The 144,179-nt window shown below is 32.1% G+C and overlaps 2 protein-coding genes across 4 annotated transcripts; both read right to left on the bottom strand.

Moving 5' to 3' along the window:
• Positions 1-30,769: 30,769 nt before the first annotated feature.
• LOC124543430 (Krueppel-like factor luna) lies at positions 30,770-108,050 on the bottom strand. 3 transcript variants are annotated; one of them, XM_047121654.1, is made up of 5 exons: positions 107,863-107,994; positions 63,266-63,311; positions 40,620-40,809; positions 38,011-38,175; positions 30,770-37,045 (listed from the first exon to the last, which is right to left on the bottom strand). In XM_047121654.1, exons 3-5 carry the CDS (start codon positions 40,795-40,797, stop codon positions 36,870-36,872), a joined length of 519 nt encoding a protein of 172 aa, XP_046977610.1. In that variant the 5' UTR covers positions 40,798-40,809; positions 63,266-63,311; positions 107,863-107,994; the 3' UTR covers positions 30,770-36,869. The 3 variants fall into 3 exon arrangements, with proteins under 3 accessions (XP_046977610.1, XP_046977609.1, XP_046977611.1); XM_047121653.1 differs by lacking the exon at positions 63,266-63,311 and having other exon boundaries at positions 107,863-108,050; XM_047121655.1 differs by lacking the exons at positions 63,266-63,311; positions 107,863-107,994 and adding an exon at positions 57,197-57,349.
• Positions 74,110-75,594, bottom strand: LOC124543429. The gene is made up of 2 exons (XM_047121652.1): positions 75,525-75,594; positions 74,110-75,449 (listed from the first exon to the last, which is right to left on the bottom strand). The coding sequence occupies exons 1-2, from the start codon at positions 75,550-75,552 to the stop codon at positions 74,371-74,373; spliced, it is 1,107 nt and encodes a 368-aa protein (XP_046977608.1). The 5' UTR covers positions 75,553-75,594; the 3' UTR covers positions 74,110-74,370.
• Positions 108,051-144,179: the final 36,129 nt, after the last annotated feature.

The raw sequence follows: 144,179 nt of genomic DNA, 5'->3' as shown, positions 1-144,179 counted from the left end.
CTGGGTAGATACCACACACTGATCAGTTGTATTCCGGTTGGAAGGATGAGTAAGCTAGTGTAACTACAGGCACAAGGGACGTGACATCTTATTTCCCAAGGTTGGTGGCATATTGACGATGTAAGGAATTGTAATATTTCTTACAGCGTCATTGCCTATGGGTTATGGTGACCACTTACTATTAGGTGGTCCATATGCTCGACCGCCAAACTATATCATAAATAAACATATATATACTATAGAATTTGTTTATCTACGACATCGCGTCAGAAACTTCAACAATACAAAAACCTTCCTCTCGCGTCACTCCATCAATTAAAACAGCATCAAAATCCGTTGTGTAACTTTAAAGATCTAAGCAAACATAGGGACAGACAGCGGTAAGACACTTTGATTTATTCTATTTAATGATTACGTAGCAAATACGATATCGTGCATAAGATAATTAATTATTTTTTATGATTCAATTTATTTTTCAGAATAAAACTGACTTAAACGACAATTTCATTTACGTGACTTTGATCACTTTACTCTACAAGCCTTCTTGGTTGAAGATCGAGTTAAGGTCCCTAACCGCACCAACCTCTGGTCTCATGAGCTTGGAATTAAACCACCTTACCGTATAGTGAGCTAGGATTAAAATCTCGAAGTTTATTCCTAAAATTTATTAGGGTATATGGCAAGTATAGTAAAGAAATACCAAATGTTTATAAATAGCTACTTTATTGTTTTATTCAAATTATTACGTTTGTGTGAATATAAGTAAATTTACAAACCATCTTAATATAAATTTTCATACGTTTTAATTCAATATGTTAAATTAAAATATAGTGTACTCCCGTAAATCTTATCGTATATATCTTATATACATATATCTTATCTTCGTTTATATATTCTCAAGCGTTTTCCACGTTAATCTATAAGGTTCTAAATTTAAAATAAGCAACAACATTATCATTAAGAGCGCCGAGGGGATCGTTATAGAAAAGAACGCTCTGGAAGGAATTCTGTCATGAGATGAATATTTACGAAAAAAAATTATTGAACACTTCAAGCATAATATCAAAATTAGTCAAGAAAATTGTAAAAAATGTATTTTTGTTGTAATAGAAATGTTATGTTGCATCTTAACTGATGATTGTCAGTTCAAACCCAGGCAAGCACCACTATATATATGTGCTTAATTAGTGTTTATAATCAATCTCGTGCTCGGCGGTGATGGAAAACATCGTGAGGAACACCTGCATGTGTCTAATTTCATCGAAATTCTGCCACATGTGCATTCCACCAACCCGCATTGGAACAGCGTGGTGGAATATGTTCCAAACCTGTTATGTTAAGGGAAGAGGAGGGCTTAGCCCAGCAGTGGGAAATTTACAGGCTGTCACTTTACTTTTTTTACTTTAATCATGCCCTCATGAATATACAGAGCGGAATTTTCATTACTTTCAGTTTAAGTCCTTTGTTAACAAATATATACCAACAAAACAATGGTTCTAACTTTTAATAAATGTTTTAATTTAATATAGTTAACAAGCTAGTTTTGTAAAAAAAATCTATACTAATACTATGAAAAAGTAACATTCTCAGTTTCTAGGTCAAACAGATAATACAAATATTTTTTAATCCATTTATACATATATATATAAATTAATTTATCCTGCTTGGAAGTCAATAGGTATTAACTCCACGCTTTTTTATCATCTATAAAATCTTATATCGAATGAATAACGATTTGAATTTACGAAACGGCAAAGTTAAAAATGTATCTCTATCATTATTCTTAAGCAATACCTACAGGTTACAACTTTTGTATTATATCACATCATTTTCTTAATTAATAAAATCGCAAAAATAGTGATAAGTTTCGTAACCTAATATGTATAATCTTAATAATAACATTAAGAAAAATGGAATGGCCCGATGGAACAGGGCGCAATACGAAGACGAGAGCATCATGCCGATTTTCGTGACATATGAGTCTGTTCTACCCCCAAAGCGCGCTAATAATAATAATATATACGCGCCATGGATGTTTCACATTTTCATAATTATAAAAAATGTTAAATACCTCTGTGCTTCTGTAACTATATTTTTTATAAATTTAGGTGGACTGGTAAATGAGCCACATGATCATAAGTTCACAGCACATAAGTATTGGTGAGTTCAGGAATTTTAAACGTTTCTTAAATTCGAAATTGTTAAGAAACGCATTTGTGCGAAAGTTATTATTACACAATTAATGACTTTATCATTGATAGGGTATAACACGATTGGCTCGTAGCTATTTCTGTTCAATACATATATAGTAACATTGATAAAAAAAGACCCGCTAAGTTTCTTTCGCCGATTCTTCTCGGCGTATTTTCTTTTCCGAACCAGTGGTAGTGTTTAATTTGACTATCAATAAGTAAGTGTAATTCTTAGGAAGTATTGGTTTCCAGTGAACTGTGGTGAGTCGCTTGTATTTACCCACGAACTACTACTACAAATATCTTAGTAATATCTTAATGTTCGTGTAATTTATATGTTTCTTTTCCACAAACAGGCGAAGTACTACTACAAATATTCTATTAATATCTTAATGTCTGGTAATTTATATGTATTTTTTTACACAAACATTACATCTGTCTATAGAGCGTATACACACGAGTTTAGTTTCGGGCCTACGCAAGTCCGAGCCCAGACATTCGACATTAGATCGTATAGACGCCACCGTATGAATAATTTGGCGAGAGATTTGGCACGGCTCCTTGGAAATGATCCCAATTCCCGAATGAGCTCGCATCTTTTACAGCCTCATATCTCATTAGGTTATCTTGCTATAGTATTATATCTCCAACTCGTCACATATTTATGCTGTGGGTACATCTCGAGGGAATACTATGCGTCTTGTATTAACGCATGTGATAGCTTTAATGTTATACGATAAATTTTACATTTTTATATTAAATACATATAGAGTGTTGTATTCGTAGGGTATTACTGCTAATGCGATATAATAATCTATCGCTTTCCACTCAAGAACGGACTCCCGAGACTACACAAGCTACAGAGTACAAGACTCAGACTATTTACGCCACGAATCTTTGATATATTATAACACTTAGGCTAGCAACGATAATATTAGCTGAGATAAACTCCGCAAATATGAAACCTAAACATTAATCTATAATTTATTACGACAGAATGTAATAGCAACGTAACGTTTGTATACAAATATCTTATACATTAACAGTGTATGCCGATTTTTGTACAGTGATAAAATAGATACCTAGCTGCACATAAAATATCGGTTATTTTCCGATTTTGATGTGGTCCAGCCGTAGACGTGAAGAAAATTCTTGATTGCAAGTTCTTTATTTAAATTATTAAGATTTAAAAAAGAATTGATTTCATAGAACGGTAAAAGTTATTGGCCGGTTAGAGAGTGTTACGACTGTATAATAAAATAATGTAAAATCGTAACCAAAATCAAAGCAAGTTGTTTTCGAAAAACTCTAAATAAAGTAATGTATAAATTTTAATTGCTATTAATAACATAATTTAAAAGAGTCAGTGCAGTTACAGTGCATTTACAATGCAATTAAATGAAAATAAAACTTGTCATAGGTTTGAAAATTATTATTATTAATGTAATAGATATTTTTTATGACATTGGTGGCAAACAAGCATTAGGCTCACCTGATGGAAAGTGACTACCACCGCCCATGGACATCTGCAACACCAGGGGGCTTGCAGATGCGTTGCCGGCCTTTAAGGAAGGAGTACGCTCTTTTCTTGAAGGTTTCCATGTCGTATCGGTTTGGAAAAACCGCCGGTGAAAGCTGGTTCCACAAAATGGTTTTGCGAGGCAGAAAATGTCTAAAAAATCGCGCTGTTGTGGATTTTCAATTTTGATTTATTTATGATTTTAATAGTACGTTTTGCTGTTCTACTCTAAATTAATATTAAACTTTATCAAAACTTGCGTTATGATTATAACAGGTTTCAAGAGTTTTATCTTCGCGTATTAATTTAATTATAGGCCGAATAAAAATATTTATATTTAGCATTTGGAATGTATAACAACGAGCTAGTTGCGAAAAGAGTTGCGCGTTAGCGAATGTGTTACTTATACGAAAGAAAATATGTGCGTTTCGTGCCAAATGTGGAATTTAATTCAATATTTAAACAATAACTTAATTTAAATATGTGCAGAAAATTTCATATTCAAATAATAGCACGTAGTGTTTTTTTTTAATACAGCAAATGAAACATATTGTCCCTTTTTCTTAAATGAACTATTTTAGTAAAATAACATAAAATAACATGTTGCCAAAAAATTAAAAAGTAGCTTAACCTTAACGTACCTATTTTAACTGTTTTATCAACCGACTTCCAAAAGGAGGAGGTTATCAATTCGTCTGTATTTTTTTTTTTTTTTGTTACCTCATAACTTTTCACTGGGTGGACCGATTTTGATATTTTTTTTTTTGTTTGAAAGGTAGTGCTTCCCGTGGGGTCCCATTTTTTTCCGATGATGGTATCCATATGAAAACGACATAAGTCTTAAATTTGCATTATGTATATGCGCGACAAATAGGTGAATAACTGAAAATCACGTTAATGAATTTTGATAATTCTTTTTTTATTATAAAATATATACTTCAAGGGTAATTTGGTGAAAGTTTGGTAAGGTTCTGAGCACAGGATCCATGACAAAGTAACGGAACGGAAGGGAACGGAACAATTCTGAGGAGCACGTTAGCGATACTCGGTCGAATCTTTTATTTATAGGTTATTTGGATATTTGAGTCACCTTCCGTAATGTGGTTATGTTTATGTAATTATCATAGTCGAATATTTTAATCAACTAGCTACCCACCCCGGCTTCGCACGGGTGCAATACTGATACTAAATATACTACAGAATTTGTTTATTTACGACATCACATCGCAAACTTCTGAAATTATCAGTGTTTCTTTACTATTTTGTTTATGTATTATATACACAAACCATCCCCTTGAATCACACTATCTTTTAAAAAAAACCGCATCAAAATCCGTTGCGTAGATTTAAAGATATAGGGACAGAGAAAGCGACTTTGTTTTATACTATGTAGTGATCGAACTCCTATACGGCTCGCAGTTAGGGTGCGATATGGGGCAGAATTTCTTACTATCTTTAATCAAATTTTGTGTATGTGATGTGATGTCATATGATGTACGAAATATAGCTGGTCTTTTTCAAAGTTTTTTTGCTGAGTTCGATTACAGCTCTTTTGAGCGATCCTTGTAGTTTACGCCGCGTGACGTATTAAATCCTCATTTTCGAAAGTCTATTTTTGCTTTATTCGCAAGTTTCCTTTGAAATTGTCCTCGAAGTAGTTTCTGACTCATATAAAAGGAACGCTTAATCTATCCATATTAAAAAAAATAGTTAGTCAACATCAGCTTCACTTAAAATCAAAAAATAAATAAAAATTTTAACAAAAAGAAAAACCGACTTCAAACAAAACACTATTTTAAAACGAATGAATATGCACGAAAAATCAATAAAAATAATTGCGTATTCAACATATTTTTTAGAGTCTTCTTAAGTTAAATGAAATGAAAAATATTAGACTACTAAAAGTCGATTAACGATTATATCATGTAGTTATAAATATTGTTATATTTGGAGTCGGTGTCAGCCAATAAAACCCTACAGTATATCTTTCAAAAAACAATACGAGAATACTTTAACAAATATGTTTTTTACAAATTACCTTTTACACAATAATATACTGGATCAATCAAGGGGCTCGTATCGCTTCTTTCTTTTGATTGTTGGGGCAAGGGCACCGTGGCTGACACCGGCTCCAAATATACCTGTTAGAGTTATTATTTTTTTACACATTGTATAACTATAATTTATTAGAATTATTTAATGAATGATATGTCGATTGACTATTTTTCGAATATGTGGTAATGTAATATTTTAATTTTTAACGATTAATGCTGGCCGACTGAATGAATGTCTGGTACTGGCCGGTAAGGAAAAGAAATGATATAAGAATCGAATGCGACGGCAATGTTTGAATTGAATGTGGATCATTCTTGAATAATGAGAACGATAGACTAGTTTTGAAAATATAATATATTAGATGTATAATTTGAAACACTGATTAATGTGAAACCAATGTTAACAAAATAAATCTGGATTCAAGAAGAATATTGTTTGTTTATAACCCGTGTCCATCCCAAGAGTTCAGAAGCGGGATTACGACAAGGATAAATAAAATTTCCTTACGCGCCCACGTTTGAAATTATCAGCAACTGAGAATTAATATTCAGATGAAAGGAATTGAATTGGATTCATTTATCGATTGTTGATTGAGGTATGTTATGAATATTTTTAAATTTTGAATCGTAATACTATTGTAACAGTGAACTGATGTGATGATTGCACCGGAAAGAGTTTAAGAAATTGCACAAAAAAATATATAAATAGATATCATAATGTTTCTTTCCTTATATTGGTTTAAATTAAAATTATGATTTGTAATACTTATTTTTCATTGCTATTTATTTTAATTTATCCGTTGTTACTCTTATTTTAGGTATGTTAGAAATTAATAATGAGCGTAGAATTCTCTTTTAAAATTTTTTTTTCCCTTTTTCTTATTTTCTAAGCAATATATATTTTTTGGTTTTTTAAAAAAATAAAAAAGATAAGTTACAGTTAGCTTGTTAGCGCCAATCATGTCTAAATGTTTTAATATCTTACATAATACTAAGCTTTATTTTTTTTCTTTGAGCTTCAGAAACATGGATCAGTGCAATACCCGAGGACGAGGGTTTGATGATGATGATACCCGAGGACGAGGGTTGGATGATGATGATGCCCGAGGACGAGGGTTGGATGATGATGATGCCCGAGGATTAGGGCGTGTTGATGATGATGCCCGAGGATTAGGGCGTGTTGATGATGGTGCCCGAGGATTAGGGCGTGATGATGATGGTGCCCGAGGATTAGGGCGTGGTGATGATGGTGCCCGAGGATTAGGGCGTGATGATGATGGTGCCCGAGGATTAGGGCGTGATGATGATGGTGCCCGAGGATTAGGGCGTGAGGATGATTGTGCCCGAGGATTAGGGCGTAATGATGATTGTGCCCGAGGATTAGGGCATAATGATTATTGTGCACGAGGATTAAGGTCAGGGTTTAACAGTCCTTTCAGATCACAACGTGAAGATAAGCTGCAAATGGACAGGAGACGAGGGCGAAAAAGAACATTATCTCCTGCTGAAGATAGAAGGGAATACTACGGTGAATCGACGCGGAGTGGCGGACACAGCACGGACCGGCGTAGAAATGTAGGGGAAGGTATCCAAGTCCGTCATCTGAATCATCTGGTCGGTCAGTAGGTAAGTCGGTCGAATTTCATCCAAAACGTAAGAATGCTAATACTAATTCTGAAAACGAAACGAACCAAATACTTGATAAATTTCTGTCAATTATCAAGGACGTAAGGGATTCTGGTAAATCTAAGTTATCGTATGAAAATAATGTTGTTCCGGAGTTTGATCCTATGAGTAAGGAACAAACTATTTTAACTTGGATAAATAAAGTGGAGGAGTGTGCGGAAATATATGGTTGGGATGATAAAGCTATCATTCACTATGCACTTCAAAAATTATGCGGCATTGCTAAGTCATGGTACCAGGGTCTGCCTTCTTTACTGTTTAGTTGGTCCGAATGGAAAAATAAGCTTCTTGAGTCTTTTCCTATCCGAGAGGATTTCGCTGAGTTACTTACTGAAATGCTTAACAAACGGGTACGTTATGGAGAATCGCTAGAGTATTATTATTATGCAAAGATGAACCTTTTAAATCGATGTAAAATAACTGGTAGGCGGGCTGTTGACTGTTTACTCCATGGGTTAGACGATCGAGCGGTCAAAGTAGGAGCACAAGCAGCTCAATTCTCCGAACCTGAGCACGTTTTAAGATACTTTAGGTCTGTTAAAATAGGGACGCCTAGAGACAATAGTGATGGCAAGCTATTTAGAAATAGCAAGTCTGAGCTTAACAAGCTTAACGTTATAAAAACTAGTCAGAATAATAGAACAATTAGATGTTTTAACTGTAACCAGATGGGTCATCCTAGCTTTAGGTGCGACAAACCATTGATCAAATGTACAAATTGTGATAGGATTGGCCATCAGTCTACTGACTGTCATAGAATTAAGTTTTATAAACAAACTGAAAATAGGCTTGACAACAATGAGAAACAAGTTTCAGAAGTCAGAGTGACTGATAGGACGAATGATAAATATATTATAGGCATCCGAGTAAACGGTATACCATTAGAGTGTCATTTAGACTTGGGTAGTCAATGTACTTTGATGAGGGAAAGTGACGCTAAATTACTCAACTTAAACTTGAATACCGACGTTAAATTGCCAATGCTTAGGGGTATTGGGGCACACGTTATTAAGCCATTAGGTTTGATCGTAGCGACCGTGGAAGTCCAGAATATTGAGGAAGTGGTGGACATTTATGTAGTAGAGGATTACGTACTGGGTCACGCGGTTCTATTAGGACACTCCTTTACGGAAAAACCTAATATTATAATTACAAAGACGCCTGACAAGATAATTTTCAGAAAAGCTCAGTCATCTGATAAGGTACCTCTCTTTTCACGAGAGAAACGACGAATACCGGTCAATACTATGCGTACAGTTACTGTTTACTGCAAAACGCTTAGCGAAGGTGCAATATTTGTTTTCGGTTCAATTAGGGGTTCGGTAGGGAATGAATACTACCTGCTCCTTGGTGAGTATAGTGTAGTTAACAATAAATGCGCTTTACTTATTCAGAATCTATCAGAATCTGATATAGTAGTAGAAGAAGGTGCGTTAATTACTAGGGCGACTAAGATACAGGATACATTAAATACATACGAAGTTACAATTAGTACTACTGATGTGGACGAAACCATTAATTGCAACCCTAAATTTACAAGTGAGCAACGTCTGAATCTACAAAAACTACTATTAGAATATAAAGATTGTTTTTCTAGTGGCCTCAAAGACTTGGGATTTACAACAGCTTCGGAAATGACAATAGAACTAGATGATGACGAACCTGTAGTTTACAAACCTTATCGATTGTCCCATTCGGAAAGATCTCAAGTTCAAGGCATGGTCCAAGAGATGATTGATAGTGGTATCGCTCGTGAATCATCGTCACCTTATGCAAGTCCAATTGTTCTTGTCAAGAAAAAAACTGGCGAAAAAAGGCTATGTGTTGACTACCGCGCGTTAAACCGCAAAACAAAAAAAAGATCATTATCCTTTACCGCGGATTGAAGATCAGTTTGACTTATTAGCAGGAAATATCCTTTTCACAACATTAGATTTAGCATCGGGCTATTATCAAATTCCGATAAACGAAGGATCACGGCTTAAGACAGCATTTGTAACTCCTGATGGTCTCTTTGAATATAACAGAATGCCTTTTGGTCTTGTTAACGCTCCTGCAGTATTCCAAAGAACTATGAATAAAATCCTTGCAGAAGCTAAGGTAAAGTATGCGTTAGTTTACATGGACGACATCCTTATACCATCCAAAGATTTAAATGAAGGCATGATGAGGCTAAAGGAAGTACTCGACCTTTTAAGGAAAGGGGGATTAACTTTAAAAATGAGCAAGTGCAACTTCTTCTTCGACAAAATCGATTTTCTCGGATTTGAGGTTAGTGCAAATGGCATTCAACCAGGTCGTAGAAAAACAGATGCTGTTTCTAAATATCCTCAACCCAGAAATCAACACGAGTTGCGTCAGTTTTTAGGGTTAGCGGGGTTTTTCCGAAGATTTATTAAGGATTATGCGCTTATAGCTGCACCATTATCAGAATTATTGAAAAAAAAACAACGATTGGAATTGGGGCGAAGCCCAAAATAATTCGTTTATATTCATTAAAGCATTACTATCAGAACGACCGGTTCTTGCTTTATATAACCCCTTAGCAGAGACACAGCTTCATACCGACGCCAGCAAACACGGCCTAGCAGGCATACTTCTCCAACGCAATGTTAAGGATGCTTTTCAACCTGTTTCATATTTTAGCAGGAAAACTACCCCAGAAGAACAGAAGTATCATTCATATGAATTGGAGACTCTTGCAATAGTTGCATCTCTGAGTAGGTTCAGAGTTTATCTTGTTGGGATTAAGTTTACCATTTTTACTGACTGTAATGCTATCAGGTCAACGTTTACAAAGCGGGACTTGGTGCCGCGTATTGCCCGATGGTGGTTACAGTTCCAGGAGTATGACTGCTCTATTGAGTATAGGGCTGGAGATAAGATGTCTCATGTAGACGCCCTGAGTCGCAATCCAGTAGAAGAAGCGTTACCTGAAGAGAAACATACTTTAGATGTCTTGGTGATAGAGTCTGAGGAGGATTGGATAACGACTATACAAACGTCGGATGAAGACATCGCTAAAATCAAAGATATCCTTAGCAAACCTAAAACTGAGAGCGTCGCGGAAGTTTACAAAAACTACAAATTGAAAAACGGGCGTGTCTATCGTATTGTAGGAAATGAAATAAAGTGGGTTGTCCCAAAGGGGTCGAGGTGGCAAATACTTAAAAAGAATCATGATGACGTAGGCCACTATGGATTTGAAAAAACACTAGAACGTGTAAAGAAACACTATTGGTTTAGCCGTATGCGACATTTTGTTAAGAAATATGTGTCTGCGTGTCTAGAATGCGCTCACCATAAGGCACCTGGAGGAAGGCATGAAGGAGTACTACACCCCATAGAGAAACCAAGTGTGCCGTTCCACACAATCCATGCAGATCATCTAGGGCCATTTGTAAAAAGTAAACTAGGTAATTGCTATCTATTGATCATAATAGATGGGTTTACGAAGTTTGTCAATATTAGCCCCGTAAAGAATACAAGGTCATTAACTACTATTAAGATTTTAAAAGATCACTTTAGCTACTTTGGAGTTCCTACACGTCTCATTACCGATCGAGAAACTAGTTTCACTAGCAAAACGTTTAAAGATTTTATCACAGAGAATGGTATAAAACACGTGCTCAATGCAGTCGCGACCCCGAGAGCGAATGGGCAAGTCGAAAGGTTCAATAGAACTATCACAGAGGCCTTAGCTACGTCCAATCACGGTCGTGACGAGAGAGCATGGGATGAGAACGTTTGTGACATACAACTAGGGCTGAATACCACGATACACAAAACGACTCGGAAGTCTCCGTCTGAATTACTTTTCGGTTTTAATGTAAGTCACAGAGCTCAGGGAATACTAAGTATAGTAATAAACGAAACTCTTAATTTGACTCCTCTCAACGAGTTAGATAGTATTAGAGAAAAAGCGAGTCAGCGTATTGAAATACAGCAACTAAAAGATGCAGATAGGTTCAATAAATATAGGAAAAAAAGTAGGAAATACAAGGTAGGGGATTTAGTTCGGATAGTTAGGCAAGTTCCACATGACGGTCAATCACAAAAACTAGTAGTTAGATATCAGGGTCCGTATCGTGTAATAAAGGTTCTTGAACATGACAGATACGTAGTCGAGCACTCCTCTGTCACGTAAGGGTCGTAGATATGAAGGTATCATTGCCGTAGATAAAATGCAACCTTGGATGAGCTTCGACCGAAATTTCGATGATTCCACAGACGATGATACCAGCAATGATAATGATGACGATGTAAATAATGTTAACGATGTTGAACGAGACGATTATGTAAATAACACTAGCGTATAAATGTATTTTAAGATTTATTGCACGGTTCAAACTATTGCCCTAATATCGAAGACTATATATAAGTATGAAGTTTATTTTATTTTTTTATTATTTCTTATGTATTTACTGATATTTTAATTGATTCTTTATACGTATAGTTGTAGTGTTTGTAACGCGTGCGGACACGCGTTGGACAGGAAGGCCGAGCTGTTAGAGTTATTATTTTTTTACACATTGTATAACTATAATTTATTAGAATTATTTAATGAATGATATGTCGATTGACTATTTTTCGAATATGTGGTAATGTAATATTTTAATTTTTAACGATTAATGCTGGCCGACTGAATGAATGTCTGGTACTGGCCGGTAAGGAAAAGAAATGATATAAGAATCGAATGCGACGGCAATGTTTGAATTGAATGTGGATCATTCTTGAATAATGAGAACGATAGACTAGTTTTGAAAATATAATATATTAGATGTATAATTTGAAACACTGATTAATGTGAAACCAATGTTAACAAAATAAATCTGGATTCAAGAAGAATATTGTTTGTTTATAACCCGTGTCCATCCCAAGATACCAATAATTATAACTACATGATATAATCGTTAATCGACTTTTAAGTAGTCTAATATTTTTCATTTCATTTAACTTAGGAAGACTCTAAAAAATAAGTTGAATACGCAATTATTTTTATTGATTTTTCGTGCATATTCATTTGTTTTAAAATAGTGTTTTGTTTGAAGTCGGTTTTTCTTTTTGTTAAAATTTTTATTTATAGTGTCAGCAAGCAAATAAGGTAAAAATGTATTAAAAAAACTTCACGACCGAGATGAATTATAAACAAAAATTCCTCACAAAATCATGTGTTATGAATTGAATTTGGAATCATATTTAAAAAAAAACTCGATTAAGATCATCATTACAATACCAAGGAGGTATACATAACTAAATTATTACAATAATTGGTCTATGGTAAAATGTTCTGTTTACGAAATTTGTGACTGTATTGTATATCGATTACTAATTTATCGTTGATCGTTAAATATAGGGCGTCAATATCGTTGCCTGAAACGTAACCAGCGGTTACTAAACATTGTTTCTGAATTAGTAATTTCAAATTACATTCCTTAGCGTCAATGTAACCTAAAGTTTTCATAATAGGTATTACTAACTGGTTCTTTAAAAAAATATTGTATTATTTTCATTTGATATAGCTATTTTTTTTTACCATTCATTAAATTACATTTTATGGAAAGGAAAATTCTAATTGATTGCTTCTTCACTAACATCATAATATAAAACAAAGTCGCTTTCTCTGTCCCTATATCCCTATGTATGTTTTTGTATGTTGTACATGGACAAAATAGTAAAGAAGCACTGATAATTTTAGAAGTTTGTAATGTGATGTCATAAATAAGCAAATTCTGTTGTATAGTCAGAGTAAGAAAACCTTAGTTAGTTTTAAAATTAATTCCTTAATCAAGTCTTAACTTTTAGTATCTATTGAATCTAAACATCAAATCATTACGACACAATATGTCATTCTAGGTTGGTAAAGCAGATTATGGCTCATACTGAGCATGCTAAAATAGATCTTAAGGTGACGAACCTTTTCCTACCCCGACTGTACATTTAGTATCAAAATAGCACCCGTGTGAAGCCGGGGACAGGTCGCTAGTATGATATAATACAATAACGGACTTATTATCAAGAATTTTCAATACGTCTTTACAAATGTTTTAACCAAATATAAAAACTTTTTATGCAAAAAAAAAAATTGAAACGGCGTAGTATCATATGCCTTAGTGTATAGTTGTATATTGGAAAGAAACATTCATTTCTTTTAACAAATACGATAAATGTAACAAATGATGGTTACATCAAATAAATCTCAATTTAAATTCTCCACACGTAAACATATCAAAAGGATTTACTTTATATCTTAAGTTTCCGAGTACGGATACAATTAGGATTAAAGTCCCGTATACACGGATCAGCCTGATGAGATAAGATTCATGTACTCATTATTCTATTTTTGACTGTTAATCATTCAAAAATAAAGTCATCCCGCGCCTGTACGAGATAAACTCAAAACCATGCGGATTTTATACGGTTTTACTAATTGACTGAGTGAATCATGAGGGCTTAGTTTGTTTAATTAATGAAGGTTTTGTGTGAACATGTGGAGTTATGTTTATGATTGTTGGAGTTATCGGGAAAAATTTACCGACCAACAAAGGTGTTATTATGTTAAGACTTTTTTGTCTACCTTTATTCTATATGAATCTGGATCTGGTATTGAATAAGCTCTAAAAAAGGTTATGCAGCTTGTCTCATAATGGACTACAGGTAGCTGATTAGTTATCTGATGATAAAGATTCGCCGCTGTTAAAGACATTTCAATTTACGAGAAACCTAGAGAACTGAACTGTTATTACTTGTGCCCGATTTTCACTGACTCACTCAACATTTCAAAATAACGCAGAAACAAATAGTATTGCTGTTTGGCGGTACAATGTGTTAAGACTGTGGTTAGAACAAATATAGGATTACATAGAGCCCCACCTGATCCAATGTTTAAATGTTAATGGGCTACCATTAACATTTAGAATGGCATGGCAGCTATTCTTAGGCTGACGTTTTTCTAATTTCTGACTGCTATTGATAACTTTTCATTAGTCGGGGCTAAAGTGTTAAAAACTACTCAAAATCTACATTTCAAAGTATAGTTCCCTTATAGAAGCAGTTGAATGTTATATTCATTATCAAATTGGCACTCCATTGCAGTGAAACTACAGGCACAAGGGACATAACATCTTAGTTCCCAAGGTTGGTGGCACATTGACGACGTAAGGAATAGTTAATATTTCTTACAGCGTCATTGTCTATGGGTGATGGTGACCTCTTACCATCAGGTGGCCCGTAAGCTCGTTCGGCGTATACCATAAAAATTGTATCCCAAATAGGTAAACACCTTATGATATCGAAGTGACTTTCGAGTTACTCCTTACAAAACATTTCTACTAATAATCAACACCCATAAGTCGTTTAAGTTAACCTTTGTTTTAATGGAGATTATCTTACTTTGCGTTGGTCGGAAATACGCTTTCAAAAGTAACCTATCGAAACGATAACGCTTACAGATTGGTAAGTCGCCGACAAAAGTTTCTTGTAAACCGGCCATGAATAGGTAAACATAAACAGCTAAGCTTATATATTATCACTGACATTATTTAATCGTTCGTCCCGACGTCATACGGCCACAATTAGATTAAGACCACCCTTTGCCCACTTTCTGAAGTCATAAGTACCGAAAACTTTGTTAGTGTAGATCTACGTCACAGAACTATGATAAATTTCAAGTCAATCGATTCCATAGTTTTGGAGATCACGTGACGTTCTCGATGTAGTCAATGGTTTTAATACATGATATAATATTTTTTACTGGGTGGTAGGGCTTTGTGTAAGCCCGTCTGGGTAGGCACCAACCACTCATCAGTCATTCTACCGCCAAATAACAGTACTCAGTATTGTTGTGTTCCGGTTTGAAGGGTGAATGAGCCAGTGTAACTACAGGCACAAGAGACTTAACATCTTAGTTCTCAAGGTTGGTGGCACATTGGCAATGTAAGGAACAGTTAATATTTCTTAAAGATTCATTGTCTATTGGTGATGGTGACCACTTACCATCAGGTGGCCTATATGCTATATATGCCAACCTAAAATAAATATAAAACAAAAATATATAGATTATAGGTAAAAATATCAGGCCTCCATGTAGATGTTCATGATGGTAGGCTTTGATATCTTGAGACAATATTTCAATTTTCAGGTGGTTTTAATTATTACTATATTATTATATAAATATTATTAACGATTTTTGTTATCTTACAGCCGAATTTCCCACCAATCAGATTGGACTATATTTTTATTATAATTAGGTTTCCAATTAATTTACTGAGTTGCAAACTCGATTAACGTAAGATACAATCTTTGTTACTTGTAAGAGTTATACCTAAGTTACAATGAGATATAGAGTTTTCTCCATCTCAACTTGGTAAATGAGTACGGTCAGCATATAAAGTATTTATGCATATTTATGTTCCAAATTGTAAGTTGATTAAACTAATTGGATATTGTTCTGTGTTATAAATTACGCATTAACAGTAAACAGATATCATTTAACTCGTATTACATTACCGCCCTGTTATATATACACTTTGATCTGTCACCTAATATCAATTCGGCTCTAATTATTTAGATACACTAATTAAGGATTATGGTATCTTATGAAGTGATACAAATTAGTTAATATTAATAGATAGTGACCAATATTTTGTAATAGACCTTATCATTTGGGCCACTTAATTAAAAGTTAATTATTTGTTGTTTTATACTATGTCTAGTATAAAACAACAAATAATAAAAAAAAATAATAAAATCATGTATAGAAAATATCAAGTATAAGAAAAATAAACATAATTGATTAATTACTATTACCAAAATTCCGAAAGATTACAAATAAGAACATTTTCATTCGCACCATTCATCTTTTTTTGCAATCGGTACCACATTCGTTAAATACTCGGCGCTTATAAGCCATTCTCGTTACTCTATCACGTGTTGGTTTTTATGTTTGTATTGTCATATTGTACAAAAGTAGCTTTGGTATAATAGGTGTTAGAATTTTGTTTCAAAATTAAATTACCTTAAAAGACTGTCCCTGTTTTATGTTGAATGTTTCCTTACACATATCTGTTAATTGGTATTTATATAAATAATAAAATTAAAACATATTCTTTTTTTAAATACGCAATTTTTTCATGACCATTCTTATCAAGAGTAAAATGTTATACGACAAAATATAGGCAAATGATTAATTTATAGAAGAGATGTGTCTTAACTATAAGTCAGTAATTCAAATCGGAATGACAAATTAGTGTTTGCAAATCATCTAATTTTCCGCCAAACTGTTTCGTAACAGCGCAGTGAATTAAGCATCGCATTTATCTCACCGACAGGTAAGAGAATTTCGTGGCAGTAGGATATAAACGAGCGCTATTTCATACAAAGTGATAATTGCAGAAGCGAGTGTCACAAATTATGACTTTATTTAATATTATTTGCAGTAAAAGCCAACCGCTACACAAAGTTCTCCTATACCTTTATTACTCGCTCACTATACCACCAGTTTGGTGGGCTTAAATGATCACAAAATATTGTGAAATATATATGTGTGTATTCTAGTAGATATATATCTATTACAAATTGTACACATTCAAAAGTTTAGACGTTTGGATGTCCGGACTATGTATGCAATCTGTTTAAATTAGTTTAGTTTTAAAACGAACGTGAGTGTTTACAAATTCTACGAATGCAATATAAATTGCGTTTACAACACGATGGATAGCAAAAATGGAATACTTTTTTCAACAAATTCTACTTTAATGACTATATTCAAAATGTCAACCGAAAACAGAAAATAATTTCAATTTCAATATTTTACTAAAACATATACATATATGTATACAACAAAATCACTAATAGTCGACTTACAAAAACACGTCTTAGTTTAATGGGGATACACATTTCTGCATTAAAAACCTCTCAGCAAATTTCGTCCGCAGTCCACACTTCTAACGAAGAGCTTCCCCACTTAGTTCAGGGGATAAGACACGTTAAATACTGAGGCAAAAGTGTGCCGTGACTTACATAAGAATTATTCATTAAAAAATTGTAGATATTACTTATTCCAATATAGTGAGTATGTTTTTTGTTTTATATAAATATTGATTATATTTATTATTTTTAATGAAAAAAAATATAGAAGATTATGTTCAAATCAACTCAAATATCGCAAAACAAAATTGTTATCTATTATAACTGCCAGTATCTTACTTCTTGTAAAGCACTCAACGAATTTTGACACGTTTTCACGAATAGAAAGAGGGATAAGCATAAAACAAATAAATATTAGGAAGAAGAAATTTGTGTCCATTTTATTTATAAAAAAAATTGCAAAAAGGGCAAGTAATGTTTTCGTAAGCTTACATGTCTGATGCCGGCCAAACCTTAGGAGGTATATGAGAACAGTGTACAAGTAAATTGTAGGTCCTAAAAATTTGATTATATAGCAATCTAATAGTAAATTATAGGTCTTAAAATATATAAAACAAATTTTGGTATAAGTTTCAAATTCAAACTCTAACCATCTTTTATACCTCAGTTGTAAATAAAATAAACATAATAAAAATAAACTTATTTTCTTTTTTGTGTAATAAATTATTATTTGTGACAAAGACATTATTTTTTCCAATAGAAACTTTTGTTTGTAACATAACTCACAGACTCTTGTACCTTTACACCAATATCTGCGACATATTTTTTGGAGAATCAACACAGTAACTGAAAAGTGCAACAAATGAAAAAATAAAATATAATGAAAATGTATTTTTAAGTCTCATTTCCCGTGAATCAATAATTAAATGGCCAAAATTTGATTAGCAACACATTAATATAAAACTATTCGAAAATGATAACTTCCTGAAATATGTACTAACAATGTATAATTGTAAAATATACAAACAAGACTCATTGTCCTCGACACTGATAAATGAGAGGACGGACAGATAGAACACACTAGTGATTAATAGAGATGAAGCAATTATTTCGTTTAATTAAGACAGGCGACCTGACAAATGCTGGATTATAGTGCGGTCATTGATTTTAAACTGCAGACCTATTCAATAAGAACGAATTCGAACACGACTGTGAAAAGTCCGAAAGTAATATGACATAATAACATTTTAGACGAATTAAAATTGCATATTACCGCAAGTCACTTTAACACTAAAAATACACGCTTTGTTCCAGAATAGCGTAACTGAACGAAACTCTTTTCACGTGAATAAATAATTTGATTGTAAATATAGAACGACGTGTTTAAAATTTCAAGTAGATTTATATTTTATGCATTTCATGTTCTTCTTCATACAGTTATCAAAAACATTACTTGAATAACAAATATTTAAACATTTTTAATGTTTTTTGCGACAACACTAACGAATAGATGCAGTCTAATATAAATAAGCAAAGAAGTTGACCGTATTCGTGAAGTAATAGAAAGAATACTATACCAGATGAAGGGTATTTCAACAGAAGTTAAAAGCAAGCAACGGCCAGTTAACGACGCCGAAGTAATATGATACAGCTGTGGTATCCAAATCGTATTAGGAGCTTATCTATCGTCATATCCCAAATTCTTATTTAACAAATAAATTCAAAATAAGCCGGCGAGGAAACACTTTATTTGAATTTAAATGATCTGTGATATTTCAGAATTTCATTACAATCTTCAGACCTGAAAAAGGAAATTTTTCCAATGTCTTGAAACGTTCGCCGTGTAAAAGTATGCAAAATGTCCAAATTGCCTAAAATATCTGGAGCAACACAAGTGTCCGGGTCGTCATAACTTTTTACGGCGTCATTTTGATATTGGGTCTTAGAATTTTTAACTGTTTGTCTTTGAAAATTCTTGTTTCATTTAAAATATTAAATACTTAATGTACCTTTTAGCTTTGAAGATTTTTTCATATTATAATTTATTTAATTAAAGCTTACATTTTCATTTTCATATTTTTTCCTGACATAGATGGTCGTATGAGCAACCGAACCTGCTGGTAGTATTCACCACCGCTCATAGACAATATATGTATGAAATATTAACCTTATATCATCAGCACCACCAATCTTGAGAACCGATATGTTATATCCCTTGTGAGTGTATTTACACCAGCTCACTCATCCTTCAAATTAGAATACAAAAATACTTTTTTTATGATAAAGGTTGGCGGACGAGCATATGGGCCACCTGTAAGAAATATTAACAATTGCTTACATCGTCAATGTGCCACCAACCTTGGGAATTAAGATGTTATGTATCTTTTGCCTGTAGTTACACTGGCTCACTCACCCTTCAAACCGGAACATAACAATACTGATTACTGTTATATGGCGGTAGAATAACTGATGAGTGGATGGTACCTACCCAGACGGGCTTGCACAAAGCCCTACCACCAAGTAAACTGAGTACTGCTGTGTAGCAGTAGAATATCTAATGAGTGTGTGGATAATTACTCTGATGCGTTTGCACAAAACAAACCACCAAGAAAAATATTATTTGCTTTAAATGTTTTAACTATTATTTAATTCTGAGTTCTTTTCTATACGTGTAAAGTTTGGCAAGTGATAGAGATAGCGTTGGATACGGCGATCGCAATTAAAATTATCATTTTGAGGCCCTAATAAATCTCTAGCTTGCGATCACACAGAGATTAGGTCTACTGAATAGGTATTCTATTTAGTATAATTATTCAGTTGGGTACATGTTCAAGCAGAATTCCATTTTAGAGTATTCTCTCTATGCTATTATCATGTACATTAATCTTTTTTACTGAGTTAAGCTTTTCTAAATTGTTACCAGAAATTGCATTACTAGTTCACTCGCGTATTAAGGGTTGATCATCAGGTAAAAAAGTCTTAAAAAGTATCTTTCCTTTTGGTCACTTAATACCAAATTGCATCAAATAGGTAAGTGATATAAATAAACGGACAGATCTACTTTCGGTTTTAAAATATAAGTATAGGTCAATATAGATATAAATAGAGTAGTAACAGTACTCAGTATTGTGGTGTTCCGGTTTGAAGGGTGAGTGAGCCAGTGTAACTACAGGCACAAGGGACATAATATCTTAGTTCCCAAGGTTGGTGGTACATTGACTATTTAAGGAATACTTAATATTTCTTACAGCGTCATTGTCTATGGGCTATGGTGACCACTTACCATCAGGTGACCCATATGCACGTCTGTCAAGCTATACCATAAAAAAAAAATTTAAAAAAGTATTCCAAAGACTGAATACTGGTTTAGAAAATTCTAATTTGAGCTACAAACACGTTTTTAATGGAATTTACATAAACTCGAAGTCCATGAATCGTCGATCGCAAGTCGACGTATTTACATTACTCTTCCATTAAGTCGTGCTTTAACACACATCCAAGTTTAAAGCGTTCGGAATATTAATCACAGTATCGTAGACCGCACATTTACTTGATGCCAACTTTAGATAATTAATCTCTCGTCCCAGGTCGAGCCGTCTGTCAGCTTCCTGCTCCAAACCGGTCACTTTGAAAGATAAATTCACTACGCTAACTGATTATTTCAATGGAATAGTTACGAGGTTTTTATGCGATGAATTTGTGCTCACTTGTTTTTACTTCTGCTTGGAAGTTAAGAAAAATATTACGATAATTCCGCCACATATGTTTCCATCAAGCCGTTGTGAAAAAGCATGTTCAAATCTCCAAACCTTAAGGTAAGAAAAAGGTTCTCCCAAGCATTTACGGGATATTAATTTCCTATCTTTCGAGAACAAAGATATCGTATTCTTTTAGTAATCTTTTCGTATTTTCTGGATGAATTATACTGTCAAATATCTATATGTCTAAACTATAGTTGGTAGTTATATATATACATATGAGCAGCTACTAATATCGACTCAGCACGTGTTGAATAAGGTTCTATATACAAGGTATTTGTATTACATTACAAGGAATTGATACTACATCTGTATTTGTTGGCATATTTATTTCAGACATCTAAAAAAGTACACATATTTCGGTCAGTTTACTAAAAACCTTAATCAATAATCCGTTTATCATTATTAATCGTAAGCACGTAGGGAGTAAGCAGTGATAGCTTATAAATGTCATATGGTTCGATTACATCCACTCTTGAGAAAGTTTTAGTCCTATCACGTTTGTTATTTAGATGAAAATTTGGCAGTAATTCATCTGATAAGTACAGGTTACTTCCTGTATTACTTCACTGCCTACCATATCAATTATTAAAACAAATATTTATTCAGTAAAACTGAAAACTTCTCTGAATATTCACATAACATTTAACTACGAGCCATGTTTACTTTTTAAAGGTAAATTTGTTTGTGTTAATATACTTTAGTATACACTACAAACGTAAAATACAGCAATCTTAGGATTAAACACAAAAAAAAACAACCAAATATATAAATAAATAAAATATTTGATGTCTAGTACAACGGGCGGATTTCTAATTAGCCATCTCTTCCAGACAACCCAATCTGAGAGTTTTTTTTTATAAAAACACCGGGATACCGGTGCGGCCATAAACTAATATACAAAGGAGCAGCATATCTGAGCCCGTTTTTAAAAAAACATGACGTCATGAGTGTCAGGGTTTCGATCATTATACATCCTCGGAGGTTTGAAATTAAACTCAGGGAATATTCTTCTCCGATTTATTCCAATACGAGGCGGTCCGATCGCTCCGACGGCTCGACCGGCGGGCGCTTGATCTTTTATAACAAAAATGGGTGGGTAGACTTATTCACTCAACATAACAGTTGTTTACAAACACTAAAATATTTCAGACTAATTTAACATTTCTAAATTAAAAAAAAATTATTAATTTAACAATTAAACAGTTTTAAATTATTAAAATAATCATTTCTTAATACGTAATAAATTCGTGGTTTCGCCACGACAATTATGTAATTTTATAATAGTGTCTCAGAACAAAGTGAAATATATATAATATAAAATGCTTTTATTACGTTGAACAATTTTATCCGTGGGTAAGGTTTCTTTTCTCGCCGGAACTGTTTTTCTACATCTCTGAAATAGAGACGAATGAAGGCCCTGTACGCGGCTCCTCAGTAAATGAGGTAAGCTTCGCAGATTTATTACGTTATCATTAAACGAGCCCAGAACTGTACGTCTTGATGTCTCCCTGACTATCCTGTTTATACCGGTTCCTTTAAATGATTACTTACTGTTTCTTTTGCTACTTGATATTTTTACATTTATATACGATTCAAACTCAAACTCAAACTCAAATATCTTTATTCAATATAGAAGCATTACACTTTCTTATTGATGGTCAATTTAAACACTACCACCGGTTCGGAAAGAAAATACCCTGACCTGAGAAGAACCGGCGAAAGAAACTCAGCGGGTTTTTTTTTTTTTTTATTTGTCTCATATATTATTTAAACAATTTAATATGAGATGAAATAGCCAGGAGGCGATCGTTTCATTCCCAAGGTGTGCTATCGATCATAAACTCATTAATTGTATAGTAACCTTTTGCACACAAGCGTTCCTTAATAATTTTCTTAAATTTGGCAACAGGGGCATTTTGAACGCTTTCTGGGATCCTGTTGTAAAACCGTATACATTGCCCCACAAAGGAGTTACTGACTCTATGTAGTCGAGTAACAGGAGTAACAAGTTTGTGTTTGTTCCTTGTACCAATGCTATAAGTATCACATTTTCTCATGAAATCATTAATATTTTTTCGTACATACATAACATTGCAGAATATATATTGAGAAGCAACAGTCAATATCTTGATTTCTCTAAATTTATTCCTTAACGATTTAAATTATATTATGATTATTATTAATAATCAACTAGCTATTTTGTATGTTGTTAAATAATTACTTAAAATATTACGTTTATGTATGACCCCTTTGTTTACAACACTATTTTCCTATTAAAAAGCCTTCCTCAGGTGACTAACAGTGTACCGAATTTCATTTAAATCGGTTCAGTGGTTTCGGCGTAGAAGCGAGTCTGACAAAGTTACTTTTGCGTTTATAATATTAGTATAGAAGTATGGTTTAGTCCTTAAATATATAATAATTAAAATTAATAATAGTTACTGTATAAATCTGACCTGACCATGTGGAATGGTGGCAAGAATCCTAGCGGCATTTCTCCGCGATCGCAATTCCGACCCTATGGGCAAAAAATAAACCAACCCTCTCGTCACCAGTGGAAAGAATAAGGCGAGGTGTTATAATTTTAATGAAGCTTTTTGCACCGCTCACTCCAAAAGCCAAGTGTTTCGACAGCAAATGGGACAAAAAAGTAATCTGACATAAGACAAGAATATTTGGATCATTTTTTTGCTTCAGATATTTCCGCAACGGCACCGCCGTCAATAAAAGTAGAATTAGTTCAAATTATGTAATTAATTGAAGCGAGTTCGTGAAATATTTGAGTGATTTATGAATTAACTTCACAAAACAACATAACTTTTGTGTTATAAACGCTATTAATAATGATATTAAACCCCCACAAATACTTTTCATAATCATAGTCCAGTCATATTATGTAAAAATTTCTAATATTTAACTGTACAGCAAAGATATGAAATTTCCTTGTAAAATATGATTATAGTCGTTGTCACGATCTAAATGAAATAATGAATCTCGGAGGTATTATTAATAAGGTCATGATATTTTGATCACTGGTCCTGTGTAATACCACCAGGTATTACGCAGGACCAGTGTCTTGCATTTGTTTTCGAAATAAAAGAACTTCGTAAACACTCTCTTAAGTAAAGTTTCTTTACAATCATAATGTTAGATATAAAATATAATCCAGTCGATTTACGAAGGGCCTAGACCATATTATAGAAAGTATAAGATGAGTGGATTAAAAAGATATCCGTTAGCATAAGAAATTGAATTTATATTCTTGGTTACAGGCAGCACTGTTTGGCTCTCTGCCACACGATCTCCGACTTTATGGTCTTAGTTTAGATAACTTTCTTATTATTTATGTTTTTAAGTTTTTCGTATATAAATACGTGACTGGTCGTATCGAGCAATATTGTTCCTTATTGTTTAATTATTAATCATCATCGTCATCAGCCGTGATACGTCCACTGCTGGACATAGGCCTCTCCCAAGGATCGCCAAAACGAGCGGTATTGTGCAGCCCGCAACCAGCGTCTTCCCGCGACCTTCACCAGGTCGTCGGACCACCTCGTGGGGGGGGCCACGCTGCGTCTTCCGGTCCGTGATCGCCACTCGAGAACTCGACGGCTCCATCGGCCGTCAGTTCTTCGAGCAATGTTATTAATTGTTAGTTTTTTTTATAAGATAATTGAAGATAAATAACCTCAGACATCATATCTTATTAAGTTTTTTTTTACTTAAAACTTCTACTAGCGCGCCTTAGGGGGAGATAGACTCGGTTAACCCAGCAAACACTATTATTATACTACAAAATATATTATTTTTATGTATTAGAATAATAATTAATAATAGATAAATATGAGACAACATCACATACATTACTCTGATCCCAATGAAATAGCTAAAGCACTTGTGTTGTGGAAAATCAGATGTAACGACCGTACCACAATCAACCAGACCTCGACTCGGCCGGGAATCGAACCCGGTACCTCGGAGTGGCGTAGCCATGAAAACCGGTGTACATACCACTGGACCAAGGAGATCGTCTATTATTGAACTAAGACGTAAATATATTTATTTCTTTACCAAAACTAGAATAATAAGTTATGGTCTCGGTAATATTTACTTATCAGATACTAGTAGCAAAATAAAGTAACCAATGTCCTTTTTTGGAGTTTAAATTTGCTTCATACCAAATTTCATCAAATTCAGTTCAGCGATTTGGTCGTGAAAGACAGACTTAGTTACAAATTTATAATATTAAGTATAGAAGTATAATTTCTATAGCAATGAAACCTACATTACAACAATCGTATGGAATATAACATCTTAGCTCCCTCGGTTAGTAATGTAAGTAGGGGGGGGGGGGGTGTACAATATCTATGGGCGGTTCTAACCACTTCATCGTGTGACTCATTTGCCGTCCACTTACCTTTGTACTAATGTTTCACGTCTGCCGTCCGTAAGGGTCTCTTTTTTCCAATTCAGATTGACTATTATATATATTATCTAAATGATCTAGTTCCCACAAAAAAATCTTCAATGCAGAATATAGCGTGTTATATAACAGTAGCTACTTACAATGTCTGTTCCTACAGTGGTTGGTAATACGCCTCTGGGAAATGTGATGGACAATTTTCGAGTGTCAGATCCACGTAACTACGGCTTGGAAACGCAAATAGCGCCTGTAAATCCACATTAACTAGCTCGCCCGTCGCATTTGTCCTGATTTAGGCACTTTGCTAACTCGAACGACGACACGCGCTCTTTCGGACCTAATTCTCATTAAATTTTCAAAACATTTAACGAACGCGACCCATTCGAGTGTGTTGTATTGTTTCCCATTTTAATATTTAAACGCTTTGAGGGACTGCTTTGTTGATATTGTTTTGTAGATATTTTTCTTATCGTAATAAAAATAGAAGTGATAAATTGTTTAACTAATTATGAACTTTTTACTGTATTTCATTTATATGAGAATTATATACATAGAGGATTTTACAAAAAAGATTCTCTTCATTTCATGTAATAAATGACAAAGACAAAGAAATAACACATAATAATAATAAAAAAATTATGAGCAAAGTTCAATTAATTTGTTAAAAAAGGTATAAAGTCTCATGCTAAATAAAACAATAAAAAAATAGGTTTGTATAGTATTATATAAAAGAATATTTAATAGAGAATGACTTAGAGAAGACGAAAGAGAGGATAGCCTCTACTGTAAACCAAGTAAAATTCGTTCCAATGAAAATAAACACCTGATTAAATAACCATCACTTGATTTTTTTGGTAAATAATTACTTATACATTGTAATTCACCAATAATTAAGTTGAGATGACCTTTTACCGTACAGGTTAAGGACATGAATTGTATCAGAAGATTGCGGATTCAACCCAGTTTAAGAGTCTCTATATTTTCCGAAGTTTATAATTCATTTTATGCTCGCTGAGGATGGGATCCAAATCTGTCATACGTGCATTGCTTGACATGAAGCGTCATGGTGGAATAATCTTAAAGTCACTTTCCCAAAGGAAAAGGTCAGTAACAAGCTGTTTCATTAATTCAATTGTTTTTTTTTTAATTATGTAATAGGTGATCTCAACCAACGGCTCCTATTACTATAAATATGAAAGTTTTGTTATAAAATGTCTTTCAGTCTTACGATATATTCATAGAATTCTTTAAGAAGGTTATATATTTCAAGTGATTAGCTTTATCCTTGTCTCTATGTAAAACGACCCCGAAACAGATTTTAATAAATTTTTCCATAGTGTTCTTAGTTATTGCGTTTGGATTAAGATCTTCCTTGGGCATGGAGAAATGCTTACAGCGGTATAGCTTTTTAGAATGCCATCAAACAAACCTCTCGGAATCAACTGTTATTTTTTAAAAAAAAAATACAATTCTGATCAATGTGCTGAATTCAAGCAAAGAGGTTAGATTATGTTTCAGAAGCGAATAAATTCAAGGAATTGTTATTAATTCTCGTGAAATAATAAAGAAATTTCAAACACGAGTTACTTGGTGTTTGTTACTCAATCATTTCTACACTGGTTTTTAAAGTTATAGTGAAATAAAATAGGCAATTATTCCGATTATTAATAAAAAGGAGAGGATATAATAACGTGGTTGGCTTAGGCTTAGCCGCTTATGGAATATTGCCAGCCACTATTGCATGAACTTAATAATCGGAATTTCCATGTGTGTATTTTTTTTTGCTAAGTGCTACAAACGCTGTATTGAGGATTATATATATTGACATGTAAAAAATAAAGCAAAATTACTAAAAAAACCTCATTAACTAATAGAGGAATACAATGCATATGTAAAATGGCATTTTTTACAATTTTTGTTTATCTGTCTGTTTGTTCCGACTGATATCTGGAACGGCTGGACCGATTTTGAAGGGACTTTCATTGGCAAATAACTGATATAACAAGGAATACCTTAGGATACAATATTTTTTTTTGTAGAATTCATATGTGTACAAGGTCGCGGGCACAGCTAGTTAAAAATAATAAAATTAATTTATGTCCAGTGAAACTTATTTTAATATTACATAAAACAGGTAAGTTACTAAAATCAAACGTCCACTAGAAATATAGTAAACTTTCTAACTTTTCCCTTTGACTGCATCTCATAAAAAAGTTCAGCAACAAACATTAAAATAGCTTCTAATATAGCTTCAACTTTGCATTTATGATTTTCAAGGACCATTACTGGAGTACAGTGCTATTATCGTTTTTGTATTCAGCGCATAAACATCACTCCACATTTCAGACTTGTTAAGACTCGAATAAGTTTTCTAAGCTTAGTCAAGTGATAACAAATTATTCAAATAACTTTTAATTTTTTTATTGAATTGGTAACGAACGAGAAGGAGGTTAAGCCGAGATGGCCAAGTGGTTAGAACGCGTGCATCTCCACAGATGATTCGGGTTCAAACCCAAGCACCACTGAAAATTCATGTGCTTAATTTGTATTTATAATTCATCTCGTGCACGGCGGTGAAAGAAAAAATCGCGTGGAAACATGAATTTGTCTAATATCATAGAAATTCTGCCACATGTGTATTCCACCAACCCGTATTGGAAGTTGGAACAGCGTGGTGGAATATGTTTCAAACCTCCTTAAAGGGAGATGAGGTCTTAGCCCGGTAGTGGGAAATTTACAGGCTGTTCTTGTTGAGCAGGAGGTTCGCTTGATGGAAAGTGACTACCACCATTCATGGACATCTGCTATAACAGAGGCGTGAAAATTTCAAGCTTCTGGTATACATATGTACTAAGTATTAAGCAATGCTAAATTATGTGGATAAAACTAAAAAAATGTTCAATGGATTAGTATTGAATACATAAAACGTTTATATCTATAAATAACAATCTTTATTAACATAAGAATTAACAACATTAAATGCTTAAATATATATATATACAAATATGAACTAAAACTAGTTACTGTATAAATCTTGACCGCGTGGAATGGTGGCAAGAATGCTAGCAGCATTTCCCCGTTGAATCGCAATTCCGATCCTCTGGGCAAAAAACGAACCAGCCCTCCTGTCACCAGTGGAGGCAATGAGGCGAGGTGTTATACTTTTGATGAAGCTTTTTGCACCACTACTCCAAGGGCCAAGCGTTTCGACAGCAATATATATAAATAGGTATAATATATAGGTATCTATTTCTACACAACATAAAGATCACACTCAGCTGTTTTTCTCACATTTCAACAATTATCCTCATATTTCAGTTAATCCACGCAACACCATCCTCATGAAACACTCGATACTTTTATTTGTTTCCAAGTTTGTCTCGTATGAAGACACAGACAAACAAGAAATCCTGTAACTGTATTTTTGTAGTATTATCTTTTTAATTATTTTATAACATTATGCTGAATATATAAACTATTTCAAACTAGAAATTAATATATTTTATTCAATACTATGCAATAAAATTTAAATATCAATAAGAGATCGTAAGGATGTTTACATAGCTATTTGAAACAACTAGTGCCCTCTGTACTCTGCAAGGGAGATGAACGAAGAGTTCGAGTCTATTCAATAGAGGAAACGGCATCTACTGAAAATTCAGGTGAACTAAATGTGGATGGCATCGGAAACGTATTTCCTCCGAATATCCATAGATGACGTCAAAATTTACTTTACGTACAAACAGGGTCGGATTGTCCCCATACTATTGTCACCATAGGCCAAAATTGTGAAATAAGACTTTAAAAATTAATTGATTTATATCGTTTGCATCTTCGTATCTTTAATATAGGATATAACTTCGAACCGGAACAAACAATAGGTAATAGCTGATGAGCGATTGAGTACCCAGACACCTTTAATATAGTCCTGCCAAGCAGGCAAGATACAGTTAGTGAGGCCCATTTTTTTACAGTACTCTGATCCCAATGTTATTTTGTACTTTTTCAAATTTCGGGCGCAAGGCCCTTTGCACCGCGAGGCACGCCTTACGCCGCCACTGCTGCCAAGTAAGTAATAAATATAGTAAAAGACTTCGTAAGTAACTACACAGAGAGTATGAATAATATTCCATTGTGGTATATTACAAAAATAAGAAAAGGTTGAAAGGTCCTGCATTTCCTAGGAATCTCGGCATTGTAATCCGGCCCTGAATAGCTGTTAGGCCAGTTACTACACGTTACCTTGTTTTCTAGGTTGCCATTACTATCATTGTGAATTATTAGAGATATCTAAAGGTATATTTGCCAATTCTTTGTTATTTATTGATATTTAAAAATTACAGAGAGATAATAAAAAAAGAAATCTTTGATAAAATGATGTGGCGAAACATTTGTAATTGCTTTTAAACTCATGTGTCTAATTTTATTGATAAATTTATGTTTAAAATATTAGTAATTTACGTAACTAATCAAATACTTTTTTTTAATAGTTGCAATTTTCTTGAAGTATATCATACAATATGGCCCAATGTCAACTTCATTCTCTAGAAATTATATTTCACAAAGGCATCCCGAAACACCTGGATCACCATATAGTCATCAAATTTGGTGTCACACCTTGTCACGCTACCCTAAACACGCTCCATAGACAAATAAAGCTGAGCCTTGTCACTTGACGTGTAAACAAACATCTCCGTGAGAAAGGCGGTGATGCCTTAACATGCCCAGTTCCAAATTTAAATCAAAAAATAAATTACTAAAAACAAAATCGCATTCTAACTTTCTAAGATATCAAAATTGTTACAATTTCATTTTAGTTTTTATGTATGTCAATGTCATTATAACCTCAATTTCATGTTATCAAACTGTAGATATCGAAACAGATTATAAAACTGCAGTTCTTGATTGAATGCATTATTTATAGTCGGTAATAAAAAAAAATACAAGACCTGCGTGGATCGATGAGGTATAGGCTAACGTCTGTTTAGTCGCCGCACGTAGTGAATGAATCTGGTTGATTTATATTACGAGTGCGACTGTAACTATTGTGAAGTGCTCATATGTGAAGCGGTTTGTTTTGCTACTTCTCAGCAAACGTTTATTTCAGGTAACAGAGATCACCTCGAATCTCATTGATGTTGTGACTCTATTACGCTTTATTGATTTATTTGCTATAAATGTTTGAATAACGGGATTGTTATTATCGAATCATTAAAATTCAATAGATGTGCTTTATCTGTGTGTGTAAGAAAAGAAACATCCACAACCACATATAAGAAAATTTATTAATATAAAATGCAATATACTACATAACTCGTCTCCCCGCGACGGGGTCACAGTACACATTCAGTAAACTCATATCAGAAAAAGAAACGTAAATAATAATACCCACATTATAATTATGTATTATTATTTCATAGTTGTAAATAGGTATATGATTAGTCATAACTATATTAAATGTATTTAGGTATGTACAAGAGCACGGCTAATGAGTTATGAAAGCCTGCTTTTAAAAACTACAAGAAATACCAACATTGGACCGTTCGATGAATATTAACAGTTTGCTTGTTCAAAATCAACATTTCATTGAGGTATTTTATTACTTTAAAGCTTAGTTGATTTCTCACAGCAAACTGTTAATATTAATGGAACATATCCTAAAAAATAATTTCACATAATTTTCGCAACGCATATTTGAAATGTATTGCACATTACAGCGACCTTTAAAATAAAAATAAATATTATATATTATGTTAATTGTGATGATTTCACGGTCACATTTAAACAAATTTACACTGCACGAGCAGTTGACGTTAACTAGAAATTATTCGCACTGGATTTTAAACATTTAGCTCTAGCTGGTCACGAAGACAGTTTTAAACAGACAAAACCATCAACTTTACATATATATATATATATATCATAATATTTAATAATAAAATTTCGAAATGTAAATGCAAATAACAATAAACTCCAATTATTTTTTTTTTAAATTACACAAAAGTAATGATTGAATTTAAATTTTCAATTAATACTGAAAAGAGTATTAGAAAAGCTTAAAAAACATTCAAAATGCATAATGTCAGTCCCTAACCTTACGAATGCTATATCTCTAGAAAAACATCTAACAATAATTTTAAGATCTTGTTCACGTGAAATTTTCATCATTGACAGTTCTGTCGATTTAATACGTTGTCTAAAACCTGTAGCAATTTTAATAGTTGAATACCTTCATCTAAACAAATTATAGCATAAACCTACCGATTTAAGAAGCACTGGAATGTAATGGTATCGAAATTACGCAGACCGCTGTTGGATTTCTTCAAATGAAATCCATTAAAGTTGAAAGTAACGCCAGAGAAATGTTTACGCGTGAAAATATAATAACACACTGACTATATATTTTAAAACTATTAATTTACCAGCTAAACACCAGATTATATAAATTGATTGATTTAAATATGCAACGATCGTTCTATGCATGCATAGGCTAAGTGAGATAAGTGTAAAGGATTTATTTTCGGGTACACTTAACACGAATAATCAAGTTGTCTGACAACAGTTAAGAATAGCTTATCTGTTATAATAATATTATTATTGATAAGTATTGATATTGAGAAATATTTAGATTCACTAACACATTTACTGAATTAATTTAACATTCGAATCCACACACATCTTAATTTATCGTCTTAACAGTTTACATTATGTATATATTTACCAAAAACAATGAAAATATGATTATACCTAATAATACCTCAATAATGACGTATTCATATTTTGTCTTTGGAATAAAATACAATTAGTAAAGATCTGTTTTATATACCATTGCTATTGCAGACTTATGTCCTGTGGTAATATTCCTAACCTTATATTAATACAATAGACAATATATATTTGATGAGCGACAGCCAATAACAATTCAACTGTCAAAACTGTCGACAGTTATAGGTCTCCAGACTTTTCGCAATTGGCTGTTTCAAATCAAATGTACTGCATTGACAGACCTAACATGAACATTACATTTATTTGAATGAATTATAAATAGACATCAATAAACAGTATGCTTATAGAAAAATACATATTTATCTGAAAGAAACAAAAAAAAATCTTCGTGTAACCAAAAATGGTTTGGAAATAAATGAATTTAAGAAATATTTCTCCAAAAGGCGGATCACAAGTAACGTACCTGTGTCTGTTTAGTTTAAAAATATTAATAACGTGCTTCTATTTATCAGTAGGTTGATACTTTGATTATTATGAAAGACCTAACTACAGGTTGATTCAGAAATACACAGCCGCAACTTTTCATTTAAAAATTCGCTATAATTAGTTGTATATTTACTTTAGTTGTTGGTACTTAAACCACATAAAGTCCACATTTCAATACATAATATATATTTTTCTACACATCTAAACATATGCAATATCCAGCCATAGTGCATAATATTAATTAATAAATATTTTATATCTAATCACATCTAGAACTTGCCGTATAGCACTATTATTACCAGGTATAACTTTACCACAAACATCCAGATACACAATACTATGACACATTACATTATAATAGGTATGTCACTAGGATTGAATAAACTTATGAATCACATTTTTTAATATATTTCTTATAATAAAATTATTATTTTATAGTTTTATTTAAAACATCCACACATTGATTTATAATTTAATATATAATATTAAAAATATCCAAAAAGACTATGATTTATTTAGAAAGAAAAATGTTAGCATAAAATAAAATTGATAGTAACTTAAAGCGCTAAGGAGATATTACAATGTAATATACTTTTAAATTCGATTCGCAATACACTACAATAATTTACCATTTCTGAAATTGATTTTTTTTTTTATATTTATGTATAACACAGCTTAATATGAATTTTAAAGATAATGAGAGGTTCATAAGAGAATGTTAAGGTTGAAATATTTTTCGTAGACAATGTGTAGTGAAGTGTTCAATTTTGGCAACATTCGTACGATTTTACGTTCAGTGTTGCCACACTCGCGCTCATTACAAGCCTAGCATGTACTGTGACAGTACACGACTACCATAATAAAACAATGCACTGTAAGTGAGTAAACGAATGAAATTCCGACAAAATAATGTAAAGAAAATTGAAATACATACGCGATTAATTTTCTACAACCTTTTCTATACCGATTGCTTCTTGCAAATATTATATTGCTATACCTTATTGTTTTTTTTTTTTTTTTTAATTAGACGACAATAGCTCTCAGTTAATACTATTATTTTAAAGAAGCTAATTTATCGTAATATTTTATATCGTATAAAATCTTCTAAATTGTGCTTTTGGCAGCTAGTTGGATATAGAGCAGTTTTCCGTTACAATGTGTAAAACATTAAATCGAAAAATGTTCTATAATATACACAATCCCTGAGATCGCGCTGATGTAAAAAATCACATATCTCAATTCGGGAAGACTACATGATTGGCCCCCGGGATGTTTTCCTCGTAGAACCAGTTTCATTACACAAATAACGATTCAGCGAATGTTACAAAAATTACAATTTAATCTGCTCACAAATGGTTACTTATCGGATATTATAATTATGGCAGTAGTTTTCTGCAGTCGTTGTACTTACAGTTTTACGAATTACTTAAGCGCATCCCAAAAAGGATACCCGGTGGAAAATAAAAATATCGAAATTAAATATATATATTTTTTATAATACTATCATGATGTTCTAGATAAATTACCACAGCCCGATTATATTTATTTTACGTTATTATAATGCGGTGATCGTTATATTTAAAAAAAAAAAATATACTTCATCCCCAAAAGTCGGTAATTAAGAGCTAGAGAAATGGTCATAATTAATTCTGACAAAAATATTTCGAATGTCTAAGTACTTATTCTAAAACGTAATGGTAGGTGATGATTTATTTGACTTTATTCAATAAATTACTAACATAATAATTTTTTAATAATTCAATAGATTTAAAGTTATTCGTTTTTTTTATTTCCGAATTCTATTCAAAATGAAATGTTGAAAAAGCTTGAAGCAAAGTATTTTATCTGGCAATATTTTTGCGCCAACAAAACGTTACAAGATTTTAAATAGTAATAAATATAGTATATAAAAAATGTTATTTTTATATATCCGACCGATGCTCTGTGTAAGTAGTATGCATTAGAAAGAAAATATTCCTGTAATTTTCAGTTTTGAAAATGATATTGCGATCAAAATGTCATCCTTTTATTATTTTTTAAATGCAACCTTCGGTTATGTTATTGCTAAGAATACATTTTTTTGTGAAATTAACATTTTGTAAGGTCATGTTATTTTTAACGTAACAGCGCTCCCGTACTAACTATACGGAATGATTTCGCTACCCGCCGATAGATGGCGTTAGATGCACCGAATGCATGCTGTGTTACTAATCCCAAACGTCGTAGTTAACAAATACGAAGTGAAACTTCACTTTGTTTATCGAATTTCATTTAATAATATCTTTACTAACAACGATTTCACGATCGTCTCGTCATTACATATTTATTCTTGCCAGCAATAAGGTTTTATAGCGTTCGATTCCTCGTCTTTTCTTTAAATTAACGGTATTTATTATCTATAATTTTAATAATACAGTTGTTATCTGTAAATAATCATTTAAAAACAAACTGTCGAGATTACACGATTGTCTAACGAATGTTTATATATTTTGCCACGAAAACTGTTTTTTCTAGAATTTACTAACCAAAATGATTTACTTATAAATCACAACGAAAGTCTTATAACAACAAATAATTTACTAACGACAAAAGCATTAAATTTAATAATTTATTTTTTTTATTTTAAATTTATATTTCATAGCTTTTAAATGATATGTAATAACTTAAGAGATCCGAAATCTTAACGTCAAAATTATGTAAGCTCATATAATAATCGCTTAATATTAAAAATTTCGAAAATTCTCAAACTCGAACGATCGTCTAAATCATATAATTTGAACGTTTCAACCAATCAAACGAATCAGAATTGGGTAATAGAGTGTCAATAACGTCAGTGATTAATCAACTGATAAAATAATAACTTCGAGTCAACACATAACATTCAAAGTATCAAGAACTCGACCGGGATAACCACGCCGCCGACAAATGGCTTACATCACTAAAAATAGCGACTGTGTTTTAGAATCAACTTGTTTATTTCAAACATCAATGACACCTCTACACACTTAGCGAGACCTCGGAAAATAATATTTTAAATCATTTTATAACTAATACTACGTGTGTAAGGGCGGTGCGTCGGATTTTGCAAAACATCAACGCAGAGAACGTTATCTGGCGGCACCGACGATGCCAAGACGCAGCACAATACAGCTTAAACGAACGGAATGAGAGAGTAAAAGAGAAAGCTTAAAGTAAATATATCGCAATGTATGAACATCTTAAAAATAAACATCATATAAAATTAAAATAAGTCAATCTCTAGAAACAATCGCTCTTGGACGTAATAAATCAGCACAATCGGGTTCAACTAAAACAACAGCGACGCTATGTAAAACTTAACCATCGATCGCCTAATTAACAATTGTTGCATTTGATTAGTTGCATAACATTGTCCACAGTAACTGTCTCGAGAAATTGACGTAACATCAGGTAACGCGCGACGCACATCCTACTAAGCTTACAACTAACAAAAGGTTGTGCTAGGCGTCGGTGGGAATATCTGCCGAACATCCCGCAAATCAATAAATAATAATTATGTCACATGTTATCAAATGCAGGTTGACGGAAAGACGCGCGGGAACGCCGCGCCCGCTTGCTCCGCGAACGATGGCACAACTATCGACAAGCGGCCGCTTTGCGACCGGCCGACATAAAAAAACCTCTCTGTACACAAAGCTTAGAAAAAATCTTTTACATAATAAACAACGGCAAATATAAATCGTTCTCTTATTGCAACAAAGAACCGCAACGATAGAGGCCGAAACATTAAAGAGATTTTAAAAATTTATCGTCGATTAAAATAATGAAATAAAAATAACGTTAAAGCATTAGGTGCAATGAGTGTTGACTCGGCTACATCCGTAGCGACATATTCTTTGGCTTGCAACGCTTTGCGAACACCCACTCCCCAGGCGCGCGCCTCGCAACACAACGACACGAAGCGGAAACGAACGCCGCGCGCGATCCCCACGCTCCTCCGCCGTGAGATCACAACGCACGAAATCTACAAACGGAATCACACATATTTAAATAAGAGGCGCGCACCTGCGTGTACACGATCACAGTCTAGTGTACATTCCCATCTTTAGGCAGTTTTTCGGGTCGTTTGTTCCGATTACTGCCTCGTTTCCTGGGAGTGGGTGTTTGATTCTCGGGCTACGCATGACGTTTTGCATGAAGCGCTAAATGATCGGAGCGTGAAAAGCAGCGCTCGCAGTGGCGGCAGCGGAATGGTTTCGCTCCTGTGTGTTTACGATAATGTCTAGTCAGCTCGTCGGATCGCGCGAACCGCCATTCACACCCTTCCCAAGAACATTTATACGGCTTCTCTCCTGAAATTAAAGAAAAAAAAATCATATAATTTGATGGTTTAAACTTTTTAATGTAATAAATGTTAGATAATGTACACTATTCTATTATTAACATAAGAATTAACAACATTAAATGCTTAAATATATATATACAAATATGAACTAAAACTAGTTACTGTATAAATCTTGACCGCGTGGAATGGTGGCAAGAATGCTTAACTTTTTAATCAGCTTACAATAAGATGGTTGATGTGATATGATGTACGAATGTTCGATTTATGATAAAAATCTTGATAAAGCTTAAAAAAAATTTATATTCAAGTGAAATACTTAAATTAATAAATTAATGCGAATCGCTGAGGTATATCATCCATGTTGTGTAACAGTAAAACTGGGTGAAGACTTTAAAAGAGGTCGTAAACGCGCCCGATATAAACACTAATCACAAAGTGTAAGGTTACTTCTATTAGAATGCTGATTGGTGAAACAACATATTCTATAAGTTTGAAGAAAGGAGACATCACATTTAAAGTGAACTATTCAGAGAAAATAACTTATATGTATGTTTTTATTTTACTAAACGAAAACCATGATTGTTGACTACGTTTATCTCGTCCAAGTAATACGAAATAATCTTTCTCCAAAATATTGCTCACGGGCAACATTATAGTTTTTTATTTACGATTTTCTATTTTCTTTGATTTGAAAAATAGGGAGAACGAAATAGGAGGGCCAACGACGAAGTCTATTGATCGTTTTTTAGCAGACTTCGAAGTAAATATTACGAGGATGGCATACACGTAGAACACAATATGACCATCAAGTTTTTAGGAGGATATTCGAAAAATAAATGTAGCTGTAAAAACCTTTCAATTGTTGCATCAAGTACTGATGATAGAATAGAAAGAGATGGAAAACAAAATGGACTTAATTCATTTAATTGAAATACAAATTCTTAATTGTCTTTAAGTTATTGGTTCACATACCTGTGTGTGTTCGTTTGTGCGCTTTGAGATGCGAACTCTTGGTGTAGACCTTATCACAAGCTGGGAATTCGCATCTGTGCACGCGACGCCTGGGATCGGTGGCGTGCGGGTGAGGGTGGTGACGTGGCACGTGACGGCGAACAGGCGCCGGACTCGGCGGCTCATCTGGACATCATCATACAATTTTATTATAAGCATGGCGTTTACATTGAACGATCATTATAATTAAATCATCTCTTATAAAAAAAAGTTAATAGGCGTAATTTTTTAGTATAAGTACGATGATTGTTAGACGATTGTTAGAGAGAGACGGAATTGCAAATTCATAAATGCATCTCATTCACATTTCTCATTTACATTACTATGTATTAATCTTAAAGCAAAGTCGCTTACCGCCTTCTGTCCCTACGCAACGATGCGGTTTTTTTAATAGATATAGTGATTCGAAAGGAAGGTTTTTGTGTAGAATATATGGATATATATAGTAAAGAAACGAGAAAAATCCGGGGCAGGTTTCAACTCGTCTCCGCGTCTCATTCATATATGAATATTATTGTATCAATATGATTACAAAAAATTGTATGTATACCTTTATTTACCTAATTTAATATCAAAATTAGCAGATTTAGAAATATTAATTAACGCCTTACTCATGCTTCGAGCGGTCTGTTGATGAGATCAGATAATCCACTCTGTAGCTTAGGAACTAAGAAGATTATAGATACATAGCAACAGACACAGCGGAGAGAAGTGGAGAAGGGAGTGGCGACTTTGGGGGATTTCACTTGTAACAATAGATATTTGTGTTTACTATACAACACCGGAATTAATTAATTATTACGAACTAGTGACGTACAAATATTTGCTTACTGACGTCTTATAACATATTTTATTTGTATTATGTGATTGTATTTGTTTGATGGAATAGATCATTAATATAAATTTACATAAGGTTTTCGATATATTTATATAAACATATGTATAGTCATTATAAAGGTATTTTTTTAAAAAAATAGAAATATAAAAGTTTATAAAAAAAAATTGTGATTACGCAACTCGTATCCATCGTAATTGACCACAGATAAAAGAAAATATGTTGTTTATTAGAAAAGAGTATTTTCTGTCGTACGATTATAGTATGCTATTTTTTTAAACGAAAACTATAATGCTATTGGCCAAATTGGATCATTTGCCTGAAATGTACACACCTAGTAGTTTTAAAATACGTTACGTAAACGTAATTCGATAGTGTTAAACTATTTTCCTTTGGCTTAATTTAGAGAGGCGATTTTTTTATTTATTTTTTGTTATTAAACATATTTTCGAAATTAAAGAAAAGATCATTCACGCATTTTTTTTTTCTATTAAATATCAAGGAGTCTCTCTATTAATCGATTTTACTCACTTCGATTAAAATAAATTTACTATAATTAATTATTAATCTAATAGACTCCGATCCGATTTACCCGACATATCATACATATAATAAAAACGTGGGCTTAAAACTTATTTACTTCCAGGCAGTATGTAAAACATACATATATAATTGTATTTAACTAAAATCCGTTCAAATTTAAGTTTTAGTGTTGTCAATTATAGTATACAAAGTACCTACCTTTGTTTTAATTTACTTGACTATATCTAGTATTATAAATTAGCTCGAGAAATATAACATATTCATTAAGCTAATAGGTACTTAAGGAAAGCACTTATAAGGGAAAGACCCTTTATTCTTTGTAATTATTGTTTCCGCTATTATTTGACGTGAAATGTTTGTGTGGATCAAATCTCGCCACCAGAATTTGATCACTTTCTTTTATGCTTTAAAGTTGAAATTTTAAACGTTAGTTCATTTTCGATGACAATGCATTTTATGGTTAGCGTGACCTGATTCGGAACCCTGGATTGGCTTCAGAACTTTTCAACCGTCGGCAGCATCGACACGCAATTTTAAATATGAAAGCTAGTTTTTTTAAAAAAATATTTTTTGTTATACATTCTGTTATGTTATTTTGTACGCCAAATCTAATATTTGTCTTGCACTGTCGTAGATGTAGTTACTGTTATTGTTATGTATTTTTAAATCGAGTTTTCTGTTAAATAGTTTTTTCGTTGTTGTTTATAATTCTCGACGGAACGGAAAATTATATACAATTTTTAGAACTTATGTTAAGAATTTAAGCTTGGCTCACCAATACTTTTGTGATTTATAATAAAGACGCAGCATAATAATCTTCATGTGACAAAAATGTAAATAGAAGTCCAAATGATCATACCAATATTATATATAGCACAAGGAAAACAGCAATACTTATTATTGTTGTGTTCCGATTTGAGTCAGTGAGCCAGTGTAATTACACGCTCGACGTGACGTAACGTCTTAGTTCTCAAAGTTGGGAGAGCATCGACATTGTTGTAAGGAATATTTCAAACAGGCCATATGGTTCTTTATACCATCTTGCACTATAATTACAAAAAAAAAAAAAGATCTTTCAAATTTGGAACTGCAGAGACTTAACATTTTATAAATCGAATGTCAAGCAAAAAATTCGATATTTTTTTTGTATCATACTTCTGTTTATGTCGTATTATCAAACTAATTATTGTACCTCTTGGTTCATCAGAATCGCTAGGCGGTTCGCTCTTCACTGCTGTGACTGTGAAGATTCTCGGTGACTGTGGAGATGGCGGTGTCGGAGGCGAAGATGTAGCTGACCTCGCCCATTCCTCTTCTTGCGCCGGCTCTCTGCGCTTCCCTCGGGGCTCCTCTCGGAGGTACCGCTCCATTTCGTAACATGTCTGTAAAAAAATAAGCCATATAAAGATATTTTTTTATTGTCGTTACAGCCTATTATGCAAATAATCAACCAGCACACACACTTTATATAGTCTTACTAATGCAATTTTACGACCAATTTATCAGATCATCGATATTTTAAACTTTATTTTTATATCGAGTTATTCGCATTTCGCTACAGATATTTTCAAGTGAACCGCTACATCCTAAGGGAAAAAATATAGAAAGTTTATATATTCGAAGCTCCGAGATCCGATACGGGTAATAAAAGATTTTTGTAGTGCATAAATATTCTTAGAAAGTTATTTGAATTTTTAAAAAGTTTAACGTACATTGAATTTTACAAATTTCATCCTTCTAGTGGATACACGCTGACATTCCCTAGATACAACAAAATATCTTCAAATAATTCAGATACATTTTAAATTCCAGTTTTAAAATATCTAAGCCGCATTCATTGTCATGTTAGACCGCAAAAAGCCTACTTATCTTTAATACTTTATTTAAATTATTAGGGCGTAAAAATTCTCATTGAAAACCGACGTTCTGATACTAAACTATATTATTCAACTTTCCAATGCGACAGCTATAACTACCTGACCTGTCGAAGCTATTAAAAAAATGCGTAGTCTTTTTTTCCTTTAATCAAACGATTATTTATAGTTACCTAATTATAAAACGTCACTCACTCACTTAGGCTCCGTTTAATGGTTTGGTAATTGAGCAATCAGCTAATTACTGATCAACCTAAAATTTGCTTCCGAGAAACTTGTAGAACGTCAGTTTAAACGTTTACTTTAAATTTCTAATATAATAATAAAAGTCTCGTATCTCCTTACAGATTTATAGTAAAATTAAAAGCATGTTTAATACTACACGCTGTGCTTTTTATGTAACCCGATGATAATTAATGTGTTACAAGATATACGCAATAAAACTTTCAAAACCGTTCGTTATAGTGCAATCCGAGTGAAGTGAGCTCGTATGCGATAAATTCATGCTAGTTTCCGCAGCAACATCACCTACGTGTGAGAAAATGGAGAATATAGGCACTATTTTCCCCTTTTCTGTACCCTTGACAATTTTTGCAAAATTCAATTTCAACTATATAGGATTTTAAACTAACATGGTTATTTTTATTATTAAAGTTATTAATTTCGGGATATTTCTTCAATTTTAACTTCAATTTCAACTTATCGTAAGTCGTAACTAGTTAATACTTGAAATAGTGACAGGCCATCTCAGTTTAGCTCTTATAATGTTACTAAGGATAAAAACAAATGCGATGATTCAATACATAGAGACAATTTTTTTTTTATGGTATAGGTTGGCGGACGAGCATATGAGCCACCTGATGGTAAGTGGTCACCATCACCCATAAACAATGTAGCTGTAAGAAATATTAACTATTCCTTACATAGTCAATGTGCCACCAACCTTGGGAACTAAGATGTTATGTCCCTTGTGCCTGTAGTTACACTGGCTCACTCACCCTTCAAACCGGATCACAACCATACTTAGTACTGTTATTTGGCGGTAGAATAACTGATGTGTGGTTGGTACCTATCCAGACGGGATTGCACAAAGCCCTACCACCAAGTAACACTGTTGTTAATTTGTTTTAAATGCATTATAGAATAATTTACGAGTATGTTATATTGGCCTAACCAGCCGCACAGTCATTGCCTGAATAAATTTATGTAGGCCCAGAGATGGGATCTTTCCATGTTGCCTCATACCCAAACATAACAAACACGTTTTAAATTACCGAGAAAATCGGTCATTAGTATATAAATCCGATCTAAGTACAATTGAAGGAAACAAATTTATTTTTATTGTATTTATATATTATTTTTGTATAAATAACAATTTTATATAATTAACGAACGATATAAGACATTGATAAGAATCATTATTTACCCTGTGTAGGTTTAAAGAAAACCCGCGGGCTTCAAGCACAGATTTGCCAGCGCTTCTAATTTCCTACATATCGAATCAAAAAAGAGCCTACATCTTTCATAACGGCCGGCAACGCATATACAAGCACTCCGTTATTGCAGATGTCTATGGGCGGTACGCACTTTCCATCATGTAATCCTACTGCCAGTTTAAAATCTATATCATAAAAATACTGTGATTGTAACTTATCGTGCTTTGTGAAGGAAAACTTCGGAAATCTTATTAGTATGTGGGATGAAATTATGTATTACATCATAATTTTATAAATACATTGAGACAACAATATATTCCATATATTTGAGCAATTGAAACGAGTTAGATGAGATGTTTTAAGAAAATATGAAAGCACTTTGTATAAAATAGCCGATCTATATAAATCATAAAAAATGAAGGTGAAAGAGGATTTCGAGGAGGCACTTAAGTTAGCTTTGTTTCAATAGTTGAAGATTACTCGATTTAATATCGAGTTATCTTTTATATCGATTTTATATTTTCTTCACTACAAAAAGATTATTTCACAACTTGTATAAATAATTCTAATAAACAAAATTGCATACACATTAAGTGTGCCCTTAGACATTTTATAATCCTATTATTTAGAGCTAATGTTCTCTAGAAAATCATATTTTAATTCTGAAATTTAATGTATTATTTAATTTTATTTATTTAGTTGGGAAGTCAAAGTCCTTTTTATATGATTAGGCATGACTAATGAAACAAGGAATATCCTCTGTGTTGTACCAGCAAATGCATGAATTGACTTGTAATTAAAAATACAAATTGATTTTGGAATCCCAATGCATAAAAAATTCTAAAGTCGAACTTAATAAAATTGTATCGAACAGCAAGTTATAAGGTTTACACTTTCCTTGTTTTATGTACTGGCGGTCACAGCGGCGGTTTATACCTGCAGTTTTATACATTAAACACTTAAATATATTATATTTCGTAATGCAAATCAACGACAAAATAATTTTAATTTGTTTCATATTATTAATGTGCGAATTCGGGAATTATTCACTTATTTAATGAATAAATGTAACTTGATATTATTAATGATAATACACCAAATATAACGGCTTATTATACAATTCCACTCATGACGATTAATTCGTTGATTTCGGAAAACATTTTTGTAATCATTTTAGCCACACTCATCATATAATCTAGGTATTAAACGTTTACATAATTCTTCACTTCATTCGAAAACATACAATAATGGATTAACAAGAGCATTTGAATACAATTATTTGGTAATAAAACGAATAGATTTTCGTTAATTAAATATAAAATTGTGGACAATTAGAGCGCTAATGTAAGCCGCGTTTCATATAACCTAATAAGGTAAAATAAACTGATAATAATCAGTTACCTACTCAATTGTTTTCCCGGACAGATGTACGGGGGTATAATTACAGAGACAAGAGTATAAAACAGTAACTACAAATTGTTTTTTACTAGTAATTACCCGCAGCTTCGTTCGCATTTTAGGGTTCTAGGAGTTCAAGCTTAATACCAAATTTCATCAAATTCGGTTCAGCGGTTGAAAGAGCGACAGACAGACAGATAGAGTTACATTCACATTTGTAATTTTAATATAGATAAAGTTAAGAGCGTAGACACAAATCAGAACTAAATAAAATCAACGATTATCTGAATTTCTATGACATTTAATTTAATGAAAAATTGAAATATTAATACTAACTTCATCAAAATAAGAATGTTCTTTACTACCAAGTATCAAATAAAATTATAAATATAAAGTAATTGAATTTCCATTATATTTGTTAAAAAAAAAACAAAGAATATAATGACGATTTTAGCGGATGATAGTTGTTTTATTATACAAAAATATAAAAGAGAACGAGAAACAATACAGAACAGAATGTGTCCTATAGTATTATAGATAGTAAGTTATGCCCGATATACGTTGCCTCTGCAATTTTATTGTAAACAATTTTTCGATACAACTCGCGCGTCACCTATTGTACGTTGATGATTATGCCAGGAACCTTCACGCAAGTATGAACAACAACTGTACAAAGTTTCAAGTCAATCAAATGAATGGTACAGGAATATATACGGCACAGCAAACATTCATTCATTTATACATGCATATGTAATCCGTAATATTAATAAATATTTAATTTCAAATAGATAGGCTGACTGGCAAACCTACATACCTAAGACCTACTGACTAATCTTGACCAATATGTATACCGACTTTGTCTTATTAATTATACTGGATCACTATAAATTCATAAAAGGAATACAACACTAGTAAGAAAATATTTTTGTATGACGATATTATAAGTGGGTAGTTCCTAGCGACCAGCTTTGACAAAGCCTTATTACCAAGCAAGTATATATGAATTCAATGATTAACTAATTAAAACTCACTGTAAAGTTCTTTTATAGTATTAATATTTTAACGTTCATAAAAAACATTCCGTAACAAATATCTACACTCATTAAATACATGACATGACATAACAATACCCATGCCTTCAACAAATATAAAAAAAAAAAACACTTATTCAAATACTACGTGAATCTCACTCACGGAATAAAACCTTCAAGCAAAGGACGCTATATATTCACCCATATTTAAAAGTCACGGGTGAGTATCGCACAAATAGGAGTAGTCAGTTTTCAATTCGATAAATGGGCGTCGACTCTTTCGGACTGAAATAAAAACTCCGCGTCGTGAACATTTTTTTTTTCGTTCTATTTTCAAAAACTAAGAGACAGAAGCTCTAACGCTATTTCAAAGTAGGTAGTGACGAAGCCATTTTTGTGTACGGAGGATATTTAAGGCTGGGCAGCAGTTATATAGCAAGCCATAACAGCCGTTTATAGCTACAACAAAACGATATTATGAGATTGACTATTAATGAAATACCTTCAATGATTTTAAATAGAAATGTTCCACTGGGTTTGGATCATATTCCACCATTTATTTTTTCAAGAATTAAAATATAGACAAAAATAATTACATGAAATTAGTGCTCGTCAGAATTGAACCCGCAATTTTCATTAAGATTCACGTGTGCTAACCATTGGATCGTCGAGGCTAAACAATAGCGAATATAATAATATAGGTTCAACAAGAATAACGGTAAGACCAATTTCCCGAAGCTAAACCCATAAAAATATCCTTGCCTTAAAGCGTACTTCTTGATACTTATTATAGTTACGTTATCATATCAGAAATTGATAGCGGAACGATATCTAAAAATATAATTTAATCCCAAGTCTGCTGTAGTAATCCTACATCTTTTCATACATTTATTAATATCGAGTTCTTATTATATCGGTATTATAAGATGCATCGAGTAATGAAAATTTCTAAAAATATATATATTGCAGAATCGAATGGATTAGCTTTTCTATTAAAAAACGGTTCCATTATTCAATATTTACCTGCCGTTTACGAGAAAAATTGACATTGTGCAACCAAAATTATTTCCGTTTTATTTAATTAGATTAAATTTATTTGTTTTCAATACCTTATTAAATTAAAAAGCATCGTATAAGACAATTTAATATCAGGTCAAATTATACAAACGCATATAGACACAAATAAAATTGCTAAAAGTATTAACACTCTTAAAGACAATGATTTATTTTTATTATTGTTTTATTTATTTATAGCATGTTGAGTGACTTTATATGTGCGACAACCATATATTTAAAATTGAATTGTCACAGAATGTGTTCATTTGCGAGCTAGGCTAGCATTGCGGTGAAACTTTTTTCTTTGTATGTTTGTCTTTGACTGTTATTGTTTTATGCAGACTCTTATTCTACCCATACAAACACATGTGGTGGGTATCCATACAAGCTAGTTACTTAACACATTGAACATAACAAATTCAACTCAATTTGAAACGTATAATCTCAATGTTCTTATTTTATCGATATATTTCAAGCAAATCAAATCATTTTAATATTGGAATAAGAAAAGGTGATACCTAGCATTCGATTGCGATGTTTCTTTAAATTGTTTGTAAGCAATTCATTATCGGCAACGTCTTCGCCGCCTATTGTAACTCGAGGTACAGTGTCGTTCATGAAAAGTACAAAGTTTCAACTTAATCGGATCGGAACGATTCGAGACAGAATAGGAATAAAAGCAAGCGTTCTTTTTTTATTTATATAAGATACAAGTGTAGTTGAAGAAGAAATTTATGTTTGTGAGTTTCAAGTATTTGAATGTTAAATAAGACAGCCAGCGAATGTTTCACTACTAAGCGAGAGCCAGGAAGTTTCCACGCAGAAGTCATAAGGTGCTTATATCAGATTTTCTGGCATAGTAGGTTTTTTAAAAAATCTGCCGTTTTATGTAGATTTCTTCGTATAGAAATATATGTATATAAAATTCATAATATTAACATAAAGTTTTATAAATTCAATTTATTATTTCTTTTTTTTCTTCACTGGAACGGAATAGCAATTCAAAAGGCTATTCTTGCTGCCATTCCATGGGTTTGTACATTAACTTATTTTGTACATATTAAGTAAATAATTATTTTGCAAAAAAAATATTTTACGTCATAAAAGAACAATATTCATTGTCATTCCACTTATTTATTGATAGCAGAGACGAGACGAAAATAAAGGTACCTTTGCTTCACTTTCATAGTCGAATCGGAGAACATTTCGACACGAATAGAAATAGAGCTTCCGAAACATGGTAGTGTACTATTTGTATAATTGCGCACCAATTCTGGGCGAGAATAACTTCACAGAAAAATAAAAAAGGTTTTTAGTGGTGAACCATAAACCCTGAGACTAAAAACCCTAAAAATTTCTACTAAACTGACGAGGCTATTTATTATCAATATTATCATTTACGTATGCCTTTGAGGTTTTATAGGCAAAATTACACATTGTTTTTGAACATTCAACACATTATATTTTAAATAATAAAAGTTTTCTTGTTATTGTAAATATATTACAAATATTTTTTTAAATATCAATAGGTGTAACATATAAATAATTATGTGCGGGTATAATAATTTAAAGGTAACAATAATAAATTCCAAATCATTTATTTCCCCGTGAATTTCAACGACCTTTAAAATTGCCAATAAATTGAAATATTATGATAATTATATCAATCTCTCAGAATACATTAATAGAAATTTAAAACAATCATATATTTTCCATAGAAACGGTAGGTACAAAGTGGTATCCAACTATACAAGTTGATAAAAACTCTTGTGGTACAATAAAGCTCATTGTATCACGTTTAAGGAAGAGTTTTTTTTTCTATTCAACTTAGAATATAATCGTGTATAATATTTGAATGTAGAATAGCAGTCACTATAACTCAGTGGAACCCACGTTTTACTATAAAGGTCAACGCTCGCTGTCAAGGCTAGAACGAAGGTACAGGGCACAATGCCTCTCTAAACTTAACGGTGCATTGGGCAGTTAAGAACAAATTCGAGTTTATCTTTAATCAACCCTTCATCTTTATCTCGAAAAAAATAAGATTTATAATCGTTTGAACGTAACAGGGTGAATAGCTCTCCGTCGTGCACGAGATATTATTTATAATTTTGTTCTAGAACACTAAATTAATGTTTCCCATAATATTAAACAATTGATACAGTGTTATATATTTTTAAGTCCTCTTTTTGGAATACTATATATTGATTAAACGCCACTCTTTTTTTAGCTTGATTTATTCCATACACACATACAACCTATGTATGTGTGTGTATGGAATAAATTGATATATATATACTCTAGTCCAACCATTAAAGGAAAAAGGCGAAATAAACAACATGTGACAGCAAATTGGCGCGATATCATTGGTCGAAATCCTATCTATAATATTCAACACGAATTTGCAAAAAAAAATGGCATTATGAACGTCGACGAAACTGCTATCGGAGTTTTGGAAATAAATTTAAAGTAGAAATAATTAGTTAAATGTAGTAGTGTTTTATAACATTACATGAAATACGTAAATCTAAGGTTTCTTTAACTTTTTTCCTACTTCACTTTGGACATAAATGTGTACAAGTGTAGGTAGGGTGGTGATTATTTTTCTATTGAATCCGTTGAGACTTGAGAACATGATAATGACTCCAAATCAATTTCATCAGATTAGTAGCGTATCTAATCGTAACCGGTTTTCAATTCGACAATTTACAATATTCCTAGTAAAGACTGTATTCGAAAATAACGGATTCTTTACGGTGTAGACGAGTTGCAATCGGAAGTTTGCGCTATATATATTTTCATAGTTTTGCGGATGAAACAAAAATATCACATGACGTACGCACTTAGGATAATTTAAAAGTTTAGTACAATGACAAACAACAGCGCTCGTTATTACGTGGGACGTATCCAAATATTTCTTTCATTGTGTCATGTCAATTTTATTAAACCTGATCCAATTTAATACCTACTTACATCCCATCAACGCATGAACTTAGGTAACAAAGTTAGTTATATTCTATACACTGTATTTATTTACACCGGCAAGTATAAAAATAGCGTTCGTTTTCTATTAAAAATCTCTCAACAGATATTATGATATCTTTAAAGTTTACGTTTAATGAAAATGTTACGTTATTAGCAACTATTTATTTTAAATGATGCTTCGTTTAGTATCCGCTATCAAAAGACTAATAAAAAAAACTGGTTTGAACTATATTTACATTAATAAATAAGCTGGGAGCTCTAGCATTTTGTATTCATTTTAAAATCGTCGATGATACAAGTGAAGTTGATTCACACGGAAAGTGATAGTTCTAGTTACGACTATTGCCGTTTCGCTCCCACCCGTGTGTTTGTATCGTGCTGTTTCGGTGTTAAGTGTCATGATCAAATGAAGAACAAAACTATTTAACTATACATTTTCCTTAATTAATGATATATTAAAGGAATAATGCGATCGAATTTATATCTCTCATTCGAACTTTCTTTATATTATGAAACGATATAACATAGCTTTTTATTTTAACTAACAAGTTACAAGGCACTATTATTATAGAAAACGTTAAATGATAAATATTACTTAACCATTACATCTAATAGCAGTTTGTAATATTGTCAGTATATTTGCAAGTAAACGAATTCAAGTTAATATTTTATAATATTTAGCCGTTTATTTACCAAACATATTAAACAGTCGCCCGCAAGCGGTAATTTGTTGATGTCATTCGCAAAAAATAAAATACCACGATAAAAAGCAGAAACATTTGAAATGCATACACAGTCGCCGATTCTTATAAAGTAAGTGTTGCCAGTTACAAAATCGCATAGCAATATATTGAGCGTTAAAGTAAACAACGTTCGAAAGGAGTTCGCAATGCAATTTGGGCTTTGTATTTACAAGATGGCAAATTAATAATGCGACATATATATAAAAACATAAGGCTACACCAGCATAAAACATGTATGAACAATTTAATTCATTTTTAACATAAGCATTGGTCTTAGCTTAATGTATATACGAATACTGGGACCAAACTAGTTCCCTGTCGTAAAATATTAACTTGCAAGTTGCGACCCTTTTTTATTCCCATGAACGATTATAGCTGCGTATTTATCGTAAAACCGCAATTCCCAGATACACGGGTCACACATGGTCACCCTACATAGCGTCTTGCGCTGCGCGTGAGTGACTTTCACAACGCCTTTCGAAGTTTCTCGCACTTTTCCACGCTAAAGGAAAATGCATTGTCCCATTTGTAATATTATTTAAAATATATATATAGGAGTAGCATGACCGAACCCGTTTTTAAAAAACATGACGTCAGCATAGACGACGTCACGAGTATCAGGGTTTCGATCTTTATCCATCCTCGGAGATTTGAAATTAAACTCAGGGAATATTCTTCTCTGATTTATTCCAATATGAGGCGGTCCAATCGCTCCGACGGCTCGACCAAGCCTGTCGATACCGGCGGGCGCTTGATCTTTTATAACAAAAATAGGTGGGTAGAATTATTCACTCAAAATAACAGCTGTTTACCAACACTAAAAAATTTCAGACTAATTTAACATTTCAAAATTCACTAAAAATTATTAATTTCACAATCAATCAGTTTTAAACTATTAAAATAATCATTTCTGGACACGTGTTTTTCTTAAATTCGTGGTTTCGCGCCGACATATAATATATAAAGGATTTTATTAAATAAAGTAGTTTTATTGTTATTTAAAAGTAGTTTTCTTCTATTCTACACACTTGTAAGTTCACAATTAGCGTTAATTCGTTCGGTGGCTGCGTGATATGCTTGTTCATGACCCTCATTTCGTTATTCAAAGAACAAACAATGGGCAATAGATCTTCACAAAAAATCTTTTCAGAGATTTCACCGCTGTTAAGCGTCATCGTTTTTATTACTTTAACAGTTCTAAAAGAATTCATGTCACGACTATAAAGCCACTTCGAAATCGCCAGCTATTGCAAGCTTTTTTTAGATTCGTATTGTTTAGATAAAACAATTGCTTCTAAACATTTACCTACTTAACAAGAAACTGTACATTTTCGTCTTTATATTATTTAGTTAGTTCGTGTTTAGATATATTCACTGTTTATATACACACACTATTATTTGACACATATATTTACTGGCTATCGATTCACTTTTTGTACTTTTAAGGAAACGTATGTCATATTTAAAGTTAAATCAAAATAGCTTTAGACTTCCAATCAAGATACTTTAAGTAATTAATGCGATAGTTTGCAATTGATAAAATTTAAAAGTAAGAAACTTCAGTCAGTAATTAAATAATGAATCTAATATACATTTAACCAGTTTTTGTTTGATATATTGAAAAATATTTTCGCTTGTCAAATAAAATATTTTCTTTATTAAATGAATACGTGAATATTCGTCCATATTAAATAACATCAAAGAGTGATATTCCCAAATTAAATTTCGATATCAATTAGTAACTACGTTATAGGACGTAGTTTGTTTGAACAGTAATTATTTTACGTTTCACCGTCATTTGTGATGAAATATAATCCGTTCTTTTTCATATGGAAACAAAAACTACTCTTGTATACTTTATTAATATTTAATAAACAATTAATTTCTATGTAAATCATTCTTATATGCGTAAAGGTTTTATGAAATGATTCAAATATATGACTTTGTTAACATTCCATCCCGATTATTATGTTTAAATGCATATTTTTTTTTTCTATAAAACGTATAATGTATGTTGATATCGTATAGCGACGTTTTGTTGCTATAGTATTGTAAAGGGTAATAATAAAAAAATGTGTTACGTCACACCGACGGGCCAACTTCATTCTATTATGGTATTTCTGTCGGTGAGTCATCAACGATGCCGGTTCGTGGTCTCTCTCGTAGGGTTTTCACTACAAAGTTTAAGCATATCTTATGTATAAAACAAATTGAGGTAAATATTCTTCATTATAGCAATGTTTTGCTGGCAATTTTAATATAATTTATATGATCTTATATATATTTGTAGAATTTCCATTGTTATTGTTGGATGCAACGACCTCGAATGAATGCTTGTGAATAATCAGGATAATGACATTTTAAATATATCAAGAAGACTTTTTTTATTATTGTTTTAAAAAAATACTTACTATTTTTAGTCAAATAATACAAGAAAATGATTAATGAATCGGATTATACTTTTAAATTTAGAATCGAAAAATCTAGAAAGCATAATTTTTTTTATTTCAATTGGCAGTCGATAACCCTAAAGTTCGGCACAACGGTCACAGCCACAGCGGTTGAGTGATAATACACGCAACATTTTGAAATGAGGACCCCTCACACGTTTACACACGACGCTCGTACCTACTCAAATTCGTGTTTTAATACTTTAAAATGTTATTATTTCATCGAAACATTGGATACTTGACACATGCAAAATATAAATTTAACCAATTATTATCCATAGCAATATCATACAATGCGAAAGTAATGTCTCTTTCGCTTTCACGCCAAGACTACTGGATTAAAATGAAATTTGGTACACAAATAGTTTAGAGCCTGGGGAAAGGGTGTTGTAAGCAATGTAATATTTCAAGTTAATTTGTAAAAATATTCATACTCTACGCGAGCAAAACCACTGGTAACAGTAGCTAGTATACTAAAATAAAGCACAATCTTATAAAGTTTGGTCAAGATGCGTTAAGTTGCATACATATTGGTATGTTTTGTATGAGACTTTATAAAACAGATTGGTTTCGAGATCACGACTTAAACTTGAAAGAAACAAGTCGAACGCTAACAGATTTTACACAGGTACGCTCCGTTCGTCCGTCGTCGCCTTTACAGTGTATTCCTTCGAAACACACTTACGGTCTCAGACAGACAAGGCCGGTGCATTTCGTGTGATAAAAACCACAGCTAGCACGGCCTTATACATTTAACGATTTCACGTACATAAATGCATATTCGAATTAGTCATACACGAACTTGATTGCAAAATACATGTATATTTTAAGACTGACATTGTTGATACGTTCACAGTGTGCATGTAAATATGTTAGTCACTGTATAACCTATGTATGTATGTATTGTATGTAGTGAGCATTGTAAAAATACAGATAATATGACGTTGGAATTGAGATAAAAAACGTGTTTAACTTTAAGACCTTATTTTGAATCAGAGTTACTAAAATTCTGTGGCCTGCTACTAAACGAGCCACACTTAAACATTTTTGAGTCGAATATCGACCACATTTTCCAAATCAAATAAAATATAATACATTTATTTGTGCCGAAACCGCATATTAAGCTTAACGTAACCAAAACTATTACCCAAAACCCATAATTTATATAAACCACAAACATTGTTCAGCTTTCTGTTTCATGTTTCTATTCCAATTGACAAAAATAAACGTTATTTATATGACGATAAGCCCTTTTAGTATCACGTCACCGAATTAAGAATCACGACAAAGATATAGGTAAACATAATCCGCAAGTAATTATGGAAGTAAGCTCACGCAGATCAGCGATATTAAATCCATTACTCAAAAAATATCACATTTCGTAATCAGGAAACACGCAACCTTTTGATTTATAAACAGGCATCGTGCCAAAACACGAGTTACGAGCTAGTTTGTTTTTCAAATCCGCTGTCATTTAAGAAGATAAAAAAAAAATGGAATGATAAGTGACCTCATTTAAATTTAGAACTATTGATTTTTTTTTAATATAAAAAAGGACGAAGATTTATAAATGAGGTAATTTGATAATCTCTAAATTCACTCCACCTCATCAGCGTAAATAATATTAAAAGAAGTTTTCGCTGTCGTTTTTTTAAAAGGTTCGAAATTGACTTTCCGTTTTAACCTTGCCCTAGAAATCTTGATAGAAGATAATTTTGTTACCGCTCTACGAACCTTAAACACTAAATGATTGATTTTTTATAAAGTAAAGTAAAGTATAGAAACAGCCTGTACATTTCCCACTGCTGAGATAAGGCCTCCTCTTCTATTAAGGTGAGGGTTTGGAACATAATCCACTACGCTGTTCCAATGCGCGTTGGTGGAATGCATGTGTGGCAGAATTTCTATGAAATTTGTCACATGCAGGTTTCCTCACGATGTTACCTTCACCGCTGAGCACGAGATGAATTATAAAGACAAATTAAGCACATGAATCAGCGGTGCTTGCCTGGGTTTGAAGCCGCAATCATCGGTTAAGATGCACGCCTTCTAACCCCTGGGCCATCTCGACTCACGTGTTTCTTTATAAGCTTATGCAATATTTTGTTTGATTTAGTTTTAATATGTCAGCTTGCATATCCCAAGATAGAACACACAGCTTAATTACTAAGGTCAGTAGCTATACTCGTTAAGTGTGTTTATTTTATTTGATTAAAGCTAATATTAACAATACGACCGTATACAAGTCTGACTCCGTATTGATAAATAAACAATTACTCTAGCATCAAGAAGCAATGGCTACTTCGTACTGTTTGATTTCCAATTTAAACTGTAGGTGTTGCCTGTAATACTTACTAACTTTAAATAAGAGGTATCATATTAAATTCTATGATTCGTGAAGCAATATAAGGAACGCTTAACATTTCTGATGTGACGCTGATAGTGACCAGTTAGCGTGAAACATCCCAGTATACGGTTGTTTTATCTATTATCAAAAAAAGATACGTTTCATACAATCATTTATTATAAATCGAATATTCATATTGATTATTGTTGAAAAACCTTTGAAATATACTAGAGACACTTATCATATAGAACTATAAACGTTATCAATGAATAATTAGCTCTATCTGATATGGACCACAGTATTCTCCACTGAGGCATAACAACCCACGTCTGTTCAGACTTCGTTAAATTTTCCGGCATCGTTGCTCGCTGATCTAAAAATAATTCGATGGAGATCCGACGGACTGGCAAGAAGTGTTGATTTTGCATATTATGTTCTCTATATAACTATACACTACACATAAGAACAAATCTTGTGTTGCCTTGATTTAGTAACGATATGTGGAAAAGATTATTTAGTTCATTGAAATTATTTCAATCGAAGGACTCAGTATATTTTTTTGTAAACATATTTAAATTCGAATTAGACGCCTGATGTTTCATTATAATCCATATTAAAAATGTTAAGATGTACTCTCTACAATCAAGATTGTTGGAAAGATTTGTCTCATCGTAGTAGACTATCTCGATAGAAGACTACTTTACTTAAGAAGTATGTAGTTGATTTACTTATACGTAGTTATTATCGAACGATGTATCGTGATGAACAAAACGTTTTCTTTTTAATATTTAATAAGTATTCTGTTCATTATCGCAAATATTTTATTTGTTATGATGATATCATTGCAAAATTTTAACAAAATGCGTGATTGGAATTAGCACCAAACTTTCTCAGAGGCAGATGTGACCTTAGCACAACAGTAAGACGTTTTAGTTATATCACTACATACTTACATGGATTAGTATTAACTTAAAGAAATTTGGTAACACTTCCCGTATCTTCGAATGCATCGTACGCACACAGTATTATAAACTTTGTATGAACCCTTAAATCCTGTATTTTCAGTTATTTGCAAATCCGCTGCAAAGGATTCCACACAATAGCACTCGATGTTTTCCATTACTATGAAATATTCGCGAAGTATTGTTACCGAACCAGACCTACGACTCGTAGAATCTTACACAATGGTTCATTTTCTATGTTATTTCCATTTGATTAATACAAAGTATTTCAAGTCTTAAATGGGAACATGATTTATGTTATCACGAAAAATATCGTTAATTGTTTGAAAGGCTATTCCATAATATATAATCATAGCTCGTTCAGTTATTTTATTTAATGAGTTTATTACAGAACATTTATCGATGAAGATATCTTTTAGGAGAATGGAATACAGGAAAGATTCTTATCAATTAACTTATTCTATTCATATTACGAAACAGACTTAAGTTGATAACGTGACGTTTAAATACTAATATTACATTCTAAATAAACATAAGAAATTTGTTTACTGTTTGTGTTTTGTGTGTTAATTTAAATAACAAAAACATGTTGAACTAAACGAGTCAATTTGTATAAAGATTTAATTGATGGTTAGGTTATACGTGGTATGTCAATGCGGACGGATATTTGCAATAATTGACCCGTTTACAGATCATTTCAAAGTGTTTGTGTGAACAATTATACTATCCCAACACATACCATTCCCGGATTGCATTTGGCGTTCACAGCCTTTTGTGGGCGATCGTATTCATTCCGCTACTCCCAGGAATTTCCCTGTTTAAACAACGGGAATAGGAGTACGGGAGTCTGTTTCAAACAAACGATTAAGCAAACTGCAGACGAAATCGTTCAGTCAAACCTATACGCGATTGCATTTTTAATTTTAAACGGACATTTTGAATGATTCTGCGTATTTGAATTACAGCTGGTGATTCATCTATCTTAATTATCTTCTGGTATATTCTCGAAACATTAAAACACCTTAAAAACGTTCTTAGTTAAATAAATTTAATATTATAAACAAATGATTGTATGAAACGTATCTGTTTTTGATAATTGATAAAAAACAACAGTATACTGAATGGGATGTTTCAAGCTGGTCACTATCAGCCCACGTCACATCATAATGTTAAGCGTTCCTTATATTGCTTCGCGAATCATGGATTTTAAGATGATACCTCTTATTTAAAGTTAGTAAGTATTACAGGCAATTAAATATAATTTAACTAAGAACGTTTTTTACAATTTTGCATTTTCGTACATAGCTTTGTGTTTCATATAGTATTGCTATACTTTATGAAATTCAAATTAACAATCGAAGCAAAATATTACCCCGTAACACTGGTCATAACTTATTGATGGAAACGTACCTATTTACCAGACTTATAAGAAAAAATAAACAAAAAATACAAGAGAGAACTAAAATAATAAGTACACGTGTACTTACCGTCAAACCGCATTAGAGCGACGAGGTTGAATAAGGCGGATAATACACTGCGACGCGCCACGCGACAGACATGGGGCTGCGTTTTTAACGTTGACCGTTAAGTACTTTTGTATATAAAATACGCACTGAACCACACTAACAACGTCTCACAAAGAAACGCGCGGCATAAACAATATCGCGAGCCGCGGCGTGTGCTTTACCTCGCGGGTTTTTTTAGTCAGGGCATATCTATGTGTCTTGTTGTGGAAAGATTCATTTAGCTAGTGTTAAAAATAAAAACATGAAAATTACCTTTTATTTCAGCAATGGCTAATTAAAGGACGCGATTCTCAGTAAGTATTTTATATTTTCCAAAATATTTATAAGTCTCATAAATTGTCCGTTTATTGATTTCAGTTCCAAATAGTATATAGAATATCTTCTAAGAACATGATGTTTAGTAGTCTGGTTATACAAAAGTTAAATTGATAAAATCACTAAGGCGCGGCGTTCAGAATGTATGGATGATTTTTAAAAGAAACTTTCTGTACTTTAATCAAGAGCAATGTTTGTTTGAAAATAAACTTCACTTAACGCAGAATCGGCGTGTACTGAATATTGAGAAAATCGGACGGCTGACACGTCGATAGCGCGCGGGGAGTCAACACGTCGCGATCTGTCGCCTAGCACGTCACAGTGTGTTATGCGCCTGAGCGCCAAGCGGTTTCAAGAGAATTTGTCATCTCTGTCCAACATGAGACATTTACTGGTTCTTACTTTACATTACTTTTATATTTGAAATGGCTCTATTCGCTATGTTCTGACAAAATGATTTTGAAATGTAGCAACGACTAAGGTACTAATGTACATTTTCAATTCAGAATATTTTTTTGATCGATATTGACCATGAGAGATGAAATATGGCACGAGGAACCTTCGAAATTTAAATTGTATTTTTTGTATATTAAAGTTAAGTACTAACTAATACGGGATTTTCCATAATTTTTGCAAAATGTTACTTTTGCAAATCAATCGAATCGGCTCGGTTAGCTAGTCACTTTAAAAGTATACTAAAACTGAAACTTAGGCTATATATAACAAATGCAATAAATAATAATACAGGAACTTGTAACCTGTTCCATTGCGGAATATTCACCATCCGGCCATCTCGGGTCATAATTATATATATACAACCCTAAGCGATAATAGGTACTTGGTACTAGTTTAGTGTGAACTAAGAGTAGATTGAGTTTATTGGACGAATGTTACAACCAACTTGCTAAATTTCAATCAATCCAATAACTATTACGCCAGCTTCACAAGGCACGGCGACCGCGTCGTGACCGAGTTCATACATTATTACTGTAGAGGCACTGTGAGCATGTGAAAAGGCACTTATTTATTAATATATTTTAAATTTTAATATATTATATATAATAAATGGGCTGCGTAATTTTAATTTTAATTAAATACTGCGAATGGAAGGATGTATTAACATTGTGAAGTTAAAATGTTGGTATTATGTTATTAATAACATTTCAATTTACGCTCTTTTATCTATTTTATGGTACAGCAGTTATTTCAAAATAAAGCTACTTGGTATTAAGACCTCCGTGGTCGACTAGTGTGCACACTGCTTTTTATGGGCACGCCTCTCCGAGGTCCCGGGTTCAATTCCCAGCCGAGTCTATGTAGAAAAAGTTCATTAGTTTTCTATGTTGTGATAGGTCTGGGTGTTTGTGCCAGGTACCGTCGTTACTTTTGAATTTTCATAAAACAAGTGCTTTAGCTACTTACGTTGGGATCAGAGTAATGTATGCGATGTAGTTATTATTTTCCGAGATTTTAGCTCTAGTCACTGTCTAGTCACATACATCGTCACTCGAACAATCGATCTAATGCACTTTTACTTGTGTTAGTGACAAACATACTAACAAACATACTTTCGGCCTAATAATAGAACTCCCTATTTCCTTATATACACACACTCACTAATGTATGCATGTGTGTTACATTGTATTCATTATCCCAGAGGAAGCGGACTTCGAGTGAGAATATTTGCTAATTGCTTGTTTCTTCTTATTAACTTTTTTGAATAACTAAGGTACTCCGCGCATGCGTTCATTATTAGTAGTTATTCAGTGGCCAGAGTATGTTCTATGTTTGTTCGTTATCTAGTTTATGAGTCATGCGTTATTCATCGACCTCTCTAATGTATTAAGGTAAACATCCAGCAGCCGCGCTATACTTGTTAAAATTTAATTAAAATTTTGAAAACCATTCCGATTCCGATATTAATAAAAAATAAATTAAATCTCCTATGACAACAATAACATTATTATAATGCTATGAAAATTTAATTTATTTTGTAACCTGACAATTACATATTTATTCATATGATTAATTTTTTGACGATTAGACTCTTTCACATATATTTCTAGAGAAATGACATCTGATTAAAAGAATATAATAAGAAAATCTCTTTATCTAGAAAAAAAAATATTGTGGATAAAATCAGAGAGACCGCTAAACATAGAGATAGTACAATGGTTTATTGTTTACATTTCGTATCTGTTTCAGATCTTCGATGCAATAAAGATTTTATTGCATAGCATGCAGTGACTAAAATCAATATTCAAAATTACGTTGATTAAACTCCACGAGTCTGCTGGGATACACATTTCTAGTGGCGCGTTGATTTAAAGTACATTCACATGACCTAAAAAGTATTGCACGGTTTTAAATATATTTCATGTGAGCGCAAAGTGTGACGTCATCAAGTAAAATCTCTTTTGCATTAAATGATACGATATTGACATGAAATATATATAAAAAAATACGAACAGGATCGCATCAACAGCTCAAATTCGGTTAACATCGCGTTGTCGTATATTATAACTGATAGCATGTAACGATTCATTATGTCATGATTAAAAATTACAATGAGCTAATTATGTAGGTGACCTCACAAGCCAGATCGTTGTAAGAATCGTTCCAATTATATTTTACCAATCATAGACACCGAGTTGGCTAAGTGGTTGGAATAGTTACATATATATGCAGCCCTCCGTATGGATTATTTTTCTCTGAGACGCTTATAGCCGGGTTACAGCGGAGAACGGGAAGGAACCGACAAAGGCCGGTGAAAGGCGCTGTTAGAATGGTCCAGCATTTCCATGTGGCCTAGCGAGATGTCTGCCCCCTGAGAACTTTACCAAGTCACGGACGGGGGATGGCTCAGAAGGGGCCGCAGATACGTTATATTAACTCGATCCCGCAGCCGCGACATCCGTGAATTTGGGGGCCATAGTGAATAAAATAGTGTAAAATAAGTGATACCACATTAACCAAAAATTGGTGGTTGTTCGTATTTTGAAGTTTTGAATAGGACTAGATAAATCAAATTAGAGATCGCGGTTTAGAATCCAAGCAAGAAATGCTATGATTAAAAAGAATCAAAGAGCGCTGCTTTGCGAAAACCAGATAAAGTCAATTTACAAACGCATGTAAAAATTATTTAGAAATGTACGTTTTATATACTTAAATAAACTTTTTTGATATTTGAATTATTTCATAGCAAGCGAACCGCGATGGCAATGTGTAGAACACGTAGTGTAACTAAAGTCACTGGTTTAATTATTCACAGCATGCTCTGTAGAACCTGCATATGACGGCTACGTACTTGATATACAATACACCAATCCGCAGCGATTCAGTGCTAGAATTCATCTTCTTCCCGAGTTGTCTCATTAACATAATAGCATTCAAATGTTTCATCTACTTTTCAAATAACAGACGGACATATAACGCATAGCTTATACCACTGGGTTTAAGTGGTTGAAATTTTGTACATTAATTTCTTAAATCCTATGAGAGTTAAATAGGGAATGACGGTTTGCGCGGTAGTTCGTCATTTTTAAAGTTGGAAGTCGTTATTTAAGTTTCACACTACCACGGAGTTTCCAATCAGGTATATATAACTATATTTAAACCAACTAGTAGTAACCCGCGGCTTCGCTAGCGTTTTAAGATTGTCTCTTGTTAGGCAAAAAAGTATCTTATGTCCTTTCTTTCTTAGAGCTGAGATGGCCCAGTGGTTAGAACGCGTGCATCTTAACCGATGATTGCGGGTTCAAGCCCTGGCAAGCACCGCTGATTCATGTGCTTAATTTGTCTTTATAATTCATCTCGTGCTTAGCGGTGAAGGTAAACATTGTGAGGAAATCTGCATGTGTCTAATTTCATCGAAATTCTGCCACATGTGCATTCCACCGACCCGCATTGGAACAGCGTGGTAGAATATGTTACAAACCCTCTCCTTAATGGAAGAGGTGCCTTATCTCAGCAGTAGGAAGTGTACAGGCTGTTACTTTACTTTTTTTTATATCCTTTTTTGGAGTTCAAATTTGCTTCATGTCAAATTTCATCAAATTCGGTTCTGCGGATTAGTCGTGAAAGAGTAACAGACAGACAGAGTTACGTTCACATTTATAATATTAATATAGTATTAGTAGTTCTATATATAAATGTTAGTAGCTCTATATATAAAATATACTTGAAAGTATATTTTATATATAGAGCTTTTAATGTGATGGTAGCCAGTAGTATGTCATGATGACCACTCAGCTGACGCAACAGCCAGTCTGTCTATCTAATTAAAAGAAAATACTCGAGTCTGCACTGTACAAAAACGTAAACATAATTTATCATAATCTGTTAGCAATTTTAAAAGTTAATATTGATAAATCATCTTTTTTACAAAATCCAATTATTAGTTATTGCACGTCGATACCAATTACGTTGGATTAAAATCTTTGCAATATATGATATTAAATAAAGTCCGACACGCGTTATGTAGCAAACGATATTGAATTTAACGAAAAATTCTTGTCATTTCACGAATTGATTTCTTTTGTGAGGCGATGGCTCTTTGCCACATACAATTTTTACACGATTTATACTAACTTGACCTGTCTTGACCTTTTCGTTAAAACAAATCAAAAATTACGTTTTTATTTTTCAACTGTTAAAGATAATTAAGAAATTAAGACATGTGATAAGATTTTTTTTCATTAATTATAAATAAAATATCATATATAGCTGAAAATAACGAGCTCTAACCCATGTAAATAAAAACTTATTTACTGTTAAAATAAGCGGTATATAGTCTAACATCTCTTACATCTCGAAGTAAATACATTTCTTAGACATTCGCAGTCATATTGAATCATATGCAGTGTTTGTGCTTTTTTTTAATAACGTTAATCTTTTTTGCCCAACTCTTATGAAGACTGTCACATTATCGTACATATTGTATTGATTTATTTTTGTTGAAAATACAAAATATTTACCGTATGAATACACCGTATTATGTATCACTAAATTCACACGAAGTGTTTGACAAACGTCTCTTTTTTAAATAAGAAACTATGCATAACAGCTGATATGTTTTATGCTATATTATACTGACAATTTAACAATTATGGGAATCATTGTGCAATTTGTGTGACTTTCTATTATCTTTATGTCGTTAGTTTTATTTTAAAGGCATTAATGGTTTCATAAAGAAAATTTGTTTGGATTTGAATTACTAAAATAATAAATTATTATTGTAGAAAATTAATTTTGAGTATTATATTGACAATAATAATATGAGAAACGATGATTCGAATAGTTGGGAAAATCAGGATCGGCTGGACAATACATAGACATTTTTACAATAAAAAAAAATATATGTCAAAATACGCGCCAAATTGATTTGACAGGTGTGAATATAATTGAACGAATGTGTAGTTATCAATTTAGTTATAATGTATATTATATACTAAGGTTTTTTTCTTCTCGTTTTAGTATTATTTCAGTATTCTGTTTGAAAATTCGTATTCACAACAAAACAAATATCATTGACCGTCTCATATAAAAAACAGTATTGCCAAATCAGAATGTACATATTACGTCTCTCATAGAGTTCGAAAAAAAAAACAATCATGTTTGTAATAAATCCTCTTATTATACAGTAATTACTATTTTGTTTTCGAGTATTTTATTATTTTCTCGAAGACGATCATGTAATGTTACACGCTAATTAACCTTATAGTTGACAGGTCAGTAGTTAGCAGCGATTGTCGTCTGGCATCTGCAATTTAACAAGGTCAAACTGGATTAATATCACGATGGTTAAACCTATCTCCGTCGAGCTGTTGAACCGTTATATATTGACTACAATATGTCAACTGGACGGTACACACGACTCATTAAATATGTATCATTTATTGATAACAGGGGTTTGAGTAAGATTTGAGATATTCACTAGTGTTTATGACGAATGGTTAATAAGTAAAGTTACAGCCTGTAAATTTCCCACTGCTGGGATAAGGCCTTCTCTTCCATTAAGGAGAGGGTTTGGAACACATTCCACCACGCTGTTCCAATGCGTGTTGGTGGAATGCACATGTGGCAGAATTTCGATGAAATTAGATACATGCAGGTTTCCGCACGATGTTTTCCTTTACCGCCGAGCACGAGATGAATAATAAACACAAATTAAGCACATATATATAGTGGTGCTTGCCTGGGTTTGAACCCGCAATCATCGGTTAAGATACACACGTTCTAACCACTGGGCCATCTCAGCTCATTTGACGAATGGTTATCATTCGACAAAAATGAATAAAGAGGTGATTATTCAAAATGACTATAAAATGAATATATAATATGTACGCTTGTAATTCGTGGCTTGCACCTTAAGCCAATTCCTTTTTCCATAGCTTGGCATTAAAAAAAATTATGGAGTTTCATCAGAATCAATCAACTATTTTAATCGAATCAAACATTGATGCACATTGAATACTTGTTTTTTTAAATTAAGCGAAGCTTTTCAATTTTTCAATAATAGATATCCGAGGTTCCGATGATAACAACCGATCTTTGTTCGCTAGTTTTAATTATGAAAACACCGTTCAGATCATTTGCACCGACCGTTTATTAATCAAACTTTCAGTGCGGCTATTACGAGGAATTTATTACAAAGGATTCCATGTAGAAAATCACCAGTTCGCAAATTTCGACGTTAACATTAGCAAAAACAATGATGTGCACTATATTATATAGTCTATATATATACATATATACCTACTGGTTGTCGCCCGCGGCTTCGTTCACGTTTTAGGGGTTTATTTGCCATGTGTTAGGCAAAAAAAGTAGACTTTGTCCTTCCTTGGAGATCGAATATGCTTCATATCAAATTCGGTTCAGCGGTTTGGCAGTGAAAGAGCTACAGACAGACAGTCAGACAGAGACAGACTCACATTTATAACATTATCATAGAAGTATAAATAGTACCTTAAAAATACTAATAATTGCCAAGAGACAATAAAATACATGTGTTTTGCACATTTTTGAAATAAGTGCTTTGGGTGATTTGGATTATTCTTTTTTATTTAGTTTATTTCTTTAATCACTATCACTACACAGTATAAAACATTGTCGCTTACACTTTCCCTATATCCATATGTATACTTACATCTTTAAAACTAAGCAAAGGTTTTTTTTTTAATAGATAGAGTAATTCGAGAAGAATATTTTTGTATATAACACATGGACAATATAGTAAAGAAACACTGATAATATAAGAAGTTAAAAAATCTGTAGTATATTTAGTATCACTATTGCACTTATGCGAAGCTGGGAACGGTCGCTTGTTTTGTACAAATAGCGAGTGAGCGTAATACATGCTTTACAAAATATTCAAACTAGAAACAATTCCGATACATATTTCGTCGCTGGTTGCTGACTTTGTGCTCTCTCGGTACACGCTGGGCTGGTATTCCGGTCTGCTGGGTGGCTGAGCTATTGTAAGCACAGGGGAGAATAGGGGACATAGCAACGTAGTCACAGTTGACAGCGTATTCGATAAGTTAGGTATATTTAATATCACTCGTTCGAATCTAAAAGACAATTACATTGAAACATCATGAAATGAATCCATTTAAAATGAAAATGATTTATTAACCATAATATATTACATATTACGAATCTGAAAAACATTTTCGATTTCCATAACGAAGTCCGCGTAAAAACACCAATAATTAATTCAATGATATTGAAAAGCTGTTTTTATTTCGTGCAAAAATGTAACTTAAAAATAAAATATGCAAGGATTATAAATAATAATAATAGGTTTACTAAAGTTGGTGTCGGTAAATGGTCAACATACGAAGATGAATGAATATTAATATTAATAATTACGATCAGGATTTAATTTTGAAAAGGATTATTGCTGTCCATTAAATATTTTACACTAAAGTCTTTAGTCAAATATCAAATAATATAAGCTGAATTATTACATAATAAGTACATACTCAACGGATTGTGGTTAAAACAAACGTGTTTTGGTTTAATCTCTAATATAACGCAGCTTTAATTATTGAAATCGTTGGCATGTTGGAAAATACAAGACATTCCATGAATTTTATGACATGGATACGTCGAAAATACAAAATGACTATCTGGAGACCATACGTATCGAATCACCCCCTTTTAGGTTCGAAAATTACAATGCAATACTCAATGATATATCAATGATCTTGATACGTTATGTTTTTTTTTTTAATATCGACATTTGTGTTTTTTCTTTGTTCCACACACAAAACTAGAAAATAAAATGGCAGATACATTGATTTTAAGTTTTATTCAAGTAGCTAACTAAAATTTCATATTTCCAAGTCAACAAAGATACAACACAAACCTGATTTTATATCATGTAATAAAATGACTAGTAAATTAATCTTTATGAGTACTTAACAATAAACTGAAACAGATAAACTAAAACAATGCCAGTTTGAATATTTAAGTGATGTTACGGACTGTAGCTTATGTACAGCGTGGTATCGTACGTAGGTGCGAGTAGATAGGTATGTACGGTCAGCTCCAACTTCTCTCATTTTCCTGAATTACTGGTAATAATAAAGCCATGCATTATGTATCGTCCGACCATAGTTTGTACGAGGGAAAGCGGTCGAGGTAATTAGCACAGCTGTTTTCATTTACGTTTTGCGGTGCTTTTCGCACGTTCAATACACAAAGGAATCGTTTTGTTACAAAAACTACCGCCCTGTCTCCGGTCCCTTTTGTAGATTTCATCTCTTACCTCGAACAGCGATAGATAACTACGTTTTTAATCAACGCTCATGTCGTTTGATTGAAACTACATTTGGCAAATTTTAAACTTATTTTTGTACGGATTTAATATTGTTTTCGATTTAACTAAAAGATTAAAAATTTTCATGCTAAATATTTATTAAAACTTTCAACAAAATGTGGGGGATAAATAACGTTATTAATATTTTGTGAGATATTTCATAATCAATGTCTAGAACTGAATTAGGAACATTGATGATTCGAAAAATTGTAATAGTACATTTGATCTGATCTCCAGAGATGGTGAAAAGGTCAATACAAAAAATCGTATAAATTGATGTAAAGGTATCAATTTACACATTTCCACGTTTTTAAATGCTTGAATTACTTTAGGATCATTACGTTTTCCGAACACCTAATTCAGGTTTCATTAAATCGTTTCGTAATCATCTTGAAATGTTTTATTTAGATATGCCCTATAAACAAGTCAATAACTTATTTACTGTTACAGTCCTGACTAATAATTCCCGTAAACAAAAAGCATTGTAGAAATGATCAATCATTCCATGGACATTCCATAGAGAATTATGTCATACTGATAATATAATCGATATTTGTTATGATGATTCGTAGAAAATGTATAAGAACAATTGTTGTAGATAATTGCAATTATATTTAAGATAACACTCGCCGTTTACGAGAAAACTTAACCCTGAGAGTTTTATAACAGGCGTTGATTTTTGTTATAGCATTTTTAATAGTACAATAATGACTCGTACCAATTTTCAGCTTGATACGAGTTATTGTTAACTGACATGCCCACTTTGACCTGACTATCGTGACCTATAGTAACTTAAATGCCACATTTTGTACTAACATCGTTTGTACGAAAGAACCTTTTATACCTGACACTAGGATATAAAAAACAACTTTTATACACTCGTAGCTAATTATACCATTTTCAAGAACTTTGAACGGGACAGAACGAACGAGTTATGTAGTAAAAAGTTTGGTTTTAATAAAATAAGTACAATGGTGGTCCCTGAGAATAGTTTTCATGAGGATTTTAAAAATCCATACTGTACCGACATAATGGAAAATTAATAAAAAAAAATTGTTTTTTTTTTACTAGGAACTCCGTTCAGAGCTATTTGGCTATCAAGCTAGATCGAATGTGTGGTATGTACCACAAGTCATTCGATGGAGCAAGCCCTATTACAGTCTGTGTTCCTGTAGTGTCGTTACTAACTCTAAAAAATCTAGTGTAGATCGAGTAAATGGATTTATAATCTGCCTTTGATAAACATTTTCTTGCTCAAACAATTGTAGTTATTTTTAAACTAATTTACGATATATTAACATTATTAGGATGTTTAAGTGTGTGGTGACGTCATCATAGAGATAAAAAGATGACACTACACTTTCCATACAAAAACAACAAACAACAACAACAGCCTGGAAATTCCCACTGCTGGGCTAAAGGCCTCTTCTCCCTTTCAGGAGAAGGTTTGGAACATTTTCCACCACGCTGTTTCAATGCGGGTTGGTGGAATTCACATGTGGCAGAATTTCTATGAAATTTGTCACATGCAGGTTTCCTCACGATGTTTTCCTTCACCGCAGAGCACGAGATGAATTATAAAGACAAATTAAGCACATGGAACAGAGGTGCTTGCCTGGGTTTGAACTCGCAATCATCGGTTAAGATGCACGCGTTCTAACCACTGGGCCATCTCGACTCACTTTCCATACTATCTTATAAACATGCGGTATCAAGCCCGCTCTTAATCTGTTTTAGAGCCTAAATTATAATTTCGTCCATATTACAAATCAGCTGTTCTCTGTAGTTCTCACCGCGTTTAATTTGTATTGTTCATGGAGTAATAGGAAATCCGAAAACCTAACATCATTAACGGAAACAAAACATCGCTCTTTACCGTATCCCGGATGAGTTTCGAAAAACCCTGAAAATAGTTCTAGTGTTTATAATTACTTCCTCGTAATATGCTGTACCTAATATAAATTAAATGAGCGCTATACAAATATGTACGAAAAATATTATAACTTTTGATTAAACGTTACGACAGACAAAAATGTAACTACAAAAGTGTAAATTATTTCTTAATAATATTAATATTAAATATTTATAGGTTAATAATAACTAAGCGTTTTACCATGTCTTACTATGATTCGATTACGGATTTTTCCAATAGATTATGCAGTCAATATTCACTTGATGCTAAGAATATTAATTAGTATAGCATATTTTGCATATAAATTATTAGGCTATATTTGAGTCCCTTTGGAATATTAACCTAATAATATACTTAAATATAAATACACAATGGGAAGCGATCGCTTCAGTAAATGCGGTCTGTGCATGACCAACTGCTTAGCAAGCCTTGGTCCATTATTGTAACATATCGTATCAAAAGGCTTACAACACGAGAGATTCTTCCTGTTGTCCGTATACACAAAGTGATATTATGATTTTAATTTTAAAACATATTAATCACATTTATGCACCTTAATATAGCAACCTCAATAAAAATAATTCCTCAATATCTCAAATGTAAAAAATAAAGAAAATTGATCTCTAAATATAAATATGTATCATTATTATCTCTGCAAGGTTATCGTTAAATACAATTTCAACGTAGGTAATATAAATAGCGTTGTGTATATTTTTTACATATTATAGTTTGAACGGCTCGAGTAATTTTGCTAAGCTATTATAAACTCAAATATCGCGACCGTTATGATGACGTAATTATATTTGGCTGGAATGCCACAATACGAGTTTGCATTCAGAAACCATGAACAGATACAAATTAGTTATAATTATTAAATAAAAGGTAAAACTGTATCACATATTATGCTGGTTTTATTAATCTCTAAATATGAAAGTATTTTATCCGTTTTTATAGTGTTAGTCATTTCCTTGAAGACACGTTTCAAAAGTATTTTATCTGTTTTGTCAGTTAACGTTCAAATTTAAAGTCACAGCTCTTTCATCTTACATCTACATTAATTATTTTAATAACAATTTTATTCTCATAATTAATGTAGTATATATTATATCTTATCCTGACTGCACATTTCCGAGAAATGAGTCAAAATCCACGAATAGTTTCATTTTATTTGTTTCAGTGCTTCAACTATAAATTATTGATACCAAACTGTATACTCTAAGGCAGATATTTCGCATAACTAATAATCATAAAGTATGAAAGCATCAAAATCGTTTATAGCCAAAAAATATAATCAAGTCGATTATAAATTTTGTTTCTTAAACTGCTTTACTAACTTACCAATAGCATAGACTAAAAATAATTATATTTGATTTTTCATATTCAATATTGCATCGAAACCTCAAGTTAAATATTCATTTTGTTTTTCTTTTTATATGCTTACACAAATAAGTCTCTAACTCTAACGAGCAATATGAATATTTCTTTACCTTTGCAGAGGTAATTGAATTCCAAAATAATATTATCACAAAATACGTACGCAACGCACAGATCAAAATGTCTCTATATCATTCTGTCACTGCATAGGATTGTAGGTTTATCGGTGCTAATTTTAAGGGTCAATATCGTTTCATATAATTTTTGCAGTCAAGTCACGTAAACATACAATACCATTGATTGTGGATACTTGGATGGAATGTTTTGGCGTCACTCCGATTCATTTCAATCCATTGTGTCAAGACAATGACTCAATACAGCGAGATAGCTAGGTATACGGCTTCGTATTAGCAGACTAAGCGTAGGTGTGAAAGAAGCATCGTGAATGAATAATTTGAATAACTCATTATAAGTCATGATCATATTTTACGCAACTAATTTTGAGAATCGAATACTTTTTTATCATTCTGAACATCAAAAAACGATTGAAATTTACATCAAGAAGGCAAGTGAATACTTTAACTATGCAGACATATCACACGTTATAATTATTTCATTGATAAGTTGATACTATCAGTAGATTGAGCTGATTGTTTCAGAAATTAACAATTGTTATAAATGATGGGTGTTATTGATATATAGTTGTATTTTAAATCGCCTTCTAATAAAACTAATTTTATTATTTATGAGACATTAACACTATTAGCATTTACATCCTAACTAACATCGAACTACGCTTGCGTTAATTTTATTTTAAAACGAATTAAAAAGGAGTAAAATCGGTAGTAATCTGTTTTTCTTAATTTTGTTTAAGTACATCAGATCTCCCTCTGTTATGAACAGATCAGAAAAATATTTTTTGTAAGTGTATACTTTCCGTTTGGTCACGTTTATTTAAATTGAATGAATAAATTTGATTACGGCGTTTTTTGTTAAACGGTTTAAGTTAATGGATTAGTAAAAAAAAACAAGTAAGTGTGATACAAAAATAAGTAATACTTAAATTTCAGGTGACCATGTACGAGATGTTTATGTAATTTTAACAAAATAATTTACATAAATTAGATATGTGGCACAAACTAGACGACGGTCGACATAGTCAAGGATATCTATCTACTTTATATTATTTACGTTTGTTATATGGTTTAGCCTTACAGCGACCTATTCACTCTCTGTGGGGACCTATTGAAATATTCACTATTGGGAATTCATTGTATGTGAAATACTTGATGGGATGCCATTGACGATATTGTATATCTTTTCGTAATAACGGCCTCGCAATTCAGCATATTTATTTAACTAGGTAACCGATGATTTCGGGTTCAAACCCAGGCAAGCACCACTATATATATGTACTTAATTTGTATTTATAATTCATCTCGTGCTCGGCGGCGAAGGAAAACATCGTGAGGAAACCTTCATAAGTCTAATTTCATCGATATTCTGCCACATGTGCATTCCACCAACCCGCATAGGAACAGCGTGGTGGAATGTGTTCCAAACCTCTCCTTAATGGGAGAGGAAGCCTTAGTCCAGCAGTGGGTAACTTACAACTTTACTTTTTTTTTTTTACTTTTATTTAACTAGTGACACCTGGTTTTGTAAAGTTAATATTTATCGCGTATAAAGGTTTTTATACGTAAGGTTTTATAAGGTTCAGTCGGTGAAATTAATTTTGCAACATCAACACAATATGTCATTGTTATACGATACACTAGTGACATTTATTTAAATTGTAAATAATAAATCGTAAAATGATGAGAAGAGATAAATGACGGATCTACTCATCGTTTATATTTAATATTATTTAAATTTAGTACAAAATACTTGGTAGAGTTGGGTGCAAAGCCGTATTGGTTACTACTTATAACTTATTTTTACGTCAAATTCATGTACTAACTGTAGCTAAGTAATGATTTTTGTGGTATATTATTTACTAAAATTACAATCACAAGGGACATAACATCTTAAGTTTCCAAAGTTTTTGGCGCAATTGGTGACAAATAGAATGCTTACTATTTCTTACAAAGTTTATGGTGATCTTGGTGACCAGTCAGCTTGTCCATATGCCAAACATATGACTATGAAATATGTAGGCGCAATGACATATCGAACACCTGGTCGTAAGTGGTCAAAACCGCCCAAAGTCAAAGTCAAAGTCAAACATCTTTATTCAATAAATACGTGTTAAATTTTCTTATTGATAGTCAAAAGTCTACCACCGGTTCGGAAATTAACCAGCGAAAGAAACTCAGCGGGGATCTCTTTTTATATTTCATAATAAAGACATTTTCGTTATTGGAAACGGCCTGGAGGCGATCTCATTGCCAAAGCGTACAATCAACTAAAAATTCAGTAATGTTGTAATATTCTTTAAACATATTCGAATAGTAAGAAATATTAACCATCCACTACATTACGTTCGGTTTGAAGTGAATGTCAGCCAGTATACCTGCATGCAAGGAACAACACTTCAGATTACATTAATTTTATTTTAATAACAATTTTATTCTCATAATTAATGTAGTATCTTATCCCGACTGCACATTTCCGAGAAATGAGTCAAAATCTACGAACAGTTTCATTTTATTTGTTTCAGTGCTTCGACTTAAACACTTCAGATTAATATTTTATTTAAGATTTCTTCAGATTAATTAATAAGTTTAACGACTAATGTCACAAAATAAATATTTACTTACACCTTTCTGGTCAAATTGTTCATAACAGAAGATGTCACGGAAAGTCCTTCGTAACTTCGAGAGTAATTAAAAAATGCTTAATAGGTACCAACATTCATCAAAATCGGATCAGCTGTTTAGTCAGGAAAGCGAAACAGACAGCCATAATGACTTCCGCATTTATAATATTAGTAAAGATTAGTAAAGTTTGCTGATTGCTCTAATAAAGAGCAAACATGGATGCTCTTACGAGGTTCTGCGTCGATGATTCATGCGCGATCGGGCTAAGCTTGTAGTCGTTTTATTTTTAGCTAATCACAGTGAAGAAGTATTTCGATTATTCGTATATGTATATAAGCCGCCCACGGATAAGTCCGTTCAACCGATTATAGTCAATAAGGCAGCATTTAAATCAATTGCAATTGTTATGTTGTTCAAAGTTGATTGTTCTACTAAGGCACAAGTTTTTAATGATAGCGATTTAAAAGACTATACTGTACCAAGAGTATTAGAATTTAACATATGGATCAGTTCGATCCTACAGACATGCTCGTCTATGCCCTTCTATTTTATTTATGATAAACATGCGTTAATATGAGTAAGTGACGCCCGTACTTACGAGATGTCTATGGTGTTCACTAGAAGACTGAGAGTAAAGGTATAAAAAATAAAACCATTTGTATCATATTTGTTACGTTATCTTTATAAAAACGTCAATAATTTAGCGTGTAGTTCATTATTTTTTTAAACGTTCAAGCTGTGTATCAGTTTGCTACTTAATGATAAGAATATTTCATATTTTGATAGGCGTTTTCAGAAACGATTTCGTTACCCAGCTTCCTGTGTGATCCCTTTAATTAATCAAGCGCTGGGTATTCCTCATAGTTTACACGTAAACCATCGAATAGATGATACCTATATTGCTGACAGGCGTTTATGGATATAACAACATATTAAAATCGATTGCAGTGATGGTCCTGTAAAGGGTTTCAAACACGGCGGCTATCATTCTCAGTCGACTATACTGATACAGATGCACCACTTACTCCTTCAAATTCTCAGTCGTACACATGTACCATGAGAGGATTGTTCGGGCGTAGAACAAAATGGTTGCAATTTTTATTATAAAGACAGCACTACCCACATAAATCGAATTACCTATATGGATATTGATAAAAGTTTTATAGCAGTAACATTGAAACGTTAATTTAAGATTCACATTTAATAAGTTTTTTCTTGTTTCAGTGCCGAATTGAAATTTATCACAAATAACACATAGGAAAAATGTTGCTTGATTTGCTTTTTTTTTTCAATATTAATAACAGCGAAAATGTTATTTCACCTATAAATTTTATAATTCTGATAAAAACTTTTCGTTTCATCTTTTCCTCTTATCGTCTACTACTAACATTTTATCTTTGTTGGACATGAGTGTTTATTGATTTATTTATTATCTGGATTACATACACGAATTCGTTACACTCGTATGACTCTTTTTGGTAAAATAATATTATTATTATTAAAACTTTAAATACGTAATATCTACTTTTAATGCTCACACAATCAGATCAGATCTTTTACATTTTTAGTAACAAATAAAAAAAAAGTGAGTATATAAAAAAGCAAAGTTTTAACAGTAGGTCAAAAGACTATCCATTAAGCCAATAAAAGTGTAAATAGGCCGTCCTATTCGTTTTATTGCGATAAAACCTTTATAAATACAAGCCTCAGGATAAGAGGAAGGTTAGTTAAAATAAAAAATGCTTCGACAGCCTCATCGGAATTTATTATTACTTTAAAATATAATACCGACGCTTTAAGTCTCTAATCTTTTATGATTATTGTATAGAAGCGGATCTCATCTATTTATATACCGTATACAACGGTTACTTTCTTGAAAATATCTCATATTGTACATTAATATAAATAAAGTCTAACTATATTTGTTGGTTATATAATTTGAGTTAAGTTATTATTCTAAAGTTATTATTTTTGTCCAGATGTTATCCAATTTGTTCTGAGCATCAATTGGCCAAATTCGTACATTTTCCCTCATATTGTCAGCAACATCTTTTATTACTGGTTTTATTTGTATATTTTTATTATCAATCCACAGGAAAAAATGCTTAGAAATATGTCCCAATTTTCTCTCATTTGAATCGTTCAATTGGTAATTATCATCGATAACTTTGAACAGTTCTTTTAAAAGAATGACGTAATTACGTAGTTCATCGTTTACAACTTTTAATACGTCATACTCCGACAAAGTCTCATCAAGAAAATCGACAAGATTTCGTTGATAATACGAATCAGATTTCCAAATATTTCCTATTTTTTGACGAAACTTCGCATTTGTTTTAATTCCGAACGTATTCTTGTACAGTAAATTTGATATTGCATGAAAAAATGACCTTAATTTTACGTTATCCGCGTTAAAAAGATGACGTAACCATTCAATTAAATATTCCTTATAATCAGACTTTTGAACACATATAGAAAATTTGTAACATATATTGACTTCTATTACATTGATAATTATTTTCATTTGCTGTCGCAATATACTGTACTTGAGCAAATTCTTATACCATTTACTTGGTTGTAATAAATTGTCACTCGTTTTGTGGAGTCGATTCTCTATGAGTGTTTGTAATAAATAATTGGAGAAGTCTGTTAAGTCTAACAATAAAACCTCGGGGGAGGTGTATTTAATTCTATTCATTTTGTTTAAATTCTCTCTCAACATTGATTGATATTCTAATTTATTTGATCCAGATGCGGCTTCGATTACTTTTATGTCTTCAATGTTCAATTCATAATTGTTTTTAATGTTTTCGTGAACATTTTCAAGGAGTTTCATTGATATATTTAAAAGGAAGGGTACAAAATTAGTGTACAGTTCTATACTACTCAAATTGTTATAGTCTAATGTATGGAAATGAATGTTTTCTTCGATGGTGTTATTCATATATAACGGATCATTTGATGTTCTATTTACTTCAACATTATAAAAATTTAATTTATTACTTATAGCGTAGGCACTGGACATTGCAACTGAAATGTTTATAAAATATTCGTAGATTAAAAGTGACTATTGTCATAGATAAATAATAAAAAAAAACTACTCACACAATGAAATTGCAAAGAGTGTCGGCATTGTTGCTCTATTTTTGCTGTAGTTATGACTTCATCATAAAACTAGCGCTCGCCTACAATAAAATATAAAATATAATAGCTTCATTTTATTTTATGCATTTTCATCAATAAAAATTGAAATCACTACATATAAATCTATAAATACGATATAGCCTATAAAAGTGATACATAGAACGTAATTTAAATAAGGAACATTAAAATTATAGTAAAATTATAGATTGTTTTCAAAGTGAAGTTACTAAAATCCAGTCTGCGACATTGCGATTAAAACTAAATACTTAATAAATAGACAGTGAACGATGTGAATTCGGCGCATTGTTTAAAGATTCTTAAATATTTGAGTATATTTTTAACTCAAGAACAATCTACGACTTGAGCTTAATGGAAGCAAACGAGGCGACAATACGGATGAGTTGGAAATGCGGTACAATCGCAACGGAAACTTATTCCACGCTTTCCGACCTCGCTTCCGTCTCTGTTCACGTCCAATAACCGATATTTTTATTTTGTTCTCTTTACATTGCCCTTTAACTGGTTTAATGAAACGTTCGTATGTTTATATTACAAGACAATGCACTCTTGCTATCTTCATGTAATGGTTTGATTCGATCTCATGATATTTTATTGACATAAAATTAAACTATTATAATGATTTCGTTTTTCGTTATTTTAAACATACCACGTTTAAATTATTATTTTTTTAGCGTATTTTACTAACAATATCGTAGTTTGTAACTTACCAGCCAGAGTATAAGTGACACCTGTTCAGTATTGATCAGATTTGGGTGTATGGTAGGGTTTTGCATATATTCATTTGAATGATTTCCATCAGACTATTCAGTGATAATTTTTATAATGCACTTTACTCTTATGCATTTTGATTTTTGATTTATACAGCCACTTAGTGTTATTACTGGCACAACTTAATATTTTAGAATGTTTGGCGATATTAAAGTTTTAAGAAGTGATACTGCTCACAACACGAGTGTCCAAGGCGCCATTTGTATTTCGCCTGCTTACCAAATATTGACACATAAATGTGTGTAATTTGTTTATAGTAAAACATAGTCGTGTGATTGGTTTCGACTGTCCGACTGGTCATCTTTCAATTTTTACATCGGACTTCATTGTATCATCATCGTCATTTGAAAAGCTAATTCATTCGACAATATACCGTATGCGTTTATCTTATTAGAGCTGTACCATTGTAAAAACTAGCCAAGAGCGAGACGCACATGATCGAATAGATTTGTATTCAATTTATTATAAGCCAAAAATTGTAATTAAAATAAATTTTATACCCTTTTGATAGTGATAATTTAATCAATGAGCTATCTATTAATCTATTGGCATAAAATATTATTCGTTTGATTTAAGTTTGATTCTGATTGATTAATTATGTTTGCAATTTCAACTTGCAATGACGTTATTTATTTTTATTTATGTAAATCTAAGAAAATGCACATTCAATATTACAATAAACAAATACTGACCTTAAAATACAGAGTTTTATAAAGGGGAGAAAGTAGTGAATGACTTGAAATATAATGAAAAGCACTAACTAGAAAGAACTAAAGCTAAACTAAATTAATTGGTCATTACGAGAAATTCTTCCTGAGTCGTTCATTTTCTCGAGACAATTTTTGTCGTTCTTGCTACAGCTACCGATCTTAGACATTCACAATATAGATATTCCTTTTAATATTTAATAAAGTCTGCCGGCATATCTTCATTGTCGTTTCAGGAAATTAGATTTCCTACATATTGCTGCAACACATGAAATGCACGTCATATTTACATTGAACTTTATAAAAGCTACTCGTATATAATTCTGTACACTATTTACTATGTTTTCTATACGTATTGTTCGAGTAAAAGTATATTACACATTTTATATTTATTTATTTGACAACGCCAACATGTAGTGCAACAAAAATATACAATAAACCAAAAGTCATCACTAAATGGGTAATTGACTACTTTGTTACAGGTGTTCTAAGATTACTTGGAAATTGAAATACAAGTCAACATTATAAAATTAATAAAAATAATGACACAATAGGAAATTAAATTTGATCAATAAATGCAATATTTTGATGTATATTTGTTGTACACGTTGGTATTAAATAAGTATTCAAATCATATCGTGTTTGTCAGAGAATTACGTTTAAATACCAAAGATTCCTTCGACGAGAATGTTGTAAGGTTCTGGTTCGTAAAGGGCAAATACAACTGAACTCAAACCGTAATTCATTTAATTTCTCGTTTTCAAATTGCTGATTTAATAATGTAGACTTATGTACGAAGAATCGCCATCATTTTCGTAATTAAGCTCTCCTCTTGTTGGATTAACGTATTAATTTCAGAGCGCACAAGTGCTGATTCTAGCAATGAGTAGCACAAAAGTTAATTAAAAATCATAATTATTCTAAATAACATGTACACAAATTCGTACATTCGTACATAAGTACATTTGTTTAGCAACGATATTTTTTGATGAAATGAAAAAAAATATCACAGAAAGACCTTCTGTTTGGTTTTTTTATTGGAGTTGTTTATAAATTATCTGATCCTAATAAAACATTACTAATTGGAGAATTGTTTACTAAATATTATGCAATGAATAAATTTTGAAAAAGCAATGACTTCGTAGATTGTACATCAATATTGAAAGTTAGGATGTGAAAACAAAGGCATTAATAATATACCTTTATAAACCACACTTTAATATAGGGCCCAGTTTTTTATATTTATATATTTTCTTTATAAATTACGTATAAATATCCAAAAATAAATCAAATTTGCTTTAAATGACACCGGTATGTATATGAATGAAAATTTCTTCTTTAAACATTATAGTGATTTATTGGATTTTTATTTAATTTCTCATGTGCTTTTGTAAAATAAAATACATTTTATCTTTTTGAAGTTCCTGGATTCAATTAACTTTATTTAAATTATATTAAACACATCCGCGTAACACATGTAAAGAAATAAAATAGTTACTTAAAATTTTCTTCAGGCTCGCCAAATGATGATTTAATCTTGAGAACAGAACAATTTCAATACTATCACCAAAACATCCGAAAAAATTTCAATGAATGATCCCGATAAGTACATGTAAGTGTAAACAATAGATACCTTTTTACTCGGTACAAAAAAAAATACAGATAATATTCCAAAAACGAAACTAAAAGAGAAACATCACAAGCTGAGATTAATGTTATCAACTGATAGTACAATCAAGAAACTTATCGGTGTTTAAAGTATTTGACAGCATACGTAATTAAGGCTGCTGTTTTGTTGATGCAAGCGTAACGAAGGAAAACGTAGGTATAATTATTAGGTCACCCGTATGCAAACTGACTTATTCACTTGGTTGCTTCATAATAAACATTTATTTTTATTTTATATTCATATTCAGAAGAAACATGAGTATAGCATTCTGTTCTTAGATTTGCTATTATATAAAATTTATATTTAGATATCTCAGCAATACGTGATGGATTTAAATCGTATACAAACTCGGTCATAGCTCGTAGCTACTGTAAACAAATGACTTGGCAGTGAATGAAAGATCGAAAACAAGTATACACTAGTGCTGGCTATACTTCTTATCGTATCTGGATACATAATAAAATTTGTTACTTCTAAATTTAAACGTAACGTAACATTCAGTCCACGCGATAATAACCGTTATGCATTTCGTTTTAAATAATAAAATTAAAACGAAATAATTTTCCATTCTTCATTGTTTTTCTTATTGTAGTTAATATATATAATAATGTATGTAGTTATTCATAAGAAATAATAAATAGGTATCAATGAGTTATATACAACATACATCAAAGATATTTATGAATACACGAACATCAGTAATTATTACGAAAGTCTTATTCGGTAAGAGTGATGTGAGTTTGAAGTTATTAAAGATTTTAACGTATAATATTTACGAGTCAATAGTCGACTATAACTATAGTATAACATACATTGTCTAAATTTGCCAACGAGACGCATTCATCCATCGGAAACAACTCCAACATGAACCGGCGCAGTCCTCCTCGTTTCCCCATTTCAGCTCGATTAATTTGTAAAGAACATTGGGCTGACATCGCTTTATTATTTCAGCTACTTTCTGCCACAACATACTTAAGAGAAAATTCACAAACTTATTGGAGACAAAGTTTCAAAAGTAGTTATCAAAAAAAAAAGAGATCGTTCTATTTTTGAAATTATCAATAAACTTCATCAGATATCCAAGCATACCAAATATATTACCTAATATTCATAACAAATAAAGAGTATATGTTATACGTTAAGTGCTGTAGTCTTATCACACAGTACAATCTTCTCTGTAATGTAGGGCTGACGAAGATTAGCTAAAGGTATATGAATCACCACATAGAAGCATTGTTCGTGTTAAATTTTCTCAAACTTTCTATGAATACAGACTTAGTGTTATTTTACGGTTTCTCTCTTGAATACAATGTGAACATATGGTACGTCTAAGACGTCAAAATCATTCATTACAATATTTCATTGTACTCAGAAACATACAGAAGAATATATTTTTATGATAATGTATAACTTATTGCAGTTTTCAGTATTTATACAATGTATATAAACACATTTACATAAATACAGCTATAAAGTACCTACTGAAATAGAAATTCAAATTTGAAATCTACGGGATACGTTAAATATTCATTTTATATCAATATCATTATTTGAAATATTTTCCCTTGATATTTGTAATTCTGAAAATATGAAATATAAAACATGCGCCTTTTATACGAAATATATTTACAATACCGCAGTTTGTTCATTATTATTTTTTAATTCAAAAATATAATTTTAATTTAAGTATACTCTGCCAACTTTATAATCGACCATATAAGTATCATGATTGACGAATATTACCAGATGCAAATGATAACACGTGTGATACCTAATAAGATAGGTATGCGAAGATTGCCTTAACGCGATATTTAATTTTTTAATGAGTCACCGTCGTCGGAGTAGCGGTCAGCTGAGGTCAGGAGGTTGACTTCTCCTTGACAATTGATCTTAATAAGATCGGGTGGCGACTTTTACTAATTCCCTAATTTAAGTAGCCACGTGCTGTGAATCATCTAAACATAAAAACGAATCAAAATTTGCGGAAGATATAAATATGTATACCATCCAATGAAAACGTTATTCTCGGTGCGAAAGGGATAAAGAATATACTAATACGACGTTTTTCTTCTTTCTATTTCTTCGATAAATATCTTAATAAATATTTATAAGTAATGTTGAGTAAAAGATATCATATAAGCGGTTGATCACATCGCCTCAGTTATAGAATGAGGTTTTAGCCAAATCAATTAATAAAAGTCGAGATGGCCCAGTGGTTACCACGCGTGCATCTTAACCGATGATTGCGGTTTCAAACCCACGCAAGCACGGCTGTTTCATGTGCTTAATTTGTCTTTATAATTCATCTCGTACTCAGCGGTGAAACAAAACATCGTGAGGAAACCTGCATGTGACAAATTTCATTGAAAATCTGCCACATGTGTATTCCACCAACCCGCATTGGAACAGTGTGGTGGAATATGTTCCAAACCTTCTCCTCAAAGGGAGAGGAGGCCTTTAGCCCAGCAGTGGGAATTTACAGGCTGTTGTTGTATGAAATAAAATAATACAAGTATATGTATCTATATTACAATGGGTATAAAATAAGATTAAAAATCTGTCCGTACTGTAAATACGGCATACCGCGCTTCCTACGCTCTTTTCCATGCGCTTATTCTATTTATATTATATTTTTAATATCTCTAAAAGTACGAGTTGTAGTTGAAAAATGTGAACAGCAAAATTTTCATTTACACCAAACACTTCGTAAATTTTTTAATTTATTTCTTGTTAAAAGTGTGTTACAATATTTGAAAAGGAAAATAAATGTTATTTTAACACAAAAAAGATTTTGTTATTTATCGACGTTATGAAAACCTACAGATCTTTAAAATCCTCTTCAATATATATAAGAAAATTAACTGTATGCAAAAAAAAATCTTAAGCACAGTAGATTTTTTTATGGACCCAAGGTTATTACTACTAAATACGTTATTATAAATACAGATTAAAACATGTCTTCATATATAGCTGTATAAGAATATAAATTAAAAAAATAATTACTGTACAAATCATGATCATGACCGCTCGGTACGGTGGCAAGAATGCAGCAGCTTTTCCCGTTGAATCGCAATTCCGAGTGTCTGAGCGAAAAATGAACCAGCCTCTCTTTTGTGAATTGCAACATATTGAACAGAGCTTGCAATCATTTTTAATTATCAAGTCGTATAATATTTTAACGCTATTTGTCATGTATTTAATCTTGAACGAATAGTTTTTCAATACGATCGGATATTTTTTAATAATCGAAATAATTGGAGCATTAAATACGCTTAATCGATCGCAATCGGTTTATTGCATAAGTTGACAAACTAACACTAATGAATGTAACCGTTACACTTGAAAGAAATGCAGGAAGAATAGTAACCAACATTTTACACGACAATTGTGTCGAAGTCTTACTCTTAAAAGGTCATGCGCTCATCACTTAGGTGTGACTCGAGTGGATTTCTCGAGTATCATATTCCTTCTAATTGGTGCTACGGGACACTTTTGATGCACGTTTAAGTAATGACAGATAAGTGGAACAAAATCAACACGAGATTTTATTCGATTGTTTATTTGAAACTGGAACATTAAATAAACCAATAAAACATCTTCATAAAACAACACTTGTTTAAATATATATGAAACACGCGGTAAAATGAAATTCATATGATAATATGTATTAATCGACTTTCAATAAAATCGATTATAATAATAATGCTCTAGTAAAATCGATACCAACAAGGAAAAGGTAATTCAAGATGCGACATCAACTAGTAGGTTTACTATTTGCCAAACCGTTCCAAAAACTTTTCGCCTATATCACCATATACTGGACTAGTCGTTACGGGACAAACGATATTGAGGTTTTTGCTAACACGATAAGATTCATTTTCCTCCTAGTAAGTAGGTTGATATTGCCTTTCGTCAGGGGATCTCTATACCGCAGGGTATAAATGTACACCAAGTCAGGGTTGGGGTGAGGTCGGTAAAGGGGTCAAGGATCGATTTTCTGAGTTCACACTGAACTTATTTACTGAGTTGTCATTTGCACTTAGTTTTCTTTTGAAACCATATCTAGAACTCCATGTTCTTATTGGGAATGGATTATAAAACGGTAAATTTGGAATTTGTATAGAAAACTGCTTGCTTGAGCACAAGCTATTCGATTGTTAGAAAACTTGATGAGAAACTAGTAACTGCATCGAATTCACTTTATAGTGAACTACGATTTTCATTAAACCGTTAGATTCAGTTTTAGTTTTAAGACTGTAATTGATTGAGCTGGGGGAACCGTTCAGAAAGCGCTTCAATTGAGTTATTTGCCTTCTAACGTCGATAATACAAATAATTGATGCTCGCATCCGAGAATTAAATAAAATTTTTTAGCTTAAGTAAACTATGATAGTAAGTAGATGGATAATAATTGTCTGGAATAGAAATTATTTTATTGAGTGTAAATTTTCTATAAATCAAATATTTGTCCTAATTTCGAGAATCCAATGTGTCAGAATATAATACAATAACATGTATTACGAATAGTATATTTTCACGTAGATAGGTATTTATGTCTTTATCGTCACTCATATCTTTACTACGGAACGATAATATTATTGAAATCAACAAATTTCCATTCGAGACTCAATTGGAAAAAAACAGAGATTATTTTTTCATCCAAATGAAAATTACGCTAATTATCTTTATAATACAATAATGTATGTTGACATACAATAACACATTATTATCACAGCTGGTAAAACGTACTCCCAGACACAGCGCTTTTCTCCACTCCATGTGTAGGTTTGTGTATGCACATACTTCATGTGTGTGTATCTTCACCAGTTTTCTAGCCCTAAATTTTAGATAAAGTCTTAGTGTACAGATTACAAAAATAGCAAAAAAGTCACTAACATTTGACCTGATTTGAACCCGTGATATTTAGTTAAATATAATATTAATTTATATTAAAATATTAAATAAAATATATAAGAATAACGAGTCATAGCGTATATATGTCACTGATATACCCAAAACCTAAGTTATAATACATACAGTACATTTAAAACGTATATAATTGTTTTGGGTGCGCTTAGTAGTATTTTTATAATATTTTTTGTTGCTTATCTATATCGCGATAACGATCCCTAAAAAGTGTTGGAAACTTCGGGATCTTTTAATAATAAAATTCTTGATTTAAATCCATTGATTTATTGGAATTGTTTATTCAATTACCTGAAATACGTTGCTATTTATTATGATTCGACGAGATTTATTAAATTTCGTACAATTGACATTACTTTGTATACAAGAATAAATGTCCATACAAAACTGTTCCACACTTCTGGTGACCCAAGTGTTGGCACTTAGCTCAGAGAAGTTTCGCCATTCGAAGTGGCAACAGTGTCAGCGTCTTAATTACAACGCTATACTATTGGAGGGGTAACCATTACGACTAGTGCTCGTCCTGTGGTCGAAATCCGACTAAAGTTATTGCAAGTTTGAGAAAAACTCTTATAAGGTTATAGAACTTTTTATATATACTATATCAATACTAATTACTAAGATGATTGAGATGACAAAACACATAAAAGTAGGTTAAAAAGCATTTATTCACCTCAAACATACACAAATACAGTTATAAAAATAAATTCCATTAAACTTGACGGCGTAAATGTGTCACAATTACGATGATAAAAATCAAAAGCAAAACGCGAACACACATTTTTGAATTCGTTATGAAACTACAAACTAGTAGAGCAATTAAAATAATCTAGCTACAATCCCATCGGAGCGGCGACAGTAGCGATTAACATTATCTCTTTTGGTTTCATATTCGGTTGCAGACATCAAAGTAAATGAGACATGTTCGGCGTTCAAAACGTTCGGGCTAATTGTTAAACAGCTTAAACTAGGAATGTGTTAGGTGCGCACTTAACGAACTACTACTTTAGATAAAGGAAACTTGGTCTTTGTTGACATTCCACAAATGTTTTGTATATCTATGTATAATGTACATGCGCTAAATCATATGCGGCTATATAATCCACATACAAGAAATTAAACCAACGATGTCACTTTTATGTCTTACTTTGTAACTTAATGTGTACATGTATTAATAACTGGTTGTTCTTAATTTGTATGATAAAATCTTTAATTTAAAGCTTTTTAGTTCTCTTACCATTCTTATCAGAAACAATTAGTTTTGGACGAATACGTGAGTGATCGGTTTGAAATGTGAAAATGCGTCAATAGTTAAACGAAATACGGGCCGACGCGATGGGATGTGAAAGTCGCAGGTACGACCGTGAAATTTTGATAATTCTCTGGAAACGTTGTTAACATTATTATAAAAAAATAAATGTTAGCTCGTCCGATTAAACATATTATCTTTTAACACTTCATCATATTATATACTTATCATCTGTTCTCAAAAACATATACTATATATTTAAATTTTGTCAGTTTAAAGTACATAAGTATATTTTTCGTTTTTTTATCATGCAACCAAAATTACTGGTTTTGTTTTAATCACATATATTTAAAATTAATTAATTACAAAAGCTGTTTTTAATTCTTTGAAATTTTAAATAAATTACTTTCGGCTACATTTCGTTTTATTATATAATATATTTGTGTAAAATGTTAGTTCTTATTGTATAGATCAATAAAAGCTATGATGTCATTATTGTAGGTGGGACAGACGACCTAGTAATTGTTATAGTCACGAATTGTGAAGAGATACGTACTATCAACCAAGTAACGTGGATTTTGGGTGTGCTAAATAAAAAAAAACTATTATAAAAACATTTTTGAGAGCATTATGTTAAATGATAGGCTTTTGAAGTAAAATCAACGGAAGTAATTTAAATATAATTTGTATTTCTATATATTTCTGACGTTACTCCTCGCCGTCTCGAGCACACTAAGAGATCTTGTAGACACCAGCTTCACTCACTCAAACTAAGAAATCGAAAAAATCATTTTAGGCGACTTTGTGTGTGACCGAATAGATCTTTTGCACATTCGGTTTTAAAATTCTTGTCCATTGACAAGAATTTGATAACAGCCAGAACCATATTTATGTTTGGAAGCAACTTTACACAGGGTTATTTTAGAATGTATGATATCAGCTGTCAAAATTCAAATTAATTCTAAATTCAAAACAATACCTAAATATTGAACTTAGTTTTAAATTATTTGAAAATGGAATCTAAAATATGATTGACCTATTAAAAGAGATGAATACAGAGAAGTGATCTTTAATTTTACATTCAAAAAAAGAATATAAAGCATTGTGTATAACAGCTATGAAACGTTTATTTATTTAGGACTTGTTTCTCCGCCTGTGGGATTTTGCATGCAGGCGTTGGGGGCATTTTTCTGCGCTAAAAAGTTGCCTACATTCTACTCCATACTATAATCCATCTTGATGCTGTATCGCATTCAGACTGGTTCGGCGATTCTGGTGACTGAATTACAAACATCCGTCCATTCAAACTTTCCCATTAATAATAATAATAAGAACATGACAAACAGTAGTCATTAGAAATTTAGAACGTACAAATTATAGGTAGGTAGGTATAAATAACTGCTATATAATGTATAAAATATATAGGGTAATGAAACTTGGTAGCAGAGTTCTAAACTTATAAGTAAAATTGTTTGGTATGGTTTCACGAAACAGGGTTTTACTTTAAAATATATTTATTCCATAACATAAATTATATTTACAGGGATGTATAATTGAGCTTATATACAAATTTAAGTATTTATTTGATCAGATTTCTTTAATGTATTATGTTTGTGAAAGCAGAAATAAATAGGAAATAGTTCAGTAGTATATAAAAACTCAAATTACATTTTTATACGCAAAATGTACTATATGTTTTCGTTTATATATAGCATTAAAGCGCATTATATAATGTCAAAGTGTAATTAACCGAACATGCGCCCATTATAGCTCTTACAAAAATTACAAGAAAAATTTTGCGAATTTTTACTATTACGAAAAAATATTCGCATTTCCAATGAAAACGTATTCCATCTGGTTATACGAATCATTTGCATTTCATTTTATTTTAAAATGATGGATACGGGTCGGATATAAGTTGTATTTATTAAATTATAAAAGACGATCGGTGACGTCATCATATAAAGTCGGTCGAGGTACTCTATAGTGTACACGATAAAAACGGTTTCATTTTTAAATGTTTCCCAATAAATTCGAAATCGCTCGCCTTCGGGTATATCTGATACAAATATATCGTTCCATGGGTATTTATTCACGTATGAGAACATAAAAATGCGTTATGTTGTTTGAATCCCTACCCATTTGAAACACCTCACAAAATGTACCAGAGGATTTTCTCTATATATAGCATCGGACCGCCTTTAATAATATCACAGCGTATTAAACATGCTCAAAATTTTAATATAGCTCTTATAAAAATTACAAGAAAGAATTTGTGATTTTACTACGGTAACATTATTTTATTAGATTCCGTTGTTCTTAACGTACGAATAATTTTAAAATAAAAGCTTGAATGTTTTCAATAGAACAAACTGAATATACATACTTTCGGCTATTTCGTTTTGTTTTAAAATACATTTGTGTAAAATATTAGTTCTTATTGTTCGACAAGAATAAAAGCTATAATGAGAGCTGCGATAGCCCAGTGATCAATCAGTGAGTGAGTAATCGATGATTTCGGCTTCAAACCCAGGCAAGCACCACTATATAGATATGTGCTTAATCTGAGTTTATAATTAATTTCGTGCTCGACGGTGAAGGAAAACATCGTGAAGAAACCTGCATATGTCTATTTTCATCGAAATTCTGCCACATGTGCATTCCACCAACCCGCATTGGAACAGCGTGGCCCTCTTCTTAATGGAAGCGGAGGCCTTAGCCTAGCAGAGGATAATTTACTTTACTTTCAACTGAATAATGTTTTAATGCAAATTATATTTAATGTTTGTACTTTAACATAATAAAATACATATTCCTTCTTTGTGGCATGCAAAATAAGCTACGGGCTGCCAAAATCGAGGATGTCACCAACATCTATGAATTATTAAACGTACCAAGCGAAGGTTTTTTATAGAGTCCATATAGGTTTGGTCGGATGTAAAAGCTAAATTGATATTGTTTGAAAAACCGACGAACATTGCAACGATTCGAAGTTTCAGGATTGTGCCGTTATTTACACGGCAGCCATGTATCTACACTGACACGGAAAGTGGACGGTTTTGAGCTTTTGTGAGGACTATTTAGAAAAAAAAAGAGAAATCTGAAGTGGCATGACAATTGGAGTGATGTGATTTATAAAGATAGAAACGGGATATATTGTAAGCAATCCTTTAAAGTATGAAATAAAATCGAAATTGGTTTTATTTTTAACTCTTGATCTGTTTAAGTAATGCTGTTTGCATAACTGTCGCAATACATAATAACAATTTCTATTGCTTTATTATTTTAAAATAATGTGATACGTCTATTATTTTGACGCTGGCTGAAACTGCGGCCTTACCCGCGGAAAGTTTTGAAACTTTACCTATAGCACACAATCCGTAACCGCCAATTTTACCCCCTCGAGGGGTGACCTAAAAAAAGTTACGTATGTCCCTCCCCAGGGTTTAAACTATCCCTATACCAAATTATATCTAAATCGGTATGGCAATGTAAGCGTGAAGAGATAAAAGACTGAGTTATTTTTATATTTACAATATTAGAAAAGATTTCTTGGTCTTATACTGGTATTAAATTCTTTGCGGAATACGTTTGCTATTCTTGTATTAATATAAATGTAATTAGAGAGTTAACTAGTATAACATGTAACGTACTCGATATTCTTGCCCAAAATTGGGAACATCGTACATTTTCATACAGCACCCTGTTTACAATGAAAATATGTGGTCTACCTGTTATAATAAATAATCCATCATCCATGTGATGCTCGCAGTGCAAACTTTGCATACCTTATTAAAACTTTAATAAAAATTCTAGGAACATAAAAATTTCTGCGGTTAAAAGTCTAGTTTGTTTGATGTACCATCTTTTTAAACAAATTATTATTCCTTTTATATTCACAGATAATTTTTACTTTTAAAATTTATGAAATGAAAAAATTTTCTTAATTTGAATAATATCCAATAAAAAAAATCAATTCAAATTTCAAAAAAATCCAATATGCAATGTCATCGTGCCGACAAAACTATACATACAAAGCATCAACTCGATCGGAAATAATGTTTTTACAGAATTAAAAATATAATTAGAATATAAGGATATCTCGGTAGGAACCGCATTCGTAATAATAAAAAATACATATAGCTATAATACAAATAAAATGATGTACTATTTATCTCGCACGTTATTAAAAATGTATATATTTACGTATCTGTCTCTACGAAACCATTTTAAAACATTTTAATAAAACTCGTGACTTCCGAGTCGCAGAAAGTAAATAAGCTACTTATCTTAACATTTTTCTATGAAAGTTTCCTCTCATTGTGTATCGTAATAAGAATACTTATTAACTAGTCCAGAAGTTCATTGATAAAATAGTTCTGAATCAAATGGCATTCTAATGTTAGAATGTCGTACGAATTAAACCAAGTGACCACCGATACCTGGAGGACATACATATATCGAGTCAAACCTTAAAAGGGTTGCGATCTCATGGAGTCTTGTAGCAGATCATGAAGAAACAGTTCTGTATATAGAATTTCAATTTGATTTACAGATTAATGTAAGCTAAATATGTAAATAAAACGATAAAAATATGTACTATAATATGTGTAAAATTATTGGGTCTTCGATAATACTATTTATAACATCATCAGTCGATAATAATATTATTATTGATATAAAATTCAGAAACAGTTAATCAATAGAGATAGAATTAAAAGGAGCCTGAAATCCGATACTCTGAAGTAATTAAATATTTAAAATGCAATTACGTTTTTCACAAACCACGGCCATGAAAAACGGTAAACAGAAAATTTCTGAATAAAGCTCAAAGGAAGATTTTTCGTATTTTGCATTAATGAAATTCTACTCGGTTTTATACGTATATACTAGTCCAATACTAGCTACCAGACCCGGCTTTACTCGGGTATAATAAGGGTCTAGATAAACTTAATACATACGTCATAAAATACATCCTTATTTCTATGCATAGTTTTTCTGATAACTCCACTCATCAAATTTCAGATAATCGTACACTTAAAGCTTTCTCTTAAATTACTGCATACGTAAAAAACTGTATAAAAATCTATTTGGTAATTTTTGAGTTTATCATAAAATAACTAAAAGGAAAATCACTCATTATGAAATCTCCATAACCATTAATATGCATACATAGCTCTAATTGTAGTAACTCTAAGTGTGAGAGTATTTTCGACTGTAAAGGGGTAAATGGAAGGGGAAGCGTTGTATAAATTTTACCTGTACCATATCGGGACGGTCCACTAGGTAATATTATAAATACAAAAGAGCAATTAAATTTTTGACGTGATGTTGTGCATTTCGATTATTTGCAACGTTAAATTTATCACGAAATGCAAGATAATGAAACCTTGGGACAAAATCAATTCGATAAATATATAATGAGCTAATATTGAAATGTTAATTTTTAAAACTTTATTGTGTTTATGTATTCTTATAACGCTGCATTTTCTGAGATACAATACCAAGAATATCATATGAGTTGGGCCAATAAAACATCATGTTGAAATTTCACGCCAAGGAATCAGTAATGTAATCAAATACATAATATTATTATACACGATACACACATGTTGGGGTAAATCGTATAATATTTTACGAACAAAGAAAATTACACATCATGCTCTCGTACATACCGGTACCTACACTTTGTCAAATATTCCTGCTCCGTGGTAGATTAATATGTAAATTGGTAACACCTGCCCGTCGAACTAGCACCGTCGCCCATCTATCAAAGTCAAAGTAAAAATCTTTATTCAGTATAGATGCATCGTATTTGTTTATTGATGGTCAATAATCTACCACCCATACTGTGAGCTGGAAAGAATCAGAAAGGTTTGTGTGTTATCATCAAAAATGTCCTTATTTTCTTATTCAACGCTTAACTAAAATAATTCTAGGATTCTGTGGTAAAAGCGCAAACATTATCGCACAAAATAAATTGAATTGGCTTGCGTTTAGTCGTATAAGAGACACAATGATTTGTTTCCAAGATCAAACATACTTGTATTACATTCTTATTTGTTTATCCGTTATGAAATCAATCAAATTCATATTTTAGGTGGTCACATAAAGCCAAGAGTTCAAATGAAATTAATAAAGATATTCTTAAATAAATTCACTTCTACAATATAGTTGTTACGTCAACATATTTTATAAATAATTATTCGCTAATAACTAGGCGCTTAAATAAACCGTGTAATTGCTACTACTTGTGCGAAGCGCATTCTATATGAGAGGTTAAAGTATGAATCATTTAACACGTATGATTCAATACATCGATAATAATCACGGTCATTGAATTGTTCTCAATAAAATCGCGCAATTGTAGATCTTATTGATTGTACTGTAATGAGGTTGTCAAGTTCAATACAATTTAGTCGAAATAAATCAAAAAGTAAAAATGACGTCTATCAACAATTTGTTCTAAATTACCTAAATCAATGTACTAAACGGAAGTTACTTACGTTTAAATAATTTGAATTTTTTTTTTATTACTTCAAAAACAAAATGAGTCGAATCAGTCGCTCAGTAAATTTAATAATTTAATGTAATTCAAGTTTATTACGAACAAAAAGGAAATCCATCGAACGACACGGCCATGACGCAAATTTGACGGAGATAGGGAATACATTTTTTATCGATGAATCGCGATAGAGAAATCGATTGCAAAAAAACGAGCGGACTGAATAAGGCTCGGACCGGCAAAGAGAAAATGTCTCGACGTCTTATTTCGATCAAAGGTGACGGAAACTGTCTCTTTAGATCAGTGTCGTACTGCTTATTCCGAACACAGGAAAGACATAGAGAGATAAGATTGAGAGTTGTGGACCGCGTGGTCAATAACTGGCATCGTTATAAAGATTTCATAATCGGTGACATATCGTACGGTCTCTCGATGCGAGATGCATGGGATTATCGTAATTTAATGTCTAGAGACGGCGAGTATGCGGGCCATGTGGAGCTGCACTGCGTAAGCGAGCTGTATCCTGACGTCACTTTCACGGTCCACAGAGACGGCTGCTCCAAGACTATTGATTACGGACACGGAGGAACGGTAAAGCATCTGCTATTCTCCGGTTATTGTGATGCTGGACATTACAGTGTTTTGGAATATTATTAATGCGGAATAATTTTGTGTTATTTTAAAGAAATTGTTTAGTGTTCGAAATACATACATGAATATTAAATATTAAAAACAAAGATTAAGTATTCTTGTTATTTTCCGATAAACAATGTTTCTAATATGAGAAAACTAAAACAATTTCCGGTATGGAAAGTCGTAAATAGCTTTACGCTAACAGGCTACGGAATACCTAAATGATTTTCAATACGGGCTTATTCAGTTTAAATGCCGGGGGATAGTTAACTTAATAAGTGGGGTCAAACATCGCTGCTCGGAACTCGATTGCGAGCAATTCAATGAATAATGTGGTGGGGATAAGTGCATGGACAATACGTTTTGTTGTAATTACAACAAAATAGTACATACACACATGTAAGACAGCCACACATCACTCAAAATTTCTTATAAGATATAGATACACCATACATAACACGGCTTACGAAATAATTTATCAAACCTAATACATAAAGTAGTATTTTTATCTTTATACTACAACAGCATTGATAACTTGTAACAAAGATACCGTACACATTCTAACTAAACTATAATGTGTATAGGTGAGGTGTTACCAATCTGATACGTTGCGGATTAACGAACATAAACTTGGTTTATTTTTGGCGACACACAATTATCCGGTATTTTAGTACACGTCAAGTCTTCTCTGAATTTTCACCATAGAGATAGAAATTCTGGTACCATAAATGGAAGCGCTTAACACAAATTATTGCCATTACCGACTATTTTCTACTGCGTGGAACACCACGCAACTGGTACACGATATACAGCTAGAGACAAGGAGAACGTATTCATTATGGACATAAAATTATCATTTGGATTTAGTTGTACTAAGTTTGTACCCAGTTGAAACATTGCTAATATCGCGCGTTCTTTACATTATTCCATCTAAATATATACATAACTTTATCACTTGTTTTTAAAATCGTAGCCATTGACCGGCAAACATTGCATCGCTTCTCGTTTTTGTAAACAATTATTTGATACGATTCTCGCGCCACCAACCACCGCTGATAATAATAAGTCAGAATTATTCATGCAAGTGCCAACAACAACCGTACCGACATAGTTTCCACGAAAGCATAGAATACGTAACAAACATTGTAAACAAGTATTCTTATTTCCCTTTAGATTTGTATCTAAACGTGTATTAATAGACAAATGCTGTAATGACATAATTAATATGTTTTATTTAGAAATAAATCATCGTTTTATTTATCGACACGCGCCCGTCCCTGGTTTCATTGTCAGTGTATTGTAACATTTCCACATGTGTGAGTCGATTGTTTACTATCTGTCAATGTTTGTAAAAAATACACGTCAAAACCAGTTAATACACTTTTTGGATTATCTGCTGAATATAAATTTTTGCATGAAAAATAATCACAATTTTTTTTTGTTTATTTTATAAAAATAATATTCGTATTCGTTCTTTCGAAACGTTTTCATGTTAATATATATAAATCCGGTAATTGTTAATTCTGAATCATTGCTATAAACGAGATAAGTATTAAACAACGTTGCGTTTTCCTTAGTCTGATTCACCGGGGTTCAGATTGTGACTGTTGTAGTATATTCAATACACAAAGATTTTCGTATGTATCACGGGGTAAGAATAACCTTTTGAAGTGGAATATCACAAGACATTTTTAAAGGAATATTTGTAAGGAAGTCAAATAGTGCAAATTCGAGCCATATTTATAAAGAAATATTCTTTTTCAACTCTTCATACGTACATACTCGTGAATACGAAAAATATCTATGAGGTAATACTTTTGAAATGCAAGCGTCTCAATTTTCTGATAAGTGATTCGTCTGATAATTTGCCACAAGTTCTTTTAAGCTGGTAATGGCCCAAAATAATAACTTGCCGCTCCAAGTTTTTTATTATTGATTTGTCGGACAAAAATACGTTAAAGAACTCTATTTAAAGAGGTTATCTCGTCGATATAGTAATGAGCTGCGGCCTCTTTATATAACAGTTGTAAATGACTCATTACCGTAGGTATTCATAATATAATAACAATCACGATGAATCACTCAAGAGAACGCTGTCAGGCGCTAAGTGAACCTAGTCAATTCGTTTTACATATTAAACTATATTTTGCATATATTTATGCTTCAATTAACCTTGCACTTTCAACATCATAATCGAATCTTAATGAGACTAATAAGCAAATATCATTGAAATAATTAATGTTACAAACATTTCTTCTTTGTAAAAAAACATTTCTATATAACTTTTGAGTTTCAAGATTCAATTATATCCATGTGTTCGAACACCACATTGTTTTTATTTTTGACGAATAATGTTCACTTTTAACGCTTTACGTTAAAAATTAAATTGCAACGTTTATTTTATTGTTCACTTCTAAGATTTTAACATCCCAAAGTCCTTGATCGCATCCTGGATCGGACCAATAAAAGTCATTAGGTCTCAACGTTGTAGGTCACAAGCAGTTATCGGGTACCAATTATAGCATCCAGCATTTGAACGGTCCAAAGCTGAGTTCACTGATCTAATTATTTTTTTGTGATATGTGTTTTCATTGAAATTTCCGAACTTTTTCAACATAAGAACTTTGAATGGAAAATTTGTATTATTTACCTTTATTCCAGATTTTCCTTTGCTAGTTTGGTCTTGAGTTACTGTAGTTGGGAAGCAGAGTACAAGTTAATACACGAACTTTATTTTGAAATTAACCAGTAGTTATTTGGTTCTTATGTATCACAAGTCCACGGCTTCACGAATGTTGACTTAAAGACTAATAAGCTTTAAATACATGTAGGTATGTATTATTATTTTACTAAAAAAAAATCGTTATCATATTCACATTTTTACACTATTGTGTCGCAGAAGCGCGTAAATCCTGCGGTCCTGTGTTTGACCTTTGCTGTCGTCTCAGATTCCCATTCCATCGGATTATATGAGAGGCTTTGGCACTGTACTGTCATTCGCCTGTACGTTTGACTATTCTGTACTGAAAATGGCCGTGGTTATAGCAAGTCAGGAGTACATAGTAATACTCATGAATGAACGTTATTACAAATGTTTCGTTTCTTTTAAATATTATAAACTTATAGACAAATGATGACATCGACTCTTAATTTTTTTCGACGCACATATTATATATAATAAATACTTGATTATGGTATCAATAAATTGATATTATTTATTCAGTATATAATATTGATTCTCGATGGAATTTTGATCCAATTTTATACGTAACGCTGATTGCTATTCATTAAATTGTTATTTCTGCACCAAGGACGATCTAAAGAAAATTGTATGATATAAATATAAATAACCAGTGAAAAAATATTTAAAACAGGATCGTTAGTTCTGAAGATTACCTCCTTCATACAACAAAAGAACAATATGGATCTTTTTATAATGTTGATATATATTTTTGTCGGTGTTGTGAACGTAACTTTTATACCTTCATAGCTGTCCAGATATTATACAACATGTACGATAATAGAAAGTGACAGCTAGGTAATAGGACTCTGGATGAACTACGGCTATGCAACATACACAATAGCTAATGATTATATTGTTCTAGCATAAAATCTTTCTAATATTAGATGACATTAAACTGAATGGCTGTATCAATATCAATATTTCAAAATGTTTAATGTCAGGAACATTATCAAAACTATGCAATAAGATTAGTAGTGGGTAATTGACTACTACGTTCATACAACAAAGGAACTAACGAAATGCAATTTTTATATACAAATAACATTGTGTTTAACGTAATTGTGATTCACCCCGATGTGTCTATAACACTCATGGTCACGGAGTGCTGATAGTATTTATCATGTTCCTAAAACGGACCAATACACCGATACGATGCATTTATATAAAGATATTATACAATTTCTTTGAATTGCGATTTTTGAAAGTATTTTTTTTATTCGGTGACGTTTATTCAACTTCACTATAATCGTATCGAATTATATCCGACAGCCTGATATTGATTATTGCTTTGTAAATTGATAACGTAATCATCAACACTAAATATATAATTGATTTAACCTAAAATAATAACAATTTCGCCCTTGAATCGTTTGAAAGGTCAATGCAATCTCGTTCGGTGTCAAATATTGTATTTAAATTTAATATATCTCAAGTGCATTACTTACGTAAACAACAATAACGATATATTTTCGAATTATTTACTATATTACTTTAACAATAATACGAAAAGTGTTGTTCGAAATATATCGTTATATTTATATATAATATGTTTATGGTACTAATGAAATTTTTACTGATATATGAGATTATTATCGAATATCATGTCTGGTATCAATGTTACGGCAGACTGAACTGTTGTAATTACACAATAAACAAACCTTAGGTGCCAAGACAAAGCTTTGATCTTAACCGCAGTGTCTAAAGGTTGAGGTCACTAGCCAACTGGATCATCTGATTGCTATCCTGTTAACCGTAAATAATTCCATATTGGCTTATCTCTGAACTCGACGTAGCGTTATTTAACGGTATTATAACATATAAAAAAAAGATAATTTATCGTTCCTATAAAATTATATTATTTATTATCGCACGCCGTTATTAATGATATGAAATTTAAAATCTTTACTACGTGTGATAGCAAAACATAACATATATTTTTTTAAATCATTACTAAAATTTATCTTAAACATAATTTTGCTGCGTGGGAGGGTAGACTAAACCTTACAAGATGTCTAAAAATAATAGTCCTACCTCTTACCGAGCTTATAAAACTTTGTTTAACTCGAGGAGTTTTTCTGAAGGTTTTCAAACATTCATTAACAACTCTTGTACACAGAGGTGGGTCTCGAGACTTATTTGCAACCGACCTATCTCAGTTTTACCTTCATTTTCGAAAATATTCGAAGACTGTTGCTTACATTAATAACTATTGTAGAACAAAATAATGTGTTTTAAATAAAATGAAAATTCTAAAATAAAAAAAACTTTAAAGTTTGTTATCATTTTTCAAATCATTTTCTGTTCTAATATTAATGATTGCTTGCATTATTACTAGTGATCGTTCATTGGTCGAAATTTCACAGTCATTCTCTGTTAGCGTGGAAAAAAATTACTTAATTAGGCCGTTACTTTGTCATTGTTACACATAAAAAAGAACCTTTCAAAAAATCGTCTTTGATTTTCACCGTTTCATTTTGAATATGTTTACATAATTATATGTGTGTGTGTCGAACACATGTCACACACATTGATAACATACTAGTTATAATTATTTTTAAGTGCAGCAAGCTTTGCAGTCTGTCCCGTAAATTTTAACCAATTAAAATTTGAATCCACGGCTAATTTTAACAAAAAAAGTGCGTGTAATTGAAATATTACATATCATTAAAGTCTTCAAGGATTGTATAAGTATTGAACTAACATAATAAGGTGTTCAACTGCGTGAAAGATAACTAGAACATAAGAAGATTATTTCACAAGACCAACCGTAAGAAATGCCCGCCTGTTGGTCATTTAACTACGTACTAAGTTAAAACAGATTACTTTATTTTTTTCATTTTGATCTTAGTTTTTTGAATTCTTCTTTAAATTGAAACGTCTTATCTTTAACTACTAATGTAACAGACGAACTTGTTACAAGGACCTTTTAAAAATCGGGAACGTTTTAGTAAAAGGTATGCTGATTTCATTTGAATTTCAACATCAAATAACTGTTATCAGAACTGCACTAGAACTTACAACTGTTATTGGTGGATGGATACTGAAAGAAGACTTATCTACTATCTATCTATTTATGATAGAATCAAACGGATAGAATATGATTACCTCAATATAAGACTCCAAAATGACGCAGTTCTATTATCAGGCTCAAAGCATTGAAGTATGTATATGCACAGTCAGAGTAAGAAAACCTTCGTCAGATTTCAAATTATTTTCTTTATCAAGTCTTAAGCTCTTAGTACCTTTTGAATCTATACATCAAATCATTGCGACAAGCATTGCGTAAAGCGGATTATCGCTCATACTGAGCACACGAAGATAGATTTTAAGGTGACGAACCTTTTCTTACCCCGACTGTACATATAAATTAACAAAACAAAAACAAATAAGTTCACGTTATAACATCATTTCATAACTCTGCACAAATAGTTTCAAATTAGACATGTAATCAAACAAAATTACACGAAACATTGTCAGTTGTGTGGTCATTTGGTATGTATTTCGTATGGGCTAAGTTAACACGTCCTGCATAATAATTTAGTTCAGCATCTATTTCAAACTTTAAACATATACTCAAACAGAATTCTGGTAGCGTAAATTCGGTTGATAATTATTATAACTAAAATTTAATTTATATTTTGTCTCAACATCAACGAATACATCGACGGACATAATGACGTCATTCGTTTTAAAACTTACATTCAGATTGCAAAACAAAAGGCAGATAGCCGTACGCAACATTATAGTAAAGCAACAAAAGGGAATACAAAGTCAAAAGTGAATGCAAACACCTGTACTGTACAGCGAAACGACGCGTCTTTTTGTAAATACATAATTTCTGTTACTTAAATCATTAATTGATTTAAATCTTTTTTTAATAAACGCAAGCATCAAAGTTTCGTGCTTTTGGAATCAAAAACTAAACTACTGGTTTGGTTTGATTTTATTTCAATATAAACTGCATGTCACTCATCTATCTACATTTGGCGCCAAAATGATAAAATATTTTTTTTTTCTAATAGTAGGCATACATTCTTTAAATTTGTCGATAACAATTTACTTTAATTTTGTTTACATTTTCATTTTCTTTTTTTATACAGCCGCCGCACCGCTCTCTAACCGGCCAGTTACTTTTTTCCGCTCTCTAAATATAATTCTTTATTAATTTGTAACATTTTAGTAAATTTAAATCAATAATGCTATTTAATTTTATGCACATGTAAAGCTGATGCTCTTCAAAATTACCGACGTTTTATGAACAGATATTGTGTCCCATAATCACTAGAACAAAAATCGTTTAACGTTATTAATATATAAGATTAACAAATTTTAACTACTACTACGCACTATCGGGAATTATGATCCTCTTTTGCTTATATACTCTAATGTGCGAAGCGCTCCGTCTGCCTTCAGTTTTTTTTTTTTTTGTAATATGGCAACCCATAATTTATTAGTAGAAATTTAAATAAACTTAATTTCAAACCAACCGAATGTAGGCTTTATTATTTAACAGATAATTATTTCTTAAGCAGCAATCTTTCGATTAGTCATATTCTTGCAAAACGCAAACGTTGATTAGACCTTGTAATTCTTTATAGTTATAACGAAATTAATAATTTCTCTATCTTCATTTATCGACCTGCAAAAATGAAATAAATAAACTGTTCTTACTTTAATTGAAGTTTAAAAAAAATCGTTTGAAAACTAAAAACGCTATGAAGAGCTTTCCAATGCTAAAACATAGAGCCCTCTTAAAATAAAACAGAAATATTTTATACGGAAACGATGACTGCAGTTGAAATGCGAAGAAAAATACAAAAAGTAAGCACTTTGAACATACGAGGATGAAAATTGCGCTCAAATACGAAATCTCGAGTATCATTTAGTTATACTAATGTATCAAAGACGAAGGTCTGCTTGTTTGATTCCAACCGAAAAATTGAATTTAATCTATACTTGTAATAAAATTGGAGTGTTTGTTTGTAATACTAAAATACCCTTTTTATACCAAAACAACATTATTTACAATTTTTGACAGTCTATCTTTTTGTTCCCACTAATCTCTTGAACGGCTGGACTGATTTTGACGGGACTTTCACTGGCAGATATCTGATATAATAAGGAGAAACTTAGGCTACAATAATATTTGTTTTTTATTAATTTCAAACGCGTACAAGGTCGCGGGCACAGCTAGTATACAATATAACTTCTAATGATAAAACAATTTCATTTCAAGACTTTTTATGGCAATTACATGAATTAATTTGTTCAAAGCCTAATAAGAATAACCTATTTTCGAGAACATTCGTAGATCATTTAGTCTAAAAATACCTGTATAGCATTTATTATACTAGCGATAGCATCGTACGGGTGCAATTTATTAATAATATAAAATGAGAAATACGCTAAGCAAGAAAATATTACGCAAGTGTGTTTATTGTGTAAGCATTTATTTATTCGTCAGTTTAAATATAAGTATGCCGTAAATGAAATACATTAATCATAATTTAGTCATAAAAAATGGATCGAAATATGTGGCTTATCTGGTTCATCGATTCAATTTTGGACAAATGTTACCGCCAAGGTCAATATTTTGTTATAATACTGCTTTTTGTACTACCCGATTATATTCGTTAGACTTAATATGGATATTTACAATATTCATCCTCCAACTACAGCTTAAAAAAGCAATTGAAATCTTTAATAAATACCATTAACTCGCACATCGCTATTTCTATTAATGAAAAACGTATCAAAATACGACCAGCAATTTTAAAGTAGATAAGATGTAGCAGGGGATACATAGAGGCAGAGAGCACAGAGTAATTATGAGTTAATGTAATTATTTTAAAACGTAAGTAACAAAACAACAGAAGTTTACGCTGTATTATTTTAAAATATAATGAGGAATTGTTATGAGAAACTATTCGCTTCGCACTCATAAATATAATGCAAAAATATATTAGTATTTTTCTCGTCGTCGTCTTATCTGCAAACCCGATAGACAAACACTGGCATTCCTATATAATAATGAATAATAAATAAGAAGAAAATAATAATTATGTCTTAAATCACACATAATATGGTTTTGTCTTTATTATTCTGTGAAATTGTCATTGAGCACTTTTTTTTCTTTATTTTAAGAGTTTGGTCACACAAATGACTAATGCACTCTATAAGTCTTCCTTAACCAGAAAACTGGGCATGAGATAGAGCACTTTGACAGTTCATCTTCGATTTTTCACTTATAGTACGACACAACTTAGATGTCGCATCGGCAAAATTCGTAAAACCGATCACATCCTAATTAAGTACGCTATCCCAAATTATCAATATTTATTTCTCACGCGAATATGATCTTTGCACAAACGTAACAACTTGTAATATCATATGACCTAATATATTCGTCCAATTTGACGCGTCGATGTACATGCTCTTGCTTTCTCTGACGCGAGAATCTATAGCGACGAATAGCGTCAAATGGCGCGATAGGGAGCTATTTCTATTGGTTGTTTAAATCGGTAGTAATCGGTTTTATTTTCATTCCATTGCATTTTCCGATGCTACATCTAATTTGTGTCTTACTATACTTGCCAGACATTCATAATAATCACGTTTTGTCAAAGAAATACGAAAATTTAATGCGAATGATTGACGTTTTAATCTAAACTAGTGATTCATTCAGCGAATGATTTAATAGGATTAGACCGGATATTTGACGTTATTGCTATAATAGTATAACATATTAATGTCGATATATTTAATAATTTATGTTTGTAATTAGTAATATTGGAAAAATATTGTGATGGAAATCATATTACGAATACGAACATATAAATTTTAATGGTATTATCCATAGATTATTCTAATTGAATTTCAGGAATGTGTGTATTCTATATACTATGCCGGAAACTAATATTACACAAATAGAATATCCATATTCTTTAGCGAACAAAACAAAATATCAGTCATATTTTATTTGTCAAACAAAACAACTTTAAATACAACAGGGAAAACCATTGCTCTTAATTATGAAATTATATTTCTACACAATATTTATTCGTTAATTAGTATTCGAAATATCAATTAAAAAAATACTTCATTGAAATCAAAATAAATAGACGAAAAAAATAGGTTAAAACTAAGAACTACATCTTAATGTTTGTATATGTATTGGAAATCATTGAGAGTCTTGATTCTCAAGAGCATTGGAGACGATTGATCATACAGGATTGTTAAAAATAACATGAATGTATGCTATTTGCGATACGATAGTCGCTTTGTAACTCGTCGTTTTACGTATTTTCGTTTAACATGTGTCAATATTTTGTTTAAACTTAATTACCGTGTATGCATAGTTCCTCGTAGGTAGGTAGGTTAACGTGATTTCAGAATATATTTGACCGATATGTGTTGATTCCAAAACTAATCAATATTATTCCCCACATTGCAACAGCGTGGTGGAATATGATCCAAAACCTCTCACAGGGAGAGCCTTAGCCCAGCAGTGGGAATTTTACAAGCTGTTGTTGTTGCAATATATTTAATTCACGATTAGAAGATTTTCCAATATCACACAAATATCCTGCTTATTTATCATAATAGTTATAAAGTAGATATTTTTAAACACATTTAACAGATTATTGACTCAATCGTTGTGAATCGGTGAGCATTAGAATTGTAATTATTTTCCTCGTAATTCGTTAATTAATGTAATACACGTGTGACTCGTGCTGTTTTCCGCGAAATATATACTAAAAATCAATAGTAATCAAACGGAATAAGTAGTTACATGCGGACAACGTGTTAATTTTTTTGTTTCAAAAGTCTACTTCATCAAGTATTTAAAAACTGCAATAGTTGAAATAAAAATGCTTTTATGTCCTCATTTATTTTTATAAAAACAGTATAGAACAAATTACCTTTGAAATATTTTAAAATAACAGTAAAAAACGTACAAATATTTTCGAGGTTTATTAAAAATTTAATTATAGTAAAATTTGAACTGGACAGTAATACATGTTGTTGTTATGCTGTGAAGAGAAAAAAATTATAACATGTTTCAGAATCATCGATCGTTATACAGTAGGTATATTATATTATATATGTATTTAAAATTTTCCACGTATTTGAATAGGGATTCGAGTATACTATGTAGGAAGAAGAAATGTCACAATTACGTACTTATATGATAAAAATAATGAATAATGCAATCGTTTATCAACTTTACATTGAACAAAAAATGAATATACATTCTTATCATTTTATCAAACATTCTATACATCGATAAGCCGAATACTTACATGTGTGTATTGTGCAACAACCAGCTGATTTTACGTTGTTTTAAAACATTAAATCGTATTGAATAATAATAATAATTACTTGTTGTTAAGTAATAATCTTTGAATGCCCCAGAGTTGGGAAAATTCTCTCTCTTCTCTCCGATTTACGAGTATATGTAACAGAGTCCTCGGTTTATTATTATTTTTGCAACACAAATTGAACTCAACTGAGTGTCTGACCTGATTTTAACTTGTCATCATTGGTTAAGACTTATACTGAGACTACTCGTCTCTTACATAATAACCTTAAAAATTGATCGAATTATTTTCCATATACCACGTAGCGACGCTGAAATTATTTTATGAAGTATTTTTCGTAAGGGTCCTTTGAAACATTAACGCTCTTATTAAATTAATACTTAATTATAAGTACTTATGAATAATATTCTTGTAAAAATAATCGGTAAGAAACACTTTTATTCTAGTTCATATTGAAAATTCGAAACTAAACACGAACAATTAAAACTGACGAATTTCTCAAAATTTAACTTACTTTATTTTTCTTTGAGAATAACGCCTACGCTGTTTAAAAACTCTGGGGGTAAAACTTGCTATCCATATTATACAATGTAATTCTTATAAATACGAGTACAAAGACAAGTTTGTGTTACACAATCTTTATATGACATATTCTTTTGTACTCGTGTATGTCACTGAACTCTTCCTATACGGCTGGAACGATTCTGATGATTTTTTTTTTGTGTATGATTATGGGAGTCTCTTGATTGTACTCATCGGAGGCGATTCTGTTACAGGCTTTTATTTAATCAAAAATCATAGTATTTCACTGGCAGAGCATAATATGTGTATTATATAAATGTGTGTGAGTGTGTGTGTTGTGTATTGCGACTTAGTTAATTATACTATTAATTTTATTTATAATCTAAAATTTGCTAGAGTTTATAATATTTTAATAGCGGTTAGAAGTGTTCGCTTTGTGACCACAATCTGATTCAAAATCAGTGCACCGGTTATAAGCAAATTGGACAATCTTGACCAAAGCTAACAAGCTTGATTTTCTGAATTTACTACGTACTCTGGGTCTAGGATCCAATCAAAGTAATAAGCAGATGCCTCCGTTACCTCAAAGGTTTATGAATTCGCCTCGATTATATCCTGCTTTTTACTTACAAGTATTTTTTGGTCAGTGAAACCAGCTACATAAAACTTATTTAAAAATATATTTGAAAATGAGTTTATTTTTTAAGTTTCAAAAATGAAAAGGATTATCAAAAAAAAATGTATTTTATATTTAAAACAAATATCTTTCAGTTCAACTGACATCGGTTATTTTTTTTTTTAATAAATCATCTGAAAAACATTTCAGAAAAACCCAGAGATAATCTTATTCCGTTCCGCAGCTAGCCTCGAGTAAAGTCTGTCAGATAAATAAACGTACTCCCACTGTCTGTCACAACCCGAAGACACGGAGGCAGTCTTCGTGTTTTAAGCGTTCCTTGGAAACGAAACAAATGTCATCAAATTACACGACGAAACTATCGTATGTCCAGTTACCTCATTAGGAAATACAAGATCACACATTTATGTCATACATCCTTCATGAAATTGTACAATTTAATTCATCAAAATTAAAAGGTGTGTGTGTGTGATTGTAATAATGAGCTCATTTTGCTCTGACTAGTTCGTCTTAAGAGTACCGATATTATTTCTTAAGCATAGTTAAGGATCACCCCTCTTTCTTTTATTTGACTCATGCATCAAGTCGCTAATTGTTTCAAATTAATGTTAATCATTGTATTATACGACACACGAGCTATCTTCTTGTACGAATATTGTTACTGAGACGAATCAAAATACTTTATCTGTAACATATTTAAATGAGATATCATCTCAGTTATTGCTTATAATTGCATCTAATGAATATAATTGTAGTTCTATCGGCATTTTCAAATTCGAAAAACACTTCGAATGTTACTTAGACAAAATATTCCAAAATACAGGATATTCTCTGAGATTTATCTGTTAACATTCTCGTTACCCGTCGAAATTTGGGAAAATAAAACAGAAACAAAATAAAACAAATTTTAGCCACCGTACGTATTAAAATATAAACTATCATAGCATGAAATCCGATGTCAATCGAATTAAAGTTCATGCGTGAAACTAAAAAAAAAAATACATACAAATACCTTTATACCGTGGAAGATTATCGCCAAAATCATTCACAGTGAAATGTAACTGCAAAAGTATTTTGACACTCGAAACGAAATCTAATTTCCATATATTTCTAAAATCAAAGACAAACATGAATCACCTTCATGGCAATTTCTATTAAAATTCTTCTGGTCTCCTTAGTCCTTGAGTTCCACCTTAAACAATATTTTCATAAGTCGTCCTTTGACTTTCGATTTTGATGTTTTCATAATGGACTGGCATTACGTAGGGCTTCGTTCACAAACAGAGAATATATAAATATTTGCATTCAATGTATTTGCTGAAATAATGATTCTATTAAGTTAATTCGAGTTTATATTGGGCGCTGATCGTTAACATTGTGTACATATATTTATCGTTACTGTATTGCTAGAATAAAAAATGCATATCAATAAAATATACTGGCATAAAGTAGATACTCTTTTGAGGTGATACTCTTCTTTAAATTTTATATAAGACTTTTTTACACTTACTTGAAAGTTTCAACTATGTTTTATACGGGGTATAAAATAAAATTTCATAAGCTACTAATAGATTTCTAACATGTCTAACGTACACACTTAATTATCAGAACAATACCAGGTTGTACAACCGTTCGTTAAAAATGTTTGGTTATTAAATTTACTCATTCTTCTGCAGAATGAAAGACTTCATTCATCCATTCAATTTTAGTTTTCTGTACCTAGGTCAAGCTTCGTTATAGTCGTGAAGACGGAATTCATAACATTTTCAATTCACGAAACTCTCGGTTCGAGTGAAAAGCGAATTTGATTATAAAAGTTTATACGTTATTTAAAGCTTCCCCTGCAATTAAAAATAAATATATTTCCTTCATTAAAAAGATTTATTGAATGTACATTTATTATTATTGCAACAAGATGAAGTAAAAAATATATATATTTATTATGAAAAAATATGTATCATTTTACTGTACAACAAACAATCATTTTTATGTTATCAAGAACATGTTGTTTTTAGCTCTAGGTAGCTAATAAGATAAAAGCAATAATCTTAATGGTAGAACATTACGTTTTAAAGTAAATATTTTTATATCAGTTTGATAATTTCGCTTCTCTAAAAATGTATTTAAATAAATAGAAAATTACCTAACGTTTATTGCAGTTTTCGTCTACAATTAGTAAAATAAACGTGACCGTATTTTATCTCAAGTAAACAGGTTCACAGTTATGTTATCATCATAATAATTGATAGTGATATCAAGGCAGTATTATCTGTACCTGATCTTTACAAATTTGAAAAAATCCAAGCACTATTTACGTTAACATATAATTGTATACATGACTGAAATAGTTATGAGCATTTGATTAAATTCAAATTATTGATGTACGTAAATTTCGCATAAAGATATGAAATTCAAATTGAATTTATGTATGATTGATATCTTATAAGATTCCCTTAACAATCCCATGACAAATATCACATATCTTAATCACTAAATACATAGAATATTTCTGTATTAACACTGATCTTTAAACCTATATCTTGACTAGTCCAAGGAAACAAATTTAAATCAATCAATGGTTAAATATTATGGTATTTTAATCCTGTTATCGTAAATATTTCGTTTTTTATTATTTATTTTGTATTATATTTAAACGAAAAGATTTGACGAATATGGTTCTGTAGTACTAGAATGACTCCTTCATGAGAGTAAGACAATTAAATCCATTATTATTACAGGCATCACCAACTACAAATGAAAAACATTATCATCCAATCTTAAATCACCGTATCAGCTAATCAATACGATATATATTTTTCTAATGTACCTACTCTAATATTTTTAAAATGATATATTTCATGTTATCTGAAATATTATTATAATACAGAAGTTCATTGACACTAAAATATTTAAAGTTTTATTGAGATTGAAATGAAAAGTAACGTATTTTAAATAGAAATATTTTAATAACACAACCGACGACGAGAGGTAATTTTACGAATTATAAATTGAACCTTCGATTTTCAAACTTAATAAATAATCGATTTAAATATTAAAATACACCTTAGGAATACTGAGGGAGTCAATTATAAGTGTCACTAAAGTTCTTTAAACTTTTTCATAATCTCGTAAACTTGAAAGTCTTATCAAAGTCGTGTTAACCTGTGATAAAAGTTTTAAAACTTTTCAAAATAGTTGTCTAATGTATGTAAACATTTAGAATGTACATTTTTTAATTTGTTACGACTATAAAAATCTAAATCCAAAACTCCTAAAACATCGCTAGGATATTTTTAGTTATGGCGTAAGCACGATCAGAACTAGTGAAACGCGCGTTGATGTACAGCGCACAGCGACAACCTTCGGCGCAATTGAATTAGAAATTTAAAAAATAACTTCTCCTCTCCTAACTCCATTACGTTTCCAAAAGAAATTCGTCGGTTTAGGTTGAAGATCCGTTGAAAATCGACCGCGAGGGCTCACGCAAGCGCGACGCCACCCTACATTGAAGACTCGAAATTGTTAAACAATAATGCGCCAGCTCGCTCGCTTGCATAGCATGCCATAGGGGTTATACTGATCGCGCAGCACCACTTACCTGTTGCCAGTAATCTTCGAGTGACAGCTTCCATTCGAAATAACCGGTGTCGGTGACATCCTGCAACTCGCGGAATAGGTTACCGCTAGGAAGAACATCCATCGCGCTTACATGTGACGGCGATCGAATTTTTTAACACAACACACGTAATCCAATCGCGGCAGAACGCGCACGACTGATTTGTCCGCGTCCCGCGCCGTGTTCCCCTCCCACCACATTCCCCGCGAGTATCCTCGAGCGTAGACTAGTAACGAATAGAGAAAACGAAGTATAGCTTTCTCTTTTTAATCCTTAAAGGAGTTTGTCTTAGCAAAGCTTCTTGGAGGATAATATTGTCATATAAACTTCAATCTGAATTTATAAAATAGTTAAAAGGTAAATTAAAAAATTAAGCACTTAATGCTTCATTTTTGCTATTTATATTATAAAAATGTGTGGTACCCAACATACCTAATTAATTTCACGTTTTAATTTGTGAATATATGTAACATTTTTTTTACAATTTAAAACATATGTACCTAAATTTCAGATCAATAATACATGAAATTGCACTGATAATTTTATTACGTGTATAATGTTCATCAAATATGCATTACATTTATAAGCTAACGTGAATTCATTTGAATTATTGTCAATAAAAATTAATATGAGCAAAATGAAATGTCTAGCTTAAAATTAACCTACATACAATTTTAAATAACACTTGGAATCATTAATTTTGATATATTGAGTTGCTCTTGGTTTTTTATATTATAAACAAAAGCAGTTTACTAATGCTATATTAATCTTAGCATTTATCAGTTTTATTTGAGAACTCCGTATAATTTTTAATATAGTACTCAATACAAATATTCCGAGGCAATCTATTGCGAGTAAAATAAGTTTTTCGAGATAAATATCGCCAAATAGTAATTAATACTTCATTGACTCAATATCTTTTGGGCAAAAATTTCTATTTTTTTTTTATTTAATGTCGAAATTACCAAAAAACAGTATGGATTGTGATACAATAAATAACCTTGGTGTTAAACTATTGATGACGTGTACTAAATGTACCGAAATGTAGATAGGTAAGTAGCAAATTACGGTACGATAATAAACTGATAAACTTTTTTAGTTATATTAAAAATATATACATTTGTTTTTCATTTATGTTGTATTCATAACCTGCATTAAATTAAAAAAAAAAAACAACATTAAAAATACTTAATACATTTTTTTCATATGAAGTTATGGCTTGAGTTATAGAGTTGTTTTTCAAAAATTTAAATAATAAATAATTTATGTGTTTAAAATATAATACATCGACGTCTCTATACTTAAATTAATCTGCAAACTACAAATCCCGCGCAACGCTGGTATGCAGACACGGTCGGTCCGACCGTTACGCGCGTGCGCAACCACCCATGATAACTCCATTCATACTCGCGTATCATCACGCTATATACTATACAAACACAATAACATTTTACCGGGATCACTAGAGCAGAAATTTTTAATGTTTTTTTAAATGAACTACAAATTCAGAACCTGATGTGTACGCATTCCTTACTATTCATTGAAGTTGGACTCGATCGAAACCTAGAAATTGTCCGAATTTCTAGAAATTATATGACTATAGTTGATTAAATTTTATAAGTTTTGGGACTACCCTCACGTTATGTTATAATTAATTATTCATATAAAAATGTAAGTAAGTACATGCTTTCAAGGCGGATGTCATCCTTCAATGAAACCTTATAAATTTTCGCCCAATAAGGGTTCATATAATTTTTAGTTTTAAGTAGTTGTAGATTAAATTATAAGCGGTGATGGTTATACTGATATTATAAGAGATGATGAAATTATTGCGGTAACTATCTACACGATCCATTTTGTGGAATGATTCCATTGGCTCGTATCGCCAGCTAGCTTCCCCGTCAATGGAGGGTACTTCATAATTACTCACATTTGATTGACGGGCGATAATCATTCTGAATGCGAGGATCATCGCATCACCATACTTAGCGGCGTCGCAATTATCTGATACAGCTACTTGGCCGCTGTGTGCATTGTTACACATCGCACCTTTAGAATTCAAGAGACAAAACAATATTTTTTCACGTCAGGAAATTTATTCTGAGTTCTGATAGCTATTTTCGTCGACCTGGACGCTAATAATAAGACACTTTTAAGAAGTCGACTTAATTTCTTGACATTTTTAAATGTGCGCCTCTTCTAATAAATTGTGTAGTCCACTGACTATTATTGGAAAGAGTCGCCTTCTCCGACGTCACTCCTTTACTTTTAAGTATAAGTTAGTCTAATTTTACGCGACGTATAAAGAAATTTAGCTTTTTTCATGACATACGTGTAAGTAGTATGTGTCTTCCACCGCCCATGGACTTCTGCAACATCAGGGGACGTATGCCTTGAAGATTCTTTTTTTTGCGGGTAACAATATAATACAGCCTGTTATATAGGGTGGTTGTGCAAGGCAGAAAATGTTTTAAAAAATCGCGCTGTTGTGGTTTTTCCGAAATCTTGCTGATGCTGATGGAACATGGAATTCAGATGCGAATTCCGAGGACAAAATTAAAATTTAAGTTGGATTGAGTCAAGTGCGATGTAAATGACCCAAAACTATCAACAAAAACGATAATTATGGTTTAATTGTTAATGTGAATGGCATTTGAACAATGCAATACATTTACCGTAATAGATGAATAAAATGTTAACCTGTTTTATATTTCTCTCAATTGCGGTTATTAATCTGTGAGGTGATTAATAAAATAATTAACGATCAAAAATTTGACAAATCTTATCAAGAATCGAATATAATTTGTATTTATTAATTACTCGCTAAATGCTTTTTTAAAACCAAGGGGATCAATTCCACTCACAAATCAAAATCAACACATAATTTAATCAAGTTGACTTTTACAAGCACTTCTTAATCCAACTATATCAACTGAAGCTAAAGTGTGCTTTTTCATCAAAAGCATAACACCTTGCCTCATTGCCTCCACTGGTGACAGGAGGGCTGGTTCGTCTTATGCCGAGAGGATCGGAATTGCGATTCAACGGGGAAATGCTGCTAACATTCTTGTCACCATTCCAAGATTTATACAGTAACTAGTTTTAGTTCATATTTGTATATATTTAAGCATTTAATGTTATTAATTCTTATGTTAATAAACTGAAGCTACCACCGTTTCGGAACGTAGCAAGCTCAGTAGTTACTATTCTTGAATATTTTTTAAAATACAAAGTCACTTAGATACTTAAATCGAAACGTAATCGTTTTCCTTTTCGCTTAATCCTCGACTGCTGCGGTTCGAATTTGGATCGGTGTAGAAAGGGGAACGCATCGTAATCTTTTTAAATTAGTAGATTTACCCCTCAGTTATCCGATGCGAATCGTGCTCTTTCAAGTATCAACATCAAGTGTGGTAAATTTTAATTCATTCGGATGAGTGATGTAGCGATGTACACCGAACAAAAAAATCATACCCACACGGGTGAAAGAGGAAGGAGATTTTACACATTACTCGCTTTAAGCCTTTTATAACCACTATTTTTTTATATAACTTGGGACCTAACCTCCCCTGGCTTCGCACGGGTACAATGCTGATACAAATTGGTTTTAAAATAACTACAGATTTTGTTTATTTCCGACATCACATTAGAAACTTCTAAAATGATCATCATTCCTTTACTAAATGGTCCATGTATTGTATGCAAAAACCTTGCTCTCGAATTACTGTATCTGTTAAAAAAGACCGCATCAAATCCGTTGCGTAATTTTAAAGATCTAGCATACATAGGGAGAGGCAACAGTAAGCGACTTTGCTGTATACAATGATATAATCTATATGATGATGATGATATAATATAGACAAATATTTTAAATCAATCAGTAGCGAGCCAATCGAACTGACCATCTCTAAAATCATATAATAAAGTATCATATAAAAATAATTTCAAAATCTGGTCCACACTGCAAAGAGTTAAAGGAAATTGAGCAAAGATATTAACATTTTTTTAAACTAACACATATTAAATAGGTGTACAATGTAAGCAAGGAAAGTAGATTTGCATATTTCCAAAAAATCTTTAGATGAGTATATCTAGGTATATGAAAGTGAAATTCTTACATGAAAAGATTTTTGTCTTATAGTTCATAACTATTTTCGCTGTGTTTGCTTAAAAAATAATACATCATAATGCTATAATACATTATTATATCAGCTTTCTCGCAACCCTTTCTGCGTAAGAGATATTTTTCCCGTCGATCGCGAATATTACCCTTAATCCCGTAATTTATATACCTGTAACCTTACCCAGGGTCTAGGCTATTAATGTCAAATATCATTCAGATCAGATCAGCGGTTTAGTCGTGAAAAGGTAACAGATACACAGAATTCGATGCTATTCTGAGTATAAAAGTTTCATATGAAACGATATTGCTTGAATCCAATAACATTTGACGACCTTCGTGGTCGAGTGGTCTGTACACCGGTTTTCATGGGTACGCCACTCCGAGGTCCCGGGGTCGATTCTCAGCCGAGTCAATGTAGATTAGTTTTCTATGTTGTCTTGGATCTAGTACCGTCATTACTTCTGATTTTCCATAACCCAAGTGCTTTAGCTACTCACATTGGAATCAGATTAATATATGTAATGTTGTCTCATATTTAAATACATCACCCATTAGTCTTTTCGGGTACCTATAAAATGTCTGAAATATAAAATTGTGAGTTTGTCCTATTTTGAGCTGACGTTGCTTAAAAACATTGACACGGATAGACTGTAATTGAATTCGTTCAGCTTGCTGTTCGTCGGTAACGTACGTACACACATCCACAAACGAAAATTTTGTGTAGGTTTTTTAATTGTTCAGTTACGAATGGTTTGCGATGTGACGTACATAACATTGACAAAACGTGATCATCAATAGCAGAACCGCTTTAAAAGTAAATTTTATCAAGTCACTCGGTAAGGCTTCGTTTCGTTCAAGGTTTGTGAGCTGGTGTTACAGTAGTTCCCAAAGTTGTTGCCATTTTGGCGATAACCTTTACATTTCCAACTTCAGTCAATTTCATATGTTACTTATAAGTTGGCCTTCTTTGAAAATGACTAAATTTAAATAGTATGTGCTTAAATTAGTAATAAAGGATTTGCTCATGTCAACACTGATTAAAGTTAATTCTTCGGCGGTTTAAGTGAAGTAAATTAGTAGGTGTTTATATTTTAAGCATTTTATTGCAGAGATGAGCTCGTGGTTAGAACGCGTACATCTTCACGGATGACTGCGGGTTTAAAACCAAGCTCGCACGAATGAATTACCATGTGCTTAATTTGTGTTTGTAATACGCAGTAAAGGAATAAGTCGTGAGAAAAACTGCATGTGTCTAATTTCAACGAAATTCTGTCACTTGTGTTACCACCAACCCGCATTGGTGGAATATGCTCCACATCAAAGGGAGCGGAGGCCTTAACTGAGTCTTGAGAAATTTACACGCCATATTAGGCATTTTAAATGACTTTCCAGTCCGTAATCTTGATTTCAAATTGATGCCAAAAATATATTATGTTATAAAAAAGTTGTGGCTGTACACTATTGGCGCAACGCGTAAATAAAAGATCAGGGCACATACGCTCGCGATTTAATCTGTACCCAAAATAAAACTTCTTAAAAATTTGAATGGTAGACGCTTTATTCGTATTTTTTATTGTAAATGAAGACTCTTTTTGCCAATTCCCTGAAATCAAGGCTTTTACAAAGAAAGCATAATAAAAAATGGTTTAAACATTATTGATACATGTGAACGGACAAATCTAGGTTTCCAAGTATTGATAGCCATTGTCTGGAATAAAATACCGAGAATTTTCTCGCTAACGATGTTAAAGTTGTTTTATTGGTACAAATTTGTATCACACTCCTAATGTATACCATTTCCATCCATTAACTTTGGATAATCATAATGTGAAAATTATATATCCATTAGATTCCTAGTTATCAAAACACGTTTATAGAAAGAATACAAAAACAACAACTGCCTGTCAAATTCCCAATGCTGTGCTAAGGCCTCCTCAAGAATTGGAGAATATTCCACCAAACTGCTCCAATGCGGGTTGGTGGATTCACATGTGACAAAATTTCTTTGGAATTAGACATATGCGGGTTTCCTCACAATGTTTTCCTTACCCGCCGAGCTCGAGATGAATTAAAAACACAAATTAAGAACATGAAAATTCAGTAGTGCTTGCCTAGATTTGATTCCACAAACATCGGTTAAGATGTACACGTTATAACCACTGGGCCACCTCGATAGAATGATATTGCTTATATCTTTATCTTGTATCGGTGGTACGTTAAAGATTCGGCGATGTTCTTCTAACGTGTTTTGATTAATCAAATTATGGTGTAAAATTCTAAGTAATCTTATTATAAACTACTTCATTGCTCTTAATTGCAGCCCGAAGTTTACAAGCTAGTACGTATTTACTCTTCAGTGCATCTGAAAGCGCATAAAGTCTTGCGTCTTAACTTTCTTCGGATCGAATTGCCTCGCCTTTGGAACGGAGATTGACCAAATAAAGGAGTGTACTTGTATTTGCAAATACTCTTGTACCATTCAATATTTCCTGTATATTGATTCGTTGAAAATGGTCACTCGAGGCAAAATCGGTTGGAAAGATATTATCATCACCAAAATTATCTGTATAAATATATCGACAAAATAAAGTGTCGTTGTAGAAGAAAATCATTTTATAATAAGAACTTAAGATTGAATATAAATTTATTTTGAAGTACCTTACTAAGTATGTACGTGTTACATTTATATTACCATTTACCTTTCATTGTCTATGTCAGGGACGAAAAAATTTCAAGTCCGAAGAGGCGATAAAAAACGCCTTTAAAAAGTTCATCGATTTTCGTTCCCAAGTTGTCTATGACAGGGGCATCAATGAACTTCTAATAAAAAGAGGAAAAGTGCCAACGATAATTGCCAATACTTTCTTAATAACCACTTCGATTTATTAAATACATAAGTTCTCATCGTTCAAGAAAATATTTGGCTTTCACTATATAAAAGACTCAGTTGCAATAGCATCGCTTAATTACGTTTATTTAATTAAAGAAGACTACTTGATTCATATTTAACCGGCTCCTACGATAACATACCATACCGGCGTATGATACATTAATTAAGGCACTTCCTTAATTAATTCCCTATATTATAAAGACAAGAGTGAGACACGAAGAGACACTAATAAATCATCCACAAATTTTCCGTTTCTTCATTACTACGAACGACATGGTTTTCAATTCATGTTAAATCATAAAAGTTTCAGAAAATATTACACTTCAATACCACATAATTCAACCAAATTTGGTTTGAACATATGATTTTAGAATTACTTTAATTTTAACGATTAAACTGAAATTAGTGGACACAATGAAAGGGAGGGTATCACAATGATAACAGGTAATATAACATGAAGTTCTTACTGGCAATACTAGCGAATGTTTTGTCAATTTACAGCTTGACTTCGAATTCATAAAGATATTTTTTTTTTTATTTAATCTTGATCCCCAATACGTAATTTACGTTGGCACATGGTATTTTGTGCTCTAACCCGTCTCACAAAATGATCAAGTTTTTGAAACACCGGTCTAAGTCAGATTAAAATAAATTTATTGATATTTATGGGCTACCACTGACCATTCAGATTAAAGCCAAATTATTTAATTTGGCTAGTTTAAGTGACTGTAGGGCAGACTTTTGTTCATTAATTTATGTGAATACTTAATCTTTAGAAAATAGAATTAAAGTAGAGTTTGCTAATAGATGAGATCGGCTTATTGCAAGTAACGATTCATTATTCTCGTACCCACCTTTTAAGTCTAGACTCTAAATAAACAACGAAGCATTTTTCGTGCATATAAAGGTACTGCCAATGAATATATTCTAAGAGAAGAAGTCGAGATAGCCCAGTGGTTAGAACTCGTGCATCTCAACCGATAATTGCGGGTTCAAACCCAGGAAACCTGCATGTGACAAATTTCATAGAAATTCTACCACATGTGTATTCCACCAACCCGCATTGGAACAGCTTTGTGGAATATGTTCCTAACCTTCTCCTCAAAGGGAGAGGAGGCCTTTAGGCCAGCTGTGGGAATTTACAGGCTGTTTTTGTTGTAAGAGAAGATATTTTACAAGACTGGCTAAGAACAGTTCAACATTCGTTATTGTAATGAAATAGGTAGACTGGCGGGCAAATGGGGCAAAATTTATGATAAATGGTCACCACCATAGATGATGAGACATAAGGAATTTAGATTATTCCTTCCATCTTCAATGCGGCATCAATCTTGGGCACTATAATATGTCCATTGACACAGGCTCGCTCACACTTCAAACCGGAACACAACACAGTACTTGATCTTGTTGTTTGGTGTAAGAATATAGATGGAGTGGGTTTTTTCTACCAAGGAGGGCTCACACAAAGTCCTACCATCAAGTCTTTTACTATTCTATCATAATATAAATGCTTGAAAAGATATAGATTCTTTAGAAAGATTCTAATCACCCATCATCAAGTGGTACCTATCGTTTCTTTGCAATTTTTTTAATAGAAATTTTGTTTAATTTAAAATATTAAAATCTTTTCAATAACAAAAGCTTCATCGAATACTGTTTGATTTATATGTTTAATCATAATTTCAGATTGGTAGTAAATATTTTATAGTATCACGGATGTTTGAAAAGCACTGCATATTTAAAGAATATATAAAAATATATTTACATTTTCTTTTATCGCACTTGTGAGAATTTTGGGGTTTCTGGTTAAAATAATTATACAATTTCATTCTCGTTATTATTAACAACATATTACGATATTATACGCCTTAAAAATATTAAATATATCAAATGAATAAACACCGTGATTGGTAACTGAAAATGTTATTAAACGCAGTATCGTAATTAACTTGTAATCTCTGTTCAAAGCTTTGAATACGATTGCTGAGAAATGATCTAGGTAAAATTCAATCTTTGTTTTATGAATTGACAGAGACAATTATTGGAATGTCTCTCATGTGCGGCTCGAATGGTTACATTTATCTCTACCTGCCGACTATTATCTCCTCAAGTATTTCCTACCAGACTAGGCAAAACGACTCATGTTTTTTTTTCATATTTCGTCTATTATTTAATAAATAAATTATTGTCTATCATCTGTTATAACTATGTAACTTAATAGTTATAACTCATGGCATCTTTAGCTTATTCGAAGAAATATTTTCAAGAAGAACGTTTTGAAATAAAACGATACTTACTCATATTCGTATCTCTATCACTTTTTCAGGATTATTCACACTTTGTCATAGTGCAGTTCTTTGAAAGTATTCGTTATTTTAATAATTATTGGTAAAAATAATAATAAAAATAGCTGTAGCTAGTACTTCGTTATAAAATGAAGATTGCGGATTATGTTCTGATTAAATAATATCAGTGTTAAAAGTGTATGGAAATATAGCGAGCAAACAGCTTCGTCGGAAAAAAATCCTTGAATTATAGATATTGAAAGTGTTGCAATGTGATCGACTAATCTTTAAATCCTTCTCTTTAGCAGAGAAAAGCATTTTCCAAGCACTCTGGAACGTTTACAGTCTGTCTGAATCTCTAAGAAAACTTAAATATGAATTGATTTTATCTTAGTGTAATCATTATAGATTTTCAAACTTTTAAGTACTATTTTGGTAAAATCAAAGTCAAGGTCCATCAAACGTGATTTTCGGCAACAAATAATGGATGAAGCTTAATAATTTCCTCGTTAATCCAATAATTATGACTTATCATTTATTAGGAATAGCTTGTATACTGAATAATCCGAACTAGTTGTGAATTTTAGATAAAGTGCGGTTAAGGATTGCACATGCATTCGAATAATTGGTTTTAGGTAAAGCGAATAACAAGAGGGATTTAATGTCAAAGGTACAGAACAGTGACATAACAGAATACTTATTTAATTATGCATAGTTGAAGTTTGAAAGTGACCTCTGTTATTGAATGATTTATGTTATGAAAATATTTACTGGTATATTACGTCATTAAATTTAACGTCAAAGGTCGTACGAATTGTGTTTAAAAATAGAAAATGTCTTTTTATGGAAATCATCTTGAAAGTGTTATGAATTTAACTCTCATATGACATCGGAATAAAAAGTTTTATCTTTCAAATCCGATAATTGTGATGGAATTATTATGAATATTAGTGTAGTATATATGTATGTACAATCATGTGTAATATTATCAATTTACACACACAAATACACAACGCCTACACCTACGAATACACACGCACAGTCAATTAGAGGAATTAGATTGAAATTTGGGCTAAGTCCCGTGCTAATTCACGTACGTATTTTAACAAAATTTCATCAGATGCGTAACAATAACAATGTTCAATGCATCTCTCGATTTATGTTGAGATTAAGTCTTTCTCTTATATTATCGTCGACTAAACTAATATCTGGCTAAAGCACATATAATAACATAATTAAAATAGCACTGAGCCGCGTGTACCGATTCAGGTCAACTCTGTTTAACAAGCGATATTATTCCATCTTCGCTGCACCATATTTGACCCTCTTCATCTCATCAAGTTATTTCAGTAACGGTAATTTATTTCTTAATAACTCCAATCCTGAAAGCAATTACGTCATTTCGAAAATAAATATGTTTCAGGTATAACTAATTAGTTCTAGTTACAGTTATAAAAACCTTTACTTATTACTCGTATATAATATATGTTTGTGGTTGTGTGTTTCGGTTGGAGCATTGAGTGAGCCAGTGTAATTACAGGCCCGAGCGAGTTAACATCTTAGTTCTCATGGTTAGCGTTGCGGGGAAAGTTAAAATTTATTACAGTGCTATTGTCTATGGGCGGTAATGATCATTTACCATCAGGTTGCCCATTTGTTGGTCTACCTCTGTTCAACTAAAACACAATCAGAGTGAACTTTTACATACTAAATAATGTATAAAGATTAGAAGAAGAAAATTTACTGAATTCTTATCAAATTTACCCCAAAATCTGAATCCTTTAGCAAAATTACAATAATGTTATAATCAATATAAATAATAATCTTCCGTACATATTTCTATCCGAATTATATTTAAGGAGAGAAGAGTTTTAATAGTATTTTATAATATCGATATGTAGTTTATGTTTAAAGGTAGTAAGTATGGTTGTATATTCAATTTTATACCCGTAGTCTTTTTATTGATTACACGTTAAAATTAAAAGAAACTCATTCATTTTTGATAAAAAAGATGTTTTAAAAATTGAGAATATAATTTTAAAAACAATACTAAGTTAAATATTCGTTTACCAGTAAAACTAGGCACCTGCATAGGCGGTGCATGTCAGTCACCTCCTCGTGGTGCACCCTGGGCAACGGGGCCGGCTTGAGCTTGCTCGTCGGCCACGGCTTATACTGGCTGGAGGGATGCCGCGTGGCTGCTCCTGGTACGTTCCTGGTCGGCGTCGGGGCGGACCATGTGAGTGGCCTCGTTGGCTAGGAGGGAGTGGGAGGGCTCGCTACTCGAGCCTCCCAGGTGTTTTACACCGGCGGTCAGCGGCGGAGCCTACCATCTTTTCCGCCGAAGGGCGTCAGCTTCGTTGACGCCCAGCCTCCAGTGGCGGACTCGGGGGAGTTCATCACATGAGCACGTGGAGGATGAGGAGGCTTTTTATTTATATATTTACGGCGGCTGCCGCTGGTGGGGTCGCGGTTGCATGCCCTGGGCGATCCCGTTGCCTCACCACTCGGCGGCATGGTGGAAACCCGAGGATGGTTTTAGTGGGTAGGACAGGGCCTTCAGCCCTGGCACGGGGCCCTTATGGCCTCAGTTGAGTTCCACATACCCGAACCGGTCCCCAGGCCGGGCGGGAGGCGTAAATGCCTTCCTCGTCGTAAAACAAAAAAAAAGGCACCTGCATAGGTTGTCAGGTTTTTTTTGTCTTCTTATAATTTTTATTGGATAGTACTAAAAATGCCAATATATAGGTGTCATTTAAAGAAGGCATTACAAATATATGTTAAAACGATGGCTTATCAAACTGCTTTCTTGACAAATCTTAATTTTTCAAAAGCCTATGGAAGTAGACGTAAAAGTGAATAGTTTTTAAAACTGTATAATGAAAAAAATGTTGGCTCGATTTCGTTTCCATTTTTAACTGAAGTCAAATAAAATAAAAGTTAATTCAACTTATCGATTATTTCGAAATGAATACTTTTTTCATAATCTGCAATTCGCTTTTATTGTTTCTCGGAGTCTCTCGGCGATTGATGCCGGAATGCACTTCTTCAGCTTAAGTGGTATTTACAATAAAACAAAAGTTTTAGTTTTTAAAGCATAAAACTAGATGCTTAATAATTAAAACGACTAATGTATTAAGAGGTAGAAATGGAATTAATACGCTATCGCAACAAAACTTTAAATAAACGTTAAATAATATATGTGCAGGTATATTTATAGATAGGATAGCATTATAATAAACTGATATTTTTGAAAAGATTTTAGCTAAGAAAATGATTTGTCATTCTTTTCCGCTTCTCTATCATCACCAGTGATCTGTTTTCATGTCATATATATTGAAATGATAAATGAATTAAAGTTATACAATTAATTACATACCGATATGTTTTTAGATATGAATAATAAAAGTAACAATAGAAGCGTTTTTAATAAAGATAGGTTACGTTCTTGTGGGAGAAAAATAAAAAATACATTGTGGAAAAATATTTTCTACACAAAGAATCAGATCGATGTATAGAAGATATAAGAATATACTTTCTATACTTAATTTATGAATTCTCCTTAAAACGTTTAGAACTTAAATGAAACGTACATTTTGATTTTGCGTACATTCGTCGTGATTGAAATAAAACATCGTAAATAAATTAATTTAAATATATAGTATAATTATTTATGTTTTCAATTTAACAAAATGTTAGCTATAATATAAGTTAGCTAAGTCAAATTTGATTATAGTTATGAACACAGATTCGTACTAAATCCACTCTAAACATTTGGTTAGATTGGATATATCGAATATTGCAGATAAATTAATGTCTAATAAAAGTCATATCAATGTTGTGTTATCGAGTGTTGTTGGAGCATGAATCGCCAAAGGCATAATTACAAATTGTGCGAGTATGAAGACAAGCAGCAATGTATTATCGCTCTCGCTATCCGTAGAGATTCCTTTGATGATAAGGCTCTTCGATTAGTCGAACGCCCAATGTCTTGTAAAATTTGGATTCCCAGTGAACAAAGGTAAATATTTGTAAGTTTTCGCTGAATTCATTCGAATTTTCAATAAGATATTATGGTTCCAAAAATTATTTAAAATATGCATTCGTTAAGGGATGTTCATGGAGATTTCATGATGGCATAAATATATTAGCATCATACTTTTTCTGCCAGGGCATACCAGTTCGCCTCATCCTCAAGCCGCTTCAGTAGACGTACAACAACAAAAACCTTAATTGAAAATATAAAGCTCCTTAGCAAAGTTGCTTGTGTTAATAGTCGACTCAAAATATAAAAAAATTAATATGGTAAGTGTGTAATATTATCATCACTTACCGTCATCACTCTTACCGTCTTCGAGTACTGGTTCCCTTGCACCTGGAATGTACTTAGATTTTTTTTTTATACTTCTATTAGTATTCGTAAGATCGGTACCAATTTTTAACGGGACTATAAGCTTTAAAAGTATAATGGAGAAGTTTATTCAGCTGCGATTTGATCCCAAATGTATAATTATTGTATAGTGTTAATTATACAATAATTATACATTAAATGTATAATACATATAATTCTTTCGATGTTTTGAGTATAATACTTATACAATGTTACAATTTAAAAGCATTGATTTTAAGTTTGAGAGAGAATGGCACCCACACAATTCGCTAAGGGGTCGTCTTTCCCTCCCCTCAATCAGCCCCTCGGGAGTTGATTGACTCAAAATTCGTTCTTAGTGAATGTAGCATAGGAGTCGTTCCTCGTAAATTTCAATTTCGTAGTTCTGCGAGCTTGTGATGGTTAAATAGATTGTATGAAGCCTTTATGTGAATATTATTATGTATACTTAATTATATGTACTTACTAATATTATAAATGCGATAGTTACTCTGTCTGTTACCTCTTAAAGCATAAGCCGCTTCACGAAATTTGGAAATGTGGATACACATATAACTTTTAAACATTTACAGACACACAATAATAAAATAATAGAAAATATCTGAAAACATAGAGCTGAGATCTATGAATGTAAATGATAAACGATATGACTTTAAAAACTATGCATACAAATTTAAGTAGCATCTAAAATATTTTTTATTATTTATCTATGCAATCATAAGGACGGATTTGAATCACATTATTTTATTTAAATAAAAATATTTAATTGCAATAGTGATAAACAATCTTTGTTTGGGAATATCAACAACAATCCAAAAAATCAGTTTTATCCAAATAGACAACAAAGAGATATTTAAATAAAGATCTCTGTGTAAATATTTAAGTCTACGTACGTTTGGCCTTACAATTTCAGCTTGCATTTTTAGAGAAACGGTGCTATCGATCTCACGAATCTACAATGAAAACCTCGTTACGTTGACATCAAACTCGAAGGAGCAGTTTTAAAAGTCTACAATTGCTCTAAGGACCTCAAAGGAAGCATATAAATTATAATAGTACGGCTAGACAAACGCGACTTTGTAAAAAAATCTGATGATGTCTGATCTGATTTTAAATATAATTTAAGTGTGTAATTTTACTTTTGTATTCGTCTTTAGACAATTAACATTTTAATATTCAGTCATTGCTTATAAATTTGTATAGTTGTTTCTTCAAAGCAAAAATAAATATCTAGCGAATCGCCTATTTTTGCTTTAGTAATATGAATTCGATTAATTCGTGATTGTACATGAGTGTAGCTTTAAAACCTTTTAATATTAAATGCGCTTCACAAGCTCCAGTTAATAGTATGTCATATGTAAAGCAAACAATCCCATAACTCTATTTTATTAAGAGGTGCAGAATCAGGTCACAATAGGTTTTCCTGCCTGAGCCACGTAGATAAACCTAACTCTGGTTTCACTAATGACCGTCGCAAACAAAAACCATCTATATATGCAGCATAACAATGAAAATTCAAGGAAAATATTTTCAATATTCTGATAGTTTCGAAACTAAAAATATATTTTGCATATAAATTGTAATGTGTTAGTAGAAATTAGCATAGCCGCAATGTTTGTCTTTCGTTTGTGGATGGACATTAGAATTTGTTATGTTTACAACAATTAATATTCATCTAGTTTAAAGCACAAATTATTTTAATAAAATAGCTTAATCTCGTGCATAAATTTTCTGAAAGCAAAAATTCTACAAGAAATTATAACTAGAAAACAAAAATAATTTCTCGTGTTATGTACCAGACATAGTAACAAAATATAGCCCATATTCCTATTTTCCACGCATTGGAAATATTGAAAAAGGTTCACAGCACGCAGGAGGTGAAAATGGGCTATCTGGGAATCTTACCCATTAAAGTTTTTGTAATATCCGTCTTAGTCACGGATCGTACAGGCTGCGGATTCGTGTCGATTTAGGTGATCTTTCCCCCGTACTTTTCGCTAGAGCTTCCGACAGGGCAAAACCTTCCCGGCTCCCATCCTCAAGTTTATCTAAAATGGAAAATGCAAGGCCCCACCTCCTACTACCATAGCCTTAGGTTTATGCGTGCACTGGGTGGTATCCCAATTCACACCAACGCGGTGACATATTTTCATCATTTCACACTCGATTACAGATAGTTTGGATTACAGAGGTATTCTCTAAAACAATCGTGACCGGTGATTTCAACAGAGGGAATTACGTAAAATAACGATGTGTCAAATCGATAAGTATATACTATCGACTAGATGTGTTTGCACATTGATAAATAAGAATTGAGCGTAAGTAATAATATCCTGGTTTAATTCAACTAAGTTCAAAGGAATGAATTGATAAATTAACAATTAATTTGCGTTTCATTATCATGTCCATTTTACATGTAATATGAATATATATAAGGGATATTCATAATCAGTGCAATATTCTCTCATAATCATTAATAATTTATTTATTACGTAGAAAATGTCATCGCTTCAAAATAAATTTTGATCTTCCTGAAAAGTTTCCAAGAACCTCAATTTATATAAATTAAAAATTATGGTTGTCATGAATCCGTTGCTTAACCATTGATCCGATTGTGATGAAACTTGAAACTAGTGAGTTGTTCTATGCCTGCAAGGAATCCTTGCCTAAACTTGTAAGAAACTTTCTTTGTATGTCCTTTATTATAAAAGTTTTATCTGTACCCTTATTCTACCCACGTGTGGCCACGATAGGAAAAGTAAAAAAAGCTTTTACACGAATTTGGACGAAAGGTGAATTAGCCGTCCCGACACCAGGAAGCAAAACAGGGTTGGATTCTTTTTGAATCTCTAACGCAATTGAAATATTAAGAATTGCTTATTATGTGTATTTGTTGTGCATTATTTCTTTGGTTTGGGTGATCCAAAATTAAACAAATCATGGTGTGAGTTCTCGATCTTCGAAGATTATTGTGCAATCTGTATAAAGGAAAAATAGTTTCCCTCTCTATTTAATAGATATCAATATTAATTTCAAACATGCTACGTCTTTTCTAAATAATGTAAAAAATATGTTACAGTAGCTATCAGTCCAGGCTTTGTACAAGTAGAATAAGGGTGATCAGTTAATATCATATACACCTATATGTATACCTCGTATACATAGTGGTGTATATTCTTTTGGGTGGTTATTTTATTCCGATAACTACAACAATTATCATCATATTTCAGACAATTTATAAAAAAAAAAACTGTGAATTATTCAATCAAACCTTCCCGTCCATTAGTGAAAACCGTAAAAAAAAGCCGTTTGGTAGCTTTTGGGTTTATCGATGAAAGGCACGGCGGGGAGAATTTATTTTATGAAACATCACTACATGTTTCGATGCGGGCTGTTGGATACACATGTAGTGTAGTTCTGTCTGAGACTTATTTTCCCTTAGTGCTAATCTTGAGATGCATTGCATAAATTGAGTGTATGGAAATTTAACGATATTTACTCGAATTTACTCCCGTAATCTAAATACTGTGTCATGTTATTTCTGAAGCTGTTATATAGCTTTGCAAATTATTTTTTAGGGCCTTTTGGTTACATTCGTATTAAGTGACTAAAAAATAATATTCTTAAAGGATCTAGCAAATTTACTATAAGGTAAACTGCACTGGTATCTGTGGGCATGCTTTAACCTTTCAAACATTACTTCTTCACTCAATGTACTTGTTCTTGAGATTATAAATCTCTGATGATTGCTGATCTGACATATTTTTTGCGTTGGATTCATTTATAACAAATCACAACAATATCTGTCATAGTTTCCCTTATGAGTGACGGCAGTGCAATTTCGTTAGAGAAAGTCTGCTACACCCTTTACACTAGTTTAAAATACATGAAAATACTATTCACCATGTCTTATTCGGTGTCGCCATAATTTTTTTAATATTCGTTTAAATTGAATTATATTTGTAAATTTTAAATATATTAAGGATCTGTTACAGGTACATCACATTATTACCAGTAAGAGGGGAATACATTAATATCTGAAAGTACTGCGTCTAAGAATCTCAATATATAATTAACTATAATTTAATTTTAAAGTATTTGATTTTGTTTGTAGTATAGGCTTTTAAAACAAAAAAATATCATAATGTTGTAATTTCAATTGCAACGAAAGTTTAAGCATTAGTTTGGCCCAGACCGATTTTGATAAAATCGGGTTCAACTCAAGTCACATTTACATGAAACGTATTGAGCTATTTCTGATTTGGCCCTATTTAAGATATGCAAGCGATACACACAAACACTAAAACTCATGTCTTCATACAGAAGACGACTACTGTTGAAGTTGAATATATTGACAAAGATAGCTGTCAGATAATGAGTAGGGCATACAAGATTACTATAAAGCTTGATAATCATGTTGTTTATATTTTAATTGTAAGTTGTTAACGCTACCCATCAAAGTGGTTCAAGATTATGCAAGTATATAAATTTTCACCCGCACCACCTAGTTTTTCAGCAACAGCGCGATTTTTAAAACATTTTCTGCCTCGCAAAACTCTCTCACACTCTGAGGAGCCAGCTTTTGCCGGTGGTTTTTCAGAACCGATACGACTTGGAAACCTTCAAGTAAAGAGTGTGTGCTTTCATTAAAAGCCGGCAACGCACCTGTGCCACTGCACAGGTACTGTTACTGGTACTGGTACTGTTGATCACTGTCAACACCGCCCATAGAAATCTGCAACAGCAGGAGACTCACCTGAGGTAAAGTAGTCACTCCTGCTAATTTGCCACCTATCACAAAGAACAATTAAAGATTAGTGGGAGCCCAGAAGAATGATATCGTCCTGAATGATTTTAACAACGTTCAAAATAGAGAAAGCCAACAGCACAGCACAGCAATGTATTTGTTTCATTAATGAAATTTATCTTGAAATATTTTCCCTTTTCCGTTTATCATCCTATTTTGATGTTTTATGTTTCTGCTCGCTTGTTTTGTCTTGAATTTAAAAAATTCAAAAATACACTTTTCTTTTCGTGATCGATTTTGGTTCTCCTTTAAAAATATTTCGCGTTTTACACGTAAATAACAACATTAACATCCCTTAATAGTATTTAATATATTTAATGAATATTTAGTCACAGTTTGATTGTAGGCAATGTAGGTAATGTAATGTTACACACATATATGGGAGCTGTTTACAGAGTGCAGGCGAAGAATTCAGTATTGATGGATTGAAATTGATGTCGCATAGTGGCGCAGCGTAGCCTATTTGTATATTTATATAAACGCTATCAAATACGAACAGAAACCACGATGTATCGTGTTAAGCTGCATTTAGTAATTGAAAAATTCATTCTAAATTATAAAGCTTTTAGCTAATAATATAATTTAGCGTCTTTGACATGAAAATTGATAATAGAGAAACAGTATTATAACTTAATTGAATTTACTAGGTGGTATGGCTTTGTGCAGGCTTGTCTGGGTAGGTACCACCGACTTCTCAGTTATTCTACCGCCGAAAAACAGTACTCAGTATTGTTGTGTTCCGGTTTGAAGGGTGAGTGTTCCTGTGTAACGACAGGCACAAGGGACATAACATCTTAGTTCCCAATGTTGGTGGCGCATTGACGATTTAAGGAAGAGTTGATATTTCTTACAGCGTCATTGTGTATGGATGATTGTGACCACTTGCCATCAGGTGGCCCATGTGCTCATCCGCCAACCTATTCCATAAAAAAATCTTCCCTTTTTTCTCAAAACCTTTGCACATAAGGAATGTAACAATATTTCAAAATCCCACAGGACAAAAACATCACTGTCTTTCAGAGAAGGTCAGCCGTGCCCATTGCTAATGCTCACAAACTGGATAAAGTATATGTTGACATACCGCTCGTAGGGCAGCAAACACTTCTATTCGCTATAGAAGTTATTATATTGAATAGAATCTCATTAGAAAAAGAGATGCCGTAGGATACTCGGTTGGAACGAAGTTGTTAAATAAATTATGTGTCAGATAACGAACACAATGAAATTGATGAATGAATCTTATTTATTAATAGCGTAAGCCGATTTTTGTCCCGGTTATTATGGGATGACAACTGCACCTAGAAAATCTATTAAGATCTCATTTTTAAGAGCTCTAAGCCAGAAAAACAATATGATTTCTTGATTGTAATTTACTAAATTGTTGCAATTTGCCAAAGATTTTATTTCAGTGAGCCGGAAATAGTTATTGGCCAATTCACATCCACAAACTCAAATTATTTCGAATAAACTCACTAGTATAATTAAATGACGAGAATAAATATTGTTATTAAAAATTGCATGTGAATTTAATAAAAAATAAATCTTATATGAAACAGTATTCAATAGAAAGAGAAAGAGATAAATAGAAAGAGAGGGTGTAGTCCCCTCGGGAAGCAAAACGGGGTATTTTTCCTCATGTGATGATTTCTGCGAGTTAATTCTACTGTAAGCCGCGATGAAGAACTACGGTCCTATATCATTATATTAATATACATAACATATGACTGTTAAAGCTAGAGTATCCTGAGAAGTGAAAGTACTCCCTTAATACATTCCCATGTCAAAAGTAATTAATCAAAGGAGCGATTCCTATGACAAAAGAAAAAACAAAAGACTTGACATTATTACATTTGCTTAGACCATAGCTTCACGGAATTAATAATTTTTTCACTATACACAGCGCATTATTCCAGTACGTAAGAGAATATTAACTAAACATCTTCGAATATGGTAACTTTGATGGTCTTGAACATGGTATTTTAGTTTATTTCAGCGACAATAGCATGAAACCCAATTAAATAACATTTGACATCGAAATGACGATATTATTGGTCGAGCACTTGAACAATCTATGGTTATAATTATAGATTTTTGATAAATTATCATTTTAAACTTCGAAGAAGCTGCTATAAGAACTGTGTTAAATGAAAATTTATTATATATTATGGATATATGGATATAGTTAGGTGGAATACACTTAATTATTCATTATATATATTAATAAAGAACTGTTAGTAGAACATGATATAGGTGTGCTTTAAAATAGTATGGAATACGTAAGTTTATCAATACGGTTTGATTCTATAAATTGCTTCTTTGTTTTAAATATTTTTATTATAAATTAGATTCAAGGAATTTCATTTAAGGTAAACAAAAATGTACTTATAAATCGTCAAGTGTTACCATTGTTAAATATAACCTGATAAAAGTTAGCATAATCTGCAATATCACATTTGAAGCAAAATTAATTTCAGCGCACCAGGACATAATTTGAATTTGTATGCTAACATGATTCCTCCCTCCATAGGATTCTCATTGACCACCGTTCCAATTACCACGGTGAATTAATAATATTTATTACCATGTATTAATAATGTTACAATTTTTTTTACATAATAATTTAATATATAAGCGTAAGAGCCGAGATGGTCCAATGGAGAACACGTGCATCTTAACCGATGATCGCGAGTTCTAACCCAGGTAGGCACTGAATATTCACGCGCTTAATCTTAATCTCGTGCTATGAAAGAAACCATCGTGAGGAAACTTGCACGTATTTAATTTCAAACAAATTCTTTCACATGTGTATTCTACCATTCCGGATTGGAACAGTGTGGAATATGTTCCGAACCTTCTACTTAAAAGGGAGAGGAGGCCTAAACCCAGCGGTGGGAAATTTACAGGTTGTTGTTGTAATTTAATATAATACTTCTCATTCTCATCATACATACATACATACATACATCTCATTTTTATTCTTTCACAATTAATACCTTGATTGAATTAAAAATTAAATTGCTTCGCGTTACCTCAATTAATACTTTATCGATAAATATAGCAAATAAGTAAAATATATTTTATAAGTTCGAATAATATAACACCGCACTTTTCACGTAAATTGATTCGGTTGAAACCACTTATCGTATATAATGAACGAAATAAAAGCATTGCGAAATGGTGCAGTTTCGTACTATGGTTAGCGGGCCCTTTTGACGAAAACAAATTAATTTACATGGAAAATATTAAAAAGGCACCGAGTGCATCTTATTAATTCCGCCACTTGAAAATTCAATCATTCGCTATAAATTTTCTGTACGAATGATGCTAAACGAAAGCCTTTTGAGACTTGCTTAGCTTCCTTTTCTATCTGTATGCGACGAATACGCTTTCGTTTTTCAAAATATTCATCGTGATATCCCTAATGCATTAGGGACTTTCATTGACTAATATTATTTATTCAAGATACCTCATCTTGAAAAGGTTTTAAGACATTCTTTAGATTAAATTTCTGAGAAAGAAGAATCTTGATAAAATAGTATTTACAAAAGAAATGAAATTAGTTGTAACCCGCGCATTTTTTCGCGTTTTAGTTTTTGTCAAACTCACTCAGTGGTTTAGCTATGAAGTAACAGACAGATAGAAAGAATTACTTTCGCATTAATCACTATAATTATTATTAAACGTTATTTATATAGATTATTAAACGTTGCTTTCCAAATATGCTATCTGTTGCTCGCAAAAACAACATACGGAAATTGGGCTGTATTTCGAATAATTTTACACGCACTTATTGGGGTATTGAAAAATGTCCAGTTGCCGTTCAACGTGATATCGATAATCCATTATAGATGCATTTACTTGATGGTGTTCCTAGAATTTTGTATTTTTATTATTTCCAACGAAATGTATTTTTGAAAGCATAAAAAGAGATAAACTGAGATTAACCCAGTAGTAACTTTCAGGGTTCACCTATACACGTTGAGAGTATTGAGATTGTAAGTTTATACATACTACCCCGACATAGATGAATTTACCTGAAAGTAGTATCGATCACAAAAATAACCGTTAACTAATTTTATAAACACTAAACTTGTATCTGAACTTACATAACAGTTTTACATAATATAACTCTTCTTTAATGAGTTTGAAAGTGACACCGATAGCCGACAAGTTATGTGGAAGGTGGCTATCATAGAATGGGCATGTAATACGGAATGAGGAACATATTGTGAGTAAGGCCTTGAGCATGGATGTGGATGGATATAGAGGTAGAGGGCGACCAAGGAAACGATGAATGGATAGCGGAAAGACGATATGGTTAGAAAGAGTATAACTTGTTAGATGACGTCTGACAGAGAAGTATGTAAGGAGTAGACATGCTGCGCCGACCCCAAATAAAATTGGCATAAGGGCAGGAAAATGATGATGATAACTCTTCTTTAATGTGTATGTAACTAAAATCTTTTTTAAAGGTTGAAATAAATGTTGGTAATATTTTTTGTGCGTGTTTGACCTAATTAATTTAGACTTGAGCCGGTAGGCAGTTTTGCGATCGGGAAATGTATTATACAATTGCTATTAATAGCGAGCGTAGTATAATATATCTAGAATATATATAAGTTAGTTGTGAAGTTTTAGTCGCTATTGTAATTACGAAAAATGTAAGAAAAATATTTTAGTATTCTCCCTTTTTTATACATAATTACCCACGGCATATTTCAACTTAAGATCCTTAGGATATGTTAGGTTTTTGACCTATATGTCATTCAGTCAATGATATAAATGCCAATTTTTTTATGTTAATATCTTAATAACTTGAAAATTTTGTTCTAGTTACTGTAAGAGATTTGAATAAAAAATATATCACGTTGAGGTCAAAAAACTCGACATGGCTCGTGTAATATTGATGTAACATTGCTTTGGCTGGACACGCTACCGTATTTCTAGATTTCCATTTGTGCGATGTGTAGGTATTCAGAGTACCAACGAAATCCAGTTTTCATGAATGCATTCGGCAATCAAGCTGTTGAAAATATATAACTCTGTAGATTTAAAAAAAATGAGTGCAGATGACTACTTATTTTAAAGAAACCGCCTCGTACGAGCCAATGATAATAATACAGTTATAGAATTTACTGACTTTTTTATTTATATAAGTATAAATATTTAAAATGTCGGTTCGAAAAATCAATTGTAACAACACCTTCCGTTACTTCGCTGTCACAACAACATATAAAACTTATGAGTCAAAGAACTAAACTTAGCCTTATTTGGTTGTTTAAACTGTATAGTGATTAGGTATGAACTATTTACCAACTAAAACTACAAACGGGAAATGGTCGACGAGGTTGTAGGATTCATCACACATGCAAAAAGTAATATATCATCGAAGAGCTAAATGACTAAGATGAAAAGGTGAATTTGATCTAATTTCAAAGTTCAGTGGGTTCGATTTATGACATTTTACAGTTTTTACATTAACAGCCTGTAAAATTCCCACTGCTGGGTTCAGGCCTCCTCTCCTCTTGAGGAGGAGCAATTGAGGAGAAGTTTGGAGAATATTACACCACGCTGCTGCAATGCGGGTAGGTATTTTATTACACGAGCACGAAACGAACAGCGATGCTTGCCTGGGTTTGAACTCGCCATCGTCGGTAAAGATGCACGCGTTCTAATGACTGGGCCATAGCGGACGACCGTTTTATTTAAGTTTATTCTAGGAAATCATCCTTATCATTTATTATGTTGATTTATACAAATTAATACCCGTGTATCAATCATAATTATTAAAAAAATTTATTGTGTGAATATGTTATGTATAAATATTTTATCATCGAAACATAATACCAGAAAAATCTTAAACCGCTACTAAGAATAATCAGAGGTATCTACCAATTACATAGAACGGAAACATTAACGTTTTTCCGAATGCGTTCCAGAAATCGAGTAAGTATAAAACAAATGAATAATCTTTTATTTTAAAAAAAAAAAAATAATTTGTTGTACTATTAACACCATTGATGCGTCATTATTTTTAATATTAATAACATTTGTTCACTGGATTTAACTCTTTTACTTTTTACTCCTTTAGCACATTTTATACGTGCATCCGTAATAGTAGCTATTAAAGCTTATATCATTAAATCTGTTCTGTGGTTTCACATTATGCGGGCATAGATAAATGAAAGTTATAGCCTTTAATTATTCTATCCGCGACGGTTAATTTTCAGGAGCTCATGTGGTCGTTAATATTGTTGTGTTTGTTAGATTGATTTGGATGTTTAATCATTGATAGGGATTATACGAAAATAATCAATACAATCGTTTAAAAGGTATAAATATAAATGTCGTTGAGTCATTTTGTTTCTAATATTACATTAGTGATATGCCATCAACAAGGCTTCGGATGTAAGTCAAGTTCTGAAGATTTTCCTGCTCCTTAAAAAAATAGTTTGATGGCTTGATTCCTACGGTACATGACTTGACAATGACTTAGCAGTCTGGATTACTCGTACCATGCATTAAAATGGGTTTGCACACATTTTTGACACAAAATTTTGGCTAAAGAAAGATGAACCGCGGGGAGGTTCTGAATATTATGTAGGATGTTTAAAAAAAAAGTAAAGTAACAGCCTGTAAATTACCCACTGCTGGGCTAAGGTCTCCTCTCCCGTTAAGGAGAGGGTTTGGAACCTATTCCACCACGCTGTTACAATGTGGGTTTGTGGAATGCACAGAATTTCGATGAAATTAGACACATGCAGTTTTCCTCACGAGCACGAGATGAATTATATATACAAATTAAGCACATAATATATATATAGTGGTGCTTGCCTGGGTTTTAACTCGTAATCATCGGCTAAGATGCATTAAGCTGAGATGGCCCATTGGTTAGAAGACGTTTATCTTAACAAAAATATATTCATCTCATGTGTATTTTCTTACTCAATATTTATGGATTACAAAAAATTTAAATTTCTAGGAATTAAATAATTAATCAAGCTACGTCGTAACTGTTCCACTATTACCACGAACAAGAGATCGATTATTGAGAAAACATTGTATTTAGTAATCTGGCTCGTCTAGGCTGTTGTATATTTATATAATATTTATATTGATTGATATATTACTCGTTCAGCTTGTCATCGACAGACATGCAACTCTGTCGAAATGTCGGCCGGTAAAAAGGTATGTTCGTAAAACCATTAAATATTTTATATACAAGGGTTTTTTTTTAATACTTCATATTACATTAACCAAACGTTAAAAAACGATATGCCAAATATTGTAAAAACTAGTAAAAGAATAGAAAGATTGTTACTCAGGAAAACTTATACATTCTTAAGTTCCTATAGAGTTATATTCAAAGTATACATGCTTAACAAATATTCACATTTATAAGAAAGTAAACAGTATGAGAGCAATGTGAAATTTGTATGATTTGCATACTTTGTAACACGTACTGGCTAGGTACCTCCCACTCATCAGATATTCTACCGCTAAAGAACAGTACGCAGTATTGTTGTATTCCGGTTTAAAGGGTGAGTGAGAGTGTAACTACAGGCACAAGGGACATCTTAGTTCCCAAGGTTGGTGGCGCATTGACAATGTAAGAAATAGTAATATATCTTAAAGCGTCATTGTCTACGGTTCATGGTGACCACTTACCATCAGGTGGCCCTTATGCTCCTATGCCAATCTATTCTATAAAAAAAAGTCAATACAATATTACTAGAAATTTTGATAGTTACCGTACCAAACATGATCTGGTGAAGCGGTAAGGACAATATCGTTACTGTTTTAAATAGTTTCATCTTATTCATAGTACTTGGTTTAATAATATCAATTTCGCCTTAAATATGCACATCATAGCTAGACTGTGCAATGTTTATTCGTATAGTAAATAGTAATTGTTCGATTTAAATTTGTTGGCAAATACGTATTATATATGTGTATATCTCTGGCTATTGAAGGATGCATTTAGTTCATCGGAGCAACAAGTATTACATGTTAATCCGAGATACCGACTATAACTTGAGAGGATTTGCCACGGCCCCTCCTCAATCGATTAAAATTTACACCAAATTTGATGAAAGCATAGAGCCTATATGGATAAGTACATACATCTACATAAATGTTATCAATGTGACAGTAAATCTGATAATCTGTTTATGAAACCACCTTTATCATCTATCTATATCTATTTCTTATTCACAGTCAAACCACTTTAGCGATTTGTTGAGATTTGGTATGAAACAAACTTGAACCTAGACATATTTACAATACAATCGATTTACAATTACAATCGATCCCTAAAATACGAAAGAAGCAGCGAGCGACAGCTTATTTTAAAGTACTAATCTCTAAAAATTAGTACTAGTGTTCTAGAACAGCTGGACCGATTTTGTCTGGACATTCACTAGCAGATAGCTAATGTAATAAAGAGTAACGTGAGCTAATTTAAGTAAGTAATAAATTATAGTAAAATCTGCGAACTAGACAATGACTTTTTTTTTAATTCAAACGCGCAAGTTGCTGTCCCAGCCAGATTTTTCACGACAAGGGTTAATTTTTTCCTTATTCGTTTAATTTTTATTCGGGTGTTTTTCTAACTCTATTGAACGGTGCTTTAGATAAACACAACAAACAAAAGCCGAGAGTTTTAATTGTTTTGACATTGACTTAAGATTTAAAGTCTTTTATTTTCGTTGTTTACGTATTTAATTTCTTAAATCTGTTGAAAGGTATTGTCTAAACTTTATTGTTACTAAGCTTATAATTACAAAAAAATATGGAAAATAATAAATATTTATAAAAATTATTTAAGGAATATTAAAAAATATATTCAATTTTGCCAAACCGACGTGAACAAGAATTTGATATTTCTACTATCTTTTATGTAGTAAATTAATTTATTTTATAATAGATATTATATAATAAATTCATCAAGTCTCACTTAAGTCAGCAAAAAAAAGTTTGCCTTCGCTAGCGTTAATAAAGTTTATAAAATATTATAATATAGTTCCATGCAACCCATAGCATCGGCGCCGTAGCCTATTAAGTCTTAGCTGACAAGCGTCAACCAATCTGACGTACTTGTAGGCGAGTACTAATGAAATGTTGCATATGAAACAGGCACATGCCGTCAAACTTAAATGCCTGTGAAACTACAGGACACAGCTTATGTTAATTTAAAACTAATTCAAATTTAATCAAATAAAACATTGACAGTAGCTTCTCAATTTGTTTTTGATATTGTTATTTATGTACGCAAAAACATAAATGATTTTCCCAAAAAAAGTGACGTACATTCCATTACTAGGAACAAGAATAAACTTATTACACCAAGTACATTATTAGATTGCATATTAGTAGATTGCACAGGGTTAGTAACTCATTTTTGGGACTTTGTTTACGTTTTTACAACAGGATCCAGGATCAGAGAAAGTTCAAAATATTCAATAATAAAATTCAAAAGAATCGTTAAAGAGCGTTTGTTTGCTAAAGGATATTACAACACTAATGAATTTCTAGTTGACTGCACACCTTGGGAATGAGATGATCGCCTCCAGGCTTTCAAATAACAAAAATATATTTGTATTATTATTAAAAAAAATGTAATATGATATGAAAAAAAAAAGATTAAAAAAAGGAAAATTGATATAATATAATATTGGAATATCCAGTTGCAAAATAATACAACATGATGTTATTAAAGATGACGTCACAATTATAGAAATAAACTAGAGGCCCGTTCCGACTTCCCATACGTGGACATGTGAAATTTTTTATATGTTTATTGAATATCATACTTTGTTCTATCAAGAATAGTTTTCGCGGCGCATGCGACGAAAGACGCTTTAGGGCAAATCTTTACACCTTGGGTTACATTACTCAAGATCTACTAAGAATCCCTTATCTTTTCTAGCAATAAATAGCCTATGTAAATGTATCTTTCCGATGGTGAAATATTTTTTAAAATCGACACAAGAGTTTTCGACCTTATTCATTACAAACATACACACACAAGAAAATAAAAAATAAATCCTCTTTATTATAGTAGTGTAGATGTCTACAAAGGATTATTTTGATTTATTCAAACTGTACATGCTTACGACAAATTACAGAAAGAACGTAAATCATCAAAAGTTTTAATAGGTTAACTTTGAACTCGAATCGTTTAATCGTCACAACTAGTTAAAGCAAGTAGTTTGCAAACCGTAACACTTTATTTTAAAATTGTTAACGATATTTTATTCAAATACATTTCTAGATGAAATATGTTGTTTTGTTGTTATTTCAGTAACGCTATATTGCTATATTTGAAGTCGTTGAATTGAATTGAAGTTGAATGTTCAAATTTATGACATACTACAACGACTTACTCGTAAACTGCATAAATGTTCAATACGTCTTTGAAATAAACATTTTAACCAAGCATTCAAATTTTTTATACAGTATCTATGTTTTATGTTTGTATATTGGAAAGGATCATACATTTTATTTTAACTCCACAACCTCCACTTGCCTACATTATACATTGTAATCCATTCTACATATATCAATTTGTCAATTCTTATGGAAGCAATTCTTAGTGTAGGCAAAGTTTTGTAGGATTTCTCGCATAATATACAACCTTCTTCAAAGTGTCCCAAACATGTTCAACAGGATTAAGACAGATGTGTGCTGGCCCATTCACGGTACATATGCCAACGTCGTCGTAATATTATCAAACTGATGAAGCTGCTTGGAGTTGGCCTTGCATTGCAACAAAATTTTCGCCTACTAATTCCATGTAAGGTATCACGTGATCATGTTTTTTTGTTTGTTTAAAAAGACTAACTGCTGACTTTCTTGCTGGCTCATTAGGTCTGTGGTAGAACATTTTTATCTTGATTTTTAATTTTAATGTACCTTAATAACAATTCATTGATCTGGTTAAATAAAATTTTATTAGTTGACATAGCTTGATAATTGTTTAATAATTAAGCTTAAAGGCTCGAATTACCCAAACAAATATGTTTAATGTCCATTAAATTTAAGGGAAGGATTCTATCCATTTAAAAGTAAAAGTATTTAAATGGTTCATATAGAATTTTCCCTTACTCACGTTGATGTTGCTTAATAATAGATGTACTCCTACTTGGGAAAAACTGCGACTTCCAGGAATCTTTCTCCCCTTTTGTATTATAAAATAAATACCCCTAGTTAGAAAATCCTTCTTCAATAATCGTTAGTAAAAAACCGCAGTTCCGTTTCGAATGACAAAGCTTTGAGGCACTTATAATAGGTTTTAAGTGCTCGGTATGATACTGATGGCATCAGACTGAATATTGTCAATTAGTGCTAATTAATGTGCTTCAATGAACTTAAAACAATTCTTCGAAGCGTGTAAATTTAACATTTTTTAAAATTATATCTTAGAAGAGTTTTATATTATTTCAGATGAGATAAGTTCATACAAAAATAGTGTGAAAGGTTCTGTATACAACAAACAACAACAACAACAGCCTGTAAATTCCCACTGCTGGGCTCAAGGCCTCTTTGAGGAGAAGGTTTGGAACATATTCCACCACGATGTTCCAATGCGGGTTGGTGGAATACACATGTGATGAATTTCTATGAAATTTGTCACATGCAGGTTTCTTCACGATGTTTTCCTTCACCGCTCAGCACGACATGAATTATAAAGACAAATTAAGCACATGAATCAGCGGTGCTTGCCGGGTTTGAAACCGCAATCATCGGTTAAGATGCACGCGTTCTAACCACTGGGCCATCTCGACCTTATTCTCCATTCTCGACATTATTTCGAAGTTTCTCATTTATTATAGCAATCAAATTTATTTATTTTTATTTTACATAGTTATTTATTTATTTGACAACACCAATAAGTAGTACGATAAATTTAGACCAAATTTTATTTCAATGTGCATTGCGCATGTTGTCACTTTATGTCGAAGTCTACTGAAACGAAAGTCAATAACAACTTACTGTGCTATGTATATTTTTAAATATTTTTACAACTCTGTTATATTCTGTTTGCCCGTTGCTATCGCGACATCCCTCTTTGCTTTTCTTTTACTACGGTTGCCAACGGCAACAGACTCTCTTGCATTAACTAGCGAATGACGTTCCGAAAAGAATCGTTCATGTATTCATTTCCTCTCACTCTGTAATCGGGTGTAACGTCACTAATAGTTGTGGCATACCTTTGGTTTGGATTTAGTTTGGCTGACTTGGCTTGTTTTGGCTGGGTTTGGTTCGACTCGGCTCGGTACACTATGTAAAATGAGTTTTGCCCGATCCAACTAAATACTCTATATATTTCGAATATTTTTATTATTTATAGTTGTAATTGGCGATGAGTGTTCCGCGTAAGCTTATCAATGGGATAAGTATTAAATAAACCATCAATAAATAAAAAAATCAGATCTCGAGTATTGTTCACATAATTGTTGCAATGAGCATACATTTTTTTTATTATTTAATTGTTAAAAATACTAATTGTTTGAAAATGGAAATATGAATTTTCTACTATTTTATATCAATATGAACAGACAGTGTATATTCTGCAGCTAACGTTGGTTACCAAGTTACCTTATTTGTACAAATTGAAGATTCAATTCAAGCAACGTCGAGAATGTATTGGATTTAAGATTAAGAAATTGCAGTAAAGGACCAATATTGAAGGTATAAAAAAGCCTTTTATCCACTCTATTTTAAACTAGCTTATGTTTTCCGTTTAATATTTCAATGTTTGAAGCACACCAAGCCAAAAAAATAATCATATGCGATTTAAAAATGTTGACTTGTATATAACAGTACATTTAGTTAAGCATATTTCCTGTAACATTTGCTTCGGTAGAACTGAAATACAAGTATTTACGATTTAGGTGATTTTTGCAACGTGAAAATATTGGTGTCCGGAGCTGAAAACAATACATATTGTTAAAACTGAAATTCACAATATTTGTTCCTGTTAGTTTGATGTATAGTATAACAATATTGGCCATGCAATCTATTTTTACCTCAAACGAGTACATATTGCCAATAGAATAAACTAAACCTATAAAAATATATACTCCTGGTACATTACTTCAGTGAAACTATTAGATAAAAACTAAGTTACAAAAATCTATGAAGATATTGATGTAATGTATTAGATTGGTTGGTGTAATATGCATGTTAATTGTAGTTTTAATGAAAATTAGTGAGCTAAAGGTTTACCCGGGTTAAAAATGTTTCCATACGATCTTTAATTCTACTTAGTTATGCAATAACTAATCTCACTTCTAACCCAGTGACGGTTTTGCATATCGTTTTGTTCTCTTTTATAAAATGTTCATGAGTTGTATTGCCCGATGTAGCAGCACTGGGCAGTCGTGTTGGCGAGCAAATAAGTAAGAAGAATTGCAAAAGAGGGGCTTCTGCTCATTGACTCAGTGCCATATCCCCTACGATATCAATAGAAATCGTTATCTTATCTTGGTCCTCACTTCCAATTTACTTAGAAGAGATTATACTTTTTTAAACACTACTGAATATTCTTCTGCTTAATTTGTGTTAATAATTAATCTCGTGCACGACGGTGAAGGAAAACATCGTGAGGAAATCTGTGCCTAATTTTATAAGAAATTCTGCATCCAATCCCGCATGGAACAGCGTGCATCCTCAAAGGCAGAGGAGGCCTCAGCCCAGCAGTGGGAAATTTATAGGCTGTTGTTGTCACAACTATTTCCCGTGATAATGTAGAACCCTGAATGTCTGTTCATGGATCTTTAGTGTTTTCACGGTGACGATGAATTTACGACCAGCCTCAGAGTAACCAAATAATTTCGTACGATTTTAAAATTTTAACAAACATGAAGTGCTTTACTTCGAAAACGAAATGACGTTGAACTTTTACTGGACTAAATGGATTCGCGTTCATCCGAGCTTTGAGCATTATTAATATGAAACTGGAGCAAATTGTATAAAAAGTACTCCCTATTGTCTATGTATATGTGGCTTTTATCAAAATTATAAGCAAATGGACTATGCCTTGCCTATCATAGTTGCCTGTTGCTGACTTAACACATTAAAACCTTTATGTTATGTTATGACAGTTAGAATTTTCATCTAACTAACAGTCGAATGACGACCTCCGGCGTCGAGTGGTGCTTACACTTTTCATGGGTACGCCACTCCGAGGTCCTGGGTTCGATTCCTGGCTGAGTCGATGTAGAATATCATTAGTTTTCTATCTTGTCTTGGGTCTGAGTATTTGTGGTACCGTCGTTACTTCTGATTTTCCATAACAAAAGTGCTTTAGCTACTTACATTGCGAGAGTAAAGTATGTGATGTTGTCTCATATTTTTTTTAAAATCGAATTGATAAATAATATAATATGTAACTAAAGTTAATTTCAATGTAAACATGTATGTATCTGATGATGGTAAACAAAGCTATTACTCCAATAACATTCAATTCATAGCTAATCTGAATGCATTCAAAGTTCTAAATTAACTAACAATTTAATGTTATTTACTCGGTATTGCAACGCTCGTGTACCAGTAAATAGAACTAACGAAGTATTCAATAATGTTGTCGATAATTATGGCAAAATGTTGCCTACGTTTACAGACAATGGCACTGCAAGAAGCATATTTTTTCTTTAAACTAACGCCGCAAACTATAACTTGAAGTTATTATATCCCTTATGTAACAATAACAGCCAGTAAATTTCCCAATGCGGGACTAAGGCCTCCTCTCCCTTTTGAGGAGAAAGTATGCAACATATTCCACCACGCTGTTCCGATGCGGTTTGGTGAAATACAAATGGCAGAATTTCTATAAAATTTGACACATTCAGCTTTCCTCACGATGGTTTACTTCACCGCCGAGAACGAGATGAATTTTAAACACAAATTAAGCACATGAGTATTCAGTGGTGCTTGCCTGGGTTTCAACCAGCAAACATCTGTTAAGAGGCATGCGTTCTAACCACTGGCTATCTCATTCTCACAGGGAAGAGCCTCTTCCTTTGTGTAACTATACTGAAATATAGCAATACAAAAATATGAATCGGTAGTTAGTGGTAGTCCTTGCTATGGTACCTACTTAGATAGGTGATCCTCTGTGGAAGACGAGGAGAGATAATAAATACTATCTTCACAAATTATGATATTTTTACGTATACTTGTAATATAGTAAGCAACGTAAAAGTAACTGTTGAACGTTTTACTACAGAATACGAACTTAAAATCGATTTTAAACAATTTGAGGTTACAAGCGAAACTTTCAACGAAATGTAGTTCTCGACTCGACGTTGTGGCTTACCTTATATAGAAATATTTTCGACTGTTATTTTTTAGTTCAGCGCACCCAAGTATAAAGCAAATATTTATTTTGTAACTTAAATACGTGTAGACTTTTTCGTTCATATAGCATTAAGAGCATTTAATTTAATTATTTCATCTTTAATATAATAAATGGGTTAATTTTGTATATTTGTTCATTTCACGTAATACCACTAATTCGATTGATATGTAACTTTCATATTAATTGACTTTAAATTATTAATAATTTCAATGAGAACTTCAAGTAGAGAATATTAATAATATTAATGTTGCTTATTCCTTGAATTATAATTTAAAATACTGATACAGTCGGAGAGAAAATTGTTTGAGCATTTTCGAAGCGAATGCTGTCACTACAACAGATACTTACCGAAAATTTTCTATGAATTGCAGCTATCCAAAATTTCTACACGAATGTACACGGCAATAGACATAGGCATCTATTATTGTGGACTTGTTAATAAATAAAACAGAGGTACTAACCTATTTTTTTATATCACAAAAGTATACTATAATTAATCTAAATGGTATCGATTATTATAAATAATATTTAAACCGACCAATTCGTGGTAAAAACTAGTTGTATCTAAGACTACCGGTTTCTCCTACGAGATTAATGTACGAGATAAATTAAATAAACGCATGAAAAAATACACGGCCGCGTACGATGCTTTAGCACTACGGGTGAATAGATCTGCTGACGATCATATATTCGTTCTCATTTGTTAAAAAATAGCGCTTGGTATAAATCCTTATTGTGCCGGCGTCTAGTGTGGATGAAGATATATTTACGAGTTGATTTTGCCCGCTCGTTAGGAGGTGGTTGGAGGTTTTAGTTTGAAAAGCAGTACAGACAGACCGATAGACAGAGTTACTTTTTTACATTTATAATATTGGTGTAGGATTTTTTTGTATGATGGAAAGCGGATATAAGGTTAACTTGATGGAAAGTGAGAGAGACTACCACTAGAGAGACTAGCAGTAGCGTCGCCGGCTTTTAGAAAAAGTGTAAGCTTTTACGACCTCCGTGGTCGATTGGTGTGGACACCGGTTTTCATGGGTACGCTCCGAGATCCCGAGTTCGATTCCCGGCCGAGTCGATGTAGAAAAAAATAATTAGTTTTCTTCGTCTGTTCTTCGTCGTTGTCTGTGTCTGGGTGTTTGTGGTACCGTCTTTACTTCTGACTATCCATAACAAAAGTGCTTTAGCTACTTACATCAGTGTAATGTATGTAATTTTTTCCAATATTTATTTATTATTATTTATATTTTGCTTTTTTAATATAATGCATGTATTAAGAGCATTAAACTCTTCTTTATAATGGAATATTAATTATACCATTATGTAATATGTATTATAATAAATTATACAACATTAAGTATTTACGAGTAGAATTAGTAGCCAAAATAATAATAAATTTCTGTTAAACAGACATCATCAAAGTTTCGTAATTATCCGCACGAAAAATTCCATTCATCGGTAATTCGACCCGTTATCAATAGAAGCATTAAAAAACTCAATCGTTTGTTTGTATGAGCGTAACGTTAAAACTACTGGACTGATTTTGATGAAACTCTGTACCAAAAAGTAAAGTAAAGTTGTAAATTTTATCATAATACGATATCAGGATCCTTAGATATGAAGATAAAGATGCTTACGAAAAGTTACGTAGTGTATTACAATAGGAAATTGTGTGAGTGGAATCTGACGTGTGTTAGTAAAATACATAAGACCATTTCGTTATTTTTCTTCTATACGTTTAAAAGAAATTGCTAAATAACATATTTCGTTTAAATGAAAAACATAACAGCCCATATGTACGCGACGCGTACGCTAACAAAATTTATAATTTAGAGTAAATTTGACATTATGAATTATCTGTTTGAAACAGGTTTCAGGTTCATATTGTATGAAGCATACATATATGAATAACTTGCTGAGATTCATCGAGGTTATTAATATCAGAGATCGTTTTATTTGATTAATTTGTTTAAACAATTTATCTAGTTAATGTAAAACGTCTGAAGCAAGATAACACATTTAGGAAGAATTCCTGAGACGTGTATAAAATTCAACTTGTAACGAAGACGACAACTTTGTAGTAGGATGACATTAAAGTATGTCTGTCTCGCTCATACAAAGGAAAAGGAAATGAAATTCAGCGAGAAAAAACAGGAAAAAAAGCTGCGGTGTAGCTTGTCGATTTTTTTAAGGGCATTTGTGCCGTTTTACTCGGATGATATTGTGACGTCAATACGACAAGATAATGGACGAATTCATGGCATTGGAAGTTTTGTATACATCTCTCTACATCCCTTATTCTCGTAACGATCAATTTGTGTCATGAAAACCAAACAAGAAACAGTTGCGTTTTATTATTATTATTAGAAAGCCTAAAGATTTAACTTCTTGATTTAATGATAGGAACATCACTAGAATGTTTGATTTATATAATACTATT

Source organism: Vanessa cardui, chromosome Z (genome assembly GCF_905220365.1).
Source record: "Vanessa cardui chromosome Z, ilVanCard2.1, whole genome shotgun sequence".
Taxonomy (NCBI): Eukaryota; Metazoa; Arthropoda; class Insecta; order Lepidoptera; family Nymphalidae; genus Vanessa; species Vanessa cardui.
Note: the sequence above shows the minus strand (reverse complement) of the source record. Positions and strands in the feature narration are given on the sequence as shown.

Bases quoted from the DNA above. Each gene is read 5' to 3' on its own strand.
- LOC124543429 (XM_047121652.1), bottom strand. From the start codon at position 75,552: ATGCCGACACTCTTTGCAATTTCATTGT. The intron at 75,450-75,524 runs GTGAGTAGTTTT...TAAACATTTCAG, and splicing joins ACTCTTTGCAATTTCATTGT to TTGCAATGTCCAGTGCCTAC.
- LOC124543430 (XM_047121653.1), bottom strand. From the start codon at position 107,964: ATGGATGTTCTTCCTAGCGGTAACCTATTCCGCGAGTTGCAGGATGTC. The intron at 40,810-107,862 runs GTAAGTGGTGCT...ATTTTTTTACAG, and splicing joins TCGAAGATTACTGGCAACAG to ACATGTTACGAAATGGAGCG. The intron at 37,046-38,010 runs GTATGTGAACCA...CTTTAATTTCAG, and splicing joins GCACAAACGAACACACACAG to GAGAGAAGCCGTATAAATGT.